The following is a 127259-nucleotide window of genomic DNA, read 5'->3' as shown; positions in this document are numbered from 1 at the left end:
TCTTCCCTTCTTCTCTTCCCCCTTCCCTTCTTCTCTTCCCCCTTCCCTTCTTCTCTTCCTCCTCTTCTCCTCTTCTTCCTCTTCTTCTTCTCTTCCCCTTCCCTTCTTTTCTTCCTCCTCTCCTCCTCCTTTTCTTCCTCCTCTTCTTCCCCTTTTCTTCCTCTTCTTCTTCTCTTCCCTCTTCCCTTCCTCTCTTCCCCCTTCCCTCCTTTTCTTCCTCTTCTTCTTCTCTTCCCTCTTCCCTTCTTCTCTTCCCCCTTCCCTTCTTCTCTTCCCCCTTCCCTTCTTTTCTTCCTCCTCTCCTCCTCCTTTTCTTCCTCCTCTTCTTCCCCTTTTCTTCCTCTTCTTCTTCTCTTCCCTCTTCCCTTCCTCTCTTCCCCCTTCCCTCCTTTTCTTCCTCTTCTTCTTCTCTTCCCTCTTCCCTTCTTCTCTTCCCCTTCCCTTCTTCTCTTCCCCCTTCCCTTCTTTTCTTCCTCCTCTCCTCCTCCTCCTTTTCTTCCTCCTCTTCTTCCCCTTTTCTTCCTCTTCTTCTTCTCTTCCCCTTCCCTTCTTTTCTTCCTCCTCTTCTTTCCCTTTTCTTCCTCTTCTTCTCTTCCCCCTTCCCTTCTTCTCTTCCCCCTTCCCTTCTTCTCTTTCCCCTTCCCTTCTTTTCTTCCTCCTCTCCTCCTCCTTTTCTTCTCCTCTTCTCCTCCTTTTCTTCCTCTTCTTCTTCTCTTCCCCCTTCCCTTCTTTTCTTCCTTCTCCCCTTCCTCCTTTTCTTCTCCTCTTCTCCTCCTTTTCTTCCTCTTCTTCTTCTCTTCTCCTTCCCTTCTTTTCTTCCTCCTCTCCTCCTCCTCTTCTTCCTCTTCTTCTTCTCTTCCTCCTCTTCTCCTCCTCCTCCATCCTCCTCTTTTCTTCCTCCTCTCCTCCTCCTTTTCTTCCTCTTCTTCTCTTCCTCCTCTTCTTCTCCTCCTCCATCCTCCTCTTTTCTTCCTTCTCCTCTTCCTACTTTTCTTCTCCTCTTCTCCTCCTTTTCTTCCTCATCTTCTCTTCCCCCTTCCCTCCTTTTCTTCCTCTTCTTCTTCTCTTCCCTCTTCCCTTCTTCTCTTCCCCCTTCCCTTCTTTTCTTCCTCCTCCTTTTCTTCCTCCTCTTCTTCCCCTTTTCTTCCTTTTCTTCTTCTCTTCCCCCTTCCCTTCTTTTCTTCCTCTTCTCCTCCTCCTTTTCTTCCTCCTCTTCTTCCCCTTTTCTTCCTTTTCTTCTTCTCTTCCCCCTTCCCTTCTTTTCTTCCTCTTCTCCTCCTCCTTTTCTTCCTCCTCTTCTTTCCCTTTTCTTCCTCTTCTTCTTCTCTTCCCCTTCCCTTCTTCTCTTCCCCCTTCCCTTCTTCTCTTCCCCCTTCCCTTCTTTTCTTCCTCCTCTCCTTCTCCTTTTCTTCCTCTTCTTCTTCTTCTCTTCCCTTCTTCTCTTCCCCCTTCCCTCCTTTTCTTCCTCTTCTTCTCCTCCCCTTCCCTTCTTTTCTTCCTCTTTCTCTTCCCCCTTCCCTTCTTCTCTTCCCCCTTCCCTTCTTCTCTTCGTCCTCTTCTTCTTCTCTTCCCCCTTCCCTTCTTCTCTTCGTCCTCTTCTTCTTCTCTTCTCCTTCCCTTCTTTTCTTCCTCCTCTCCTCCTCCTTTTATTCCTCTTCTTCTCTTCCTCCTCTTCTTCTCCTCCTCCTTCCTCCTCTTTTCTTCCTTCTCCTCTTCCTACTTTTCTTCTCCTCTTCTCCTCCTTTTCTTCCTCTTCTTCTCTTCCCTCTTCCCTTCTTCTCTTCCCCCTTCCCTTCTTTTCTTCCTCCTCTCCTCCTCCTTTTCTTCCTCCTCTTCTTCCCCTTTTCTTCCTTTTCTTCTTCTCTTCCCCTTCCCTTCTTTTCTTCCTCTTCTCCTCCTCCTTCTCTTTCTCTTCTTCTTCTTCCCTCTTTCTTCCTCTTCTTCTACTCTTCCCTCTTCCCTTCTTCTCTTCCTCCTTCCCTTCTTTTCTTTCTCCTCCTCTCCTTCTTTTCTTCCTCCTCTTCTTCCCCCTTTCTTCCTCTTCTTCTTCTCTTCTTCCTCCTCCTCTCCTCCTCCTCTCCTCCTTTTCTTCCTCTTCTTCTTTCCTCCTCTTTTCTTCCTTCTCCTCTTCCTCCTTTCCTTCTCCTCCTCCTCTTCTTTTCCATTTCATTCTCATCCTGCTCTTCTTTTCCTCCTCCTCTTCCTCTTGTTTTCCTCTTCTTCTCTTCTTCCTTTTCTTCCTCCTTCTCTTCCTTTTTCCTCGTCCTCCTCTCCTCCTCCTCCTTCTCTTCTTCTTTTCTTCTCCTCCTGCTCTTTCTTTTCCTCCTCTTCTTTTTCTCCTCCTCTTCTTCTTCTTTTCTTCCTCTTCTTTCTCCTCCTCTCCTCCTCCTTCTCTTCTTCTTTTCTTCTCCTCCTGCTCTTTCTCTTCCTCCTCTTCTTTTTCTCCTCCTCTTATTCTTCTCTTCTTTCTCCTCCTCCTCCTCCTCTTATTCTTTTCTTCTCCACTTGCTCTTTCTCTTCCTCCTCTTCTTTTTCTCCTCCTCCTCTTCTTCTTTTCTTCCTCTTCTTCCTCTTCTTTTTCTCTTCCTCATTGCCTTCTCTTCTTCCTCTTTTTTTCCTCTTCTTCCTTCTTCTCTTCCTTCTTCTCTTCTTCCTCTTCTTTCTCCTCCTCCTCCTCCTCTCCTCCTTCAGCCAAAGTTCCCCATTGTTCCCATATCACCGCACTGAAAAGATCCGGACCTTGGCAGGATCGCCACACATCAATGTTTATTGCAGCCACTCAGTGACAATAGGAATGGCTGGCTCGCAGGCCACAGGACTCGCTGGCCACATAGACATTTCCTATCTCCATAATGGAGCCCCCGGTGGCGCAGTGGGTTAAACCCCTGCGCGGGCAGGACTGAAGACCGACAGGTCCAGGTTCGAATCCGGGGAGAGGCGGATGAGCTCTCTCTATCAGCTCCAGCTCCTCATGCGGGGACATGAGAGAAGCCTCCCACAAGGATGATAAAAACATCAAATCATCCAGGCGTCCCCTGGGCAACGTCCTTGCAGACGGTCAATTCTCTCACACCAAGAGTCACTCCTGACACGACCAAAAAAAAAAAAATCTCCATAATCCTCTCAAGAATCCATTGTTTCCCTCTCGTCCCGCCTCCCTCTCCTGATTCGTCAGGACGCCGAGGCAGCAGAAGCCCAGCGATTGGCCCAGGTGCTCCGGAGGTGGCCCAGCCTCCTCCCAGCTGTAGAGGCGCCAGCCAATCACCTTCGAGCCGGCAGAGGGGCAGGGAGCGGGAAATTCAAATCTGACAGCTCTGTTTCTGTATAAAAAAGGCTTTTATTAGTGCACATGTTATGCTCAGCTTGGCGAAATATTGCTGCTTTGCATCCTTTTCAGCTGAATCGCAATAAAATCATCTCGGTGGCGCTTCCTTCTCACTTTGGTGAGATTTTAGCGAGCCCTCTTTGGTGGGTCCGCAGGGTCTCTCCTTCAGGGCCAGACCCTTTTAAATTCCTCCTTGATTTCATAGAGATTATTATTAACTTATTGCCCCAACTCTATTCTCCATCTTCATCGCTATGATACTTCACCTTGTTGATGGGAAGCTTCCCACCGGAGTGGAAATCATCTATCGAACAGATGGCGAGCTATTCAACCTCAGCAGACTGAAAGCCAAAACCAAGGTTACAACATCTGTTATAGAACTCCAGTATGCTGATGACGTCGTCTGTGCGCATTCACGAAGCTTGGCCTGACACTGAACATCGAGAAAACCAAAGTGCTGTTCCAGCAGTCACCAGCTATCCCCTCTCCAATGCCAGAGATACAGTTTAATGGTGTAACATTAGAAAATGTGGACCATTTCCGCTCCCTTGGCAGCCCCCTCTCCACCAAAGTCAACACCGAAATACAACACCACCTGAGCTCTGCGAGTGCAGCATTTTTCCGAATGAAGCAGAGAGTGTTTGAGGACCAGGACATCCGTAGGGAGACCAAGGGGCTTGTTTATAAAGCTATTGTCCTCCCAACCCTGATATACGCCTGCAAAACATGGACTGTCTACAGACGTCAACATTGAGACTGAAATACAACACTGCCTGAGCTCTGCGAGTGCAGCATTTTCCCGAATGAAGCAGAGAGTGTTTGAGGACCGGGACATCCGTAGGGAGACCAAGGGGCTTCTTTATAAAGCTATTGCCCTCCCAACCCTGCTCTATGCCTGCGAAACGTGGACTGTCTACAGACGTCACATGCAACTCCTGGAACAATTCCATCAGCGCTGCCTCTGGAAAATCCTGCAAATCTCTTGGGAAGACAAGCGGACAAACGTCAGCGTGCTGGAAGAAGCAAAGACCACCAGCATTGAAGCGATGGTCCTCCAACATCAACTCTGCTGGGCCGGCCACGTTGTCCGGATGCCGACCACCATCTCCTCCCAATCCTGTTATATGCCTGCGAAATGTGGACTGTCTACAGATGTCAACATTGAGACTGAAATACAACACTGCCTGAGCTCTGTGAGTGCAGCATTTTCCTGAATGAAGCAGAGAGTGTTTGAGGACCAGGACATCCGTAGGGATACCAAGGGGCTTGTCTATAAACTATTGTCCTCCCAACCCTGCTATATGCCTGTGAGATGTGGACTGTCTACAGACGTCACATGCAACTCCTGGAACGATTCCATCAGCGCTGCCTCCAGAAAATCCTGCAAATATCTTGGGAAGACAAGCGGACAAACGTCAGTGTGAAGCGATGGTCCTCCGCCATCAACTCTGCTGGACTGGCCACGTTGTCCGGATGCCTGACCACCGTCTCCCAGTTGCTCTACTCTGAACTTAAGAACAGAAAACGGAACAATGGTGGACAGGAAAAGAGATTGAAAGATGGCCTTAAAGCCAACCTTAAAAGCTCTGGCATAGACACTGAGAACTGGGAAGCCCTGGCCCTTGAGCGCTCCAGCTGGAGGTCAGCTGTGACCAGCAGTGCTGCAGAAGTCAGCTGTGACCAGCAGTGCTGCCTCCGGAAAATCCTGCAAAGCAGACAAACGTCAGTGTGCTGGAAGAAGCAAAGACCACCAGCACTGAAGCGATGGTCCTCTTCAGCTGGAAGGGCCACGTTGTCCAGATGCCTGACCACCGTCTCCCAAAGCAGTTGCTCTACTCCGAACTCAAGAACGGAAAACGGAATGATGGTGGACAGGAAAAGAGATTGAAAGATGGGCTCAAAGCCAACCTTAAAACTCTGGCGTAGACACTGAGAACTGGGAAGCCCTGGCCCTTGAGCGTTCCAGCTGGAGGTCAGCTGTGACCAGCAGTGCTGCAGAATTTGAGGAGGCACGAATGGAGGGCGAAAGAGAGAAACGTGCCAAGAGGAAGGCGCGTCAAGTCAACCCCGACCGGGACCGCCTACCACCTGGAAACCAATGCCTTCACTGTGGGAGAAGATGCGGGTCAAGAATAGGGCTCCACAGCCACCTACAAACCCACAAAAATAGTCATCGAGGAAGACCATCTTACTCGTCCAACGAGGGATCGCCTAAGTAAAAATTATTAACTAATATTAGCCCTGTCTGCACTGACCGTTTAATGTTGTTGTGACCAGTCTGCTTCGCTTTCCCAAGACTGACCCTGACCTGACGTAACCCTGGGAGATGCGTGTCATGGAGAACGTCCTCTGTCTGCCCAGCCCAGCTCTTCCTCTATGGCCTCCCATCTATTTTTAGTCTTCAGGACCTTCTGTAACTCAGCCAGGAAGCCAAACCCTTTGTGCTTGCAACTTAAGCCTCCGCATACTTTCCCTCTGTGTTTGTCCCGGGATCCCATTTCCCTGTTGTTTCCTTTCGCATCTTATTCCAGTTTGACGTCAACTCGAATCAGAGACCTACGAACCTCTCCGCTCTCGCTGGGGCGGAAAGGAAGCCTATCTATATGTATGCAATGAGATCATAGAATCATAGAATCAAAGAGTTGGAAGAGACCTCATGAGCCATCATCCAGTCCAACCCCATTCTGCCAAGAAGCAGGAATATTGCATTCAAATCACCCCTGACAGATGGCCATCCAGCCTCTGCTTAAAAGCATCCAAAGAAGGAGCCTCCACCACACTCCGGGGCAGAGAGTTCCACTGCTGAACGGCTCTCACAGTCAGGAAGTCCTTCCTCATGTTCAGATGGAATCTCCTCTCTTGTAGTTTGAAGCCATTCTTCCATTGCGTCCTAGTCTCCAAGGAAGCAGAAAACAAGCTTGCTCCCTCCTCCTCCCTGTGGCTTTCTCTCACATATTTATACATGGCTTTCATATCCCCTCTCAGCCTTCTCTTCTTCAGGCTAAACATGCCCAGCTCCTTAAGCCGCTCCTCATAGGGCTTGTTCTCCAGACCCTTGATCATTTGAGTCGCCCTCCTCTGGACACAGATATAGGCAGCCTTCTAGTTCAGGGGAAAAAGGCTAACAATCCTCCATTTTTTCCTGAAAGAGACCCACAAAGAAGCCACTAATGTCAGGCTAATGAATTATGTGAGCATCTTCCAAAATTGGGGTGAAAAAAATCATAATAATTTCAAAGAAGAGGAAAAGCAACCGCCCGCCTGGCTTTCGTCGTTCTGGCTTGGGCCCGTGAAACTAAAGATCAACCTGAGCCGGCTTTTCTGAGCCTGGAGGCTCTCTCTGGTTCGCGCGCGGTGCCTTGTGGGAGCGGAAGCGCTCTGGTCACGTGGGCGGGGCAGCGGGACCACGCCGGAGTCAAGATGGCGGCTTGTGGGAAGAGGTGAGCGTGTTTCTCTCCGGAGAGAAAGGATTTTGGAGCGAAATTAGTAGAGAAATGGATTGTGAAGGTTGTTTCTGTGTTGTTTGGAGTCAAGTCAGGGGCAGGACCAAACCAAATTTCCCCCTGAGTTGTCTTCTTTGTGAGGGATGCGTCTGCCTGCTCTCAGCCATTGGTTGAGGCGCTGGGTTTGAGCCTGCCACTTTTGGACTCTTGCTTGCTGGGGTGTTCCAGCGAGTGTCTCTGTAGATCTAAGAAAACTATGTCTGGATTTATTTATTTCTCGTGTCAGGGCAGCCAGTCAATTATATTACATTTCTAACAGAACAAAGCAAACAAACAAACAGAGAAAATACAAAATGTGTGAGTTTGGTAGTGGATTCAATGTCCTTTGACCAGTATCTGGCCACTTGGAGTGCCTCTGGTGTTGCCGCAAGGAGGTCCTCCATTGTGCATCATGTGGCAGGGCTGAGGTTGCATTGCAGCAGGTGGTCTGTAGTTTGCTCTTCTCCACACTCACATGTCAAGGATTCCACTTTGTAGCCCCATTTCTTAAGATTGGCTCTGCATCTCGTGGTGCCAGAGCACAGTCTGTTCACTGCCTTCCAAGTCGCCCCGTCTTCTGAGTGCCCAGGGGGGAGTCTCTCATTTGGTATCAGCCATTGGTTGAGGTTCTGGGTTTGAGCCTGCCACTTTTGGACTCTCGCTTGCTGGGGTGTTCCAGCAAGTGTCTCTGTAGATCTTAGAAAACTATTTCTTGATTTAAGTCGTTGACGTGCTGGCTGATACCCAAACAGGGCATGAGCTGGAGATGTCTCTGCCTTGGTCCTTTCACTATTGGCTGCTACTTCCCGGCGGATGTCAGGTGGTGCAATACCGGCTAAACAGTGTAATTTCTCCAGTGGTGTAGGGCGCAGACACCCCGTGATAATGCGGCATGTCTCTTTAAGAGCCACATCCACTGTTTTAGTGTGGTGAGATGTGTTCCACACTGGGCATGCGTACTCAGCAGCAGAGTAGCATAGTGCAAGGGCAGATGTCTTCACTGTGTCTGGTTGTGGTCCCCAGGTTGTGCCAGTCAGCTTTCGTATGATATTGTTTCTAGCACCCACTTTTTGCTTGATGTTCAAGCAGTGCTTCTTGTAGGTCAGAGCACGGTCCAGAGTGACTCCTCCCAGGTATTTGGGTGCGCTGCAATGCTCCCGTGGGATTCCTTCTCAGGTAATAATCCTCAGAGCTCGGGATGCTTGTCTGTTCTTAAGGTGAAAGGCACATGTCTGTGTTTTAGATGGATTGGGGATCAGCTGGTTTTCCCTGTAATAGGCAGTAAGAGCACCCAGAGCTTCGGAGAGCTTCTGTTCAACCATTTCAAAGCTCCCTGCTTGAGCGGTGATGGCACGATCATCAGCATAGATGAAGCTCTCTGTCCCTTCTGGCAGTGGCTGGTTATTTGTGTAGATGTTGAACATGGATGGAGCAAGCACGCTCCCCTGAGGCAGGCCGTTCTTCTGTTTCCGCCATCTGCTTCTCTGGCCCTGGAACTCAACAAAAAAGCTCCTGTTTTGTAGTGAGTTTCCTATGAGGCAGGTGCAGTGGTCGTCCTTTGTGATATGATACATTTTTCTCAGGAGGAGAAATAGAAGTGATCACAGATTCATTATTGTGATTATTAGTAATTATAATAACTAATTAGTAATAAAATAATGATATTATCAATAATTATTAATAGTGACGAGAGAGGGAGGCAGAAGACACTTCCTTCTTGTCTCCTGTGCTTTACTTATAATATAACATAATTTAGTGTCCAACCATTAATAGTCTAGCCTGCTGTTGACCTATGCAGCCCGAAAGACAAGCCGCATCTAGATGCAGGGAAGTCAAAGCCGGCCCGAGATCGGAGTGAGCGCCCGACCATTAAAAGTCTAGCTTGCTGTTGACCTATGCAGCCCGAAAGACAGTCACATCTAGATCCAGGGATGTCAAAGCCGGCCCGGATCGGAGTGAGCTCCCAACTATTAATAGTCTAGCTTGCTGTTGACCTATGCAGCCCGAAAGACAGCCGCATCTAGATGCAGGGAAGTCAAAGCCGGCCCGAATCGGAGTGAGCTCCCGACCATTAATAGTCTAGCTTGCTGTTGACCTATGCAGCCCGACAGACAGTCGCATCTTGATCCAGAGAAGTCATGCTTCTCCTCTCTTCTGCCTTAGTTAGACCATACCTGGAATATTGTGTCCAATTCTAGGCACCACAATTGAAGGGAGATGTTGACAAGCTAGAGGGCGACTAAAATGATCAAAGGTCTGGAGAACAAGCCCTATGAGGAGCGGCTTAAAGAGCTGGGCATGTTTAGCTTGAAGAAGAGAAGGCTGAGAGAAGAAGGCCAGAGCGAAGAGAGAGGGGGCTACCGTTGAAGACAGTTCCATCTTGTCTCCTGGGATTTACTAATAACATAATATATTGCATATATGTATAATAATTATAATATTATAATGTAATACAATAATAATAATTAATATTAATTAATAATTAGTGACCAGAGAGGGAGGCAGAAGACAGTTCCATCTTGTCTCCTGTGCTTTACTGATAATATAATACAATATATTGTATATACATATTAATATTTATAATATAATATACTACAATGATAATTATTAATATTAATTAATAATTAGTGACGAGAGAGGGAGGCAGAAGACAGTTCCATCTTGTCTCCTTTACTGACAATATAATATAATATATTGTATATACATATTAATATTTATAATATTATAATGCAATACAATAATAATAATTAATATTAATTAATAATTAGTGATCAGAGAGGGAGGCAGAAGACAGTTCCATCTTGTCTCCTGTGCTTTACTAATAATACAATATATTGTGTGTATATATATATATATATATATAATTATAATATTATAATGTAATGCACTAAAATAATTATATTATTATTAATAATAATTAATAATTAGTGAAGAGAGAGGGAGGCAGAAGACAGTTCCATCTTGTCTCCTGTGCTTTACTAATAATATAATGCAATATATTGTATATACATATAATATTTATACCCTTATATTGCAATATTATAAATACATTATTATATTACATATAAGTATAACATTGTATTATTACTAATAGTATTACATTGTATTATATTATATTATTAGCATAGCACAACGTCACTATCATATATTACTATATTGTACTATACCTTTATATTACAATATTATTAGTAATATTACATATAATATAAAATATATAATTGTAACATTGTATTATTACTAATAGTATTACATTGTATTATATTACTAGCATACCACAATATCAATATTATATATTGTACCATTTCCCTATATTGCAATTATTATTAGTAATATTACATATAATATAATTTATATAATTATAACATTGCATTGTTATACTATTGTAATATATTGTATTGTATTATAATATTATAAATATTATATGTGTATACAATATCCTTATATTACAATACAATAATAATAATTAATATTAATAATTAGTGAAGAGAGGGGGGGGGGCAGAAGACAGTTCCATCTTGTCTCCTGTGCTATGCTAATCTATATATATAAATCTGTTAGGTTGGTTCAACCGGACAGCAAAACTCCACAACCCCCCAACGAAACTTAACCAAAATTCCCATGCCCATAACAGAACCCACAAGGTACAAACATATCGACTCAAAATGAAAAACAACACAACAACACACTCACAAAACTGCAAAACAACAAAACTCACAACCCCCCCAACGAAACTTAACCAAAATTCCCATGCCCATAACACAACCCACAAGGTACAAACATATCTACTCAAAATGAAAAACAACACAACAACACACTCACAAAACGGCAAAACAACTGAGCATGCACATTGGTGCCCAGCCGCAAGTTCCCTGGCGCGCGCACACAGCCTTCTGGCCAACGTTCCCTCTGCAGAAGCCATGCCCACTCCAAGCCCCGCCGCGCCACTTCCCGCACACACACACCCCCTGCCGCACGCACACACACAACCCCACGCTCCATCACTCCCCCCACCACCGCACACACACATGCAACCCCACGCTCCATCACTCCCCCCGCCGCCGCACACACACACGCAACCCCATGCTCCATCATTCCCCCGCCGCCGCACACACACACGCAACCCCACGCTCCATCACTCCCCCCACCGCCACACACACACACGCAAACCCACGCTCCATCACTCCCCCCGCCGCCGCACACACACACGCAACCCCACGCTCCATCACTCCCCCCACCGCCACACACACACACGCAACCCCACGCTCCATCACTCCCCCACCGCCGCACACACACACGCAACCCCACTCCCCCCGCCGCTGCATACACTCACACGCAACCCCACTCCCCCTACCGCCGCGCACACACACACAACCCCAGGCTCCATCATTCCCCCTGCCGCCGCACACACACATGCAACCCCACGCTACATCACTCCCCGCCGCCGCACACACACACGCAACCCCAGGCTCCATCATTCCCCCCGCCGCTGCACACACATAATAGTCCAGATATGTAACTCAACTTTGGTAAGTTTTACTATAGCCCACAGCAACGTGTGGCAGGGCACAGCTAGTAATATAATATATTGTATAGAGGGGGGAGTTGGGGAGGAAAGGTGTATAAAAGGAAGTGGTGGTGGGGAAAAGTCAGTAGTGTCTTTCTTTGCTGCAGAGATACAAGCAATATATCCATTTCAAAGCAAAACCAAGTCCATATGGTCCAAGTCCATTGTTCGTGGGGGGGGGCAGTGGTGGTCTGTCAGAGCCGAATCAGGTGAAGGTACTGCAAATCCCATCTAGGTGAGGAACAGCCACCAAAAAGACCTTATTTCTTTACAGAATTGTGGCAGCACAACAAGAAATGCCTTTCCACCTGTGATCATATACCCCAATTTGTTTTGTTTTCATTCTCTTCCCTCCCATTGAGCCTTTCTATTTTCCCCCCATTGAAACTAGAAAACTTGCTGACCTGAGTGTCGATGAGTTCCTGACCTCCGGATTTGATTCCGATCTTGGTGATGATGATGATGATGACAACTCAGGAGGAGATGCTTGGATGCTGAACGGAGTGAATGGAAAGCCAAGCCAGAATGGAAAGACTGGCAGCAAGAAGAAGGCAATCCTCAAATCAAAACCGACGGAAAAGTAAGCAAAGGGGCAGAAATACTGAATATGCTGATTTTCTTTGTCCACCTCCTCCCATGTTGTGATGTCCCCTCAAATGGCTCTAATAGATTCAGTTGGTTGCGGTTCTGTGTGCCTATTGATCTACTCATTTACTGCTAGTGTGCTGTCACACTCTGGGCCCGTGGCAATTGTCTATTCACAGGACGTGCTCTCTATATGCCCAGCGGGATGCCGGGGTGCCTCAGCTGAGAGGCCCTATGAATTTCCCTATACAAAGTCTTTAGAAGCTTAGAAAGTTTAACAAAGTATTGGTGCTTACATCTTCAACAAATCAATCAAACACTTCTTAGATCTTCAACACACAGACTAAACACTTTAAAACTCTGGAAAATTGGTGGCTTTCTTAACTTGCCCACAAAGGACAGGCAACTTGCTTCATGAAATGTTTCTTTCTTCTATAAGGGAAAGCCTCTGACCCCTTCCTGGGCAATCAGCTTTTTAGACTTTTATTTATTTATTTACAGTATTTATATCCCGCCCTTCTCACCCCGCAGGGGATTCAGGGCGGATTACAATGTACACATATATGGCAAACATTCAATGCCAATTTTAACATACAACATATACAGACATACACAGAGGCTATTGAACTTTTTCTGGCCACCAGGGGAGCTGTTGCTTTCAATGTCCATTTGCGACGCTGGTGAAGCACTTCCGCATTCCCCGCATGCTTCCCCGCTGGAATGCTTTGCTGGAGTCTTTTTTATGGCCTCATAAATTAGTTAATTTAGCCTCCCCACACTTTAAGATGGTACTTAATTTTCCTACTTGACAGATGCAACTGTCTTTCGGGTTGCAAAGGTCGACAACAGGCTACACAATTGGTTAGAAACCCACTCCAACCCAGGCTGGCTTTGCTACCGTGAGGCCCTTACTCCGGTTCCAATTTGCTTTATGCCTAGCCCAAGTGGTCCTTACCAGGCAAAATCTGTGTAGATTTTCCAAGACAAAGGAAGCCCTTTACCTTCCAGCGAAGGCTGGCTGTAGAGCTGTGGAACTATATTTCCCCCAGCAAGAGCTGCGAGACTGTATTCTCCAGCCAAAGCTGTAGGACTGTTTTCCCCAGAAGTTGTGAGAAACGAAGCTTTCTACAAGTGGAACAAATTCACACGTCCTGTAAGAAAGGCTTCGCTGTACAAAACTGAGCCAAAGGTCTCTTTTCCCCTCCAAACCTGGAAAAAGGGGCGGAACTAAAGAACTTAACTATAATTGATGGGTCATTGGCCCTATGATTGCAACCTGGAGGAAGCTGCCAGATTGCAAAATGCATGCCCTAAAGGAATTCATAGAGCCCCCGGTGGCGCAGTGGGTTAAAGCACTGAGCTGCTGAGCTTGTTGATCGAAAGGTCGCAGGTTCGATTCCGGGGAGCGGCGTGAGCTTCCGCTGTCAGCCCTAGCTTCTGCCAACCTAGCAGTTCAAAAACATGCAAATGTGAGTAGATCAATAGGTACCGCTCCGGTGGAAAGGTAACGGCGCTCCATGCAGTCATGCCGGCCAGATGACCTTGGAGGTGTCTACGGACAATGCTGGCTCTTCGGCTTAGAAATGGAGATGAGCACCACACCCCAGAGTCAGACATGACTGGACTTAATGTCAGGGGACTACCTTTACCTTTACAGGAATTCATGCAAACGAGCAAAAAAAGAAAAGGGGGGGGGGTTGAAGCTCCTTGTACAGCCGTGGCAGCACAGCTAGGTGGGCAGAAGCTGGGGCTAACAGCAGGAGCTCACCCTGCTCCCTGGATTTGAACCAGTGACCTTTCTGTCAGCAACTTCATGAGTTCAGCGGTTTAACCCACTGTGCCATCAGGGGCTCCCAAAAAACTATATATTCAAAGTCAAGAATTCAATGTGTCTTGAGAGCAAGGCTCATTGAACTCAATAGGATGCCAATTTTCCTGTATCAGATGAAGGGCCCATCGAGTGACAGTTAGATTGAGATGCCTCTTCTTTCGACCAGGAATCTGAAGAAGGGGAAAGCTTCGCAGCATAAAGACCAACTCTCCCGGCTGAAGGAAAAGGATCCGGAATTTTACAAATTCCTGGAGGAAAATGACCGCACTCTCCTTAATTTTGACGATTCAGACAGCTCCGACGAGGACCTTCATGTCCTACCTGAAAAACTGGAGGTAGGTTCCGAAAATGAAGACAAGCTAGTCGCCAGCAGTGTTCTGGGAAATATGAGAACTAGTGGTTTACCGTGTTTACTCGAGTATAAGCCGACCCGAATATAAACCGAGGCACCTAATTTTACCACCAAAAAATGGGAAAACTTATAGACTCGAGTATAAGTCAAGGGTGGGAAATGCAGCAGCTACTGGTAATAAAAAATAAATATAGATACCAATAAAATTACATTAATTGAGGAAACAGTAGGTTAAATGTTTTTCAATGTTTACATAAAACTAATTTAAAATGAGACTGACCAACTTTGATTAAACCATTATTCTAACCTTTTTCAGTGTCAATGTGCTTACGTATCCTTCCGATAATAATAAAGTAAAATAATAAATGTAATCAACAACAATTAATAAATGTAATAATAGTAATAAAATAGAGTAAAATAAATGTAATAAAATAATAATAGAGTAAAATAATGCAAATGTAATAATGCCAATAATAGAGTAAAATAATAAATGCAATAGTCATAATAAAAATTAGAGTAAAATAAATGTAATAAAATAATACAGTAAAATAATGTAAATGTAATAATGCCAATGATAAGAGTAAAATAATAAATGTAATAACAACAATAATAAAGTAAAACAATAAATGTAATAATAATAAAAATAAATAGAGTAAAATAAATTAACAAAATAATAGAGTAAAATAATGTAAATGTAATAATGCCAATAATACAGTAAAATAATAAATGTAATAACAATAATAATAAAATAATAGAGTAAAATAATGTCAATGTAATAATACCAATAATTTCAAAACTCTCTGCTTGGGCGGTGATGGCACGGTCGTCAGCATAGATGAAACTCTCTTTTCCTTCTGGCAGTGGCCAATCATTTGTGTAGATATTAAACATTGATGGAGCAAGCTGGTTTTCCTTGTAATAAGCAGTAAGAGCACCTAAAGCTTCGGAGAGCTTCTGTTCAACCATTTCGAAGCTCCCTGCTTGGGCGGTGATGGCACGATCGTCAGCATAGATGAAACTCTCTGTCCCTTCTGGCAGTGGAGGATCATTTGTGTAAATGTTAAACTTTGATAGAGCAAGCATGCTCCCTTGGGGCAAGTCGTTCTTCTGTTTTTGCCATCTGCTTCTCTGGGTGTCTTTGTAGACAGCCGATGCTCTCACACCAGAAGCAACTTGCAGTATACAATAAATGGCTGAACTAAATACAAATATGTCATTCTTCAATCAAGTCAGATCACTTCTCTATCTAGCCTTGGAGTATAATCTCTTTAGCCTAACATTGAAGTATCTGACGCTCCCCAAATACCCCCGAGCTCTCTGATTTGTTCTTTAATTTTTGGCGCATGCATTTGAATAACCCACCCGTGAGCTCTTCACTACCCCCAAATACGTCCATTTTCCTTTGAATTCCTTCTGCAAAAGGGCAGGGGTTTGGAATCCATATCTGCTCTGAGTCGCTTAGTTTACAATACTTTTCACAGGAAGCAAGCGATGAGGATGAGGATGATGACGAAGAAAAAGAAAAGGCTATGAAACGGGAAAAAATTGAGTTTATCACTGTGACTTTGAAGATGGTGGAACAGTGGAAACAGGCTGCAGAGGTAAGACATAGAGTCCCTGCTTGTTGTTCTTCTCTCCCTTCTCCTCGTCCTCCTCTTCTTTTTCCTCCTCCTCCTGTTCTTGTTCTTCTGTTGCAAAAACCTCAAATGAGAGGCCTGAGCTGTCTCAAGAAGAGTCACAAGGCCACATTCCTGGGAGAGACCCTTCACAGTCTTTCTCAGAGCCACTCCAAGTCCCCATTGGGAAGATGGTGGCGGGGATAAACAAAGTTGTTTATTATTCTTATTATTAATAATAATAATAATCCATTTTTTTTCTTTTTCACAATCGTGATGTCTGGTGTATTCTTTACTGCTGGCAGGTGGTCCTTGTGACATAAGTTCCAGTGAATCATTTGGGCTACAGAGTTGTGCCTTTGTTTGTAGTCCGTCTGTGCGATTTTCTTGCAGCAGCTGAGGAGATGGTCCATGGTTTCATCAGCTTCTTTGTACAGTCTGCATTTTGGGTCATCAGCTGATGTTTCAACTAAAAAATATATTATTATTATTATTATTATTCTCCTCTTCTTCCTCTATCCTTCCCTTGAAAGTTTCTTTGATCCTTCTTTCCTTTATCCAGAGGCAGCTCTCGCCAAGACTTTTCCATGAGATCACTCAGGCTTTCAAGGCCTGTGTGGTGACGGCGAAAGGGGATGCCGTTGGGATGGAACCAGGAAAGTTCAAAGTCATCGACAGCACAGGTGGGAACTGGGTTCGAAGCGTGAAGCTAGAGGTCAATGTAATGCTTTTATTAGGTTCTTGTGGGTTTTTTCAGGCTATAGAGCCATGTTCTAGAGGCATTTCTCCTGACGTTTCGCCTGCAGGAAGTCTACATAGGGACCACCAAACACAGCGCCCAGACACACATCAAGGAACATGAAAGGCACTGCAGACTCCTTCAACCAGAGAAGTCAGCCATAGCAGAGCACCTGAGGAACCAGCCTGGACACAGCATATTATTTGAGAACACAGAAATGCTGGACCACACCAACAACCACAGACTACACAGAGAAGCCATTGAAATCCACAAGCATGTGGACAATTTCAACAGAAAGGAAGAGACCATGAAAATGAACAAAATCTGGCTACCAGTATTAAAAAACTCTAAAATTATTATTATTATTATTATTATTATTATTATTATTAACTTTATTTGTACCCCGCTAGCATCTCCCGGAGGACTCGATGCGGAATTATAACAGCTAAACAACAGAGAGGAAAAAACCAGGCACAGATTAACACCTCCCAGCAACAGATTTTCCCAGGCTCAGGCAGGCCTTCAAATGCTAATGAAGGTGATCAGCTAAACATTCACACCTAACTGCAGCAGGGAAGAGCTCCTTGCCCCACCCCAGCCATTCCACAGATATATGAACCCATTTTTCCCACTTCCAATAGACCTCACAACCTCTGGGGATGCTTGCCATAGATGCAGGCGAAACGTCAGGAGAAATGCCTCTAGAACATGGCTCTATAGCCCGAAAAAACCCACAAGAACCTAGTGATTCCAGCCATGAAAGCCTTCGACAATACATTAATGCTTTTATGTTGGGGAAACTTATTTAATGATTTGGTCGAAGGGCATTCTCTGTCAGTCCAATGTTGCTCTTACCCTGTTAACTTCTGTGGAATTACCTTGGCTTTTGCGGAAAGCTTCTGGCTCTTTGGGACTTTGATTTTGATCCTGTTTTTGGAGACTTTGTCTTGCTGCCATGGACTTCGGCTTAACCAATGCTAAAGGACTATGTTTCATGTTATTTGCCTTTGAAACCTGGGAACTTTGCCTTTGCATTTAAGACTCTGTATTGCTTATTGAACTTTACTTCTTTATTTCCCTGTTTTGATTTTGCTTTTTCCCAATAAACTACAAAACCTGCCGTCTTGGTGTGTGGTGGTGTCTTGGGCAAGGTGAATCTATCCTGAGTTGCGACCCCAGAACCTCCAACTCCTATAAATCATGGTGAATTCCCCTGTATGCTGGCATATACTTGACTATACGTATATGTGAACAGGATTTTTTGTATGATCGGTGTATACCTTGTTTACAAGGAAATGCTGCATTGTGTGACAGTTCTCGCTTCCTCTTCTCTCCTGATTAGTCTTCAATACGCTTGTCTCCTTCTGTGTTCGCGATCTGTTTGGTCTGCTGCAGAAGTACCTCCAGGTGAAAGCGGCCAAGAACAAGGCCAAGTGAGTCCTCCCCATTTCAGGAATTCGTTTTACGAATCTTTAATCGGGTTTGTGTATTGTCCATTCTGGATGTTTGAAGCTCTGGCAAGAGTTTTCCATTGAGAGGGACACGTTTAATTCCATCGTGGCCCCAACCCTGTGTATAAATGCATAGCATAGCGGACCCAGCTATTACCATATATACTTGAGTATAAGCCAACCCGAATACAAGCCGAGGCATTTAATTTGACCATAAAAAACTGGGAAAATGTATTGACTCAAGGGTTATATTTACTCTATTTATTATTGTTATATATATATATAATTTTACACCTATTATTACATGTACTATTTTACTCTATTTAATATTGTTGTTATATTTATTATTTTACTCTATTATTATTATTACGTTTAGTATTTTACTCTATTTATTATTGTTATTATGTTTATTATTTTACTCCTATTATTACATGTATTATTTTACTCTATTTAATATTGTTATATTTATTATTTTACTCTATTTAATATTGTTATTATATATATTTGTTATTTTACTCCTATTATTACATGTATTATTTTACTCTATTTAATAATTTTATATTGATTATTTTACTCTATTATTATTATTACATTTAGTACTTTATTTATTATTGTTATTATATATATTTATTATTTTACTCTATTCTTATTATTATTACATTATTTTACTCTATTTAATATTGTTATTATATATATTTGTTATTTTACTCCTATTATTACATGTATTATTTTACTCTATTTATTGTTGTTGTTATATTTATTATTTTACTCTATTATTATTATTATTATTATTACATTTATTATTTCAATCTATTATTATTTTTACAATATACCATCTGACACATGTTGTGTTTCCTTTCTCCATTGTATAGGATGGTCTTGCCTTCTTCCAGTCCACTTTGGGGCAAGATGCGCCTGGATGTCAAGTCTCACCTTGGCTGCACCATCCAGGTAAAAAGAAACAAGTGTAGGCCAGACCTTGGGATGCACTGGAATGTCTGAATCGAAGCACCTTGATTTGTGATCGATCAGCATACCAGAATTTGAAATTCATGTGAAAGTCAGCTGTTTTAGCCTAGGTATGGAGGCTGTTTATAGCCTAGGAAGGCCCTGGGAAGGTGCTGGGACTGGCAACCACATCCTGTGCAAGTTTAGAGTCCTCATCAAGGAAATAGATCAGCAGATTAGTGAGTTGGCAGGGAAAGCCCTTCCTTCCCCCTGGCTCCTCTCTTTGTTCTTTCCTCCTATTTCTAGTTGTTGGACTAATGGATTGCTGTGAGTTTTCTGGGCTTTCTGGCTATGTCCCGGAAGCATTCTCTCCTGACGTTTCGCCCACATCTATGGTAGGCATCCTCAGAGGTTGTGAGGTCTGTTGGAAACTAGGCAAGTAGGGTTGATAGATCCGTGGAATGATGTCCAGGGTGGGAGGAAGAACTCTTGTCTGTTAGGGGCAAGTGTGAGTGTTGCAATTCATCTCCTTAATTAGCACTGAATGGTCTTGCAGATTGTGAGGTCTGATGAAAACTATCCAGTGGGGTTTATATATCTGTGGAATGATGTGGGAGAAAGAACTCTTGTCTGTGTGAGGCAAGGGTGAACGTTGCAAATGGCCACCTTGATTATCATTGAATGGCCTTGCAGCTTCAAAGCCTGGCTGGTTGCTTCCTGGGGGAATCCTTTGTTGGGAGGTGTTGGCTGGATCAAATTGATTTGTCTGAAATTCCAAGTGTTGCTCTTTATTTACTGTCCTGATTTTAGAGTTTTTTTTAATACTGGTATAGAGATTTTGTTCATTTTCATGGTTTCCTCCTTTCTGTTGACGTTGTCCACATGCTTCTTGTGGATTTCAATGGCTTCTCTGTGTCGTCTGACATGGTGGTTGTGAGGGCGGTCCAGCATTTCTGTGTTCTACAATAATAGTTCTTTCAATAAAGACTTTTGTAACTTTTCAAGCTTCTGCTCAGGAAGCTTCTGATCTCCTCAAACTGCTGTGTTTTCCTTTTTTGAAATTACCCATCAAGAAGGGCCTTTCTGAGGATTTGAAGGGGCCAAGCAACCTGATATGAGAAGTTACAGTCCATCCATTCGCTTGTACATAAGCCACATGGGGTTTAGCATATGTGTGTTACTGTGTCACATACCAGTGTCAGATCAGATTACAAGGTCTTGCGCTGCTTGGCTCTGACCCAGATTGTAAAGATTTGCTAATTCTGCTCTTTTGCAGCTCCTCTCCTGTTTAACGGAAGCGTCTGTAGGAGCCGCTGTTCTCCAGCATGTCAATGCCATTGTGCCTTATTACCTGACTTTCCCAAAGCAGTGCAGAATGCTGCTCAAGGTGAGTTTGCGAACCTTTATAGCCTGGCATTTAATTCAGTAAGATCAGAGAAACTCATTTCCCAAAGGCTACTGGCCTGTCTTTTCAGAAATGCCGACATAATTCTTGTTCAGTTTACAAACACACTTGTATATACTCAAAGATAAGCCCTTTTTAGAGCTGAAAAAGCCACCGTTGGCTTATAATGTGTTCAAGGCCGAGCAGCGGCCTTGAACCCATATTTCTCTCTCCTCTTCCCCTCCCTAAACATTGTGTTTTCTTTTTTGCTTCTGCTCTGCTTCTCCTCCCAGGTTGGAATGTTTTGAAAAGGGAAAGGAGGGAGAGAGAAGCTCTTACAATATATGATCTATTTTTCTCTCCTCTTCCCCTCCCTAAACAGTGTTTTTCCTTTTCTGCTTCTGCTCTGCTTCTCCTCCCAGTCTGGAATCTTTTGAAAAGGGAAAGGAGAGAGAGAGAAGCCCTTGCAAGGCATGATCTATTTCTCTCTCCTCTTCCCCTCCCTAAACAGTGTGTTTTCTTTTCTGCTTCTGCTCTTCTCCTCCTCCCAGGCTGGAATGTTTTGAAAAGAGAAAGGAGGGAGAGAGAAGCCCTTACAATATTTGATCTATTTTTCTCTCCTCTTCCCCTCCCTAAACAGTGTTTTTCCTTTTCTGCTTCTGCTCTGCTTCTCCTCCCAGTCTGAAATGTTTTGAAAAGGCAAAGGAGAGAGAGAGAAGCCCTTGCAAGGCATGATATTTCTCTCTCCTCTTCCCCTCCCTAAACAGTGTGTTTTCTTTTCTGCTTCTGTTCTTCTCCTCCTCCCAGGCTGGAATGTTTTGAAAAGAGAAAGGAGGGAGAGAGAAGCCCTTACAATCTATTTTTCCACCTCTTCCCCTCCCTAAACAGTGTTTTTCCTTTTCTGCTTCTGCTCTGCTTCTCCTCCCAGTCTGAAATGTTTTGAAAAGGGAAAGGAGGGAGAGAGAAGCCCTTGCAAGGCATGCTCTATTTCTCTCTCCTCTTCCCCTCCCTAAACAATGTCTTTCCTTTTCTGCTTCTGCTCTGCTTCTCCTCCCAGGCTGGAAGGTTTGGAAAAGGGAAAGGAGGGGGAGAGAAGCCCTTGCAATCTATGTTATATTTTTCCTCTCCTCTTCCCCTCCCTAAACAGTGTGTTTTCTTTTCTGCTTCTGCTCTGCTTCTCCTCCCAGACTGGAACATTTTGAAAAGGGAAAGGAGGGGGAGAGAAGCTCTTGCAATCTATGTTATATTTTTCTCTCCTCTTCCCCTCCCTAAACAGTGTGTTTCCTTTTCTGCTTCTGCTCTGCTTCTCCTCCCAGGCTGGAATGTTTTGAAAAAGGGAAAGGAGGGGGAGAAGTGCCCTTGCAAGTCAGGAATATCCATTCATCTTATCAAAGCATTTCCCCCGGAAATATTTGTTAATCTGGACCCCTCATATGTTTGCAGGTCTTAGCAAATCCTCTCTCTCTCTCTCTCTCTATATATATATATATGTAGATAGATAGATAGATAGATAGAGACATCCATAAAACCTGTATAGCTGTAGCTCTATGTATACATTATTTTTATATAGGAATTATATATTTATCTATATATAGAGAGATGCCTAGATAGCTATCTATATAAATAAAAATGTAATGTTCGTTTGTGGGATTAACAGAACTCAAAACCACTGGGCGAATTGATGCCAAATTTGGACACAATACACCTCTCAGGCCAACAAGTGACCATCACTCATAAAAACACTGAAAAACACAGAAGAAGGGACTTAAAAGCCCAAAAAACAAAAAAAAAACCCCAACAACATTACAACGCACGCGCAAAACCAAATATATATACACAAACACACATATATGCATATACACACACAAAACACATACACAGAAAGGAGGAAGGAAGGAAGAGAAGGAGGGAAAGAAGGAGGGAAGGAGAGAAGGAAGGAAAAAAAGAGGTAGAGAAGAAGGAAGAAGAGAAAGAAGGAAAGAAAGGTAGAGAAGCAAGGAGGGACAGAAGAAGGGAAAGGAGAGAAGGAAGGGAAAAAAGGGTAGAGAAGGAAGGGAGGAGAGAAAGGAGGGATGGAGAGAAAGAAGGAAAGAAAGAAAGAAAGAAAGAAAGAAGGAAGGAAGGAGGGAGATAAAGAGGGAGAGAAGAAGGGAAGGAGATAAAAAAGAAAAGGGTAGAGAAGGAAGGACAGAAGGAGGGAGAGAAAGAGGGAAGGAGAGAAGGAAGGAAAAATGGGTAGAGAAGGAGGGAGAGAAAGAGGGAAGGAGAGAAGGAAGGAAAGAAGTAGATAAGGAAGGAGGGAGAGATGAAGGGAAAGAAGGAAGGAAAAAAGAAGGGTAGAGAAGGAAGGAAGAAGAGGAGGGAGAGGAAGAAGGAAGGAAAGAAAAGTAGATAAGGAAGGAGGGAGAGAAGAAGGGAAAAAAGAAGGGGAGAGAAGGAAGGGAGGAGAGAAGGAGGGAGAGGAAGAGGGAAGGAGAGAAGGAAGGAAAGAAAGAAGGGTAGAGAAGGAGGTAAGGAGATAAAAAAGGAAAGAAGGGTAGAGAAGGAAGAAAAGGAGGGAGAGAATGAAATAAAAAAAGTCAAAGAGGGAAGGAAGGAGAGAAGGAACAAAAGAGAGAAAGGGAAGGAAGGAAGGATGGAACCAAAGAGAAAGGAAGCGAGAAAAGAAACAGGTAGAGAAGGAAGAAAGAAGAAGGGAAAGAAAAAGAGGGAAGGAAGGAAGGAGATAAAGAAAGAAAGGAGAGAAAGAGGGAGGGAAGGTTGGCCACAGCAGTGCGTGGCGGTTACAGCTAGTCTATGAATATAGATATATAGGGTTTGCAAACATTGCAGGGGAAATGCACTCATAAATATACAAATAGACATGCCTAGCTAGACCATTTCCTTTTTCTGTGGTGATTCCCCAGCAAGCCATTCGGCTCTGGAGCACGGGCGAAGAAACGGTGAGGGTGCTCGCCTTCCTGGTGCTCAACAAAATCTGTCGGCACAAAAAAGACATCTACTTGAACCCAATCCTTAAGGTAAGGCCGTGTTGGAAAGCCAGGTGAGATTTTAAAAACTGATGCATAACTTGTTTAACTCCAGGCTTCAAGGGAGCAGCCTCTGAGCCTTGTGCCTCTGCCTGGATGTCTCGTTTTCTTGTCTGGTCGTGTTCCAGAAGCATTCTCTCCTGCGCTGTCTGGCCATGTTCCAGAAGCACTGTCTCCTGACGTTTCGCCCACATCTATGGCGGGCATCCCCAGAGGTTGTGAGGTCTGTTGGAAACTAGGCAAGTGGGGCTTATATATCTGTGGCATGATGTCCAGGGTGGGGGAAAGAACTCTTGTCTGCTGGAGGCAAGTGGGAATGTTGCCATTGGCCAGTTTGATTAGCATTGAATGGCCCTTGCAGCTTCAAAGCCTGGCTGGTTGCTCCCTGCCCGGGGAAATCCTTTTTTTTTGGGAGGTGATGAACTGGCACTGATTGTTTCTTGTCCTGTTGTTTTGAGTGTTACAACATGACTACACAGTCTGGAAAACTCACAGCAACCCAGTGATTATGGCTATGAAAACCTTCAACAGTATATTCAAAGGCAGATTTTTTTTCATCGCGTAATAGTCATTGGACAGCCCAGAAAAACTCACAACAATGCAGAGATTCTGACCACGAAAGCCTTTGACAATACATTAAAAGGAAGATTTTTTTCATCGCATAATAGTCGCACCCCCTTTTCATTGGTCAAAAAAGGGTTATAAAAGGTGCAACTATTATGTGATGAAATGCAGTATTTTCCTCCCAAACTTCCTATCACGAGGAATAGAACCCAGTCCTCTGTTTGGTATATAAACTCCCGTTCCTTACCTAGTTTCCAACTGACCTCACAACCTCCGAGTATGCCTGCCATAGATGTGGGCGAAACATCAGGAGAGAATGCTTCTGAAACATGGCCAGGCAGCCCGGAAAAAACTCACAACAACCCAGTGATTCTGGCCACGAAAGCCTTTGACAATACATTAAAAGGAAGATTTTTTTTCATCACATAATAGTCGCACCCCCTTTTCATTGGTCAAAAAAGTGGTTATAAAAACTGCAACTATTATGCGAGGAACTGCAGTGTTTTCCTCCCAAACTTCCTATCACGAGGAATAGAACCCAGTCCTCTGTTTGGTATATAAAACCCTTCCTTATCTAGTTTCCAACTGACCTCACAACTTCAGAGTATGCCTGCCATAGATGTGGGTGAAACATCAGGAGAGAACGCTTCTGAAACATGGCCAGGCAGCCCAGAAAAACTCACAACAACCCAGTGATTCCGGCCACGAAAGCCTTTGACAATACATGAAAAGGCAGATTTTTTTTTCATCGCATAATAGTCGCATCTCCTTTTCATCAGTCAAAAAAAAGGGGTTAAAAAAGTGCAACTATTATGTGACGAAATGCAGTATTTTCTTCATGAGGAAAGTGTGAATGTTGCAATTGGCACCTTGATTAGCACTGAATGGCCTTGCAGCTTCAAAGCCTGGCTGCTTTCTGCCTGGGGGGATCCTTTGTTGGGAGGTGTTAGCTGGCCCTGATTAATTCTTGTCTGGAATTCCCCTGTTTTCAGAGTTTTTTTAAAAAAATATTGGTAGCCAGATTTAGTTCATTCTCATGATTTCCTCCTAAATCTCATTGCTTGTATTTTTTTCTCTCTTTTCGCCCATTTTAGCAAATGTATATTTCCTATGTGAAAAACTCCAGATTCACCTCTCCAAACGTCCTTCCCATGATCAACTTCATGCAGCGGACTTTGACGGAGATGTACGCGCTGGACACGTCCATCTCCTACCAGCACGCCTTCATCTATATACGCCAGTTGGCTATTCACCTGCGCAGCGCCATGACCGTGAAGAAAAAGGTGAGTTCGGGTGCCAGAATGGGCTCATTTATTTATTATTTATTTACCCACCCGTCTCACCCCGAAGTTATACGTAAATACAATATATTATATTATTAGGATAGCACAATATTAGTATTATATATTTCTATATTCTACGACACCACTAGACTGCAATATTATTAGTAATATTACATGTAATATATTATATACAATTATATTATTATATTGTATTGTTATTAGCATTCTATTAGAATATTGTGATCAATATTATATGTACATACAATATATTATATTATTAGCGAAGCACAATATTAGTATTATATTTTTCTGTATTGTATTATATGACAATACTGTAATATTAGTAATATTACATGCAATATATAATAGTTATATTATTATATTGTATTATTAGTATTACATTATATTGCAATAGTATGATCAATATTATATGTACATACAATATATTATATTAATTAGCAAAGCACAATATTAGTATTTTATATTTCTGTATTGTATTATACCACAATACTGTAATATTAGTAATATATGCAATATATAATAATTATATTATTATATTGTATTATTAGTATTATATTATATTGCAATATTATAATCAATATTATAAGGCCATTCAATATTTTATGTTATTAGCATAGCACAATATTAGCATTATATATTACGATATTGTTCTATACTATTATACTGTGATATTATTAGTAATATTACATGCAATAGATAAATATTGTATTATTATTAGTATTATATTTAATTATATTAGTATTGTATTATATTATAATTGGATCCTCTGTGTATCCGCAGTAGTGGACTTACAAGCATCCCTACTTATGAACTTTTCGAGTTCCGAGCGACACGCCCTGTGTTTGTTTACAAGCAACATTTTAACATGTATGCAGCCAGAGAGCGCTCTAATTCAAGAGTACAAGGCTTCAAGGGAGCAGCCTCTGAGCCTCGTGTCTCTGCCTGCATGTCTCAAGTAGTGACATGTTCAGTGTGGTTTTTGTTGTGTCTGCGTTTGGATTTCTAGTTGTGGGGAATAGGAGGAGATGGCGTCTTCTCCCATTCCTACACAACTTGTCTCTGTTGGCATCTGACTTTCCTGACCTATCATTGGCTGACTATCAAAGAAGGGGTCGCAGCATTAAGAACATCGAGAACCATCGGTTTATGAGCAATATTTTAGCCTACAAGCAGCCAGAGGGCGCACTAGTGCAAGAGTCGAGGGTTTCAAGGGAACAGCCTCTGAGCCTCGTGCCTCTGCCTGCATGCCTCATGCTCCTGGTATGTTTGACTACGTGAAGAGAGAGTGTTTGTGTGCAAGAGTCGAGGGTATCAAGGGAGCAGCCTCTGAGCCTCATGCCTCTGCCTGCATGCCTTTTCTTGCATGTCTTGTGCTCTTGTCTTTGGGAGTTGTAGTTGCTGGATTGATAGTTCACCTACAATGGGGAACTGTATGAAGGGGTCGCAGCATTAGGAAGGTTGAGAACCATTGGTTTACGAGCAATATTTTAACATACAAGCAGCCAGAGGGCGCACTAGTGCAAGAGTGGAGGGTTTCAAGGGAGCAGCCTCTTAGCCTCGTGCCTCTGCCTGCATGCCTCATGCTCCTGGTATTTTTGATTACATGAAGAGAGAGTGTTTGTGTGCAAGAGTCGAGGGTTTCAAGGGAGCAGGCTCTGAGCCTCGTACCTCTGCCTGCATGCCTCTACCTGCATGCCTCGTGCTCTTGTCTGCTCTGGGAGACTGCTGTGTGCTTTCCTCTTGTCCACTTTGAGAGATTCCTGGCATGTTTGACTACATGAAGAGAGAGAAGGAGAGAGTATTTGTGTGCCACTCTTCTAGATGTTTCAGAAGAGAGGTGGCGACGTGTGCAGTGTGGTTTGTGTTGTGTCTGCATTTGGAGTTCCTGGTATGTTTGACTACATGAAGAGAGAGTATTTGTGTGCAAGAGTTGAGGGTTTCAAGGGAGCAGCCTCTGAGCCTCCTACCTCTGCCTGCATGCCTCTGCCTGCATGTCTCGTGCTCTTGTCTGCTCTGGGAGACTTCTGTTGCTTTCCTTGTGTCCTCTTTGAGAGATTCCTGGTATGTTGACTACATGAAGAGAGAGAAGAAGAGAGTATTTGTGTGCCACTCTTCTAGACGTCTCGGAAGAGAGGTGGTGACGTGTGCAGTGTGGTTTTTGTTGTGTCTGCATTTGGAGCTCCTGGTATGTTTGACTACATGAAGAGAGAGTGTTTGTGTGCAAGAGTTGAGGGTTTCAAGGGAGCAGCCTCTGAGCCTCCTACCTCTGCCTGCATGCCTCTGCCTGCATGTCTCGTGCTCTTGTCTGCTCTGGGAGTCTTCTGCGTGCTTTCCTTTTGTCCACTTTGAGAGATTCCTGGTATGTTTGACTACATGAAGAGAGAGTGTTTGTGTGCTAGAGTTGAGGGTTTTAAGGGAGCAGCCTCTGAGCCTCCTACCTCTGCCTGCATGTCTCTGCCTGCATGTCTCGTGCTCTTGTCTGCTCTGGGAGTCTTCTGTGTGCTTTCCTTTTGTCCACTTTGAGAGATTCCTGGTATGCTTGACTACATGAAGAGAGAGAAGGAGAGAGTATTTGTGTGCCACTCTTCTAGACGTCTCAGAAGAGAGGTGGCGACGTGTTCAGTGTGGTTTTTGTTGTGTCTGCGTTTGGATTTCTAGTTGCGGGGAATAGGAGGAGATGGCGTCCTCCCCCATTCCTACACAACTTGTCTCTGTTGGCATCTGACTTTCCTGACCTATCTTTGGCTGATTATTGGAGATTGCATTTTATCGTATTACGGAAAGATGATTAGACCGTCTCCCCGTTTTCTTTCCGGCAACCTGTCACTTGCTCCCTTTTTTCTGCGCGGAGGGGGTCGGACTTCTCATTGTTGTTATCAGTTCACTTGTTTGGGTTGTGATTGGGTCTCTTCCTGTCTGACGTGGGCTTAATCCCAGACTAATTGCTAATCTCCTCCTTTATTGGTGTGTAAAGAAAACAACCCCGGCACAGCTTAGTGGTTTGGTGACACTTCTCATCCCGCCGCCTTAAGCCCCCTTCCCTCCGAAAGATGCTCAGACTGCAGATAAGCCCCGGAGGAGAGATAACCCAACGTGTCTAGGGCCTTAATTGGATCAGCTTGGCTTCTCCCAGCCTCAGCCCTGGGCCAGACGGGAGGCCAATCGAGTTAGCTCCGCCACAGGAGAAGCGGTTCAGGGCGAGGTGGCTCCCGATTAGATCCTCTCCGCCCCAGCCGACATAAATCTCCCCATCAGGATAATGCCGTCGCTTATTGCTGAAGTGGTAAATAGGCAAAGTGGAGGGGGTGCTAAAGCAACACGGGCTTTCAGGTGTATGAAAACTTTGTCTCGTGCACAAAATTATTAAAAACGTACCTGGACTGCATGATGCATCTCGAGCAAACTTGCACACCATAACAAACCTTTAAGTCCTGATGGAGTTTTTCGCGGTTAACCTGTCAGGATGGGAGTTGTACTTCATTCAAAACCTTGCCGGAAGGCGGGACCGCAGCCCAGCTGAGGGAGGCTACGCACAAAGCGAGGCCTCACGCTCCTGCTATGTTTGACTACATGAAGAGAGAGTATTTGTGTGCAAGAGTCGAGGGTTTCAAGGGAGCGGCCTCTGAGCCTCATGCCTCTGCCTGCATGCCTCATGCTCCTGCTATGTTTGACTACATGAAGAGAGAGTGTTTGTGTGCAAGATTACAGGGTTTCAAGGGAGCGGCCTCTGAGCCTCATGCCTCTGCCTGCATGCCTCATGTTCCTGCTATGTTTGACTACATGAAGAGAGAGTGTTTGTGTGCAAGAGTCGAGGGTTTCAAGGGAGCGGCCTCTGAGCCTCATGCCTCTGCCTGCATGCCTCATGCTCCTGCTATGTTTGACTACATGAAGAGAGTATTTGTGTGCAAGAGTCGAGGGTTTCAAGGGAGCGGCCTCTGAGCCTCATGCCTCTGCCTGCATGCCTCATGCTCCTGCTATGTTTGACTACATGAAGAGAGAGTGTTTGTGTGCAAGAGTCGAGGGTTTCAAGGGAGCAGCCTTGCCGGAAGGTGGGACCATGGCCCAGCCAAGGGAGACTTTGCGTGAGGCCCTCGGCTGGGTCGCGGCATTGGGGGTGGGGCCTAAGGAGGCGGCCTCGCGACCCCTCCAAAATGGCCAAACGACCCCCTTGGGGGTCGCAGCCCCCAGGTTGAGAACCGCTGTTCTAAATGATTCTAAAGTACTTACAAAACTAAAGTTCTGGTGGTGAAAACTAGGGGGCGCTGGTGCTTTGCTTCTACAGTGTTGCTAAAGTTCTGGTGGTGAAAATTTCAGAACTCTTAACAAAACTTTTCAAAAAATCATTATTATTTCATTATTGATGATTTTTATGACAGAACCTATTAGGAACTACCATTTATAATGAAATAGTAGAATATCAGTATTAAATATTACTATATTGTACTATACCACTATATTGTAATAGTATTAGTAATATTGCATGTAATATAAAATATCTAATTCTAATGTCATGTTATTATTAGTAGTATTATATTGTATTACATTATTATATAATATTGTAATCCCATAGTGGGAGTTGTAGTTTACCCTACATCCAGAGAGCACACTGAACTCCACCAAACTTGCCCAGCATAACAAACTTTTAAGTACTGATGGAGTTCATCTCCAACCTTACTATTTATATATTTATTTATGACATTTATATTCCACCCTTCTCATCCCAAAGGGGATTTGGAGCGGCTTACAAGATACACACACACACACACACACACACACAATATATTATATTATTAGCATAGTACAATACTGAATCCTGAGGAATCTGTACAAGGACCAAGTCACAACAGTCAGAACTGACCACGGAACAACAGACTGGTTCCAGATTGGGAAAGGCGTCCGGCAAGGCTGCATCCTCTCACCCAACCTTTTGAACTTGTATGCAGAACACATCATGCGAGGATGTGCGGGGCTTGATGAATGCAAAGCTGGGGTGAAAATTGCTGGAAGAAACATCAACAACCTCAGATATGCAGATGACACCACTCTGATGGCCGAAAGCGAGGAGGAGCTGAGGAGCCTTCTAATCAAGGTGAAAGAAGAAAGCGCAAAAGTCGGGTTGCAGCTAAACGTCAAAAAAACCAAGATTATGGCAACAAGAATGATTGACAACTGGGAAATAGAGGGAGAAAATGTGGAGGCCGTGACAGACTTTGTATTTCTAGGTGGGAAGATGACTGCAGATGCAGACTGTGGCCAGGAAATCAGAAGACGCTTACTTCTTGGGAGGAGAGCAATGTCCAGTCTCGATAAAATAGTCAAGAGTAGAGACATCAGACTGGCAACCAAGATCCATTGCCTAGTCAAAGCCATGGTCTTCCCTGTAGTCACATCTACGGATGTGAGAGATGGACCTTCGGGAAGGAAGGCTGAGCGAAGGAAGAGAGGCACTTTTGAGCTGTGGTGTTGGAGGAAAGTGCTGAGAGTGCCTTGGACTGCGAGAAGATCCAACCATTCCATCCTCCAGGAAAGAAAGCCCGACTAAAGCTCACTGGAGGGAAGGAGACTAGAGACAAAGTTGAAATCCTTTGAATGCCACATCCTGAGGAGACAGCAAAGCCTAGAGAAGACAATTATGCTGGGGAAAGTGGAAGGCAAAAGGAAGAGGGGCCGACCAAGGGCAAGATGGATGGATGGCATCCTTGAAGTGACTGGACTAACCTTGAGGGAGCTGGGGGTGGTAACGGCCGACAGGGAGCTCTGGCGTGGGCTGGTCCATGAGGTCACGAAGAGTCGGAGGCGACTGAACGAATGAACAACAACAACAACAATACTGAAGGAGTTTTTCGGGGTTAACCTGGCATGATGGGAGTTGTAGTTCATCCCCAACCTTATGCATCTTGCACTAGCAGCTCGGAAACATGCAAATGCGAGTAGATCAGTAGACATGTATCGGATATATGCGTAGACAAAGGTATTTTTACAACACACCTATAAAGAAATGACTAGATTTCCAGCCAAAGTTGTTGGTGAATTTAAAAATTGGGATAAGATCCGGTGCCCTCTAGTGGTCGACAAAATAACAGTTCGAGCGCAGTTTAAAAAGTTTGGTTTCAGAAGGTTCATCTAAGAAAATAAACAGATAGATAAATAGAATATTTTAACTCTGCCATTTAATATTGTATTTATATCTTACGTAGAAAGAAGGAAAGGAAGAAGGAAGGAAGGAGAGACGGGAAGGAAGGAAGGAAGGAAGGAAAAACGGAGGGAGGGAGGGAGGGAAAGAAGGGAAGTAAGGAAAAGAAAGAAGGAGGGACAGGAAGGGAGGGAGGAAGGAGGGAAAGAAAGGAGGGGGATGAAGAAACGAGGGAGGGAAGGAAATGAAGGGGAAGAAAATGAAGAAAGGGAAAGAAGGAGGAAAGGGAGGGAGGGAGGAAGGAAAAGAAGGAAAGGAAAAAAGGAAGGAGGGACAGGAAGGAAGGGAAGGAGGGAAAGAAGGCAAGGAAGGAAAAGAAAGAAGGAGGGACAGGAAGGGAGGGAGGAAGGAAGGAGAAGGAAGGAGGGAAAGAAAGGAGGGGGATGAAGAAAGGAGGGAGGGAAGGAAATTAAGGGGAAGGAAATGAAGAAAGGGAAAGAAGGAGGAAAGGGAGGGAGGGAGGAAAAGAAGGAAAGGAAAAAAGGAAGGAGGGACAGGAAGGAAGGGAAGGAGGGAAAGAAGGAAAGGAAGCAGGAAGGAAGGAAAAAGGGAGGGAGGGAGGGAAAGAAGGCAAGGAAGGAAAAGAAAGAAGGAGGGACAGGAAGGGAGGGAGGAAGGAAGGAGAAGGAAGGAAGGAGGGAAAGAAAGGAGGGGGATGAAGAAAGGAGGGAGGGAAGGAAATTAAGGGGAAGGAAATGAAGAAAGGGAAAGAAGGAGGAAAGGGAGGGAGGGAGGAAGGAAAAGAAGGAAAGAAAAAAGGAAGGAGGGACAGGAAGGAAGGGAAGGAGGGAAAGAAGGAAAGGAAGCAGGAAGGAAGGAAAAGGGGAGGGAGGGAAAGAAGGCAAGGAAGGAAAAGAAAGAAGGAGGGACAGGAAGGGAGGGAGGAAGGAAGGAGAAGGAAGGAAGGAGGGAAAGAAAGGAGGGGGATGAAGAAACGAGGGAGGGAAGGAAATGAAGGGGAAGAAAATGAAGAAAGGGAAAGAAGGAGGAAAGGGAGGGAAGGAGGAAGGAAAAGAAGGAAAGGAAAAAAGGGAGGGACAGGAAGGAAGGGAAGGAGGGAAAGAAGGAAAGGAAGCAGGAAGGAAGGAAAAAGGGAGGGAGGGAGGGAAGGAAGGCAAGGAAGGAAAAGAAAGAAGGAGGGACAGGAAGGGAGGGAGGAAGGAAGGAGAAGGAAGGAAGGAGGGAAAGAAAGGAGGGGGATGAAGAAACGAGGGAGGGAAGGAAATGAAGGGGAAGAAAATGAAGAAAGGGAAAGAAAGAGGAAAGGGAGGGAGGAAGGAAAAGAAGGAAAGGAAAAAAGGAAGGAGGGACAGGAAGGAAGGGAAGGAGGGAAAGAAGGAAAGGAAGCAGGAAGGAAGGAAAAGGGGAGGGAGGGAGGGAAAGAAGGCAAGGAAGGAAAAGAAAGAAGGAGGGACAGGAAGGGAGGAAGGAAGGAAGGAAGGAGGGAAAGAAAGGAGGGGGATGAAGAAAGGAGGGAGGGAAGGAAATTAAGGGGAAGGAAATGAAGAAAGGGAAAGAAGGAGGAAAGGGAAGGAGGGAGGGAGGAAAAGAAGGAAAGGAAAAAAGGAAGGAGGGACAGGAAGGAAGGGAAGGAGGGAAAGAAGGAAAGGAAGCAGGAAGGAAGGAAAAAGGGAGGGAGGGAGGGAAAGAAGGCAAGGAAGGAAAAGAAAGAAGGAGGGACAGGAAGGGAGGAAGGAAGGAAGGAGGGAAAGAAAGGAGGGGGATGAAGAAAGGAGGGAGGGAAGGAAATTAAGGGGAAGGAAATGAAGAAAGGGAAAGAAGGAGGAAAGGGAGGGAGGGAGGGAGGAAAAGGAGGAAAGGAAAAAAGGAAGGAGGGACAGGAAGGAAGGGAAGGAGGGAAAGAAAGAAAGAAAGAAAGGAGAAGGAAAGAAGAAAAGGAAAGAAAGGAAAGGGAGGAAAGAAGGGAATGGAGGGAGAGAAGGATGGTCCTTCCTCGCCTCCTCCTCCTCCCCTTCTTCCTTGCGTGTAGCACTCCGTTGCTGCTGCTGCTGGCACTTTCCATCAGGGAAAGGAGGAGGAGACTGCTCTCCTGACATAGGAGGGGAAGAGAAGGGGCTCCATGCAGCAAGCCTCCACCTCCACTCCACTCGCTTGTGTGTGTGGCCGTGCGTGTGCGCCTGGCTTTAACGGCCAGCTGTTTCCCCGCGAGGAGGAGGAGGGGGGGTGGCCATGGGTCTCGGTAGACATGCAGTTTCCCCTTTGTGGACATGCAGTTTAGAAGTCCTTTCTGCTTTTGGTTTTCGTTGGGTTTTTTTGAGTGGAGAACATACATTGGGTTGTTGGGGACATAGTGTCCAAATTTGGTGTCAATTACCCCGGTGGTTTCTGAGTTCTGTGAATAGCACAAACGAACATTACGTTTTTATTTATATAGATCAGTGGTTCTCAGCCTTCCTAATGCCGTGACCCATTAATACAGTCGTTCATGTTGTGGTGACCCCCAACCATAATATTGTTTTCGTTGCTACTTCATAACAGTCATTTTACCACTGTTATAAATCATGTAAATGTCAGATATGCAAGATGTATTTTCATTCACTGGACCAAACTGGGCACAAATACCTAATGCAACCACATGTAAATGCTAGTGGGGTTAGGGGAGGATTGATTTTGTAATTTGGGAGTTGTGGTTGCTGGGATTTATAGTTCACCTATAATCAAAGAGCATTCTGAACTCCACCAGCGATGGATTTGAACCTAATTTGCCACACAGAACTCCCATGACCAACGGAAAACATTGGAAGGGTTTGGTGGGTATTAACCTTGAGTTTGGGAGTTGTAGGTCACCTATATCCAGAGAGCACTGTGGATCTGGACCAAACTTGGTACAAATACTCAATATGCGCAAATGTGAACACTGGTGGAGCTTGGGGAAAATAGACCTTGACTTTTGGGAGTTGTAGTTGCTGGGATTTATAGTTCACCCACAATCAAAGAACATTCTGAACTCCACCAATGTTAGAATTGGCTCAAACTTCCCATATGTGAACAAATGTGAACACTGGTGGAGCTTGGGGAAAATAGACCTTGACTTTTGGGAGTTGTAGCTGCTGGGATTTATAGTTCATTACAATCAAAGAACATTCTGAACTCCACCAACAATAGAATTGGCTCAAACTTCCCATATGGAATCCCCATGACCACCAGAAAATACTGTGTTTTCTGATGGTCTTTGGCGACCCCTCTGACATCCTTCGCGACCCCCTCAGGGGTCCCGACCCCCAGGTTGAGAAACACTGATACAGATTGTTTTGCCAAGTCCCAAGTAACACAGCCGCCGTCTCCTGGGACTGGTTTGATGCCGTCCTTCACGTTTGCTTCTCCTCTTTCCCTGCAGGAGAACTACCAGTCTGTTTACAACTGGCAGTACATTCACTGCCTCTATTTTTGGTGCCGGGTCCTGAGCACGCTCTATCCCAGCGAAGTCATGGAGCCTCTCATTTACCCTTTGACGCAAGTCATCGTTGGCTGTATTAAGTAAGTAGCTGGGGATTCTGGTTTCTATTGTGCGCCCCAGGTGTTATGAATGACAACTCCCATCTTTTTTGCCTATCTGCCTTGTGTATTTATTTATTTATTTATTTTATTTCAAGCATTTCTATTCCGCCCTTCTCCTCACCCCGCAGGGGACTCAGGGCGGATTACAGTGTACACATAGATGGCAAACATTCAATGCCAATTTTTGACATACAAACATATACAGACATACACAGAGGCTATTTAACTTTTTCTGGCCGCCAGGGGAGCTGTCGCTTTCCTCGTCCATCTGCAACGCTGATGAAGTACTTCTGCATTCCCCGCATGCTTCCCCGCTGGAATGCTTTTCTGGAGTCTTCTTTATGGCCTCATAAATCAGTTAATTTAGCCTCCCCACACTTTAAGGTGGTACCTAATTTTCCTACTTGACAGATGCAACTGTCTTTCCGGTTGCAAAGGTCGACAACAGGCTACACAATCGGTTGGAAACCCACTCCAACCTGGGCTGGCTTCGAACTCATGACCTTGTGTACTGGGGATAATAGCATTCAACAGTACTTGTGGGAGGTTGGACTAAGGCTAAAGGACAAAGGACAATTTAACGCCAGAAATCATATTCCACAAGATCGAAACCTACTATAAAGGGGAGGGAACTTTATTTTTGGGAAATAAAAATAGTCCCAGCGCTTGCCACCAATGATAACGAAGAGGGTTATTTTAATTGATAATTAATTAGAGAGAGATGCAGACTCTCAAACGATCTTCTGGTATTTGAATGCCAAAAAAGCTGGCACTTTCTTCCTGGCCGAAAAAACCCTTTTTTGAAAGCACACTGGCGCACACCAACTTAGTGTTGATAAGCCCTTGGCTTGTTTGAGATAACTTGTGAAGGAGTGTGATTGTAATAGCCCTCAGACTTGTGTTTCTGAGGCATCCTTTAAAGTTATTTCTTTAAAAACGTACGCTGCCACCATTAAATTCTTGAACACTGCTTAAAGTTGCTGCTTTTCAACCTTTAAGCACAGAGGCACACTTGAGTCAGATGTGATGAACCAGGAACAATAAAGTTTATTTACAAGAACAGGAACAATGCAGGTACTAGCTTGGCTGTTGCAGAGATTTGAAAGCATCATGGTTACTTAGACTGTTCTGACTTTGTTACTCAAGAAACTCTTCTCTCTCCCTCCAAAAACAAGAATCCTGAGAGGATAGTTTCTCTGACAGAAATTCTTCAGCAGTTGTGGGTGGGAAGCTTGTGCCAATTCTGTTGTTGGTGGGGTTCAGAATGCTCCCTGATTGTAGGTGAACTATAAATCCCAGTAACTACAACTCCCAAATGTCAAGGTCTATTTCCCCCAAACTCCACCTGTGTTCACATTTGGGCATATTGTGTATTTGTGCCAAGTTTGGTCCAGATCCATCATTATTTGAGTTCACAGTGCTCTCTGGATGTAGGTGAACTACAACTCCAAAACTCAAGGTTAATACCCACCAAACCCTTCTAGTGTCTTTTGTTGGTCAGGGGAGTTCTGTGTACCAAGTTTGGTTCAATTCCATCATTGGTGGAGATCAGAATGCTCTTTGAGTGTAGGTGAACTATAAATCCTAGCAAATACAACTCCCAAACGTCAAGGTCAATTCCCACCAAACCCTTCTAGTATTTTCTGTTGGTCATGGGAGTTCTGTGTGCCAAGTTTGGTTCAATTCCATTGTTGGTGGAGTTCAGAATGCTCTTTGAGTGTAGGTGAACTATAAATCCCAGCAACTACAACTCCAAAACTGAAGGTCAATTCCCACCAAACCCTTCCAGTATTTTCTGTTGGTCATGGGAGTTCTGTGTACCAAGTTTGGTTCAATTCCATCGTTGGTGGAGATCAGAATGCTCTTTGAGTGTAGGTGAACTATAAATCCTAGCAAATACAACTCCTAAATGTCAAGGTCAATTCCCACCAAACCCTTCCAGTATTTTCTGTTGGTCATGGGAGTTCTTTGTGCCAAGTTTGGTTCAATTCCATCGTTGGTGGAGTTCAGAATACTCTTTGAGTGTAGGTGAACTATAAATCCCAGCAACTACAACTCCAAAACTCAAGATCAATGCCCACCAAACCCTTCGAGTTTTTTCCGTTGGTCATGGGAGTTCTGTGTGCCAAGTTTGGTTCAATTCCTTCGTTGGTGGAGTTCAGAATACTCTTTGAGTGTAGGTGAACTATAAATCCCAGCAACTACAGATCCCAAATGACAAAATCATAATGTTTTGAGTGATGGTCACTCCTTGTGTTGTGAGACGTCTTGTTGCCAAATTTGGTGTGATTTCGTTCATTGATTCTTTTATTTTTAAGGTACTATTTATTTATTATTTATTTATTACTGTGCTTATATACCGCCGTTTCTCAGCCTAAATCGGCGACTCAACGCGGTTTACAACACAACGACAAGCAGCAATATTCCATTAAAAAGCATAAAACACATACACAATACACAATATTATTGGGCCACCAATAATAATGCATCTCTTAATTGTAGTCGCAATCCAATTTCGTCGTCTGTGATTAACCAGTCCTTGTTCATCAGTTTTGTTGCACCAGATTAATCGAATGCTTGTTTAAACATCCATGTCTTCAACCTTTTTCGAAATACCATCAGCGAAGGGGCTGATCTCACCTCTATGGGGAGGGCATTCCAAAGCCGAGGGGCCACCACAGAAAAGGCCCTGTCTCTCGTTCCCACCAGCCGCACCTGTGAAGCAGGCGGGATAGAGAGCAGGGCCTCCCCAGAAGATCTTAGGGTCCTGGTGGGCTGATAGGCCGAGATACGTTCGGATAGATAATGATACTAATGACGCACAGAACATTTTTATATATATAGATTGTAAGTAGCATTATATTGCATTATATTATGATATTATAGATATTATATAAATAGTGTAACATATGACCAAACTGATATTTTCTAACATCCGAAAACAAACGATGCCCTTTTCAAATAACCCGGGCATCGCCGGGTACCCACACTAGGAAGTAATAAATTGGAAATTGCCCGAAACGCTGTACCCGGCACAATGAGGAAATGGTATTGGTTTGCAGAGCTTTGCAAAACACCTTCCCTGCTCAGAGCCTTGCGAAAACAGCTCCGGCTTCCATCCCACGTATGATCTCCCCTCTCCGGGAGACCTGCTGAGCTCACCTTTCCGGGAGGCCTGATTTATCTGCCTAGACAGGTGGAAAACGGCCTCGGCTCCTCCACGGGACAATTAAAAGCCCCGCTTAAGTGACGGAAAGGCGTGGGGAGGGATAGATTGAAGGCGAGGAGGGGGAGAGGAAGAGATGGGGAGCGCTGGAAACCATGTACGCCTGTTTATCTTCGCCAACCCTCAGAGGGGCAAAGCGGGGCGGCCTCGGCAAAGTGGGGAGGCCCACAATCTGGACACGGCGCTAACAGGATTTCAGGAGATTGCTGGAGTCGTTGCTGCACGCCCATTAGCCGCCGACGGCTTCGAGCCGCTGTTGCACACGCAGGAATGCGTGTGTGTGTGTGTGTTTCGAAAACAACAACAACTCCAGAAGTTTTCGTACTGGGAGAGAACACTAAACAAGTTAACTACCGTACTTCTTCAATTTTGAGACATCATCGATTATAGGGAGCACCCTAATGACAGTACCCACAACAACAACAACAATACGTAAGATACGCCTGCAATGAGCACCCCAATGACAGTGCCAACAACAATAACAATACGTAAGATACGCCTGCAGTGAGCACCCCAATGACAGTTCCAACAACAACATGTAAGATTTGCCTGTGATGAGCACCCCAATGACAGTGACAACAACAACAATATGTAAGATACGCTTGCGATGAGCACCCCAATGACAGTGCCAGCAACAACAATAACAATATGTAAGATACACCTGCAATGAGCACCCCAATGACAGTGACAACAATAACAACAATACGTAAGATACAACTGCAATGAGCACCCCAATGACAGTGACAACAATAACAATAATACGTAAGATACGCCTGTATGAGCACCCCAATGACAGTTCCAACAACAACAACAACAATATGTAAGATACGCCTGCAATGAGCACCCCAGTGACAGTGCCAACAACAACAATATGTAAGATACGCCTGCAATGAGCACCCCAATGACAGTGCCAACAACAACAATACGTAAGATACGCCTGCAATGAGCACCCCAATGACAGTGCCAACAACAACAACAATACGTAAGATACGCCTGCAATGAGCACCCCAATGACAGTGACAACAATAACAATAATACGTAAGATACGCCTGTATGAGCACCCCAATGACAGTTCCAACAACAACAACAACAATATGTAAGATACGCCTGCAATGAGCACCCCAGTGACAGTGCCAACAACAACAATACGTAAGATACGCCTGCAATGAGCACCCCAATGACAGTGCCAACAACAACAATACGTAAGATACGCCTGCAATGAGCACCCCAATGACAGTGACAACAATAACAATAATACGTAAGATACGCCTGTATGAGCACCCCAATGACAGTTCCAACAACAACAACAATATGTAAGATATGCCTGCAATGAGCACCCCAGTGACAGTGCCAACAACAACAATACGTAAGATACACCTGCAATGAGCACCCCAATGACAGTGCCAACAACAACAACAATACGTAAGATACGCCTGTGATGAGCACCCCAATGACAGTTCCAAAAACAACAACAACAATAAGTAAGATACGCCTGCAATGAGCACCCCAATGACAGTGCCAACAACAACAATAACAATACGTAAGATACGCCTGCAATGAGCACCCCAATGACAGTTACAACAACAACAACAATACGTAAGATACGCCTGCGATGAGATGCCATCAATTGTAGGAGCACCCCAGTGACAGTGACAACAACAACAATATGTAACATACGCCTGCGATGAGGCACCATCAGTTGTAGGGAGCACCGCAATAACAGTGTCAACAACAACAACAATAGGTAAAATACGCCTGCAATGAGACGCCATCAATTGTAGGAGCACCCCAGTGACAGTGACAACAACAATACGTAAGATACGCCTGCGATGAGACGCCATCAGTTGTAGGAGCACCCCAGTGACAGTACCCACAACAACAACAATAGGTAAAATACGCCTGCAATGAGACGCCATCAATTGTAGGAGCACCCCAGTGACAGTGACAACAACAATACGTAAGATACGCCTGTGATGAGACGCCATCAGTTGTAGAAAGCACCCCAGTGACAGTGTCAACTACAGCAGCAACAACAATATGTAAGATATGCCTGTGATGAGATGCCATCGATTGTAGGGAGCACCCCAATGACAGTGCCAACAACAACAACAGCAATACGTAAGATACGCCTGCGATGAGACGCCTCAGTGTTAGTTCGCCTCAGTCTGAGAGAGCCCTCTGTGAAAAAGCCTCAGTGGGAGAAAGGCCTCAGTTTGAGAAGGCCTGGTGTGAGAAGTCCCAAGTTGAAGTCCATTGTGTGTGAAGCTTCGGTTTGTTGGCTGTTGAGCCTCCACCACACTCTGGGACAGAGAGTTCCACTGCTGAACAGCTCTCACAGTCATGTTCAGATGGAATCTCCTTTCTTATAGTTTGAAGCCATTGTTCCGCATCCTAGAAACAGCACAACATAAGTAAATAAGGTTTAAGGTGTCATTTGCCCAGGAGATGGCGCTTTGCCCCAGCGAGAAAAAATGGTGAATGAGTTCGGGAAGGGAAAAGCACCGAGAGCGGAAGGGAATTGAGGATTTTGGGGGGCGTGGGGAGTGATTGCCATCCACTGGAACTCTCTTCCTTCAGGCAGGGACCAAGGCGGACTTTCCAATGTGCGTATACAAGATAACCAGCAGCAGAGAGGTTGCCGGCGGAAGCTGAAATTGGCTCCGTGCGCCTGCTGCTCTCCAATGGAGAGGGCTGGCGGGGCGGTACGTGCTTTAATTTCCTGTGGTTTGACAGAGATTTAGGGGATGCGAGCCTGGGGAGTCAAGAAGTGCTGTGTTTGGCTGCCAAAATGGATCTTGGCTGCTGAAAAAAACCTAGTCCGTTGTGACCTACGGACACAGAAATAAGGCTGTAGGGAGGAGAATCGGATTCTGCCGCAAATGGCCTCTCCAGGTTAATGTGCATGGATTTAGTTTCTGTAGATACCGTATATACTCGAGTATAAGCTGACCCGAATATAAGCAAAGGCACCTAATTTTCCCACAAAGAAACTGGGAAAACGTATTGACTCGGGTATAAGTCGAGAGTGAGAAATGCAGCAGCTACGGGTCAATTTCAAAATAAAAATAGATACCGATAAAATGACATTAATGGAAGCATCAGGAGGTGAATTGTTTTCGAATATTTACATCAAACTGTAATTTAAGATAAGACTGCCCAACTCTGATTAAATCATTATTCTAACCTTCTCCAGTGTAAATGTACTTATGTATCCTTCCAATAATAAAGAGAGTAAAATAATAAATGTAATAATAATAATAATAATAATAATAGTAATAATAATAATAGGGTAAAATACTGTAAATTCAATAATAATACATATAGTAAAATAATAAATGTTATGCAAATATTAGGGTAAAATACTGTAAATTCAATAATAATAAATAGAGTAAAATAATAGGTAATAATAATAGGGTAAAATACTGTAAATGAAATAATAATAGATTAAAATAGTAAATGTAATTATAATTATAATTGGATAAAATACTGTAAATGCAATAATAATAAATAGAGTAAAATAATAAAGGTAATAATAGTAATAATAGGGTAAAATACTGTAAATGCAATAATAATAATGGATTAAAATAGTAAATGTAATAATAATAATAATTGGATAAATAATGTAAATACAATAATAATAAATAGAGTAAAATAATAATTGTAATAATAATAATTAGAGCAAAAAATGTAATAATAATAATAAATAGAGTAAAATAAGAAATGCAATAATAATAATAGGGTGAAATACTGTAAATGTAATAATAATAATAGATTAAAATAATAAATGTAATAATAATAGGGTAAAATACTGTAAATGCAACAATAATAATAAATAGAGTAAAATAGTAAATGTAATAATAATAATAATAATTGGATAAAATACTGTAAATGCAATAATAATAAATAGAGGAAAATAATAAATGTAATAAAAATAATAATAGGATAAAATACTATAATATAATAATAGATAGAATAATAAATGTCATAATAATAGAGTAAAATGCTGTAAATGCAATAACAACAAATAGAGTACAATAATAATAAATGTAAATAATAAATAGCAAAATAATACATGTAATAACAATAATAATAAATAGTGTAAAATAATAAAGGTATAATAATAATAGGGTAAAATACTGTAAATGCAATAATAATAAATAGAGTAAAATAATAAATGTAATAAAAATAATAATAGGATAAAATACTATAATATAATAATAGATAGAATAATACATGTAATAATAATAGAGTAAAATGCTGTAAATGCAATAATAATAAATAGAGTACAATAATAAATGTAATAATAATAAATAGAGCAAAATAATACATGTAATAACAACAATAATAAATAGTGTAAAATAATGAAGGTATAATAATAATAGGGTAAAATACTGTAAATGCAATAATAATAAATAGAGTAAAATAGTAAATGTAATAATAATAATAATAATAATAATAATAGGATAAAATACTATAATAGAATAATAAATGTAATAACAATAATACAGTAAAATAATAAATGTAATAATAATAATGGGGCAAAATACTCTAAATGCAATAATAATAATAAATAGAGTAAAATAGTAAATGTAATAATAATAATAATTGGATAAAATACTGTAAATGCAATAATAATAAATAGAGTAAAATAATAAATGTAATAATAAAAGAGTAAAATACTTTTCACTTTAACAACACAACTGTTCAATGCTAACGCTTCCTGCCAAAATGGGACTGTAGAGGAGAGTCTGCTGAACAAGCCAGTACTTGCCGCATACCAGTACTGCCATCTGTTGAGGAGTTACAAAGGTGGAGGCATTACTTTTCACTTTAACAACACAACCGTTCAATGCTAAGACTCCCGCCAAAATGGAACTGTAGAGGAGAGTCTACTGAACAAGCCAGTACCTGCCACATACCAGTACTGCCATCTGTTGAGGAGTTACGAAGGTGGAGGCATTACTTTTCACTTCAACAACACAACCGTTCAATGCTAAGGCTTCCCGCCTAAATGGAACTGTAGAGGAGAGTCTACTGAATAAGCCAGTACCTGCCACATACCAGTACTGCCATCTGTTGAGGAGTTACAAAGGTGGAGGCATTACTTTTCACTTTAACAACACAACCGTTCAATGCTAAGACTCCCGCCAAAATGGAACTGTAGAGGAGAGTCTACTGAACAAGCCAGTACCTGCCACATACCAGTACTGCCATCTGTTGAGGAGTTACGAAGGTGGAGGCATTACTTTTCACTTCAACAACACAACCGTTCAATGCTAAGGCTTCCCGCCTAAATGTAACTGTAGAGGAGAGTCTCCTGAACAAGCCAGGACCTGCCGCCCACCAATACTGCCATCTGTTGAGGAGTTACAAAGGTGGAGGCATTACTTTTCACTTTTAACAACACAACCGTTCAATGCTAAGGCTTCCCGCCTAAATGATGATTGGAACGGAATATGGATAACGAGATTGGTTTATGATTCTACGATGAGACGGCGCGGATGATTTAGTGTAATTGTATTATTGATAGTTATGTTGATATTCTGTTGTGATATTGCCTTATTGTAAACTGTTTTTATATGTTGTACACCGCCGTGAGTCGCCCTAGGGCTGAGAACGGCTGTCAACAAATGCAGTAAATAAATAAATAAATAAATAAATAAATGGAACTGTAGAGGAGAGTCTACTGGACAAGCCAGTACCTGCCGCATACCAATACTGCCATCTGTTGAGGAGTTACAAAGGTTGAAGCATTACTTTTCACATTAACAACACAACCGTTCAATGCTAAGGCTTCCTGCCAAAATGGAGCTATAGAGGAGAGTCTACTGAACAAGCCAGTACCTGCCACATACCGGTACTGCCATCTGTTGAGGAGTTACCAAGGTTGAAGCATTACTTTTCACTTTAACAACACAACCGTTCAGTGCTAAGGCTTCCTGCCTAAATGGAACTGTAGAGGAGAGTCTACTGAACAATCCAGTACCTGTCGCATACCAGTACTGCCATCTGTTGAGGAGTTACGAAGGTGGAGGCATTACTTTTCACTTTAGCAACACAACCGTTCAATGCTAAGACTCCTGCCAAAATGGAACTGTAGAGGAGAGTCTACTGAATAAGCCAGTACCTGCCGCATACCAGTACTGCCATTTGTTGAGGAGTTACAAAGGTTGAAGCATTACTTTTCGCTTTAACAACACAGCCGTTCAATGCTAGGGCTTTCCGCCTAAATGGAACTATAGAGGAGAGTCTACTGGACAAGCCAGTACCAGTACTGTTGAGTTACGAAGGTAGAGGCATTACTTTTCATTCAACCCTCGTATAATCAAATCTTGCACTGACTGCGTGAGCTTTCCGATGGTGTGAGAAAGAAGCTGAGCCATGTTTCTTTCCCCAATGTGTTTTCTGGGATTTTGGCCCGGAATCGTCCAGTCCGCTCCTTGGGCAGGCGATGGTGGTGGCGGCGCATACTTCATTCCGGGACCGTCCCCAGCCGCTGGGAAGTTTTTAAGTTGGCTGTCACATCTCCGCGCGCTTGGAAATTAATGGCCTTGGTTTACAGTAAATCTATACCTTTTAACAGGTTTATCCCCCAATCAATTAATTCCTGTAGAAGGTTTTCGTCATCCCTTTTTGCCGGTTGCCAGGGCCGGGGCTCGAAAGTAGATTTATTTCCATAATGGATCCAATGATAATTATTTCACTATTTGGCGCGGGGAGGGAGGGCGGGCGGGCGGAGGGGTGGCGGGTGATTTATATGGTGTGGCTGATGCAGTTTCTCACCCTCTTTGGTTTTTACGATTTCAGCAGTCCTGGTTTAGGAAGGGAGGCAGAAGGGAGGGCAATGGGTTAGGATTGGCTTCTCAGAAGCAGAACGACTTCGAAAGGAAGAGGCGAGGCGGGAGGAAAGGAAAAGCATGTTTTGCCTTCCTTCTCAAGGCAGGCAGTCCCCGCGTTACAAACATCCGACTTACAAACAACTCGGTTAAGTGTGTTGTCAAGCACTGAAAGGGTTAATGACTCAGCAAAAGCTAGGTAGGAATCACAGTGAGGCCTTTCTCCCACTGAGGCCTTCTCACATTATTAGTTCGGCTCAGTGTGAGAAGGCCTCAGTGGGAGAAATGCCTCACTGTGATTCCTACCTCACAGTGATGCTTTTCTCCCACTCAGGCCTTCTCACATTGTTAGTTTGCCTTAGTGTAAGAAGGCCTCAGTGGGAGAAAAGCCTCACGGTGATTCCCACCTAACAGTGAGGCCTTTCTCCCACTGAGGCCCTCTCAGAGTGTTAGTTCGCTTCAGTGGGAGAAAGGCCTCACTGTGATTCCTATCTCACAGTGAGTCCTTTCTCTCACGGAGGCCTTCTCACAGTGTTAGTTCGCTTCAGTGTGAGAAGGTGGAGAAAGGCCTCACTGTGATTCCTACCTCACAGTGAAAATTTCTCCCACTCAGGCCTTCTCACATTGTTAGTTTGCCTTAGTGTAAGAAGGCCTCAGTGGGAGAAAGGCCTCACTGTGATTCCAACCTCACAGTGAAAATTTCTCCCACTGAGGCCCTCTCAGAGTGTTAGTTCGCTTCAGTGGGAGAAAGGCCTCACTGTGATTCCTACCTCACAGTGAGTCCTTTCTCCCACTGAGGCCTTCTCGCAGTGTTAGTTCACTTCAGTGTGAGAAGGCCTCAGTGGGTGAAAGGCCTCACTGTGATTCCTACCTCACAGTGAGGCCTTTCTCCCACTCAGGCCTTCTCACAGTGTTGGTTCACCTCAGTGTGAGAAGGCCTCAGTGGGAGAAAGGCCTCACTGTGATTCCTACCTCACAGTGAGGCCTTTCTCCCACTCAGGCCTTCTCACAGTGTTGGTTCGCCTCAGTGTGAGAAGGCCTCAGTGGGAGAAAGGCTTCACTGTGATTCCTACCTCACAGTGAGGCCTTTCTCCCACTCAGGCCTTCTCACAGTGTTAGTTCGCCTCAGTGTGAGAAGGCCTCACTGTGATTCCTACTTCACAGTGAGGACTTTCTCCCACTGAGGGCTTCTCACAGTGTTAGTTCGCCTCAGTGTGAACATGTCACAGTGGGAGAAAGGCCTCACTGTGAGGTAGGAATCACAGTGAGGACTTTCTCCCACTCAGGCCTTCTCACAGTGTTAGTTCACCTCAGTGTGAGCATGTCACAGTGGGAGAAAGACCTCATTGTGAGGTAGGAATCACAGTGAGGCCTTTCTTCCACTGAGGCCTTCTCACAGTGTTATTTCACCTCAGTGTGAGAAGGCCTCAGTGGGAGAACGGCCTCACAGTGAGAATTTCTCCCACTGAGGCCTTCTCACAGTGTTAGTTCGCCTCAGTGTGTTCATAATTGTTCATAATCTTGCGAAACATGACAAACTTTATGTACTGATGGAGTTTCATGGGGGTTAACCCGGCATGATGTGAGTGTTCACCCACAACCTTATGCATTTTAGAAAATAAAAAAAAATGACTTTTTCAACAAACCCAGTTTATTAAATAAATTTATATTCCACTTTTTTTTCTGAGATCAAGTTGAAAAAGATACTCACTGGATTTCCTCAGGATTTCTATTCCAAGCACATTCTTATAATCCTTTCTTCTTGTCGTTTTGTTTTTTAATCTTAGGCTGGTACCCACGGCTCGGTTCTATCCCTTGCGCATGCACTGCGTCCGAGCGCTGACCCTTTTGTCAGAGAACACTCGGACCTTCATTCCCGTCCTGCCTTTCATTTTGGAGGTGAGTGCTCTGTTTGCACCCATGGCATAGGCCAAGCCACCTTGGTTCATTGCTAATTGATCATGATCATCAAGTTTGCAGACGACACCAAATTGGGAGGGAGAGCCAAGACTCCAGAGGACAGGAGCAGAATTCAAAACGATCTTGACAGATTAGAGAGATGATTGGCCAAAACTAACAAAATGAAGTTCAACAGTGACAAATGCAAGATACTCCACTTTGGCAGAAAAAACGAAATGCAAAGATACAGAATGGGGGACGCCTGGCTCAAGAGCAGTACGTGTGAAAAAGATCTTGGAGTCCTCGTGGACAGGAAGGTGAACATGAGCCAGGAATGTGATGTGGCGGCAAAAAAAGCCAATGGGATTTTGGCCTGCATTAATAGGAGCATAGTGTCTAGATCTAAGGAAGTAATGCTACCCCTCTATTCTGCTTTGGTTAGACCACATCTGGAATGTTGTGTCCAATTCTGGGCACCACAATTCAAGAGAGATATGGACAAGCTGGAATGTGTCCAGAGGAGGGCGACTAAAATGATCAAGGGTCTGGAGAACAAGCCCTATGAGGAGCGGCTTAGGGAACTGGGCATGTTGAGCCTGAAGAAGAGAAGGCTGAGAGGAGATATGATAGCCATGGATAAATATGTGAGAGGAAGCCACAGGGAGGAGGAGGGAGCAGGCTTGTTTTCTGCTTCCTTGGAGACTAGGACGCGGAACAATGGCTTCAAACGACAAGAGAGGAGATTCCATCTGAACATTAGGAAGAACTTCCTGACTGTGAGAGCCGTTCAGCAGTGGAACTCTCTGCCCCGGAGTGTGGTGGAGGCTCCTTCTTTGGAAGCTTTGAAGCAGAGGCTGGATGGCCATCTGTCAGGGGTGATTTGAATGCAATATTCCTGCTTCTTGGCAGAATGGGGTTGGATTGGATGGCCCATGAGGTCTCTTCCAACTCTTTGATTCTATGATTCTATAATTGTAGGGGTTTTGCACATGTGTGGATGTGTGTGTTTGCAAATGCTCGCTGGGTAACCACATCCTCTCGGCCCTTGCGGCTTTTTGGCGGATCCTTCCTTACCCGCTCTCTACCAACCCCTTTCCTTCCTCTGAGGTTTTGCAGCTTGGGTTTCGGGATAGAGTCTCATTCACCCACCTCTCCCCTCCTTGCCTTTGCTGTATTTCCCCCTCGCTCGCCCACAAGCCACATATATCATCCCGGCTGTGGTTTTCGCTTGCTTTCCTGCCCGTGCAACCACATCCGGCACTGCTGGGCCTTTAAACAGGCACCCTACCCACCAACATGGACTGGGTGATGGTTGGGTCGGGGAGGAGAAAGCATCAATGTCAATATACTTAGTTCATGTTCCTTTAAACAACCCATTGTTTGTCTGTGCACCCGCACATGTGTGTAAGGGGCAGGGGGTTCTGTGTGCAAAGTTTGGGCCAGGTCCGTCATTGGTAGAGACCACAATTTTTCAGGTTGTGGGTGAACTACAACTCCCTGAAAGGAAGGTCTGCCCCCCCCCCCCCCCAAACCTCTCCAGTAATAAAATTTCAGCATATCAGGTATGTGTGCCAAGTTTGGTGCAGATTCGTCATTAGTTTGGTTCACAGTGTTCTCTGGATGCAGGTGAACTACAACTTTCCCAGGGCAAGGATGGCCATATTCCCAGGGCAGTCTTGCCAAAATTGGGCCTGTATTCAAAGCAGGATACGTTGGATCTGTATGCCAAGTTTGGTGCAGATCTGTCATTGGTTGGGTTCACAGTGCTCACTGGATGCAGGTGAACTACAACTCCCAGATTCCCAGGGCAATCATGCCCAAATTCTGCCTATATTTAAAGTTGGGCATGTTGGATCCGCATGCCAAGTTTGGAGCAGATCCGTCATTGGTTGGGTTCACAGTGCTCTCTGGATGCAGGTGAACTACAACTCCCAGATTTCCAGGGCAATCATGCTCTAATTCCCAGGGCAATTATGCCCAAATTCCGCATATATTTAAAGTTGAGCACGTTGGATCTGCGTGCCAAGTTTGGTGCAGATCCATCATTGGTTTGGTTCACAGTGTTCACTGGATGCAGGTGAACTACAACTCCCAGATTACCAGGGCATTCATGTCCAGATTCCACCTATATTCAAAGTTGGGCACGTTGGATCTGCATCCCAAGTTCGGTACAGATCTGTCATTAGTTGGGTTCACAGTGTTCTCTGGATGTAGGTGAACTACAACTCCCAAATTCCATGGGCAATCATGCCCAGATTCCCAGAGCAATCGTACCCAAATTCCGCCTGTATTCAAAGTTGGTCACGTTGGGTCTGTGTGCCAATTTGGTACAGATCCATCACTTGTTGGCTTCACAACGCTCTCTGAATGCAGGTGAACTACAACTCCCAAATTCCCACGGCAATCATGTCAAGATTCTCAGGACAATCGTACCCAAATTTCATCTGTATTCAAAGTTGAGCATGATTGATCTGCGTGCCAAGTTTGGTACTGATCCATCATTGTTTGGGTTCACAGTATTCTCTGGATGCAGGTGAACTACAACTCTCAAATTCCATGGGCAATCATGCTCAGATTCCCAGAGCAATCATGCCCAAATTCAGCCTATATTTAAAGTTGGGCATGTTGGATCTGCATGCCAAGTTTGGTGCAGATCCATCATTGTTTGGGTTCACAGTGTTCTCTGGAAGCAGGTGAACTACAATTCCCAGATTCCCAGGGCAATCATGCCCAGATTCCCAGGACAATTGTACCCAAATTCCACTTGTATCTTAAGTTGGGTACATTGGATCTGTATGCCAAGTTTGGTGCAGATCCATCATTGGTTGGGTTCACAGTGTGCTCTGGATGCAGGTGAACTACAACTCCCAGATTCCCAGGGCAATCATGCCGAAATTCCAGCTGCATCTTAAGTTGGGCACAATGGATCTGTGTGCCAAGTTTGGTGCAGATCCATCATTGGTTGGGTTCACAGTGCTGTATGGATGCAGCTGAACTACAACTCTCAAATTCCATGGGCAATCATGCTCAGATTCCCAGAGCAATCATGCCCAAATTCTGCCTATATTTAAAGTTGGGCATGTTGGATCTGCATGCCAAATTTAGTGCAGATCCGTCATTGGTTGGGTTCACAGCGCTCTCTGGATGCAGGTGAACTACAACTCCCAAATTCCCAGGGCAATCGTGCCCAAATTTGGCCTGTATTCACAGTTGGGCATGTTGGATCTGTATGCCAAGTATGGTACAGATCCATCATTGGTTGGATTCACAGTATTCTCTGGATGCAGGTGAACTACAACTCCCAGATTCCCAAGGCAATCATTCCCAGGACAATCGTAAACCTAATTCCACCTGTATCTTAAGTTGGGTACATTGGATCTGTGTGCCAAGTTTGGTGCAGATCCATCATTGTTTGGGTTCACAGTATTCTCTGGATGCAGGTGAACTACAACTCCCAGATTCCCAGGGCAATCATGCCCAGATTCCCAGGACAATCGTACCCAAATTCCACCTGTACCTTAAGTTGGGTACATTGGATCTGTATGCCAAGTATGGTACAGATCCATCATTGGTTGGGTTCACAGTGCGCTCTGGATGCAGGTGAACTACAACACCCAAATTCCCAGGGCAATCATGTCCAGATTCTCAGGACAATCGTACCCAAATTCCACCTGTATCTTAAGTTGGGTACATTGGATCTGTATGCGAAATTTGGTACAGATCCATCATTGGTTGGGTTCACAGTGTGCTCTGGATGCAGGTGAACTACAACTCCCAGATTCCCAGGGCAATCATGCCGAAATTCCAGCTGCATCTTAAGTTGGGCACAATGGATCTGTGTGCCAAGTTTGGTGCAGATCCATCATTGGTTGGGTTCACAGTGCTGTATGGATGCAGCTGAACTACAACTCTCAAATTCCATGGGCAATCATGCTCAGATTCCCAGAGCAATCATGCCCAAATTCTGCCTATATTTAAAGTTGGGCATGTTGGATCTGCATGCCAAATTTAGTGCAGATCCGTCATTGGTTGGGTTCACAGCGCTCTCTGGATGCAGGTGAACTACAACTCCCAAATTCCCAGGGCAATCGTGCCCAAATTTGGCCTGTATTCACAGTTGGGCATGTTGGATCTGTATGCCAAGTATGGTACAGATCCATCATTGGTTGGATTCACAGTATTCTCTGGATGCAGGTGAACTACAACTCCCAGATTCCCAAGGCAATCATTCCCAGGACAATCGTAAACCTAATTCCACCTGTATCTTAAGTTGGGTACATTGGATCTGTGTGCCAAGTTTGGTGCAGATCCATCATTGTTTGGGTTCACAGTATTCTCTGGATGCAGGTGAACTACAACTCCCAGATTCCCAGGGCAATCATGCCCAGATTCCCAGGACAATCGTACCCAAATTCCACCTGTACCTTAAGTTGGGTACATTGGATCTGTATGCCAAGTATGGTACAGATCCATCATTGGTTGGGTTCACAGTGCGCTCTGGATGCAGGTGAACTACAACACCCAAATTCCCAGGGCAATCATGTCCAGATTCTCAGGACAATCGTACCCAAATTCCACCTGTATCTTAAGTTGGGTACATTGGATCTGTATGCGAAATTTGGTACAGATCCATCATTGGTTGGGTTCACGGTGCTCTCTGGATGCAGGTGAACTACAACTCCAAGATTCCCAGGGCAATCATGCCCAGATTCCCAGGGCAATCGTGCCCAAATTTGGCCTGTATTCAAAGTTGAGCATGTTGGATCTGCCTGCCAAGTTTGGTGCAGATCCATCATTGGTTGGGTTCACAGTGCTCTCTGGATGCAGGTGATCTGCAACTCCCAGATTCCCAGGGCAACCATGCGCAGATTCCCAGGGCAATCATGCCCAAATTTGGCCTGTATTCAAAGTTGAGCATGTTGGATCTGCGTGCCAAGTATGGTACAGATCCATCATTGGTTGGGTTCACAGTGCTCTCTGGATGCAGGTGAACTACAACTCCCAGATTCCCAGGGCAATCATGCCCAAATTTGGCCTGTATTCACAGTTGGGCATGTTGGATCTGTATGCCAAGTATGATACAGATCCATCATTGGTTGGGTTCACAGTGCTCTCTGGATGCAGGTGAACTACAACTCCCAGATTCCCAGGGCAATAGTGCCCAAATTTGGCCTGTATTCACAGTTGGGCATGTTGGATCTGTATGCCAAGTATGGTACAGATCCATCATTGGTTGGATTCACAGTGCGCTCTGGATGCAGGTGAACGACAACTCCCAGATTCCCAGGGCAACCATGCGCAGATTCCCAGGGCAATCGTGCCCAAATTCCACCTGTATCTTAAGTTGGGTGCATTGGATCTGCGTGCCAAGTATGGTACAGATCCGTCATTGGTTGGGTTCACAGTGCGCTCTGGATGCAGGTGAACTACAACTCCCAGATTCCCAGGGCAATCGTGCCCAAATTTGGCCTGTATTCACAGTTGGGCATGTTGGATCTGTATGCCAAATATGGTACAGATCCATCATTAGTTGGATTCACAGTGCGCTCTGGATGCAGGTGAACTACAACTCCCAGATTCCCAGGGCAACCATGCGCAGATTCCCAGGGCAATCGTGCCCAAATTTGGCCTGTATTCACACTTGGGCATGTTGGGGTGTGTGTGCCAAGTTTGGTCCAGACCCTGTCCCAGGAACCAGATCATCATGGACATCATCCTCAGTCCCAACATAACCATTAAGCACAGTCCCAGGCTGATACACAACAGCCCCGACCTTTAAACTACGTCTCTCCCCTCCCTTCCTTGTGCTCCTTGGAGCAGAAAGGGGGCCCTTGTTCCTCCTTCCCCTCCCTTTCCCTCGCTGTCCTTGTCACACCGCCGCGGTGACAGCTCGGGCGTCTTGTGCGGTCTCTCCGGTGCGCTGGAATTCCCCAAGCCCCTGCCGGAGGGAAAAGAGGAGCGAGAGGCGTGATGCGCCTTGACAGCAGCTTCTGCTTCCCTGGCGCGGAGAACACCTGCCCCCGGCGGCTTCACCTCTCTTTCGGAGGGTTGAGACGTGCGCCGGCGCGGCGTCCTATACTTAGAACCGAGTGGGGCGCCTGTGCGTGCCTTGCGTGGAAAGTCCCGAAACGAAAACGAAGCGGAGAGGCAGGCATGGAAGGGTGCGTCCGCCTCCCGCACTGTCTCCGCATCTCATTTGCGATCGTCTCCGCGGCTGACATTCTTCAGCTCCGGCGGCAGGAGGCTCGTTTGGCTCCAGGGCTGGAAGGCACGTCTGCGTAAACAACACGGCAACGGCTCCTCTTTCCCCGTCCCCACCCCCTTCCCCGTGGGGGACAAGGCTGGCTCGCCAATTTAGAAATCGTCTCCTTTTTCCCCCCGGGAAGGAAAGACGTGGTAACCCTGATATGCTCCGGGAGGCACTTTAAAAAAAGACACGCAACACACACAGGCAGCTGACGCTGAAACCTTAGCACTGATGGATTTGTGAGACTTGTGTAGTTGATCCAAAAAAAAATTCCAAACCCATTTTGGATGGTGGTTCGATTCAAAATTGAATTCCGAATTTTTAGGAAAGACGTGTGAACCCTGATATGCTCCGTGAGGCACTTTAAAAAAAGACCCACAACACACACAGGCAGCTGACGCTGAAACCTTAGCACTGATGGATTTGTGAGACTTGTGTAGTTGATCCAAAAAAAAATTTCCAAACCCATTTTGGATGGTGGTTCGATTCAAAATTGAATTCCGAATTTTTAGGAAAGACATGTGAACCCTGATATGCTCCGTGAGGCACTTTAAAAAAAGACACGCAACTCACACAGGCAGCTGACGTTGAAACCGTACCACTGACGGATTTGTGAGACTTGTGTAGTTGATCCAAAAAAAAAAAATTCCAAACCCATTTTGGATGGCAGTTCGATTCAAAATTCTGAATTTTTTCGTATTTTTTTCCGAAGTTTCAGAAATTTCCGAATCACTTCGTTAATGGCGGACGCGATTGCGCACCACGCAAGACTTTAAAGTATGGGATTTGTAGTGCCTTTTAAAAAAACTTTCCGAAGTTTCTGAAAGAGGGAAGGAGAGAAGAAAGGAAAGAAAGAAGGGCAGAGAAGGAAGGAAGGAGGGAAAGAAGGAGGGAAGGAGATAAAGAAGGAAAGAAAGAAGGGTAGAGAAAGAAGGAAGGAGAGAAGGAGGGAGAGAAAGAGGGAAGGAGAGAAGGAATGAAAGAAAGGTAGATAAGGAATGAAGGAGAGAAGAAGGGAAAGAAGGAGAGAAGGAAGGAAAAAAGAAGGGTAGAGAAGGAAGGAAGGAGAGAAGGAGGGAGAGAAGGAAGAAAAGAAAAGGGCAGAGGAGGAAGGAAGGAGAGAAGGAGGGAAAGAAGGAGGGAAGGAGATAAAGAAGGAAAGAGAAGGGTAGAGAAGGAAGGAGGGAGAGAAAGGAGGAGAAAGAGGAAAGGAAGGAGAGAAGGAGAGAATGAAAGGTAGAGAAGGAAGGAGGGAGAGAAAGCGGGAAAGAAGGAGGGAAGAAGAGCAAGAAGGAAAGAAAGAAGGGCAGAGAAGGAAGAAAGGAGAGAAGGAGGGAGAGAAAGAGGGAAAGAAGGAAGGAAGGAGAGAAAGAAGGAAAGAAAGAAGGGTAGAGAAGGAAGGAGGGAAAGAAGGAGGGAAGGAAATTAGAGAAGGAAGGAGGGAGAGAAAGGGGGAGAAAGAGGAAAAGAAGGAGAGAAGGAAAGAAAGAAAGGTAAGGAAGGAAGGAGAGAAGGAGGAAGAGAAAGGGAAAGAAGGAGGGAAGGAGAGAAAGAAGGAAAGAAAGAAGGGTAGAGAAGGAAGGAAGGAGGGAAAGAAGCAGGGAAGGAGAGAAAGAAGGAAAGAAAGAAGGGTAGAGGAAGGAAGGAAGGAAAGAAGGAGGGAAGGTGATAAAGAAGGAAAGAAAGAAGGGTAGAGAAGGAGGGAGGGAGAGAAAGGGGAAGAAAGGAAAAGAAGGAGAGAAGGAAAGAAAGAAAGGTAGAGAAGGAATGAAGGAAGGAGAGAAGGAGTGAGAGAAAGTGGGAAAGAAGGAGAGCAGGAGAGCAAGAAGGAAAGAAAGGGTAGAAAAGGAAGGAGGGAGAGAAAGAGGGAAAGAAGGAGGGAAGGAGAGAAAGAAGGAAAGAAAGAAGGGTAGAGAAGGAAGGAAGGAGAGAAGGAGGGAATGAAATAAAGTGAAAGAGGGAAGGAAGGAAGGAAAGAGACAAGGAAGGATGGAACCAAAGAGCAAAGGAAGTGAGAAAAGAAACAAGTAGAGGAGGAAGAAAGAAGAAGGGAAAGAAAGAGAGGGAGGGAAGGAAGGAAAGAGGGAGGGAAAGAAGGAGTGAAAGAAAGGAGGGAAAGAGGGAGGGAAGGTTGGCCATAGCAACGCGTGGCGGGTACAGCTAGTAGGAAAAATGATCTTTCCATCATCCTGGAACATGGGGAATCTTGGATCCTATGGCGTGTTCAATTGAAGTTGCTCTTTGCTCAGGTAACAGCGTCCCTGTCGTCCTCACTTCTTTTCTCTTCTTCCGCCCAACAGATCTTCCAAGAAGTCGACTTCAACAAGAAGCCCGGCCGCATGAGCAACAAACCCATTAACTTTGCTGTCATCTTGAAGCTCTCCAATGCCAACCTGCAGGAGAAAGCCTTCCGGGTAAAAGGGGAATGTGTATCGCTGGAGGGATTTGCAGGGACGCCTGAAGGTCTGTGTTCTTCCCTCTTTGGAGCATCCCTTGGACGCTTTCCCCATTCTCTCTCTTCCAGGATGGACTCATTGATCAGCTGTACGATTTGACTTTGGAGTATCTTCATAGCCAGGCCTACGTGATTGGGTTTCCGGAGCTAGCTCTCCCAGCTGTTCTTCAGGTAAGGGAATGTTGTGTGCTTCTAATATGAGGGTTGAATGAAAAGTAATGCCTCCACCTTCGTAACTCCTCAACCGTTGGCACTACAGGTATGTGGCTTGTTCAGTAGATTCTCCTCCACAGCTCCATTTTGGCAGGAAGCCTTAGCATAGAACAGTAGTGTTGTTAAAGTGAAAAGTAATGCCTCCACCTTTGTAACTCCTCAACAGATGGCAGTACTGGTATGGGGCAGGTACTGGCTTGTTCAGTAGACTCTCCTCTACAGTTCCATTTTGGCAGCAAGCCTTAGCATTGAACGGTTGTGTTGTTAAAGTGAAAAGTAATGCCTCCACCTTCGTAACTCCTCAACAGATAGCAGTACTGGTATGGGGCAGGTACAGGCTTGTTCAGTAGACTCTCCTCTACAGTTCCATTTTGGCAGCAAGCCTTAGCATTGAACGGTTGTGTTGTTAAAGTGAAAAGTAATGCCTCCACCTTCGTAACTCCTCAACAGATGGCAGTATAGGTGTATGTGGCAGGTATTGGCTTGTTCAGTAGACTCTCCTCTACAGTTCCATTTTGGCAGCAAGCCTTAGCATTGAACGGTTGTGTTGTTAAAGTGAAAAGTAATGCCTCCACCTTCGTAACTCCTCAACAGATGGCAGTACTGGTATGGGGCAGGTACTGGCTTGTTCAGTAGACTCTCCTCTACAGTTCCATTTTGGCAGCAAGCCTTAGCATTGAACGGTTGTGTTGTTAAAGTGAAAAGTAATGCCTCCACCTTCGTAACTCCTCAACAGATGGCAGTACTGGTATGCAGCAGGTACTGGCTTGTTCAGTAGACTCTCCTCTACAGTCCCATTTTGGCGGAATGCCTTAGCATTGAACGGTTGTGTTGTTAAAGTGAAAGGTAATGCCTCCACCTTCATAACTCCTCAACAGATGGAGCATTCTGAACTCCACCAATGATAGAATTGAACCAAACTTGGCATACACGACCAACAGAAAATACTGGAAAGTTTTGGTGAACATTGACCTTGAGTTTGGGAGTTGCAGGACATTGACCTTGAGTTTGGGAGTTGTAGTTCATCAACATGCAGAGAGCACTGTGGACTCAAACAATGATTGATCTGGACCAAACTTGGCGCAGATACTCAATGTGCCCAAATGTGGAGTTTGAGGCCTTGACATTTGGGAGTTTTAGTTGCTGGGATTTATAGTTCACCTACAATCAAAGAGCATTCTGAACTTCACCAACAATGGAATTGAACCAAAAGAGCATGCTTTTGAAATCCGAGCCATGATTCTGTGTTTGCTCGATTCCGCCTGTCCTCGTTTCTCAACTTGCTTCGCCTACTTTCTAAATATACAATCTCAAAAGGAAAAGAAGTTGGAGGGAATTTTATTTTTCCGTTTGTTTTTATGGTTTGCTTTAAATTGGAAATCTTTGATGGATTTTTCTCCCGTCTGGTTCTCTTCCTGTCCCTTCCCTCTTCCTCCTCCTTCTCCTCCTTCTCCAGCTGAAGACTTTCTTGAAGGACTGCAAGGTTGCCAACTATTGCAAGACCATCCGTCAGCTCTTGGAGAAGCTGCAGGAAAACTCGGCCTACATCACCGCCAAGCGCCAGAAAGCCACCTTTGGCGTCGCGAACCGGGACGCTGTGGTGAGTTCCTCTTGGCATGTTTCTCCCTCCATTCATGCTTCTTTGAATTCTGCAGCACTGCTGGTCACAGCTGACCTCCAGTTAGAGCACTCAAGGGCCAGGGCTTCCCAGTTCTCCATGTCTATGCCACAGTTTTTAAGGTTGGCTTTAAGCCTATATTTCAATCTCTTTTCCTGTCCAGCAACCTTCCATTTTTCATTCTTGAGTTGCGAGACGGTGATCTTTGGGAGTTGATAGCATAGGAGGTTAAATAGCTTCTCGTATGCTTCTGCAAAGGCATTTCGAGTGTACAGAGACTACATTGCCATCAGCATATAGGAATTCTAAAACATATGTTGTTGTGACTAGCCTGTTGAGGTGAAATAGCTTCTCGTAGGCCTCTGCAAAGGTGTTTAGAGTGGCTTGTAGGTCTCCTTCTGAGTGTGCACAGAGTATGTTATCATCAGCATATTGGAATTCTATAATAGATGTTGTGGTGACCAGTCTACTGAGGTTAAATAGCTTCTCGTATGCCTCTGCAAAGGTGTTTAGAGTGGCTTGTAGGTCTTCTTTTGAGTGCGCACAGACTACGTTATCATCAGCATATTGGAGTTCTATAACAGATGTTGTTGTGACCTTGGTTTTGGCTTTCAGTTTGCTGAGATTAAATAGTTTAAGCTTAAGTAGTTATATGGACACACCACATTGGTGGCAATGCTAGCTGTGGATTCTGGGAGATATTGTCCAGACTGTTCATACTGTCAAGCTTTCAAAAGTTTTATTTCTGTATCGCTCTCCTTCACACATTCACTGAAAATTTAATACAGTTCGACGCCACTTTAACTGTCCAGGCTCAATGAAATTGAGTTGTGGGATTTGTAGCTTCTGCAAGACATTTAGAGTGGCTTGTAGGTCTTCTTCTGAATGTGCACAGACTACGTTATCATCAGCATATTGGAGTTCTATGACTGCTGCTATAGGTCTTCTGCATACGCACAGACTACATTATCATCAACATATTGGAGCTCTATAACTGATGTTGTAGGTCAGTGGTTTTCAACCTGGGGTCCCCAGGTGTTTTTGGTCTTAAACTCCCAGAAATCCCAGCCAGGTTACCAGCTGTTAGGATTTCTGGGAGTTGAAGGCCAAAAACATCTGGGGACCCCAGGTTGAGTACCACTGTTATAGGTCTTCTTTTGAATTCACACAGACAACCTTAACATCAGCATATTGGAGTTCTAGAACCAATGTTGTAGGTCTTCTTCTGAATGCACACAGACTATGTTATCATCAGCGTATTAGAGTTCTATAACTGATGTTGTAGGTCTTCTGAATGTACACAGACTACGTTATCATCATATTGGAGTTCTATAACTGATGTTGTAGGTCTTCTTCCAAATGTGCACAGACTACATTATCATCAGCATATTAGAGTTCCATAACTGATGTTGTAGGTCTTCTTCCGAATGTGCACAGACTACATTATCATCAGCATATTAGAGTTCCATAACTGATGTTGTAGGTCTTCTTTTGAATGAGCACAGACTACATTATCATCAACATATTAGAGTTCTATAACTGACGTTGTAGGTCTTCTTCTGAATGCACACAGAGTATATTATCATCAACATATTGGAGTTCTATAACTGATGTTGTAGGTCTTCTGAATGCACACAGTCTACATTATCATCAGCATATTGGAGTTCTATAACTGATGTAGGTCTTCTGAATGCACACAGACAACGTTATCATCAGCATATTAGAGTTCTATAACTGATGTTGTAGGTCTTCTTCTGAATGCACACAGACTATGTTATCATCAGCATACTGGAGTTCTGTAACCGATGTTGTAGGTCTTCTTCTGAATGTGCAGAGACTACGTTATCATCAATTCAGATTAGCAAAAATATACACTAACAAGCACATAATGAAGGCTTGTTTCCTTTGGTTGTGATTCTTCCCAGGAACAATGGGAAAAGAAGGTCAGAGAAGAAGGGACGCCGCTGACGAAATACTACGCTCACTGGAAGAAGCTGAGGGAGAAGGAGCTGCAGCTGGAGATCAGCGGCAAAGAGCGGGTAGAGATTAATTAAGTGTATTAATTGGTTGGGTTGGGCCTAATTGACTTGAAAAACTGGTGGTGGGTTTTCATATTTTTAAAAAAGATTATTTTAATATATTGCTGAAGAGGCATTCCTGGGAGAAGAGCCAGAGTGCCTCTCCAGAAAGGAAGCTTGGGATGAGAGGCAGGCATTTTGGAAAGCTCCCACCACCATGATGGGAGTTGTAATCCATCCTGCAGCTGAAGAGCACACCCAACCCCACCAATGGTGCATCCGGATGCAGCCCCTTGGACTCTTTTCTCAGGCCCTCCTCTCTCTCACCACCCTATCCTTCCTTCCTTCTCTCTTTCCTTCCCCTTCCCATTCCCTTCCACCCTTCCATCCTTCCTTCCTTCCTCTCTTTCCTCCCTCCCTCCTTCCTTTCCTTCCTTCCCTCTTTCTCCTTCCTTTCCCATCCATCCATTCATCCATCCTTCCCTTCCACCCTTCCATCCTTCCTTCCTCTCTTTCCTCCCTCCCTCCTTCCTTTCCTTCGTTCCCTCTTTCTCCTTCCTTTCCCTTCCACCCTTTCATCCTTCCTTCCTTGCCTCTTTCCTCTCTCTATTTTTTTCCTTCCTTCCTTCCTTCCTTCCTTCCTTCCTTCCTTCCTTCCTTCCCTTTTGTCTTCCCTTTCTTCTCTTTCCTTCATCCTTCTCTCTCTCTCTTCCTTCCTTCCTTCCTTCTTTCCTTCCTTCCTTCCTTCCTTCCTTCCTTCCTTCCCTCCTTCCTTCCTTCCAACCTTCCTTTCCACCCTTTTGCCCTTCCTTCCCTCTTTTCTCCTTCTTTCCTTTCCGTTCCTTTCTTCTTTCTTTCTTTCTTTCTTTCTTTCTTTCTTTTCTTCCTTCCTTCCTTTTTCTTTTCTCTTTATCCTTCCTTCCTTCCTTCCCTTCCATCCATCCTTCCCTTCCACCATTTCATCCTTCCTTTCTTTCCTCTTCCCTCCCTCTTTCTCCTTCTTTCCTTTCCTTTTGTCTTTCTTTCCTTCCTTCTCTTTTTCCTTTATTCTTCCTTCCCTTCCTTCCCTTCTATTCATTCATTCATTCATCCTTCCCTTCCACTCTTTCATCCTGCCTTCCTTGCCTCTTTCCTTCCTCCCTCTATTTTTATCCTTCCTTCCTTCCAACCTTCCTCTCCATCCTTTTGCCCTTCCTTCCTTCCCTCTTTCCTCCTTCTTTTTCCTTCTTTCCTTTCTGTTCCTTTCTTCTTTCCTTCCTTCCTTTTTCTTTTTTCTTTATCCTTCCTTCCTTCCCCTGCACCCTTCCATCCATCCTTCCTTTCCACCATGTCATCATTCCCTCCTTCTCCTTCTTTCCTTTCCTTTTGTCTTTCTTTCTTTCCTTCCTCCTCCTCTTCCTTTATTCTTCCTTGCCTTCCTTCCCTCCCTTTCCTTCCCTTCCATCCATTCATCCATCCTTCCTTTCCACCCTTTCATCCTTCTTTCCTTGCCTCTTTCCTCCCTCTCTCTATTTTTCTCCTTCCTTCCTTCCTTCCTTCCTTCCTTCCTTCCTTCCTTCCAACCTTCCTTTTCACTCTTTTGCCCTTCCTTCCCTCTCTCTTCCCTCCTTCTTTCTCCTTCTTTCTTTTCCATTCCTTTCCTCTTTCCTTCCTTTTTCTTTTTTCTTTATTCTTCCTTCTTTCCCTTCCACCCTTCCATCCTTCCTTCCCTCTTCCCTCCCTCTTTCTCCTTCTTTCCTTTCCTTTTGTCTTTCTTTCTTTCCTTCTCTTTTTCCTTTATTCTTCCTTCCCTCCCTTCTCTTCCCTTCCATCCATTCATCAATCCTTCCCTTCCACTCTTTCATCCTTCCTTCCTTACCTCTTTCCTCCCTCTCTTTATTTTTCTCCTTCCTTCCTTCCTTCCTTCCTTCCAATCTTCCTTTCCACTCTTTTACCCTTCCTTCCCTCCCTCCCTCTTTCCTCCTTCTTTCTCCTTCTTTCCTTTCCATTTCTTTCATCTTTCCTTCCTTTTTCTTTTTTCTTTATTCTTCCTTCTTTCCCTTCCATCCTTCCTTCCTTCCCTCTTCCCTCCCTCTTTCTCCTTCTTTCCTTTCCTTTTGTCTTTCCTTCCTTCCTTCTCTTTTTCCTTTATTCTTCCTTGCTTTCCTTCCCTCCCTTCTCTTCCCTTCCACCCATTCATTCATCCACCCTTCCCTTCCACTTTTTCATCCTTCCTTCCTTACCTCTTTCCTCCCTCTCTCTCTTTTTCTCCTTCCTTCCTTCCCTTTTGTATTTCCTTTCTTCTCTTTCCTCCATCCTTCCCTTCCTTCCTTCCTTTAATCCTTCCTTTCCACCCTTTCTCCCTCCCTTCCCTCCCTCCCTCTTTCCTCCCTCTCTTCTTCTTTCTTCTTTTTTCTGAAGTATGTGTGTACGTATGTATGGGTGTGTATGCATATAATACACGTGTGTGTGTGTGTCTGTGTGTGTAACCTTTTCTTTCTCCACTTACAGCTTGAGGACCTGAACTTGCCTGAAATCAAGCGGAAGAAGCCAGGCGAACAGAAAGAGGACGACAAGAGGGAATTTAAGGAGCTTTTTGAGATGGACAGCGACTCCGAGGAGGAAGGGACTGGCAGCCTCTTCGTCAAAGGTATGGAGGCCAGATGTGGGGTTAGATGAAATAATTATGATCATATTATTATTATTATTATTATTATTATTATTATTATTATTCAGGGGTTAGTTGAGACTCTGGCACAAGCCAGTCAAGGTGGTCGCTGTGGTGATGGGCACACTGGGTGCAGTGCCTCAAGACCTTGGCCTGCACTTAAAAACAATCGGCGCTGACAAAATTACTATCTGCCAGCTGCAAAAGGCCACCTTCCTGGGGTCTGCACGCATTATTTGCCGATACATCACACAATCCTAGACACTTGGGAAGGGTCCGATGTGTGATCCTATACAACAGCTAGCTGTGTACTAATCTTGTTGGGTTAGTACACACAACAACAACAACAACAACAACAACAGCTCCCTAAGGGACTTGGGGCAACTTACAAAACAACACATACAACAAAAAATCTCAAAGGGACTTGGGGCAGCTTATACAACAGTACAAACAACAACAATAACAACATCTCGCAAAGGGACTTGGGGTGGCTTACAAAACAGTACAGACAACAACAACATCTCCCAAAGGGACTTGGGGCAGCTTAGGAAACAGAACATACAACAACAACAACAACATCTCCCAAAGGGACTCGGGGCGGCTTACAAAAAGGACATACAACAACAACAACAACAACATCTCCCAAAGGGACTTGGGGCAGCTTAGGAAACAGAACATACAACAACAACAACAACAACATCTCCCAAAGGGACTCGGGACGGCTTACAAAAAGGACATACAACAACAACAACAACAACATCTCCCAAAGGGACTTGGGGCAGCTTAGGAAACAGAACATACAACAACAACAACAACATCTCCCAAAGGGACTTGGGGCAGCTTAGGAAACAGAACATACAACAACAACAACATTATATTATAGTATTATAGTATTAGAGTAGCACAGGAGACAAGGCAGAACTGTGTTCCTGGCCCCCTCTCTCTTCACTCTGGCCCAGAGCGGCAGTTGGTGCTGGGGAAGGAGTCCCCAACTGATGACATATGCAGGAGACAAGGTGGAACTGTCCCCTTGTCCCCTCTCTTTTCACTCTGGCCCAACTGATGACATATGCAAGAGACAAGATAGAACTGTCCCCTGGCCCCCTCTCTCTTCACTCTGGCCCAGAGCGGCAGTTGGTGGTGGGGGGAGGTGTCCCCAAATGATGACATATGCAGGAGACAAGATGAAACTATTTCCTGGCCCCCTCTCTCTTCACTATGGTCCAGAGTGGCAGTTGGTGATGAGAGAAGGGTCCCCAACTGATGACATATGCAGGAGATAAGATGGAACTGTCCCCTGGCCCCCTCTCTTGACTCTGACCCAGAGCGACAGTTGGTGCTGGGGGGAGGGGTCCCCAACTGATGACATATGCAAGAGGCAAGGTGGAACTGTCCCCTGGCCCCCTCTCTCTTCACTCTGGCCCAGAGCGGCAGTTGTTGCTGGTGGGAAGGGGTCCCCAACCAATGACTGAGTTTTCGTGTTAGGGATCTTTTTAATTTTCAATGTTTTGACTCAGTCGAAGGAGGCTGAGCCCTTTCCGTTTGCAATTGGAGGAAGGAAGTAGTGGCGGGGCTGATGTTGATCCAGGTTGACTCAATGCGATAGGACTTTTCCCTCAGACAAATTGAGCAGAGCACAGCTGCTCTACCAGAAGCATGTGTGTGTGTGTGTGTGTGTGTGGAGGGACGGCGGCAGCAGGTCATAGCGGGGGAATGGTGTTTGGGCACCCCTGGAGAGGCAATTAGGCCGCGCATGGCTGGGCCGGTGATGCCGCCTGATTTCTGAACGTCGCTGCCAACCCAGCGACAGCGGCGACGCCACTTTCCCTGCGAGGGAAGAGGCAAGGAGGGGGAAATCCTGTCGGCGGCGTGGAGCGGGCTGCCAACGCGAAAAGCGAAGTGACACGTTTTGGAGCCGGCGAGCCTCCCTTGGCGGAAGAACAGCAGGAGCTGTCACGGCTGGAAATCGCCCTTTTCGCACTCTTCACACACTTCCCCTTCAATGTGCAGGGAGCAGGAGAAAGAACATCCGAGACCGGGAGGGAAGATGTTGGGCGAGTGGGCTTATTAACCAAAGACCCTCCTCAGAAATGCACAGCAGCGTGACTTATTAGCAGCAGCGTGACCCAGCACCAGTGGCCAAAAGTGATAGAACAAAAACACACAGACCAATGTTCTCTCTTCGATAGGAGGCGTTTCTTTGCAGTAAAATAATATGGCTGCACTATTTACAATAACAAGGTTTCCACAACACAAATGAAGTTCTTTACACTTCCTTCTTTGCTTCCATGCTGGGCTTCTTTCTCATGCAGATAAACAGCTTCTCTCTCACAGAGCTTCCTCTCACACTGAGGTCTTCTCATATTGAAGCCTACTTCACACTGAGGTCTTTCTCCCACTGAGGCCTTCTCACATTGAGGCCTCTCTCAGACTGACGCCTCTCTCACACTGTGACCAACTAACACAAATAAAGTTCTTTACACTTCCTTCTTTGTTTCCACGCTGGGCTTCTTTCTCATGCAGATAAACAGCTTCACTCTCACTGTGCTTCCTCTCACATTGAGACCTTCTCTCACACTGGGGTCTTCTCATACTGAAGCCTACTTCACACTGAGGTCTTTCTCCCACGGAGGCCTTCTCACATTGAGGCCTCTCTCAGACTGACGCCTCTCTCGCACTGAGGCGAACTAATACAAATAAAGTTCTTTACACTTCTTCTTTGCTTCCATGCTGGGCTTCTTTCTCATGCAGATAAACAGCTTCGCTCGCACAGAGCTTCCTCTCACACTGAGGCCTTCTCTCACACTGAGGTCTTCTCATACTGAAGCCTACTTCACACAGAGTTCTTTCTCCCACTGAGGCCTTCTCACATTGAGGCCTCTCTCAGACTGACGCCTCTCTCACACTGTGACCAACTAACACAAATAAAGTTCTTTACACTTCCTTCTTTGTTTCCATGCTGGGCTTCTTTCTCATGCAGATAAACAGCTTCGCTCGCACAGAGCTTCCTCTCACACTGAGGCCTTCTCTCACACTGAGGTCTTCTCATACTGAAGCCTACTTCACACAGAGGTCTTTCTCCCACTGAGGCCTTCTCACATTGAGGCCTCTCTCAGACTGACGCCTCTCTCACACTGTGACCAACTAACACAAATAAAGTTCTTTACACTTCCTTCTTTGTTTCCACGCTGGGCTTCTTTCTCATGCAGATAAACAGCTTCACTCTCACTGTGCTTCCTCTCACATTGAGACCTTCTCTCACACTGGGGTCTTCTCATACTGAAGCCTACTTCACACTGAGGTCTTTCTCCCACTGAGGCTTTCAAACAGTGAGGCCTCTCAGACTGATGTCTCTCTCACACTGAGGTGAACTAACACAAGTAAAGTTCTTTACACTTCCTTCTTTGCTTCCATGCTGGGCTTCTTTCTCATGCAGATAAACAGCTTCGCTCGCACAGAGCTTCCTCTCACACTGAGGCCTTCTCTCACACTGAGGTCTTCTCATACTGAAGTTTACTTCACACTGAGGCCTTCTCAGACTGACACCTTTCTCAGACTGAGGCAAACTAACACAAATAAAGTTCTTTACACTTCCTTCTTTGTTTCCACGCTGGGCTTCTTTCTCATACACATTAACAACTTCGCTCTCACAGACCTTCCTCTCACACTGAGGTCTTCTCACATTGAGGCCTCTCTCAGACTGATGCCAGCCTCTGGAGCTACCCAGGCAGCAGCAAGCCAGGGAGGCAGGCCTTCCCCGCCGCACCTCAGGCTGCCACATTTCCGGGGTCGGTGGAGGCCAGGGAGGCAGGTCTTCCCCACCACACCTCAGGCCAGCACACTTCCGGGATCCCAGACTTCCACTGGAAATAAATATTTTATATTAATATTTTCAAAAGCCCGCTAAACAGCGAGTCTGCAAAAGTGAACCACGAAGTAGCGAGGGAACACTGTAAACAGCTTCACTCTCACAGTGCTTCTCACATTGAGGCCTCTCACAGACTGACGTCTCTCTCACACTGAGGCAAACTAACAAAAATAAAGTTCTTTAAACTTCTTTTTTCGCTTCCATTCTGGGCTTCTTTCTCATGCAGAGAAACAGGTTCGCTCTCACAGAGCTTCCTCTCATACTGAAGTGTTCTCTCACACTGAGGCCTTCTCATACTGAGGCCTACTAACACTGAGGCCTCTCTCACACTGAGGTGAACTAACACCGAGGCCAACTAAACTACAAAACACCTGCTTATGTTGAACGGCCACTTTTGCGGAGTCATTGTATCCATTTAACCCTTTCAGTGCTTGACTCACATTTTTGTAATTAAAAATACCTAGTTAATTTTTAATATATCTGACAGAAGCACCATAGAATTGGCCATCCAGTCCAACCCCCTTCTGCTAGGCAGGGAAACACAGTCAAAGCACACCCAGTAGATGGCCACCCAGCTTCTGACTCTCCTAGACTTGGAAGAGACTGCATGGATCATCCAATCCAACCCCCTTCTGCCAAGCAGGGGAACACAAAGCCTTCTCAACAGATGGCCATCCAGCCTCTGAATCTTTTAGAGTTGGAAGAGACTCCAACAGTCCAATCCCTTCTGCCAAGCAGGGAAACACAATCAAAGCACCCCCAACAGATGGCCATCCAGCCCCTGAATCTTCTAGAGTCTGAGCACCTCATTTGGGGAGAGTGTTTGTGCAGCTTTCCGAACTCAGGCGTTTGCGATGCCCTCCGGAACAAAGCCGCGCCTTTCCTTGCTGACGAGCCATGTTTTCTATTTATGGCACAGCCTTGGTCTTTTGCCTGTGTGCAGATGAGTGGAAAATAAGCTGTTAATAGCGAGGAAATTACCAATTTTCTGTTAATTAGCTGCAGCTCGCAGCCGCTTTCCTTTTTTAAAAAATTAAATATTGCAGTCGTTAAGCGCTCATTAGTGTTATATAGCGACTATAATCTCTGTGGAATACGTTCGTCTGGGGAAGAGACCGGCTCCTGTTACCATTGCAAACTTGGAACGATGGCGTCATTTTCCCCTGGTTGAAGCAAGAGACTGACCCTCGCTCGCCCTTCGGGCTGCAGCCCTAAGCGGAAAAGGCTACTAAAATGGGAAGGTCAAGCTTCCAGGCCAAGAAAGATGAATAAGTCTGAGAGAGGCCTCAGTGGGAGAAAGACCTCAGTGTGAGGTAGGCCTCAGTGTGAGAGAACGCCTTAGTATGAGAGAAAGCTCTGTGAGAGGGAAGCTGTTTACTGTGGTTCCTCGCTACTTCGCAATTCGCTTATCGCAGACTCGCTGTTTCGCGGTGGTTTTTTAAAAATAATTTAAGTAGCGAGGGAACACTGAGTGAAAAAGAGAGACGCCTCGTCACTGCCTCGGCCTCTTGTCGAAGCTGCTTCTTCCCTCTCCAGGCGGCTCTTCTTCTTCCCCCCTCGCCCTCTTTACCTTCCTCTTTCTGCTTCTTGTTGCTGCTTGGGCCTCTTGCCACCACGATTGAGTAGGCAGTGGAAGTGTCGTGGGAGAAGGAAGAGGAAGGTAAAGAGGGCGAGGACAGAAGAAGAGCCACCCCCTCGCCCTCTTTACCTTCCCCTTCCTCCTTCTTGTCTCCGCTTGGGCATCTTGCCGCCGCAATTGAGTAGGCGGCAGAAGTGTCGTGGGAGGAGGAAGAGGAAGGTAAAGAGGGTGAGGAGGGAATAGGAGCCACCACTTCACCCTCCTTACCTTCCTCTTCCTCCTTCTTGTCTCCGCTTGGGCATCTTGCTGCCGCAATTAAGTAGGTGGCGGAGGCGTTGTGGGAGGAGGAAGAGGAAGGTAAAGAGGGCGAGGAGGGAAGAAGAGCCATCCCCTCGCCCTTTTTACCTTCCTCTTCCTCCTTCTCATCGCCGCTTGGGGATCTTTCTGCCGCAATTGAGTAGGCGGTGGACATATCGTGGGAGAAGGAAGAGGAAGGTAAAGAAGGCGAGGAGGGAAGAAGAGCCATCCCCTCGCCCTTTTTACCTTCCTCTTCCTCCTTCTCATCGCCGCTTGGGGATCTTTCTGCCGCAATTGAGTAGGCGGTGGACATATCGCGGGAGAAGGAAGAGGAAGGTAAAGAAGGCGAGGAGGGAAGAAGAGCCATCCCCTCGCCCTCTTTACCTTCCTCTTCCTCCTTCTCATTGCCGCGTGGGGATCTTTCTGCCGCAATTAAGTAGGTGGCGGAGGCGTTGTGGGAGGAGGAAGAGGAAGGTAAAGAGGGCGAGGAGGGAAGAAGAGCCATCCCCTCGCCCTTTTTACCTTCCTCTTCCTCCTTCTCATCGCCGCTTGGGGATCTTTCTGCCGCAATTGAGTAGGCGGTGGACATATCGTGGGAGAAGGAAGAGGAAGGTAAAGAAGGCGAGGAGGGAAGAAGAGCCTCCCCCCCCCCCGCCCTCTTTACCTTCCTTTTTCTCTTCCTCGTCGCTACTTGGGCCTCTTGCTGCCGCAATCGAGTGGGCGGTGGAAGTGTTGCGGCAGAAGGGAGAGGAAGGTAAAGAGGGTGAGGAGGGAAGAAGAGCCACCTCCTTGCCCTCCACCTTCTTCTTTCTCCTCCTCGTCGCCGCTTGGGCCTCTTACTACCACAATTGAGTAGGCGCTGGAAGTGTCGTGGGAAAAGGAAGAGGAAGGTAAAGAGGGTGAGGAGGGAAGAAGAGCCACCCACCTTCCTCTTCCTCCTTCTCGTCGCCGCTTGGGCCTCTTCCTGCCGCGATCTCTGAGGATACGTTGGATTCCCCCCAGGTAGAAAGCAGCCAGGCTTGGAAGCTGCAAGACCATTCAGTTCTACTTAAGGCAATAAATTGCAACATTCACACTTGCCCCCAACAGAGAATAGTTCTTTCTCCCACCTTGGACATCATTCCACAGATATATCAACCCCACTTGCCTAGTTTCCAACAGACCTCACAATTTCTGAGGATACATGGGATTTCCCCAGGTAGAAAGCAGCCAGGCTTGGAAGCTGCAAGGACATTCAGTGCTACTTAAGGCGATCAATTGCAACATTCACACTTGCCTCCAAGAGAGAAGAGTTCTTTCTCCCGCCTTGGGCATCATTCCACAGATATATCAACCCTACTTGCTTAGTTTCCTACAGATCTCATAACCTCACAATCTGCAAGGCCATTCAGTGCTAATTAAGGTGATGAATTGCAACATTCACACTTGCCTCCAGCAGACAATTCTTTCTCCCAATTTGGACATCATTCCACAGCTATATCAACCCCACTTGCCTAGTTTCCAACAGACCCCACAATCTGCAAGGCCATTCAGTGCTAGTTAAGGTGATGAATTGCAACACTCACACTTGCCTCCAAGAGAGAAGAGTTCTTTCTCCCACCCTGGACATCATTCCACAGCTATATCAACCCCACTTGCCTAGTTTCCAACAGACCCCACAATCTGCAAGGCCATTCAGTGCTAGTTAAGGTGATGAATTGCAACACTCACACTTGCCTCCAAGAGAGAAGAGTTCTTTCTCCCACCCTGGACATCATTCCAGATATATCAACCCCACTTGTCTAATTTCCAACAGACCTCACAATCTGCAATACCATTCAGTGCTAATTAAGGAGATGAATTGCAACACTCACATTTGCCCCTAACAGACAAGAGTTCTTTCTCCCACCTTCGACATCATTCCACAGATATATCAACCCCACTTGCCTAGTTTCCAACGGACCTCACAACCTCACAACCTGCAAGGCCATTCAGTGCTAATTGAGGTGATGAATTGCAACATTCACACTTGCCCCCAACAGAGAAGAGTTCTTTCTCCCACCTTGGACATCATTCCACAGATATATCAACCCCACTTGCCTAGTTTCCAACAGACCTCACAATCTGCAAGGCCATTCAGTGCTAATTGAGGTGATGAATTGCAACATTCACACTTGCCTCCAAGAGACAAGAGTTCTTCCTCCCACCCTGGACATCATTCCACATATATATCAACCCCACTTGCCTAGTTTCCAACAGACCTCAAAACTTCTGAGGATACATTGGATTCCCCCAGGTATAAAGCAGACAGGCTTTGAAGTTGCAAGTCCATTCAGTGCTAATTGAGGCAATGAAAGGCAAGAATTCTTCCTCCCACCGTGGACATCATTCCACAGATATATCAACCCCACTTGCCTAGTTTCCAACGGACCTCACAACCTCACAACCTGCAAGGCCATTCAGTGCTAATTGAGGTGATGAATTGCAACATTCACACTTGTCCCCAACAGAGAAGCGTTCTTTCTCCCACCCTGGACATCACTCCACAGATATATCAACCCCACTTGCCTAGTTTCCAACAGACCTCACACTTCCAAGATGCCTGCCATAGATGTGGGCGAAATGTCAGGAGAGAATGCTTCTGGAACTTGGCCACACAGCCCGGAAAACTCACAGCAACCCGGAGGAATGTGAATTTTTTGTGGCATCAGAGAGGTTGTTGTCAGAGGCAGGCGGGTGGATTAGGCCGGCTTTTCAACTGAGCCAGTCGGGCTCTTCTTAGATTTTTGCAAGGCCTTTGGGAGAGGTTTGCAACTCGTATGATTTGTTGTCTTGGGGCTTGTTTGGTTTTTGCTGAAACATTAGCAACTTTGAAGTAGGTAAATCTTCCGGAGGGCTTGCAGACTTCTCTGGAAGGAAGTCCTGAATCTCTAATCATAGATGTCCTGGCTTCCAGTCTTATCTGCAGACACGGAACCGACTTGATTTAATTGTGTTTCCAAATGGAAACGAGAATGAGGAACGTCGGAACGCGTACTCAGGGGTCTTGCTGCCAGCTGTCACTCGGACGTTGGGTAGAACGTATACTGTTGCTTTGAATCTTAATCCTAAAGTTTTACGGGTCGGAGGCTTTCTTGGCTGGAACCACTGGGTTGTTGTAGGTTTTTTCGGGCTATACGGCCATGTTCTAGAGCCGTGGTTCTCAACCTTTCCAATGCGGTGACCCCCAAATAAAGTTCCTCGTGTTGTGGTGACCCCCAACCATATTTTCGTAAATAATTTTGCCACCCTTATGAATTCTAATGCAAATATCTAATAGGCAGGATGTATTTTCATTGTTAGAAATTGAACATAATGAAAGCATAGTGATTAATCACAAAAACTATGTTTGGGGGAGTATGGACAACGGATGATGGGATTTGCAGTACCTTCAACCAGTTCAGCTCTGACTTCCATAGACCACTGAGATCCCCCACGAATTACAGGCCTGGACCAAACTTGGCACAGAGAACTCCCATGACCAACAGAAAATACTGGAGGAGTTTGGGAGGAATTGACAGTAATTTATGGGAGATGTAGTTCACCTACATCCGGAAAGCACTGAGAACCCAAATGACTATGGATCTGGACCAAACTTGGCATGAATACTCAATATGCCCAAATTTGAACAATGGTGGAGTTTGGGGGAAATGGATCTTGACATTTGGGAGTTGTAGTTGCTGGGATTTATAGTTCCTCTGCCATCAGAGAGCCTTCTGAACTCCAACAGAAATGGAATTGAAGAAGCTTGGCATACAGAACTCTCATAACCAACAGAAATTACTGGAGAGTTTTGGGGTTATTTTCCTGACACTTGGGAGTTGCTGGGATATATAGTTCTCTCCCATCCAAAAGCATTCTGAACTCATGCAACCATGGAATGGACTCAAACTTGGCACAGAGAACTCCCATGGTGTACAGAAAATACTGGAGAGGATTGGGGTACATAGATCGTGGCATTTTGGAGCTGTGGGAGATATAGTTTTCTCCAAATATAGCATTCTGAACTCATGCAATCATGGAACGGACTCAAACTTGGCACAGAGAACTCCGATAGTGTACAGAAAATACTGGAGAGGATTGGGGTACATAGATCGTGGCATTTTGGAGCTGCTGGGATATATAGTTCTCTCCCATATATATCATTCTGAACTCATGCAATCATGGAATGGACTCAAACTTGGCACAGAGAACTCCCATGGTGTACAGAAAGTACTGGAGAGGATTGGGGTACATAGACCTTGGCATTTTGGAGCTGCTGGGATATATAGTTCTCTCCCATCCAAAAGCATTCTGAACTCATGCAACCATGGAATGGATTCAAACTTGGCACAGAGAACTCCCATTGTCAACAGAAAACTCCCATGGCCAACAGAAAATACTGGAGAGGATTGGGGTACATAGACCTTGGCATTTTGGAGCTGCTGGGATATATAGTTCTCTCCCATCCAAAGGCATTCTGAACTCATGCAGTCATGGAATGGATTCAGACATGGTACAGAAAACTCCCATGGTCAACAGAAAATATTGGAGAGGATTGGGGTACATAGACCGTGGCATTTTGGAGCTGCTGGGATATATAGTTCTCTCCCATATATAGCATTCTGAACTCGTGCAATCATGGAATGGACTCAAACTTGGCACAGAGAACTCCCATGGTCAACAGAAACTACTGGAGAAGATTGGGGTACATAGACCGTGGCGTTTTGCAGCTGCTGTGATATATAGTTCTCTCCCATCCAAAGGCATTCTGAACTCATGCAACTATGGAATGGTTTCAGACTTGGCACAGAGAACTCCCATGGTCAACAGAAAATACTGGAGAGGATTGGGGTACATAGACCTTGGCATTTTGGAGCTGCTGGGATATATAGTTCTCTCCCATCCAAAAGCATTCTGAACTCATGCAACCATGGAATGGATTCAAACTTGGCACAGAGAACTCCCATTGTCAACAGAAAACTCCCATGGCCAACAGAAAATACTGGAGAGGATTGGGGTACATAGACCTTGGCGTTTTGCAGCTGCTGGGATATATAGTTCTCTCCCATTCAAAGGCATTCTGAACTCATGCAACTATGGAATGGATTCAAACTTGGCACAGAGAACTCCCATGGTAAACAGAAAATACTGGAGAGGACTGGGGTACATAGACCTTGGCATTTTGGAGCTGCTGGGATATATAGTTCTCTCCCATCCAAAGGCATTCTGAACTCATGCAGTCATGGAATGGATTCAGACTTGGTACAGAGAACTCCCATTGTCAACAGAAAACTCCCATGGCCAACAGAAAATACTGGAGAGGATTGGGGTACATAGACCTTGGCATTTTGGAGCTGCTGGGATATATAGTTCTCTCCCATCCAAAGGCATTCTGAACTCATGCAGTCATGGAATGGATTCAGACATGGTACAGAGAACTCCCATGGTCAACAGAAAATACTGGAGAGGATTCGTGTACATAGACCATGGCATTTTGGAGCTGCTGGGATATATAGTTCTCTCCCATATATAGCATTCTGAACTCGTGCAATCATGGAATGGACTCAAACTTGGCACAGAGAACTCCCATGGTCAACAGAAACTACTGGAGAGGATTGGGGTACAGAGACCTTGGCGTTTTGCAGCTGCTGTGATATATAGTTCTCTCCCATCCAAAGGCATTCTGAACTCATGCAACTATGGAATGGATTCAGACTTGGCACAGAGAACTCCCATGGTCAACAGAAAAAACTGGAGAGGACTGGGGTACATAGACCTTGGCATTTTGGAGCTGCTGGGATATATAATTCTCTTCCATATATAGCATTCTGAATTCATGCAATCATGGAATGGACTCAAACATGGCACAGAGAACTGGAATGTTAAATAGCCTCTGTGTGTCTGTGTATATGTGTTGTGTGTCTATGGCATTGAATGTTTGCCATGTATGTGTACATTGTAATCCGCCCTGAGTCCCCTGCGGGGTGAGAAGAAGGGCGGAATAGAAATACTGTAAATAAATAAATATCAGTGTCTGCTTTCTAACCTGCAGGGCTTTGGGTCTGAAGTGGCAACACCCTCCCCTCGGAGTCTTCGCCTCGCCCCCTCCACACCTTCTCCACAAAGCTTCTTTCTGATGAGATAGCGTTGTTGTTGTAGTTGTTGTGTGCTTTCAAGTCGTTTCGGACTTATGTTGACTCTAAGCGAGGGCCAGGTAAACAACCTTGGAGGGCCGTATCCGGCCCGCGGGCCGTAGTTTGAGGATAAGCGGACGAGAGGACGGTATCTACCCACTCCAACTCCCTGCATCACCCCCACTTCCTGCACACTCGCCCCCTCCACACCTTCTCCACAAAGCTTCTTTCTGATGAGATAGCGTTGTTGTTGTTGTTGTTGTTGTTGTTGTTGTGTGCTTTCAAGTCGTTTCAGACTTAGGTTGACCCTAAGCAAGGGCTGGGTAAATGACCTTGGAGGGCCGTATCCGGCCCGCGGGCCGTAGTTTGAGGATAAGCGGATGAGAGGATGGTGTCTCTACCCACTCCAACTCCCTGCATCACCCCCACTTCCTGCACCCTCGCCCCCTCCACACCTTCTCCACAAAGCTTCTTTCTGATGAGATAGTGTTGTTGTTGTAGTTGTGTGCTTTCAAGTCGTTTCGGACTTATGTTGACTCTAAGCGAGGGCCAGGTAAACGACCTTGGAGGGCCGTGTCCGGCCCGCGGGCCGTAGTTTGAGGATAAGCGGATGAGAGGATGGTGTCTCTGCCCACTCCAACTCCCTGCATCACCCCCACTTCCTGCACCCTCGCCCCCTACTCACCTTCTCCACAAAGCTTCTTTCTGATGAGATACCATTGTTGTTGTTGTTGTGTGCTTTCAAGTCGTTTCAGACTTAGGTTGACCCTAAGCGAGGGCCGGGTAAATGACCTTGGAGGGCCGTATCCGTAGTTTGAGGAAAAGCGGACGAGAGGACGATGTCTCTGCCCACTCCCAACTCCCTGCATCACCCCCACTTCCTGCACCCTCGCCCCCTCCACACCTTCTCCACAAAGCTTCTTTCTGATGAGATAGCGTTGGTGTTGTAGTTGTTGTGTGCTTTCAAGTCGTTTCAGACTTAGGTTAACCCAGTGGTTCTCAACCTTCCTAACGCCGCCACCCCTTTATATAGTTCCTCATGTTGTGATGACCCCCAACCCTAAAATTATTTCCGTTGCTACTTCATAACTGGAATTTTGCTACTGGTATGAATCGTCATGTAAATATCTGATAGGCAGGATGTATTTTCATTCTCTGGACCTTGGGACTTGTAGTTGCTGGGATTTATAGTTCACCTACAATCAAAGAATATTCTGAACTCCACCAGAGATGGAATTGACCCAAACTTGGCACACAGAATGCCCATGACCAGCAAAAAATAATGAAAGGGTTAGGTGAGCATTGGTCTTGAGTTTGGGAGTTGTAGTTCACCTATCTCCAGAAAGCACTGCGGACTCAAACAATGATAGATCTGGACTAAACTTGGCACGAATACTCAATATGCCCAAATGTGAACACTCTTGGGAGTTTGGGGAAAATAGACCTTGACATTTGGGAGTTGTGATTGCTGGGATTTATAGTTCACCTACAATCAAAGAACATTCTGAACTCTACCAGAGATGGAATTGACCCAATCTTGGCACACAGAATGCCCATGACCAACAAAAAATAATGAAAGGGTTAGGTGAGCATTGGTCTTGAGTTTGGGAGTTGTAGTTCACCTATCTCCAGAAAGCACTGTGGACTCAAACAATGATAGATCTGGACTAAACTTGGCACAAATACTCAATATGCCCAAATGTGAACACTGTTGGGAGTTTGGGGAAAATAGACCTTGACATTTGGGAGTTGTGATTGCTGGGATTTATAGATCACCTACAATCAAAGAACATTCTGAACTCCACCAGAGATGGAATTGACCCAAACTTGGCACACAGAATGCAAAAAATAATGAAAGGGTTAGGTGAGCATTGGCCTTGAGTTTGGGAGTTGTAGTTCACCTACCTCCAGAAAGCACTGCGGACTCAAACAATGATAGATCTGGACTAAACTTGGCACGAATACTCAATATGCCCAAATGGGAACACTGTTGGGAGTTTGGGGAAAATAGACCTTGACATTTGGGAGTTGTGATTGCTGGGATTTATAGTTCACCTACAATCAGAGAGCATTGTGAACCCCACCAACAATAGAATTGGGCCAGACTTCCCACACAGAACTCCCACAACCAGCAGAAAATACTGTGTATCCTGATGGTCTTTGGCGACCCCTCCAACACCCCATCGCGACCCCCCCAGGGGTCCCGACCCCCAGGTTGAGAAACACTGGGTTAACCCTAAGCGAGGGCCGGGTAAATGACCTTGGAGGGCCGTATCCGTAGTTTGAGGCTAAGCGGACGAGAGGACGGTGTCTCTGCCCACTCCAACTCCCTGCATCACCCCCACTTCCTGCACCCTCGCCCCCTCCACACCTTCTCCACAAAGCTTCTTTCTGATGAGATAGCGTTGTTGTCGATGTTGTTGTGTGCTTTCAAGTCATTTCAGACTTAGGTTGACCCTAAGCGAGGGCCGGGTAAATGACCTTGGAGGGCCGTATCCGTAGTTTGAGGCTAAGCGGACGAGAGGACGGTGTCTCTGCCCACTCCAACTCCCTGCATCACCCCCACTTCCTGCACCCTCGCCCTCTCCACACCTTCTCCACAAAGCTTCTTTCTGATGAGATAGTGTTGTTGTTGTAGTTGTTGTGTGCTTTCAAGTTGTTTCGGACTTAGGTTGACCCTAAGCGAGGGCCGGGTAAATGACCTTGGAGGGCCGTATCCGTAGTTTGAGGATAAGCGGATGAGAGGATGGTGTCTCTACCCACTCCAACTCCCTGCATCACCCCCACTTCCTGCACCCTCGCCCCCTCCACACCTTCCCCACAAAGCTTCTTTCTGATGAGATAGCGTTGTAGTTGTAGTTGTTGTGTGCTTTCAAGTCGTTTCAGACTTTGGTTGACCCTAAGCGAGGGCCGGGTAAATGACCTTGGAGGGCCGTATCCGTAGTTTGAGGCTAAGCGGACGAGAGGACGGTGTCTCTGCCCACTCCAACTCCCTGCATCACCCCCACTTCCTGCACCCTCGCCCCCTCCACACCTTCTCCACAAAGCTTCTTTCTGATGAGATAGTGTTGTTGTTGTAGTTGTTGTGTGCTTTCAAGTCGTTTCAGACTTTGGTTGACCCTAAGCGAGGGCCGGGTAAATGACCTTGGAGGGCCGTATCCGTAGTTTGAGGCTAAGCGGACGAGAGGACGGTGTCTCTGCCCACTCCAACTCCCTGCATCACCCCCACTTCCTGCACCCTCGCCCCCTCCACACCTTCTCCACAAAGCTTCTTTCTGATGAGATAGTGTTGTTGTTGTAGTTGTTGTGTGCTTTCAAGTCGTTTCAGACTTTGGTTGACCCTAAGCGAGGGCCGGGTAAATGACCTTGGAGGGCCGTATCCGTAGTTTGAGGCTAAGCGGACGAGAGGACAGTGTCTCTGCCCACTCCAACTCCCTGCATCACCCCCACTTCCTGCACCCTCGCCCCCTCCACACCTTCTCCACAAAGCTTCTTTCTGATGAGATAGCGTTGTAGTTGTAGTTGTTGTGTGCTTTCAAGTCGTTTCAGACTTTGGTTGACCCTAAGCGAGGGCCGGGTAAATGACCTTGGAGGGCCGTATCCGTAGTTTGAGGCTAAGCGGACGAGAGGACGGTGTCTCTGCCCACTCCAACTCCCTGCATCACCCCCACTTCCTGCACCCTCGCCCCCTCCACACCTTCCCCACAAAGCTTCTTTCTGATGAGATAGCGTTGTAGTTGTAGTTGTTGTGTGCTTTCAAGTCGTTTCAGACTTTGGTTGACCCTAAGCGAGGGCCGGGTAAATGACCTTGGAGGGCCGTATCCGTAGTTTGAGGCTAAGCGGACGAGAGGACGGTGTCTCTGCCCACTCCAACTCCCTGCATCACCCCCACTTCCTGCACCCTCGCCCCCTCCACACCTTCTCCACAAAGCTTCTTTCTGATGAGATAGTGTTGTTGTTGTAGTTGTTGTGTGCTTTCAAGTCGTTTCAGACTTTGGTTGACCCTAAGCGAGGGCCGGGTAAATGACCTTGGAGGGCCGTATCCGTAGTTTGAGGCTAAGCGGACGAGAGGACAGTGTCTCTGCCCACTCCAACTCCCTGCATCACCCCCACTTCCTGCACCCTCGCCCCCTCCACACCTTCTCCACAAAGCTTCTTTCTGATGAGATAGCGTTGTAGTTGTAGTTGTTGTGTGCTTTCAAGTCATTTCAGACTGTGGTTAACCCTAAGCGAGGGCCGGGTAAATGACCTTGGAGGGCCGTATCCGTAGTTTGAGGATAAGCGGATGAGAGGACGGTGTCTCTACCCACTCCAACTCCCTGCATCACCCCCACTTCCTGCACCCTCGCCCCCTCCACACCTTCCCCACAAAGCTTCTTTCTGATGAGATAGCGTTGTAGTTGTAGTTGTTGTGTGCTTTCAAGTTGTTTCGGACTTAGGTTGACCCTAAGCGAGGGCCGGGTAAATGACCTTGGAGGGCCGTATCCATAGTTTGAGGATAAGCGGATGAGAGGATGGTGTCTCTACCCACTCCAACTCCCTGCATCACCCCCACTTCCTGCACCCTCGCCCCCTCCACACCTTCCCCACAAAGCTTCTTTCTGATGAGATAGCGTTGTAGTTGTAGTTGTTGTGTGCTTTCAAGTTGTTTCGGACTTAGGTTGACCCTAAGCGAGGGCCGGGTAAACGACCTTGGAGGGCCGTATCCGTAGTTTGAGGCTAAGCGGATGAGAGGACGGTGTCTCTGCCCACTCCAACTCCCTGCATCCCCCCCCCCCCCACTTCCTGCTCATTAGAGGCTTGCTAATCACGCGATGTGCTCTCATTAGTGGCCCCCATAAAGGATGCGAGGGAGAGGAGCGGGGGTATCTTTTCAAGCTCGGCCCACTCCGCGCGCACGGCGGTGCAGAAACCCCACATTAAATTGGCGTAATATGATTACGCGCCGGATAAATGAAGAAACCCGCTAAAGTTCATTAGAGGTGCGCCGTCGCCTAATGCGGACAGATCGCTCATTACGGGCCCAGCCTGGAGAGACGCCTCCGCCTCCTCCGCCTCCTCCTCAGCCGGCGAAGGAAGGAGCCGCTCTTCTTCTTCTTCTCCTTCTTCGCCGGCTTTAATTGCCTCCTGACAAGGCAATCCACCACCTCTCCCCAAGCCATTAATAACCGCCCGCAGCAGAAGCCGCCCCTCCTGGAGCTCCGTCAGCCGGTAAATGAGAGGAATGCCTCCGTTGCCGCCTCTCCCCACCGCGGCGGCAGACAGGCCATTGATCAAATCTGGCAGGCGCGGGAGGACATCCTGCGCTCCACCGCCTGCCCGATGCCGTTCCCGGAAATTCGATGTGGCTCCCCTGCCCTCGACCTTTTCTCTCCTTCCTCCTGCTTCTCTTCGCGTCACCAATCTATTCCACAAATTGGAGGCAGGGGAGTGATGGGTACCGGGTCCAGGACGGATCCAACACACACCCCTGAATGCCACCAAACTGGGCAGCCACAACACTGGCCCCATATAGAATCCTAGAATCAAAGAGTTGGAAGAGACCTCCTGAGCCATCATCCAGTCCAACCCCATTCTGCCAAGAAGCAGGAATACTGCATTCAAATCACCCCTGACAGATGGCCATCCAGCCTCTGTTTCAAAGCTTCCAAAGAAGGAGCCTCCACCACACTCCGGGGCAGAGAGTTCCACTGCTGAACGGCTCTCACAGTCATAGAATCATAGAATCAAAGAGTTGGAAGAGACCTCCTGGGCCATCCAGTCCAACCCCATTCTGCCAAGAAGCAGGAATACTGCATTCAAATCACCCCTGACAGATGGCCATCCAGCCTCTGTTTAAAAGCTTCCAAAGAAGGAGCCTCCACCACACTCCAGGGCAGAGAGTTCCACTGCTGAACGGCTCTCACAGTCAGGAAGTTCTTCCTCATGTTCAGGTGGAATCTCCTCTCTTGTAGTTTGAAGCCATTGTTCCATTGCATCCTAGTCTCCAAGGAAGCAGAAAACAAGCTTGCTCCCTCCTCCTCCCTGTGGCTTCCTCTCACATATTTATACATGGCTATCATATCTCCTCTCAGCCTTCTCTTCTTCAGGCTAAACATGCCCAGTTCCCTAAGCCGCTCCTCATAGGGCTTGTTCTCCAGACCCCTGATCTGCCCCCTTCTCCCTGTGGCTTCCTCTCACATATTTATACATGGCTATCATATCTCCTCTCAGCCTTCTCTTCTTCAGGCTAAACATGCCCAGCTCCTTAAGCCGCTCCTCATAGGGCTTGTTCTCCAGACCCCTGATCTGCCCCCTCCTCCCTGTGGCTTCCTCTCACATATTTATACATGGCTATCATATCTCCTCTCAGCCTTCTCTTCTTCAGGCTAAACATGCCCAGCTCCTTAAGCCGCTCCTCATAGGGCTTGTTCTTCAGACCCTTGTTCTGCTCCCTCCTCCCTGTGACTTCCTCTCACATATTTATACATGGTTATCATATCTCCTCTCAGCCTTCTCTTCTTCAGGCTAAACATGCCCAGTTCCCTAAGCCGCTCCTCATAGGGCTTGTTCTTCAGACCCTTGTTCTGCTCCCTCCTCCCTGTGGCTTCCTCTCACATATTTATACATGGCTGTCATATCTCCTCTCAGCCTTCTCTTCTTCAGGCTAAACATGCCCAGCTCCTTAAGCCGCTCCTCATAGGGCTTGTTCTTCAGACCCTTGTTCTGCTCCTTCCTCCCTGTGGCTTCCTCTCACATATTTATACATGGCTATCATATCTCCTCTCAGCCTTCTCTTCTTCAGGCTAAACATGCCCAGCTCCTTAAGCCGCTCCTCATAGGGCTTGTTCTTCAGACCCTTGTTCTGCTCCCTCCTCCCTGTGGCTTCCTCTCACATATTTATACATGGCTATCATATCTCAGCCTTCTCTTTTTCAGGCTAAACATGCCCAGCTCCTTAAGCCGCTCCTCATAGGGCTTGTTCTCCAGACCCTTGATCATTTGAGTCGCCCTCCTCTGGACACATTCCAGCTTAGGGTCAATATCTCTCTTGAATTGTGGTGCCCAGAACTGGACACAATATTCCAGGTGTGGTCTAACCAAGGCAGAATAGAGGGGTAGCATGACTTCCTTAGATCTAGACACTAGGCTCCTCTTGATGCAGGCCAAAATCCCATTGGCTTTTTTTGCGGCCACATCACATTATGCCAGACTCCCCAGGTCTCCCACTTCCTTGCTCCCTTTCCCCGGCGAAAGACCCGGCAGGAGGTCAGGGCCAGCGGATTGACCCTCCTGCTGTTTTAATTGGCGCTTCATTAAAGATGGATGCGTGGCTGGAGGAATGCCCCATAGCTGTCCTGAGTGTCCGAAAGAAAATGTTGACCACTTCCGTAACCTTGGCAGCCACCTCTCCACAAAAGGCAACATTGACACCGCAGTGATGAGTGGAGTGCTGCAGGGTTCCATCCTGGGCCCAGTCCAGTTCAGGATCTACATTAATGACTTAGACGAAGGGTTAGAAGGCATGATCATCAAGTTTGCAGACGACACCAAATTGGGAGGGAGAGCCAAGACTCCAGAGGACAGGAGCAGGATTCAAAACGATCTTGACAGATTGGAGAGATGAAGGGCCAAAACTAACAAAATGAAGTTCAACAGGGACAAATGCAAGAGTCCTGAGTGTCCGAAAGAAAATGTTGACCACTTCCGCAACCTTGGCAGCCACCTCTCCACAAAAGGCAACATTGACACCGCAGTGATGAGTGGAGTGCTGCAGGGTTCCGTCCTGGGCCCAGTCCAGTTCAGGATCTTCATTAATGACTTAGACGAAGGGTTAGAAGGCAGGATCATCAAGTTTGCAGACGACGCCAAATTGGGAGGGATAGCCAAGACTCCAGAGGACAGGAGCAGGATTCAAAACGATCTTGACAGATTGGAGAGATGAAGGGCCAAAACTAACAAAATGAAGTTCAACAGGGACAAATGCAAGATACTCCACTTTGGCAGGAAAAATGAAATGCGAAGATACAGAATGGGGGACAATGCCTGGCTCGAGAGCAGGACGTGTGAAAAAGATCTTGGAGTCCTTGTGGACAACAAGTTAAACATGAGCCAACAATGTGATGTGGCAGCAAAAAAAGCCAGTGGGATTTTGGCCTGCATCAAGAGGAGCACAATGTCTAGATCTAGGGAAGTCATGCTCCCCATGCTCTATTCTGCTTTGGTTACACCACACCTGGAATATTGTGTCCAATTCTGGGCACCACAATTGAAGAGAGATATTGACAAGCTGGAATGTGTCCAGAGGAGGGCGACTAAAATGATCAAGGGTCTGGAGAACAAGCCCTATGAGGAGCGGCTTAAGGAGCTGGGCATGTTTAGCCTGAAGAAGAGAAGGATGAGAGGTGATATGATGAGAGCCATGTATAAATAGGTGAGAGGAAGCCACAGGGAGGAGGAGGGAGCAAGCTTGTTTTCTGCTTCCTTGGAGACTAGGACACAATGGAACAATGGCTTCAAACTACAAGAGAGGAGATTCCATCTGAACATGAGGAAGAACTTCCTGACTGTGAGAGCCGTTCAGCAGTGGAACTCTCTGCCCCGGAGTGTGGTGGAGGCTTCTTCTTTGGAAGCTTTGAAACAGAGGCTGGATGGCCATCTGTCAAGGGTGATTTGAATGCCATATTCCTGCTTCTTGGCAGAATGGGGTTGGACTGGATGCCCCAGGAGGTCTCTTCCAACTCTTTGAGTCTATGATTCTATGATTCTATGAAATGCAAACACCGCTTGAGCTCTGCGAGTGCAGCATTTTTCCGAATGAAGCAGAGAGTGTTTGAGGACCAGGACATCCATAGGGATACCAAGGTGCTTGTTTATAAAGCTATTCTCCTCCCAACCCTGCTATATGCCTAGGAAACGTGGACTGTCTACAGAAGTCATACGCAGCTCCTGGGATTTATAGTCCACCTACAAGGAGCATTCTGAACTCCACCAATGATGGAATTGAACCAAACTTGGCATACAGAACTGGAAGGGTTTGGTGGACACTGACCTTGAGTTTGGAAGTTGTAGTTCACCTATATGCAGAGAGCACTGTGGACTCAAACAATGATGGATCTACACCAAACTTAGTAGAAATACTCAGTATTGACCAAATGTGAACACTGGTGGAGTTTGGGGAAATTAGACCTTGACATTTGGGAGTTGTAGGTGCTGGGATTTATAGATCACCTACAATCAAAGAGCATTCTGAACTCCACCAATGATGGAATTGAACCAAACTTGGCATACAGAAATCCCACGACCAACAGACAATACTGGAAGGGTTTGGTGGACACTGACCTTGAGTTTGGGAGTCGTAGTTCACCTCCATCCAGACTCGAACAATGATGGATGTGCACCAAACTTGGCACGAATACTCAATATCAATCAAAGAGCGTTCTGAACTCCACCAATGATAGAATTGAACCAAACTTGGCATACAGAACTCCCATGACCAACAGAGAATACTGGAAGGGTTTGGTGGACGCTGACCTTGAGTTTGGGAGTTGTAGTTCACCTCCATCCAGACTCAAACAATGATGGATCTGCACCAAACTTGGCACGAATACTCAATATCAATCAAAGAGCATTCTGAACTCCACCAATGATAGAATTGAACCAGACTTGGCATACAGAACTCCCACGACCAGTAGAAAATACTGGAAGGGTTTGGTGGACACTGATCTTGAGTTTGGGAGTCGTAGTTCACCTCCATCCAGACTCAAACAATGATGGATGTGCACCAAACTTGGCACGAATACTCAATATCAATCAAAGAGCATTCTGAACTCCACCAATGATAGAATTGAACCAAACTTGGCACATAAAACTCCCACAACCAATAGAAAATACTGGACAGGTTTGGTGGACACTGGTCTTGAGTTTGGGAGTTGTAGTTCACCTCCATCCAGACTCAAACAATGATGGATCTGCACCAAACTTGGCACGAATACTCAATATCAATCAAAGAGCATTCTGAACTCCACCAATGATTGAATTGAACCAAACTTGGCATACAGAACTCCCACGACCAACAGACAATACTGGAAGGGTTTGGTGGACACTGACCTTGAGTTTGGGAGTTGTAGTTCACCTCCATCCAGACTCAGACAATGATGGATCTGCACCAAACTTGGCACGAATACTCAATATGCCAAAATGTGAACACTGGTGGAGTTTGGGTAAAATAGACCTTGACATTTGGGAATTGAGGAACTGTATTAAGGGGTCACGGCATTAGGAAGGTTGAGAAACAGTGGGCTGGAGCAACGGGAGGGAATGGGGAAAGGTGGAGGGGAGGAAGGCTGGAGCATTTCCCATCCCTCCGCCGCTCCCCTCCCCTCCGCTGCACCTCCAGTAATAGCTTCATCGTTAAAGTGATTAATGCGGCCTTTAGAGCGCTTGCTTCCCGACCAAATTGTATTAAAAGTCAGGCTGATATCTCCGGCGCTCTCTCTCTCGCCAGCAGCGATTCCGGTGGGGAAAGCGAACGAGAGGGGGCTGGGGTTGCTTCCCCTCTTCGACCCCAGGATTTAGGGTGCTTTGGGCTGCCTAGTTGGGAAAAGAGGTGGATAATACCACGGTGGGTGGCAATTTCCTCCCCCTGAGCTCCTGATGTGTTATTCCCCTCTCTCACCAAGAAGCGGGGAGCGATGGAGGGGCAGCGGGTGTTGGATTTGGCAGGCCAAGGTTCACATTCCTCCGCCACCGCCGTGTGATGCTCTCTGGGTGGCCTTGACCGAGTGGCCCCTCTTTGCGGGTGATCCAGGCAGACAGGAGAGAAGCAGGCAAGAAAACATTCAACAACCAGCATTGAGCAGTTGTGTTGGTAAAGTGAAAAGTAATGCCTCCACCTTCATAACTCCTCAACAGATGGCAGGACTGGTCTGCGGCAGGTACTGGCTTGTTCAGTAGACTCTCCTCTACAGTTCCATTTTGCCAAGAAGTCTTAGCGTTGAACGGTTGTATTGTTAAAGTGAAAAGTAATGCCTCCACCTTCGTAACTCCTCAACAGATGGCAGGACTGGTCTGTGGCAGGTACTGGCTTGTTCAGTAGACTCTCCTCTACAGTTCCATTTTGCCAGGAAGTCTTAGCGTTGAACGGTTGTGTTGTTAAAGTGAAAAGTAATGCCTCCACCTTCGTAACTCCTCAACAGATGACAGGACTGGTCTGCGGCAGGTACTGGCTTGTTCAGTAGACTCTCCTCTACAGTTCCATTTTGCCAGGAAGTCTTAGCGTTGAACGGTTGTGTTGTTAAAGTGAAAAGTAATGCCTCCACCTTCGTAACTCCTCAACAGATGACAGGACTGGTCTGTGGCAGGTACTGGCTTGTTCAGTAGACTCTCCTCTACAGTTCCATTTTGCCAGGAAGTCTTAGCGTTGAACGGTTGTGTTGTTAAAGTGAAAAGTAATGCCTCCACCTTCGTAACTCCTCAACAGATGACAGGACTGGTCTGCGGCAGGTACTGGCTTGTTCAGTAGACTCTCCTCTACAGTTCCATTTTGCCAGGAAGTCTTACCGTTGAACGGTTGTGTTGTTAAAGTGAAAAGTGATGCCTCCACCTTCGTAACTCCTCAACAGATGGCAGGACTGGTCTGCGGCAGGTACTGGCTTGTTCAGTAGACTCTCCTCTACAGTTCCATTTTGCCAGGAAGTCTTAGCATTGAACGGTTGTGTTGTTAAAGTGAAAAGTAATGCCTCCACCTTCGTAACTCCTCAACAGATGGCAGTACTGGTATGTGGCAGGTACTGGCTTGTTCAGTGGACTCTCCTCTACAGTTACATTTTGGAAGGAACCTTAGCAGAAAAAGTAATGCCTCCACCTTCGCAACTCCTCAACAGATGGCAGTACTGGTATGTACTGGTATTGATATGTACTGGTATGCGGTACGTACTCGCTTGTTCAGTACACTCTCCTCTACAGTTCCATTTTGGCCAGAAGCCTTAGCAGAAAAAGTAATGCCTCCACCTTCGTAACTCCTCAACAGATGGCAGTACTGGTATGTGGCAGGTACTGGCTTGTTCAGTAGACTCTCCTCTACAGTTTCATTTTGGCAGGAAGACTTAGCAGAAAAAGTAATGCCTCCACCTTCGTAACTCCTCAACAGATGGCAGTACTGGTATGTGGCAGGTACTGGCTTGTTCAGTAGACTCTCCTCTACAGTTCCATTTTGGCAGGAAGACTTAGCAGAAAAAGTAATGCCTCCACCTTCGTAACTCCTCAACAGATGGCAGTACTGGTATACGGCAGGTACTGGCTTGTTCAGTAGACTCTCCTCTACAGTTCCATTTTGGCAGGAAGACTTAGCAGAAAAAGTAATGCCTCCACCTTCGTAACTCCTCAACAGATGGCAGTACTGGTATGTGGCAGGTACTGGCTTGTTCAGTAGACTCTCCTCTACAGTTTCATTTTGGCAGGAAGACTTAGCAGAAAAAGTAATGCCTCCACCTTCGTAACTCCTCAACAGATGGCAGTACTGGTATGCGGCAGGTACTGGCTTGTTCAGTAGACTCTCCTCTACAGTCTCATTTTGGTAAGAAGCCTCAGCAGAAAAAGTAATGCCTGCATCTTCTTAACTTCTCAACAGAATTATTTATTTATTATTTATTTATTTACTTTACTTACATACCGCTGTTCTCAGCCCGAAGGCAACTCACAGCGGTTTACAACCAACAAGAAAAGCAGAAATTCAGTGCCAGATATAAAACAGTTAACAATCCCGCGCAACACACAATTAATAAACACTTACTACAATAACTAATCACTATCGTCTCATCCACAAAAACATAATCCAGACTCGTCAACCGTTTTCCATTCCTATGTTCATTTCCAATTATTGCACTAATTATTCGAACGCCTGCTCAAACAACCAGGTCTTAACTTTTTTACGGAATACCATTAGAGATGGTGCTAGCCTAATGTCTGTGGGAAGGGCGTTCCACAGCCGAGGGGCCACCACCGAGAAGGCCCTATCTCTCGTCCCCTGCCAACCGTGCTTGAGAAGGGCATACAAGGGCATGTGATACTTTCAAAATTTCATTGTTATTTTATTATTAGAATCATAGAATCAAAGAGTTGGAAGAGACCTCCTGGGCCATCCAGTCCAACCCCATTCTGCCAAAGCAGGAATATTGCATTCAAACCACCCCTGACAGATGGCCATCCAGCCTCTGCTTAAAAGCTTCCAAAGAAGGAGCCTCCACCACACTCCGGGGCAGAGAGTTCCACTGCTGAACGGCTCTCACAGTCAGGAAGTTCTTCCTCATGTTCAGATGGAATCTCCTCTCTTGTAGTTTGAAGCCATTGTTCCGCGTCCTAGTCTCCAAGGAAGCAGAAAACAAGCTTGCTCCCTCCTCCTCCCTGTGGCTTCCTCTCACATATTTATACATGGCTATCATATCTCCTCTCAGCCTTCTCTTCTTCAGGCTAAACATGCCCAGTTCCCTAAGCCGCTCCTCATAGGGCTTGTTCTCCAGACCCTTGATCATTTTAGTCGCCCTCCTCTGGACACATTCCAGCTTGTCAATATCTCTCTTGAATTGTGGCGCCCAGAATTGGACACAATATTCCAGGTGTGGTCTAACCAAAGCAGAATAGAGGGGTAGCATTACTTCCTTAGATCTAGACACTAGGCTCCTCTTGATGCAGGCCAAAATCCCATTGGCTTTTTTTGCCGCCACGTCACATTGTTGGCTCATGTTTAACTTGTTGTCCACGAGGACTCCAAGATCTTTTTCACACGTACTGCTCTCGAGCCAGGCGTCACCCATTCTGTATCTTTGCATTTCGTTTTTTCTGCCAAAGTGGAGTATCTTGCATTTGTCGCTGTTGAACTTCATTTTGTTAGTTTTGGCCCATCTCTCTAATCTGTCAAGATCCCTTTGAATTCTGCTCCTGTCCTCTGGACTATTGGCTCTCCCTCCCAATTTGGTGTCGTCTGCAAACTTGATGATCCTGCCTTCTAGCCCTTCATCTAAGTCATTAATAAAGATGTTGAACAGGACCGGGCCCAGGACGGAACCCTGCGGCACTCCACTTGTCCCTTCTTTCCAAGATGAAGAGGAAGCATTAGTGAGCACTCTCTGTGTTCGTCCACTTAACCAATTACAGATCCACCTCACCGTAGTTTTGCCTAGCCCACATTGGACAAGTTTCCTTGCCAGAAGGACATGGGGGACCTTGTCGAAGGCCTTACTGAAATCCAGGTACGCAATTATTGGCAATTAGGAACTGACATTTATAACAAAATTTTGAAAGTTTTGTTAGAGTTCTGAAATTTTCACCACCAGAACTTTAGCAACACTTTAGAAGCAAAGCACCAACGTTAGAAACACTTTAGAAGCAGAGCTCCAGCGTCCCCTGGTTTTGCAAGTACTTTAGAACCATGGATTGCCCATGCTTTCTAATTTCTGTACCACCAATTGGAAAAAAGGTTTATTTTTACATGTTTATTCCAAAAGCTATGATTCTGAAACGTATCTTTTTTAAAGGATGCTTCGATGGGGGAAAAGTGTATCTTCAAACCAAGGAAATGCAATAATAACAATGTGTCATGATGAAAAAGAGTATGGTGTGGAGGATATACAATAGCATTTCAGATCCTGCTGGGGTATTTATCTAGAAAAGTGATTGCCAAGCTGAACAAGGGCTCCCGTGGATGCTCCTGTCCCCACCTATCGCTCCTTGTTGACCGGCCACAAAGGGACCGGGAATCAATCACGGCTTTGGCTTTGCCACTGAGCGCAGTCAGGTGGGAGCAGCCGGCCACGGCTGGAGCGCTCATCCTTTTCCCGCCGTCCGCCGGTGATGAATGGGGAAAGCGATGGTCTTTTTGTTTCCCTTGCTCTCCTGTGCTCCTCGAGATAGGGCTGCTCGGGGGCTTGTCAACATTATCTGCCGCAGGAAGCCGCGCTCGCCATCCATCTTTCCTTTGGAGGGGGAGAAGGTGGGGCCAAAGGGGCACCGCTGGAAGAGGAGCGTTTTGGATGGATCGGTATTGGGGCCAGAGTGCATTTGGGGAGTGGGATTGAACAGTCTCCAATAAATATGCACAGTGTTCCCTCACTTATCGCAGGTGTTACGTTCCAGGACCACCCACAAAAAGTGAAAATCCGCAAAGTAGGGATTTTATATAGATGATACACACACACACACACAGAGTGTGTTCCCTCACTTATCAGGGGTGTTATCTTCCAGGACTATCCGCGAAAAGTGAAAATCCACAAAGTAGGGATTTTATATAGATACACACACACAGTGTTCCCTCACTTATCAGGGGTGTTACATTCCAGGACCACCCGCAAAAAGTGAAAATCCAAGAAATAGGGATTACACACACACACACACAGTGTTCCCTGACTTATCAGGGGTGTTACGTTCCAGGACCACCCGCGAAAAGTGAAAATCCGCGAAGTAGGGATTTTATATAGATACACACACAGTGTTCCCTCACTTATCAGGGGTGTTACGTTCCAGGACCACCTTCGAAAAGTGAAAATTCACAAAGTAGGGATTTTACATAGATAAACACACACACGCACACACAGTGTTCCCTCATTTATAAGGGGTGTTACATTCCAGGACCACCCACGAAAAGTGAAAATCCGTGAAGTAGAGATTATACACACACACACACACACACACACAGTGTTCCCTCACTTATCAGGGGTGTTATGTTCCAGGACCACCCACAAAAAGTGAAAATCCACAAAGTAGGGATTTTACATAGATGATACACACACACACACACTCACACACATACACACAGTGTTCCCTCACTTATCAGGGGTGTTACGTTCCAGGACCACCTTCGAAAAGTGAAAATCCGCAAAGTAGGGATTTTATATAGATACACACCCAGTGTTCCCTCACTTATCAGGGGTGTTACGTTCCAGAACCACCCGCGAAAAGTGAAAATCCAAGAAATAGGGATTATATATATATATACACACACACACACACACACACACACAAAGTGTTCCCTCACCTATCAGGGGTGTTACGTTCCAGGACCACCAGTGAGAAGTGAAAATCCACGAAGTAGGGATTTTATATAGATACACACACAGTGTTCCCTCACTTCTCAGGGGTGTTACGTTCCAGGACCACCCTCGAAAAGTGAAAATCCGCGAAGTAGGGATTTTATATAGATACACACACAGTGTTCCCTCACTTATCAGGGGTGTTCCGTTCCAGGACCACCCGCGAAAAGTGAAAATCCAAGAAATAGGGATTATACACACACACACACACACACAGACAAAGTGTTCCCTCACCTATCAGGGGTGTTACGTTCCAGGACCACCCTCGAAAAGTGAAAATCCACAAAGTAGGGATTTTATATAGATAAACACACACACAGTGTTCCGTCACTTACCAGGGGTGTTATGTTCCAGGACCACCCTCAAAAAGTGAAAAGCCACAAAGTAGGGATTTCACATACATACACATACACCGTGTTCCCTCATTTATCAGGGGTGTTATGTTCCAGGACCACCCGTGAAAAGTGAAAATCCGCAAAAATATTGTTGAATTACTGACACTGGTATGGCATTGGGTTATGGGCCCAGTATGCACCAGTGTAGCCCAGTATTGGCAAGTAACAAGAGCACTCTAACACCCAGTGCAAAGCTCAACTTCAGTACTCTGCAAGTCAGAAAATATTGTTGAATTACTAACACTGGTATGACTTGGGTTATGGGCCCAGTATGCACCAGTGTAGCCCCCAACTGTGCAGTTGTTCACAGTATGCCTAGTATGTGATGTCTTGGAAAGTTCTCTCTTGAAAGCTCCAGTCCTGCTGGATTTGGAAGTCCCTGTTCGCTGTTCGAGTTAATTCCTCCTCTTTTCCTGATCGTAAGGATTCTCTTTTCTGTCCTTTTTTTGCAGGCAAATCAAAGACCAAGAAGGGCAGCCTAGATAGGGCAACAGGTGACGGCGGCAGCAGCGAAGAGGAGGAGGAAGACGACGATGATGACGAAGGAGAATATGAAGTGCAGGATGATGATGAAGAGGACGAGGAAGAGAACTGGAGTGATTCCGATGGTAAGAAGGGTATGCTTATCATTGAATGGGATCACAGCTTTGTGGTTGAGCTGTTCAGCAGTGGAACTCTCTGCCCCGGAGTGTGGTGGAGGCTTTGAAACAGAGGCTGGATGGCCATCTGTCAGGGGAGCTTTGAATACAATTTTCCTGCTTCTTGGGATGGCCCATGAGGTCTCTCCCAACCTTAACCCTAGCCTTTCCTGGCTAATATCGGGTCCCCGTTCCCGCACACCGAACACACACAGACATTTCATGGACATCAGGAAGAACATGATTCTTCTATGATTCTGTGAATGCGAATGCACACCAAGGTTTGGAGAGAAGTGGTGCGGGGAGCAATTTCACCTCTCGCTACCTTGCCAGGTTGGCAGTTGCTGAGAAGTGGCTCCGAGCCTGGCAAGGAAACACCGCCAAGCGCTCGCAGCTCCCGTCTCCGCTGCTCATCTATTCTGGGCAGCAGGCGAGGGGTTCCTGTGCCAACCCTCCGCCATCTGCCACCGTGAATCACTCCGTGTGCCGCGCATGGCTCCCTCCCTCCTTCTCCCCATCCGAAATGGCAGAGTGCCTGCCCCTTCCTAAAGCAACTGGGAAACTGAGTCACTGCTCCTTACCTCAGTAGCCAAAGGCTCTGACTGTCTCAATGGATTGCTGAGAGTTTACAACACTGTCTGGCCATGTTCCAGAAGCATTCACTCCTGACGTTTCACCCAAATCTATGCCAGGCATCCTCAGGAGTCCTGAAAGTCTCTTGCAAACCAGGCAATTGGGGTTTTTATATCTGTGGAACTTGTGTCTGTTTGAGGCAAGTGTGAATGTTGCAGTTGACCACCTTGATTAGAACTGAATGGTAGGCGTTGACCTTGAGTTTGGAGTTGTAGTTCACCTACATCCAGAGAGTACTGTGGACTCAAACAATGATAGATCTGGGCAAAACTTCCCACACAAAATCCCCATGCCTTGGAAGGGGCTCACTAGTGCGAGCCTCCTTCCAGCCTCACGTGCTCTCCCTTGCCCACACATGTGCACCACGCTGCCATGCACCTAGCACACCTGCTCTCCCCTCCTCTCTTGAAGTCTCAGAAAAAGCCCTCCCATTAGCTGAGAGGCCGGCGAATCACAGCGGAGGAGGGCTTTTGGTGGGAGGATTCTCTATCTGCCATGCGCCGAGCACGCCTGCTCTCCCCTCCCTGCTTAGAGTCTCAGAACAGCCCTCCTCTTGACTGAAAGGCCGACTAATCACAGCAGAGGAGGGCTTTGGGTGGGGGGATTCTCCACCTGTCATGCGCTGAGCATGCCTGCTCTCCCCTCCCTGCTTAGAGTCTCAGAAACAGCCCTCCCCTTGACTGAGAAGCTGGCCAATCACAGCAGAGGGGGGCTTATGGTGTGAGGATTCTCCATCTGCCATGCGCTGAGCACGCCTGCTCTCCCCTCCCTGCTTGGAGTCTCAGAAACAGCCCTCCCCTTGACTGAGAGTCCGCCTAATCACAGCAGAGGAGGGCTTTTGGTGGGTGGATTCTCCATCTGTCATGCGCCACGCACGCCTGCTCTCCCCTCCCTGCTTGGAGTCTCAGAAACAGCCCTACTCTGGACTGAGAAGCTGGCCAATCACAGCAGAGGAGGGCTTTTGGTGGGAGGATTCTCCATCTGCCATGCGCTGAGCACGCCTGCTCTCCCCTCCCTGCTTGGAGTCTCAGAAACAGCCTTCCTCTTGACTGAGAGGAAGGCTGTCCCTCGCCCACACTGACATGTGCTGAGCACACCTGCTCTCCCCTCCCGGCTTGGAGTCTCAGAAACAGCCCTCCCCTTGACTGAGAAGCTGTCCAATCACAGCAGAGGGAGACCTTTGGTGGGAGGATTCTCCACCTGTCATGCGCTGAGCACGCCTGCTCTCCCCTCCCTGCTTAGAGTCTCAGAAACAGTCCTCCCCTTGACTGAGAGGCTGGCCATTCACACACAGCAGAGGAGAGCTTTTGGTGGGAGGATTCTCCATCTGTCATGCGCTGAGCATGCCTGCTCTCCCCTCCCTACTTAGAGTCTCAGAAACAGCCCTCCTCTTGATTGAAAGGTTGGCCAATCACAGCAGAGGAGGGCTTTTGGTGGGAGGATTCTCTATCGGCCATGCGCTGAGCATGCCTGCTCTCCCCTCCTGGCTTGGAGTCTCAGAAACAGCCCTCCTCTTGACTGAGATGCCGGCCCATCACAACGGAGGTGGGCTTTTGGTGGGAGGATTCTCCATCTCTTATGCTCTGAGCACGCCTGCTCTCCCCTCCCTGCTTGGAGCCTCAGAAACAGCCCTCCTCTTGACTGAAAGGCTGGCCAATCACAGCAGAGGAGGGCTTTTGGTGGGAGGATTCTCCACCTGTCATGCGCTGAGCATGCCTGCTCTCCCCTCCCTGCTTGGAGTCTCAGAAACAGCCCTCCTCTTGACTGAAAGGCCGGCCAATCACAGCAGAGGGGGGCTTTTGGGTGGGAGGATTCTCCATCTGCCATGCGCCGAGCACGCCTGCTCTCCCCTCCCTGCTTGGAGTCTCAGAAACAGCCCTCCTCTTGACTGAGAGGCTGGCCAATCACAGCAGAGGGGGGCTTTGGTGGGAGTATTCTTCATCTGCCATATGCTGAGCACGCCTGCTCTCCCCTCCTTGCTTAGAATCTCAGAAACAGCCCTCCTCTTGATTGAAAGGTTGGCCAATCACAGCAGAGGAGGGCTTTTGGTGGGAGGATTCTCCATCTGCCATGCGCCGAGCACGCCTGCTCTCTCTTCCCCACTTGGAATCTCAGAAACAGCCCTCCTCTTCACTGAGAGGCCGGCCCATCACAACGGAGGTGGGCTTTTGGTGGGAGGATTCTCCATCTGTCATGCGCTGAGCATGCCTGCTCTCCCCTCCCTGCTTAGAGTCTCAGAAACAGCCCTCCTCTTGACTGAAAGGCCGGCTAGTCACAGCAGAGGAGGGCTTTTGGTGGGAGGATTCTCCATCTGTCATGCACCTAGCACGCCTGCTCTCCCCTCTCTGCTTAGAGCCTCAGAAACAGCCCTCCTCTTGACTGAGAGGCCGGCGATTCATTGCAGAGGAGGCTTTTGGTGGGAGGATTCTTCATCTGTCATTTGCCAAGCATGCCTGCTCTCCCCTCCCTGCTTGGAGTCTCAGAAACAGCCTTCCTCTTGACTGAGAGGAAGGCTGTCCCTCGCCCACACTGACATGTGCTGAGCATGCCTGCTCTCCCCTCCCTGCTTAGAGTCTCAGAAACAGCCCTCCTCTTGACTGAGAGTCCGGCCAATCACAGCGGAGGAGGGCTTTTGGTGGGAGGATTCTCCATCTTCCATGTGCTGAGCACGCCTGCTCTCCCCTCCCCGCTTAGAGTCTCAGAAACAGCCTTCCTCTTGACTGAGAGGAAGGCTGTCCCTCGCCCACACTGACATGTGCTGAGCATGCCTGCTCTCCCCTCCCTGCTTGGAGTCTCAGAAACAGCCCTCCTCTTGACTGAGAGGCTGGCCAATCACAGCGGAGGAGGGCTTTTGGTGGGAGGATTCTCCACCTGTCATGCGCTGAGCATGCCTGCTCTCCCCTCCCTTCTTAGAGTCTCAGAAACAGCCCTCCTCTTGACTGAAAGGCCGACTAATCACAGCGGAGGAGGGCTTTTGGTGGGAGGATTCTCCACCTGTCATGCGCTGAGCATGCCTGCTCTCCCCTCCCTTCTTAGAGTCTCAGAAACAGCCCTCCTCTTGACTGAAAGGCCGACTAATCACAGCAGAGGAGGGCTTTGGCTGGTAGGATTCTCCATCTGTCATGCGCTGAGCACGCCTGCTCTCCCCTCCCTGCTTGGAGTCTCAGAAACAGCCCTCCTCTTGACTGAGAGGCTGGCCAATCACAGCGGAGGAGGGCTTTTGGTGGGAGGATTCTCCACCTGTCATGCGCTGAGCATGCCTGCTCTCCCCTCCCTTCTTAGAGTCTCAGAAACAGCCCTCCCCTTGGCTGAGAGTCCGGCCAATCACAGCGGAGGAGGGCTTTGGGTGGGAGGATTCTCCATCTGTCATGCGCCGAGCACGCCTGCTCTCCCCTCCCTGCTTGGAGTCTCAGAAACAGCCCTCCTCTTGACTGAGAGGCTGGCCAATCACAGCAGAGGAGGGCTTCTGGTGGGAGGATTCTCCATCTGCCATGCGCCGAGCACGCCTGCTCTCCCCTCCCTGCTACTCCATGGAAGGTATTCTGAGTGTTGTCATCCACCCCATAGACTGTTTGAGAAATGCAGCATCCCCTGATAAATTAATTAGTGTTTGTGATTAATTAGCAATGAGCCTCCTCTCCTTGCCAAGGCAAGTTGACCCCTCTTTGCGCTCTTCCTTCTTCAGGGGAAGGCGATGGCGGGGCCAAGCCCAAGGGAGCCGGGAAGCAGCTGTCCGCGGCCGAACTGCGGCAACTGGCTCAAGGACCAGAGGACGTGGTGGAAGAGCTGGAGTTCTCCGACGAGGAAGGTGATTGACAGCTGGCTGGTTCGCCGGGAGAGCCACACGGGACTTTGGGGAACGTTAGGAACCGGGTGACCCGGCTTTCCCCTTCCGAGAGGCTCCCTCGAAGCTGCCACCAACTTGGAACGTGGAGACCTTCTCGAGCTGACTTTTTTCCGGGTTTGGGGAGAAACGGTAAAAATTTGCGGTTTGGCCAAGAGGCTCCGGCAATAAAAGACACGGTGAAAAATACACGTTTTTCAGTGGCGCAGCCCTCGAATCTCTTTACAGTGCTCCCTTCCGATTCAGAAGGATTAGATGTTGCCGTCAAAGGGAGTCACTGGTTCGTTGCGAGTTTTCCGGGCTGTCTGGCCATGTTCCGGAAGCATTCTCTCCTGACCTTTCGCCCACATTTATTTATTTATTTACTTGTTTATTTATTTATTTATTTATTTATTTGCAGCATTTATATTCCCATATTCCGGAAGCATTCTCTCCTGACCTTCCGCCCACATTTATTTCACAGCATTTATATTCCCATATTCTGGAAGCATTCCCTCCTGACCTTTCGCCCACATTTATTTATTTATTTGCAGCATTTATATTCCCATGTTCCGGAAGCATTGTCTCCTGACCTTTCACCCTTATTTTTTTATTTGCAGCATTTATATTTCCATGTTCCGGAAGCATTGTCTCCTGACCTTTCACCCACATTTATTTATTTGACACATTTATATTCCCATGTTCTGGAAGCATTGTCTCCTGACCTTTCGCCCATATTTATTTATTTATTTGCCGCATTTATATTCCCATGTTCTGGAAGCATTCCCTCCTGACCTTTCACCCACATTTATGTATTTATTTGCAGCATTCATATTCCCATATTCCAGAAGCATTCTCACCTGACCTTCCGCCCACATTTATTTTACAGCATTTATATTCCCATATTCCGGAAGCATTCCCTCCTGACCTTTCGTCCACATTTATTTATTTATTTATTTATCTCTAGCATTTATATTCCCATGTTCCGGAAGCATTCTCTCCTTACCTTTCACCCACATTTATTTATTTTCCGCATTTATATTCCCATGTTCTGGAAGCATCGTCTCCCGACCTTTCGCCCATATTTATTTATTTATTTGCCGCATTTATATTTCCATGTTCCAGAAGCATTCCCTCCTGACCTTTCGCCCACATTTATTTATTTATTTGCAGCATTCATATTCCCATATTCCAGAAGCATTCTCACCTGACCTTCCGCCCACATTTATTTCACAGCATTTATATTCCCATATTCCGGAAGCATTCCCTCCTGATCTTTGGTCCACATTTATTCATTTATTTATTTATTTATTTATCTCTAGCATTTATATTCCCATGTTCCGGAAGCATTCTCTCCTGACCTTTCACCCACATTTATTTATTTGCCGCATTTATATTCCCATGTTCTGGAAGCATTGTCTCCCGACCTTTTGCCCACATTTATTTATTTGCAGCATTTATATTTCCATGTTCTGGAAGCATTCCCTTCTGACCTTTCGCCCACATTTATTCATTTATTTGGATCCACGGGAGCGGGGTGAGCTCCTACTCTTAGCCCCAGCTTCTGCCAACCTAGCATTTTGAAAACATGCATATGTTAAACTGATGACCTGCTGGACTTGCTGGCTGAAATGTTGGTGGATCGAATCTGCAGGTCAGGGTGAGCTCCCGCTGTTAGCCTCAGCTTCTGCCAACCTATCAGTTCGAAAACACGTAAATGTTAAACTGCTGACCTGCTGCACTTGCTGACTAAAAGGTTGGCGGTTCGAATCCACAGGATTGGGGTGAGCTCCCACTGTTAGCCCCAGCTTCTGCCAACCTAGCAGTTCGAAAACATGCAAATGTTAAACTGCTGACCTGCTGGACTTGCTAACTGAAAGGTTGGCGGTTTGAATCCACAGGAGCGGGGTGAGCTCCCACTGTTAGCCACAGCTTCTGCCAACCTAGCAGTTCAAAAACATGTGAGTAGATCAATAGGTGCCGCTCCGGCGGGAAACCCAGCGCATTCCCATTCTTCTTCCACCAAAACGCCCCTCTTTTGAAAGACACAGTCAGCCTGCAGAGCCACCATTTTATAAATTAAGTGATTTCTTTATTATTATTATTATTATTATTATTTAAATTGTTTTGTCAGAAAGCGTTGGCCTCGAGGTGACAGATCGTTACCATTTACAAGAGAGGACAAAGAAGCGAAGGTACCACCGAGCGATCTTTCTCTGATTTCATTCGGTTCTGAAAAAAGGCAAACAAACCAACAAAAATAAGTAGAACGTGCAGTTGTTTCCAACGGAAAGTCGAGAGAAAGACGGACGAGCATCAACCACGTGATTGTTTTCCACTACTGTACAAAGGGCGAGCTGGGGAGCGGGGCAAGAGCGGCGCAGGCGGGCTGCCCCATAGGCCTTCTCAGGTACTGACCCCCGCCCCCTTTCCAAAGTAACCACGCACGCGCACATACACTCCCCACATCTATACACATAAGAAAAGTGAAAATGTATATGTGTGTACGTCACACAAACAGCCTCCCGCCTCCACAAACATCTTTAACCCATAGTCCTGACAAGCCACTAAAACTACTTCCTCCAAGGACCTTGCCGGTTGTAGTGAGCACCACATCCCAGGGTTCCTTTCTCTCTCCATTGGTGTGGAATTGCTGAGGTGGGAGGTTGTCACTGTGCTGACATGCCACCTACAGTGCTGACATGCCACCAACAGCACCCCCTACAAGGATTTTGCAGGTTATAGTGAACATCACATCCCAGGGTTCCCTTCTCTCTCCATTGGTGTGGAATTGGTGAGGCAGGAGGTTGTCACACAGACAGCCTCCTGCTTCCACAAACAGCTTTAACCCACAGTGCTGACAAGCCACCAAAAGCACCCCCTCCAAGGACTTTCCAGTTTGTACCACTTCCCAGGGTTCCCTTCTCTCTCCATTGGTGTGGAATTGGTGAGGCAGGAGGTTGTCACACAGACAGCCTTCCACCTCCACAAACAGCTTTAATCCACAGTGCTGACGAGCCACCAAAAGCACCCCCTACAAGGACCTTGCAGGTTGTACCACATCCCAGGTTCCTTTCTCTCTCCATTGGTGCGGAATTGATGAGGCGGGAGGTTGTCACACAAGCACCTCCTGCCTCCACAAACAGCTTTAACCCACAGTGCTGACAAGCCACCAAAAGCACTTCCTCCAAGGACCTTGCCGGTTGTAGTGAGCACCACATCCCAGGGTTCCCATCTCTCTCCATTGGTGTGAAATTGGTGAGGCGGGAGGTTGTCACACAAGCAGCATCCCGCCTCCACAACCATCTTTAACTCACAGTGCTGATGAGCTACCAAAAGCACCCTCTCCAAGGACCTTGCAGGTTGTACCGCATCCCAGGGTTCCTTTCTCTTTCCATTGGTGTGGAATTGGGTGAGGTGGGAGGTTGTCACACAGGCAGCCTCCACAAACAGCTTTAACCTGGCCCAAGCTTTAACCTACAGTGCTGACATGCCACCAAAAGCACCCCTCCAAGGATCTTGCAGGTTATAGTGAACATCACATCCCAGGGTTCCTTTCTCTTTCCATTGGTGAGGCAGGAGGTTGTCAGACAGGCAGCATCCCGCCTCCAGAAACATATTTAAGCCATAGTGCTGACAAGCCACTAAAAGGACTTTTTCCAAGGACCTTGCCGGTTGTAGTGAGCACGACATCCCAGGGTTCCCATCTCTCTCCATTGGTGTGGAATTGGTGAAGCAGGAGGTTGTCACACAGGCAGCCTTCTGCCTCCACAAACAGCTTTAACCCACAGTGCTGACAAGCCACCAAAAGCACTTCCTCCAAGGACCTTGCTGGTTGTAGTGAGCACCACATCCCAGGGTTCCCTTCTCTCTCCATTGGTGTGGAATTGGGTGAGGCGGGAGGTTGTCATACAGACAGCCTTCTACCTCCACAAACAGCTGTAACCCACAGTGCTGACGAGCCACCAAAAGCATCTCCGCCAAGGACCTTGCAAGGACATCCCAGGGTTCCTTTCTCTCTCCACTAGTGTGGAATTTGCATGACCCTGCCCACTGCCGCTCCCTTAACCCTTTCCTATGTTAGAGGGGCTTAGGGAGAATTCACCATGACTTACAGGAGCTTGAGCGGGGATGGCATGGTCGTCAGCATAGATGAAACTCTCTGTCCCTTCTGTAACTGGCTGACCATGATTTATAGTTCTAGGGACTGGGATGTATAGTACACCTCTTAAGAGCACTCTGAAACCTGCCAACGATGGACCTGAAACTAACTTGGCACACAGACCCAACATGGCCAACTTTGTATACTGGCTGGGTTTGGGGATGATTGAACTTGGCATTTGGGAGTTATAGTTCACCTATATTCTGTGAGCCCTCTGGACCCCACCAGTGACAGATCTGGTCCAAACTTGGCACACAGACCCAACACGGCCAACTTTGCATACTGGCTAGGTTTGGGGGTGATTGAACTTGGCATTCGGGAGTTATAGTTCACCTGTATTCAGAAAACACTGACCCCAGCAGATGACGGACCTGGGCCACACTTGGCACACAGACCCAACATGGTGGACATTGGGGGTGATTGCCCTTGGCATATGGGAGATGTAGTTCACCCTTATCCAGAGAGTGCTCAACCCAGGCGATGATGGATCTGGACCAAACTTGGCCCACACACCCAACATGACCAGCTGTGCATACTGCCAGGATTTGAGGGTGAATGCCCTGGGAATCTGGGAGTTGTGGTTCACCTTGTATCCAGAGAGCGCTCAACCCAGACGATGATGGATCTGGACCAAACTTGGCCCTCACACCCAACATGACCAGCTGTGCATACTGCCAGGATTTGAGGGTGATTGCCCTGGGAATCTGGGAGTTGTAGTTCACCCTTATCCAGAGAGTGCTCAACCCAGGCGATGATGGATCTGGACCAAACTTGGCACACACACCCAACATGACCAGCTGTGCATACTGCCAGGATTTGAGGGTGATTGCCCTGGGAATCTGGGAGTTATAGTTCACCTTGTATCCAGAGAGTGCTCAACCTAGGCGATGATGGATCTGGACCAAACTTGGCACACACACCCAACATGACCAGCTGTGCATACACTTAGGATTGGAGGGTGATTGCCCTGGGAATCTGGGAGTTGTAGTTAACCCTTATCCAGAGAGTACTGAACCCAGCCGACGATGGATCTGGACCAAACTTGGCACACAGATCAAACATGGCCAGTTGTGCATACATGCGGGGTTTAGGGTTGATTGTCCTTGGCATGTTGGAGTTGTAGTTCACCCTTATCCAGAAAGCAGTCCCTCCAAGGATCTTGAAGGTTGTAGTGAGCACCACATCCTAGGGTTCCTTTCTCTCTCCATTGGTGTGGAATTTGCATGACCCTGACCACTGCCTCTCCCTTACCTCTTTCCTGTGCTAGAGGGGCTTGGGGAGAATTCATGATTTATAGGAACTTGAGTGGTGATAGCATGATCGTCAGCATAGATGAGCATGATCGTCAGCATAGATGAAGCTCTCTCCATTGGTGTGGAATTTGCATGGCTCGCCGACGATGGACCTGGACCAAACTTGGCACACAGATCCATTATGGCCAACTGTGCATACAGGCGGGGTTTGGGAGTGATTGGCCATGGCATATGGGAGTTGTAGTTCATGTGTGTCCAGAACTACAACTGACACATCTGGACCCCATTCGGCACACAGACCCAAGGTGGCAAACTGTGCATACAGGTGAGGTTTGGGAGTGATTGGCCTTGGCATATGGGAGTTGTAGTTCACGTGTATCCGGAACTACAACTGACACATCTGGACCACACTTGGCACACAGATCTAACATGGCCAACTGTGCATACAGGTGGGGTTTGGGAGTGACTGGTCTTGGCATATGGGAGTTGTAGTTCACATGTATCCGGAACTACAACTGACACATCTGGACCAAACTTGGTACACAGACCCAAGGTGGCAAACTGTGCATACAGGCGGGGTTTGGGAGTGATTGGCCTTGGCATATGGGAGTTGTAGTTCACGTGTATCCAGAACTACAACTGACACATCTGGACCACACTTGGCATACAGATCCAACATGGCCAACTGTGCATACAGGCGGGGTTTGGGAGTGATTGGCCTCGGCATATGGGAGTTGTAGTTCACATGTATCCGGAACTACAACTGACACATCTGGACCACACTTGACACACGGACCCAAGGTGGCCAACTGTGCATACAGGCGGGGTTTGGGAGTGATTGGCCTTGGCATATGGGAGTTGTAGTTCACGTGTATCCAGAACTACAACTGACACATCTGGACCACACTTGGCACACAGACCCAAGGTGGCAAACTGTATATAGTGGCAGGGTTTGGGGAGGATTGACCCGAGATTTTTTGGGAGTTGTAGTTCACCCAGATCCTTAGGGAGCATTCATAAAAAGCAAAGTAGAAAGAGAGTAACGTATGACCACACAACACCCCAAAATAAACAAGGCCTTCTTCAAGTAACCCGAAGCGAGTACCAAATCAAAACGGGACGCACGAGTTCTGTACACACATTGTTGGAGGAGCGGAGAACCGCCTGCGCCACACCCCTCGCTCCCCTCGGTTCCCTAACACTATAATTCGTAATATTATTATTCAGTCTGTGCAGAGCTCGGCGAGAACGAGAGTCTTTTGCAGTGTCGGAAGCAGCAAAACCCTGAAATGCAAAATCCTTGTAACAAAACACAAAACAAAACGGAGAGCGGAAACTGTACCGCGCAGGGCGTACCGTCCAAATAGAAGTAAACACGGAGTTCGGTTCATCGATGTCTTTGGTATTGTTTCGAAAGTCGTTCTTTAGCGATGCATAGACACACCCCGAAAGAGGAACGGTTTTACATGTTCCGGCGAGGGACAAGGAAAAGGGAGATGATTAGTTTCCGTCCGGGCATGGAATGGCAACCAGAGTCCTCGACTCTCTCGGACGATCTCCCAAATTGCGAAAGAAAGACCGTCAAAGTCCCCTCCCAAACCGTACGTCGCTTCCAAATTGCTTCCGAGGAATCTTTGGGTTGGTTTCCCCCTGCCCTGCTCGTCCCGGCCATCTCCCTTTCGCACGGACTCTTTCCGTTCCTCGGAGTCCGTGTAGGCCTCGGCTCCGGGAGTCCGAACAACGAAGCGGGAGAGGGCAGTTAAGATGGCGGCTTGGCGGCGTCGTTGAGACCGGCGAGCAAAGGGTTTCCGTTTTCCTGCTTTGGCGAGACGCGGCTGGTGGGGAGGAGAGTGCTGTGGTAGGGGGAGGAGGGCACGCTTCCCGTGGAGGACGGGCGCAGCTCGGCGGCAGGAGGCAAGTCGCGGTCGGTGGGTCGCAAACCCGGAGGCTGCAGCGGGAAAGCCATGGGGAAGCTGGCCATGTACAACACGCGGCCGACCCTCTTGGCTACCTGTGGGTGAGAACAAAAACAGACATGATGTGAGTGAGCACACAAACAGTGGAAGCAGTCAAACTCTGGTACTAATCTATTGGTGCAATGGGTTAAACTCTTGTGCCGGCAGGACTGAAGACGACAGATCAGAGGTTCGAATTCGGGGAGAGTGTGGATGAGCTCCCTGTGTCAGCTCCAGCTCCCCATGCGGGAACATGAAAGAAATCTCCCAAAACGATGGTAAAACATCAAAACATCCTGGCAACGTCCTTTCAGACGGCCAAAGCTCTCACCCCAGAAGTGACTTGCAGTTTCTCAAGTCGCTCAGTGGTTTGAATCCGGGGAGAGCGGGTAAGCTCCTCTGTCAGCTCCAGCTCTCCGTGTAAGAGGACATAAAAGAAGCCTCCCAAAATGAAGGTAAAACATCTGGGCAATGTCCCCTATGCAATGTCCTTGCAGACGGTCAATTTTCTCACACCAGAAGTGACTTGTAGTTTCTCAAGTCGCTCAGTGGTTTGAATCCGGGGAGAGCGGGTAAGCTCCTCTGTCAGCTCCAGCTCTCCGTGTAAGAGGACATGAAAGAAGCCTCCCAAAATGAAGGTAAAACATCCAGGCAATGTCCCCTATGCAACGTCCTTGCAGACAGCCAATTCTCTCACACCAGAAGTGACTTGCAGTTTCTCAAGTCGCTCAGTGGTCTGAATCTGGGGAGAGCGGGTAAGCTCCTCTGTCAGCTCCAGCTCTCCATGTAAGAGGACATGAAAGAAGCCTCCCAAAACGAAGGTAAAACATCAAAACATGTTGACCAGGGACTACCTGAACAGAGATCACTATGACCAGGGACCACTTTGTCCAGGGACCATGTTAACCAGGGACTACTTGACCAGGGATCACTTTGACCAGTGACCTCTTTGTCCAGGGACTACCTGAGCAGGGATCACTTTGTCCAGGGACTACTTTGACTAGAGACCATGTTGACCAGCAACTACTTGACCAAAGAACCACTTTGACCAGGGACCATATTGACCAGGGACTACTTGACCAGGGACCATGTTGACCAGGGACCACTTTGTCCAGGGACTACTTGAGCAGGGACTACTTTGACCAGGGACCATGTTGACCAGCGACTACTTGACCAAGGGACCACTTTGACCAGGGACCATGTTGACCAGGGACTACTTGACTAGCCACCATGTTGACCAGGGACCACTTTGACCAGGGACCACTTTGACCAGGGACTGCTTCACCAGGGACCACTTTGACCAGGGACCATGTTGACCAGGGACCACTTTGTCCAGGGGCCATGTTGACGAGGGACTACTTGACCAAGGACCACTTTGACCAGGGACCCCCTAAACCGGCCTAAAAATGCATGTCTCTTGGACCTTAGTTTAGGTCTCGTGGGCCACTTGTGGGCTTTGGTCCACCGGTTGGGATCTACAGGAACTACTTCCCCAAAGCCAAGGAGTTAACTATGACCAAAAGCAGAGCAGAAGGTGAAGAGATAGCAGGACTTCTAGTACAGCCTAACTGGAATGCCACCAAATACCTTCAGAAGGAGGACAGGTTTGGTCCTCAAGCCCCAGACTGCAATGGATAGACTGCCGTTCTCCCTTTCTTCTGGACTTAGGGGTTCGGACCATTCATCCACTCCTTTTCTTCCAAAAACCTTGACTCGAGTACAATCCCAAAGCAAATCCTCTCATTTGGAGACGGACAATGATGGAATAAACACCCTTTGCTGACTTAGCCCCTGTCTCCCCTCCGACCCCCCCCCCCCCCCCCCTTGACCCACCAGCCATATACATTCGTTATATTATGTTAAAACAATACGGGCGACTTTATGACTTTCCCTGCAGCCCTTACTGTTTACGAGGGGCCTAATAAAAAGGTTCTCTGGGCAATTGTTCCCCGTGGATCAATTCCGCAGGAAATAAAACTGATTCACGGAAGGAGAAAGCAGGGGAGGCGGGAATCCAGGACCGTTCATGTTCATTGGAAGAGGGTGGCCCCCCTTTTTGTGTTTTGCGCACTGGGAGGGGAAAGCGAAAACGCGAAAACGAAAACCCCCCACGTTTTGCTACCCGAATAATGCACTGGTTGTTTTGGGTTCAGTGGCAGCCCCTGTTTTTATTGCCGCCCTAACAGAAACCAGCTGCGGAGGTGCAAAGGAGCAAGACGGAAGGTGATTAATAGGAGCTCCACATCTCTGGCGTCCCTGGCGAGCGGATGGGGAGAGGGCAGGGGGACTTCCATTCGCGCAAACTCTTTTGGGAGTACAAGGGAAACTTTATAGCCATGTTTCTCAACCTTCCTAATGCCACGACCCCTTAATCCAGTTCCTCATGTTGTGGTGACTCCCAACCATAACATTATTTTCATTGCTACTTCATTGCTACTCAAAGGCACGAGCCTCCCTCCAGCCTCGCCTGCTCTCCCTCACCCACACATCTGTAACATGCTGCCCTGCGCTGAGCACACCTGTTCTCCCCTCCCCACTTATGTCCAAATGTGAACACTGGTGGAGTTTGGTGAAAATAGACCTTGACAGGGACTCGCTGGCATGGGCCTTACTCCAGCCTCGCCTGCTCTCCCTCGCTCGCACATGCACACAATGCTGCCTTGCGCTGATCACGCCTGCTCTCCCCTCCCTGCTTCTGCCCAAATGTGAACACTGGCGGAGTTTGGTGAAAATAGACCTTGACAGGGACTCGCTGGCATGGGCCTTTCTCCAGCCTCGCCTGCTCTCCCTCGCTCGCACATGCACACAACGCTGCCTTGCGCTGATCACGCCTGCTCTCCCCTCCTTGCTTCTGCCCAAATGTGAACACTGGTGGAGTTTGGTGAAAATAGACCTTGACAGAGACTCGCTGGCACGGGCCTTTCTCCAGCCTCGCCTGCTCTCCCTCGCTCGCACATGCACACAATGCTGTCATGCGCTGATCACGCCTGCTCTCCCCTCCCTGCTTCTGCCCAAATGTGAACACTGGTGGAGTTTGGTGAAAATAGACCTTGACAGAGACTCGCTGGCACGGGCCTTTCTCCAGCCTCGCCTGCTCTCCCTCGCTCGCACATGCACACAATGCTGTCATGCGCTGATCACGCCTGCTCTCCCCTCCCTGCTTCTGCCCAAATGTGAACACTGGTGGAGTTTGGTGAAAATAGACCTTGACAGAGACTCGCTGGCACGGGCCTTTCTCCAGCCTCGCCTGCTCTCCCTCGCTCGCACATGCACACAATGCTGCCTTGCGCTGATCACGCCTGCTCTCCCCTCCCTGCTTCTGCCCAAATGTGAACACTGGTGGAGTTTGGTGAAAATAGACCTTGACAGGGACTCGCTGGCACGGGCCTTTCTCCAGCCTCGCCTGCTCTCCCTCGCTCGCTCGCACATGCACACAATGTTGCCTTGCGCTGATCACGCCTGCTCTCCCCTCCCTGCTTCTGCCCAAATGTGAACACTGGTGGAGTTTGGTGAAAATAGACCTTGACAGAGACTCGCTGGCACGGGCCTTTCTCCAGCCTCGCCTGATCTCCCTCGCTCGCACATGCACACAATGCTGTCATGCGCTGATCACGCCTGCTCTCCCCTCCCTGCTTCTGCCCAAATGTGAACACTGGTGGAGTTTGGTGAAAATAGACCTTGACAGAGACTCGCTGGCACGGGCCTTTCTCCAGCCTCGCCTGCTCTCCCTCGCTCGCACATGCACACAATGCTGCCTTGCGCTGATCACGCCTGCTCTCCCCTCCCTGCTTCTGCCCAAATGTGAACACTGGTGGAGTTTGGTGAAAATAGACCTTGACAGGGACTCGCTGGCACGGGCCTTTCTCCAGCCTCGCCTGCTCTCCCTCGCTCGCTCGCACATGCACACAATGTTGCCTTGCGCTGATCACGCCTGCTCTCCCCTCCCTGCTTCTGCCCAAATGTGAACACTGGTGGAGTTTGGTGAAAATAGACCTTGACAGAGACTCGCTGGCACGGGCCTTTCTCCAGCCTCGCCTGCTCTCCCTCGCTCGCACATGCACACAATGCTGTCATGCGCTGATCACGCCTGCTCTCCCCTCCCTGCTTCTGCCCAAATGTGAACACTGGTGGAGTTTGGTGAAAATAGACCTTGACAGAGACTCGCTGGCACGGGCCTTTCTCCAGCCTCGCCTGCTCTCCCTCGCTCGCACATGCACACAATGCTGCCTTGCGCTGATCACGCCTGCTCTCCCCTCCCTGCTTCTGCCCAAATGTGAACACTGGTGGAGTTTGGTGAAAATAGACCTTGACAGAGACTCGCTGGCACGGGCCTTTCTCCAGCCTCGCCTGCTCTCCCTCGCTCGCACATGCACACAATGCTGCCTTGCGCTGATCACGCCTGCTCTCCCCTCCCTGCTTCTGCCCAAATGTGAACACTGGTGGAGTTTGGTGAAAATAGACCTTGACAGGGACTCGCTGGCACGGGCCTTTCTCCAGCCTCGCCTGCTCTCCCTCGCTCGCTCGCACATGCACACAATGTTGCCTTGCGCTGATCACGCCTGCTCTCCCCTCCCTGCTTCTGCCCAAATGTGAACACTGGTGGAGTTTGGTGAAAATAGACCTTGACAGAGACTCGCTGGCACGGGCCTTTCTCCAGCCTCGCCTGATCTCCCTCGCTCGCACATGCACACAACGCTGCCTTGCGCTGATCACGCCTGCTCTCCCCTCCCTGCTTCTGCCCAAATGTGAACACTGGTGGAGTTTGGTGAAAATAGACCTTGACAGGGACTCGCTGGCATGGGCCTTTCTCCAGCCTCGCCTGCTCTCCCTCGCTCGCACATGCACACAACGCTGCCTTGCGCTGATCACGCCTGCTCTCCCCTCCTTGCTTCTGCCCAAATGTGAACACTGGTGGAGTTTGGTGAAAATAGACCTTGACAGAGACTCGCTGGCACGGGCCTTTCTCCAGCCTCGCCTGCTCTCCCTCGCTCGCACATGCACACAATGCTGTCATGCGCTGATCACGCCTGCTCTCCCCTCCCTGCTTCTGCCCAAATGTGAACACTGGTGGAGTTTGGTGAAAATAGACCTTGACAGAGACTCGCTGGCACGGGCCTTTCTCCAGCCTCGCCTGCTCTCCCTCGCTCGCACATGCACACAATGCTGCCTTGCGCTGATCACGCCTGCTCTCCCCTCCCTGCTTCTGCCCAAATGTGAACACTGGTGGAGTTTGGTGAAAATAGACCTTGACAGGGACTCGCTGGCACGGGCCTTTCTCCAGCCTCGCCTGCTCTCCCTCGCTCGCACATGCACACAACGCTGCCTTGCGCTGATCACGCCTGCTCTCCCCTCCCTGCTTCTGCCCAAATGTGAACACTGGTGGAGTTTGGTGAAAATAGACCTTGACAGGGACTCGCTGGCACGGGCCTTTCTCCAGCCTCGCCTGCTCTCCCTCGCTTGCACATGCACACAATGCTGCCTTACGCTGATCACGCCTGCTCTCCCCTCCCTGCTTCTGCCCAAATGTGAACACTGGTGGAGTTTGGTGAAAATAGACCTTGACAGAGATTCGCTGGCATGGGCCTTTCTCCAGCCTTGCCTGCTCTCCCTCGCTCGCACATGTACACAACGCTGCCTTGCGCTGATCACGCCGGCTCTCCCCTCCCTGCTTATGTCCAAATGTGAACACTGGTGGAGTTTGGAGAAAATAAACTTTGACATTTGGAAGTTGTAGCACTATGCTGCCATGTGCCAAGCATGCCTGCTCTCCCCTCCTTGCTTATGTCCAAACGTGAACACTGGTGGAGTTTGGTGAAAATAGGTCTTGACATTTGGAAATAGGTCTTGACATTTGACATTTGACACTATGCTGCCATGTGCCAAGCACGCCTGCTCTCCCCTCCCTGTTTATGCCCAAATGTGAACACTGGTGGAGTTTGAGGAAAAGTAGACCTTGACATTTGGGAGTTATAGTTGCTGGGATTTATAGTTCACCTACCTGCGATCGTATCTTCAACGCTGGCCCCAGTTTCAGTCCCATGTTGTTCAGTAAGTGCTCTTCGGTCAAAAGAGGCAAGGTTTCACCATCGATGGCCTGCTCCCGGAAGACCTGTTGATGGGGAAAGAGAAGGGAGGCCATTATCAAATGGCTCAAGCTGGTTCAGAAAGGAAGACTATCCAACACTACAGCCTATTGAGCTTCAGTGTGGACTTAACATAAAAGCACAAGGGATCCTTAAGGTGCCCTGGAGCAGTGTCAACCTCTGTAGCCTTCAGAGAACCGTGGGTTGGGTTGGAACATATTTCTGAAAGCAGCCATGTCTTAATGAGTCTTCACTGAAATAGAGCAGTGGTTCCCTGCCTTTTTTTTGACCAGGGACCTCTTTGACCAAGAACCTCTTTGACCAGGGACTACTTTGACCATGGACCACGTTGACCAGGGACCTCTTTGATTAGGGACCTCTTTGACCAGGGACCTCTTTGACCTGGGACCTCTTTGACCAAGGACCTCTTAGACCAAGGACCTCTTTGACCAGGACCACTTTGACCAGGACTACTTTGACCAAGGACCTCTTTGACCAAGAATCTATTTGACCAGGGACCACTTTGACTAGGGACCACCTTGACCAAGGACCACTTGACCAGAGATGTCTTTGACCAGGGACCACTTTGACCAGAGACCACTTTGACCAAGGACCTCTTTGACCAGGGACCTCTAAGACCAGAGACCACATTGACCAAAGACCTCTTTGACCAGGGACCACTTTGACCAGGGACCTCTAAGACCAGAGACCACATTGACCAAAGACCTCTTTGACCAGGGACCACTTTGACCAGGGACCACTTTGACTAAGGACCTCTTTGACCAGGGACCTCTAAGACCAGAGACCACATTGACCAAAGACCTCTTTGACCAGGGATCACTTTGACCAGGGACCACTTTGACCAAGGACCTCTTTGACCAGGGACCACTTTGACCAGGGACCACTTTGACCAAGGACCTCTTTGACCAGGGACCACTTTGACCAAGGACCTCTTTGACCAGGGACCTCTTTGACCAAGAATCTATTTGACCAGGACCACTTTGACCAGGGACCTCTTTGACCAGAGACCATATTGACTAGGGACTTCTGATCAGGGACCTCTTTGATCAGGGATCACTTTGACCAAGGACCACTTTGATCAGGGACCACCTTGACCAAGGACCACTTGACCAGAGATATCTTTGACCAGGAACCTCTTTAACCAGGGACCTATTTGACCAGGACCACTTTGACCAAAGACCACTTTGACCAAGAACCTCTTCGACCAAACACCACTTTGACCAGGGACCACTTTGACCAGAGACTTCTTTGATCAAGCACCACTTTGACCAGGGATCACTTTAACTAGGGATCACTTTGACCAGAGACCTCTTTGACCAGGACCACTTTGACCAGAGACTACTTTGACAAGAGACCACTTGACCAGGGATCACTTGGACCAGGGGCCACTTTGACCAACGACCACTTTGACCAAGGACCTCTTTGACCAGGGACCTCTAAGACCAGAGACCACATTGACCAAAGACCTCTTTGACCAGGGACCACTTTGACCAGGGACCTCTAAGACCAGAGACCACATTGACCAAAGACCTCTTTGACCAGGGACCACTTTGACCAGGGACCACTTTGACTAAGGACCTCTTTGACCAGGGACCTCTAAGACCAGAGACCACATTGACCAAAGACCTCTTTGACCAGGGATCACTTTGACCAGGGACCACTTTGACCAAGGACCTCTTTGACCAGGGACCACTTTGACCAGGGACCACTTTGACCAAGGACCTCTTTGACCAGGGACCACTTTGACCAAGGACCTCTTTGACCAGGGACCTCTTTGACCAAGAATCTATTTGACCAGGACCACTTTGACCAGGGACCTCTTTGACCAGAGACCATATTGACTAGGGACTTCTGATCAGGGACCTCTTTGATCAGGGATCACTTTGACCAAGGACCACTTTGATCAGGGACCACCTTGACCAAGGACCACTTGACCAGAGATATCTTTGACCAGGAACCTCTTTAACCAGGGACCTATTTGACCAGGACCACTTTGACCAAAGACCACTTTGACCAAGAACCTCTTCGACCAAACACCACTTTGACCAGGGACCACTTTGACCAGAGACTTCTTTGATCAAGCACCACTTTGACCAGGGATCACTTTAACTAGGGATCACTTTGACCAGAGACCTCTTTGACCAGGACCACTTTGACCAGAGACTACTTTGACAAGAGACCACTTGACCAGGGATCACTTGGACCAGGGGCCACTTTGACCAACGACCACTTTGACCAGGGACCACTTTGACCAGGGATCACTTTGGTCCATGGGTGCTCTTTCTCTGAAATAGAGAATGAGCACCCAAGGGCGATGGTTCTATCTGGGGCCTCTCCTTGCTGTGCTTGCTTTCTCCTTGCAAGGAGGGGAACGTACACAAACGGGATCGGTGCCGAGAGCTGCATTCAGCCATTTAGTTCCGCTCAGTAAATGACTGAATGCAGACAGAGCAGCTGTGCAAAGTATTTCCTCCGAAAGGAGGGCACGCTCACTAGTGGCGTTCTCCTCGCAGCATGTGTTCCCTTTGTGCTGTGACCCAGCAGACCTCAACTGACGGGATTGCTTTCCTCCCTCGCCGAGCTGGAAGCGTCCCTCTGCTCCTGCCCTCCTCAAAAGCCAAACAGCCAAGCTGTGTGTGGGATGCAAAGAGACGCAGATGGAGGCTCCCTGGGGCTCTCCACGGCTTCCAACGCCGGGCTTGTGCTGCCCAGCGCAGGTCAGCGCCATGCCAGACCTCCCTGGCTGCAGCGGCTGCGGTTTCCGGAGGAGAGGAAGCAGGCCGGCGGCTTCCCGGTGCCTCCCCAGGCGGCCTGACTTCCTTGCGGAGTCAAAGAACCGGTTCAACGCCAAGCTTGATGTGGACAAAAGCAACAGCAAAAGAGCTGCCTCCGCTTTTAACTCCCTCCGTGCCAACTTCATACATGTTTTCTCTTAGTCGGCCAGCTCTGGAAGTGTTGACATGCCCTTGTTTACGAAGGGTGCGGTGGCAGTGTCCCTTCGGCACCTTCTGGATGCCGCAACACCATGTTATCACCCTGTGGGAGGCTTTTCTTTCATGTCCCCAAAATGGGAAGCTGGAGCTGACAGATGGGAGCTCGCCCCACTCCCCGATTCAAACTGCTGACCTTTCAATCAACACAAGGGATTAACCCAGTGGTACTCAACCTTCTAAATGCCGCGACCCCATGTTACCACCCTGTGGGAGGATTTTCTTTCATGTCCCCAAAATGGGGAGCTGGAGCTGACAGATGGGAGCTCGCCCCACTCCCCGATTCGAACTGCTGACCTTTCGATCAGCACAAGGGATTAACCCAGTGGTACTCAACCTTCTAAACGCCGCGACCCCATGTTACCATCCTGTGGGAGGCTTTTCTCTCATGTCCCCAGAATGGGAAGCTGGAGCTGACAGACAGGAGCTCACCCCACTCGCCGATTCAAACCGCCAACCTTTCGATCAGCAGTCCTGCCAGCACAAGGGTTTAACGCAGTGGTTCTCAACTTTCTTAATGCCATGACCCCTTAATACAGTTCCTCACGTGGTGGTGACCCCCAACCATAACATTTTTTTTTCATTGCTACTACATAACTGTAATTTTGCTACTGTTCTGAATCATAATGTAAATGGGTTGCTTTATGTCTTTCGGGCCATGTTCCAGAAGCATTCCTCATTTCCAACAGACCTCACAAGCTCCGAGGATGTCTGCCATAGATGTAGGCGAAACGTCAGGAGAGAATGCTTCTCGAACATGGCCAGACAATGGAGCCCCCGATGGCGCAGTCGAAATGTCAGGAGAGAATGCTTCTCGCACATGGCCAGACAATTGAGCCCCTGATGGGTTAAACCCTAGTGCGGGCAGGACTGAAGACCCAACAGGTTGGAGGTTCGAATCCGGGGAGAGCGCGGATGAGCTCCCTCTGTCAGCTCCAGCTCCCCATGCGGGGACATGAGAGAAACCTCCCACAAGGATGGGAAAAGATCAAAACATCCGGGCATCCTTGGGCAACGTCCTTGCAGACGGCCAATTCTCTCACACCAGAAGTGACTTGCAGTTATGACCAAAAAAAAAAAAATGGCCAGACAGCCTGGAAAACTCACAGCAACCCAGTTCTTGTCGTTACTCGTTATGGATATTCCCGTTGAGGATTTCCCAGCCCTGTTCCACCCACTTCAATGCAGACGAAAAGTTCTACGAGTTCTTGATTTCTTTTCCCCCTCTTGCAACAGCGTCTTTGTGGGTGGCAAAGAGAAAAAACCCATTTGGAAGTGGACTCCTTGGGGATGTATGTACCTGAGTGTATTCCGCGCAGCCGGACAATCCGCCGACAAAGCTGCAGACGTCCTCCACCGTCCACTTGCTGACATCCTCCAGCGCGGGGCTCTCTTCGCCATCCAAAAAGAGACCTCCCATCGTACCTAGGAGACGGATAGAGAGGAAGAAAAGGATTTTGAGGGTTGGAGAAGAGCGGGGCATCAATCAGAGGTAGACTCCGGACCCAGGGCTGCATCTCAGCCTTTTCCTCCAGCCACGCATCCATCTTTAATGAAGCGCCAATTAAAACGGCAGCCAGGGTCAATCCGCTAGCCCTGACCTCCTGCCGGGTCTTTCGCCGGGGAAAGGGAGCAAGGAAGTGGGAGACCTGGGGAGTCTGGCATAATGGGATGTGGCGGCAAAAAAAGCCAATGGGATTTTGGCCTCAGGCATCAATAGGAGCCTAGTGTCTAGATCTAAGGAAGCAATGCTCCCCATGCTCTATTCTGCTTTGGTTAGACCACATCTGGAATATTGTGTCCAATTCTGGGCACCACAATTCTGAGAGAGCTCTCTGTGTGAGAGAAGCCTCAGTGGGAGAAAGGCCTCAGAGTGTGAGGTAGGCCTCGTTATGAGAAGGCCTCGTGTGTGAAGCTCCTTAAGAAAAAGTCTCTTAAGGAAGAGGTAACATTGGTCTGTGTGCTTCGGGGCACCTCAGTCTGAGAGAACTCTCTGTGTGAGAGAAGCCTCAGTGGGAGAAAGGCCTCAGAGTGTGAGGTAGGCCTCGTTATGAGAAGGCCTCGTGTGTGAAGCTCCTTAAGAAAAGGTCTCTTAAGGAAGAGGTAACATTGGTCTGTGTGCTTCGGGGCACCTCAGTCTGAGAGAACTCTCTGTGTGAGAGAAGCCTCAGTGGGAGAAAGGCCTCAGAGTGTGAGGTAGGTCTCGTTATGAGAAGGCCTCGTGTGTGAAGCTCCTTAAGAAAAAGTCTCTTAAGGAAGAGGTAACATTGGTCTGTGTGCTTCGGGGCACCTCAGTCTGAGAGAACTCTCTGTGTGAGAGAAGCCTCAGTGGGAGAAAGGCCTCAGAGTGTGAGGTAGGCCTCGTTATGAGAAGGCCTCGTGTGTGAAGCTCCTTAAGAAAAAGTCTCTTAAGGAAGAGGTAACATTGGTCTGTGTGCTTCGGGGCACCTCAGTCTGAGAGAACTCTCTGTGTGAGAGAAGCCTCAGTGGGAGAAAGGCCTCAGAGTGTTTTTATCACTTTGGGCTACTGTTGCTGCGTCACGCTGCTGCTGCTAAGTTACTCTCCTGTGCATTTATGAAGAGGGTCTTTTGTTAATAATCCCACTCACCCAACAGTGAGTTAGCTCAATGAGAAGCATGTGAGTATCTTCGTTGGTGAAATACGGACTCCTGTCAAGCTCCAAAGGCTCGCATATGCCTGTACCCAACTTCCAGTCAAGTGATGATAGAAGCCTGATCCAAGATTCTTTGGGTTTTTCCTCTCTTTCAACCAGACCAGACATAGTTTATGCCAAACGCCAGGGAGCGGCTTTTCTTCCTCCCTCCTTCCATAGAAGAAGAACAACAATGGTGACTTGGTAAATAGAAGAAGTGGAATCGAACTCAATTATTCCAGGCACAGCCGAGGAGGCTCCAGCAAGACGCCTCCATCTGCAGCCGGAGCAAGCGTCTCCTCCTCCTCCGTCTCCTTGGAGGAGATCTGGCAGCCACAGCCAACTGATTTCAAATTATGCACTTCCTCCTTCCGGAGGGAGGCCAAGGAGAGCAGCTCGGCAGAACGGCTGTCGGAACGGAGCCTCCTCCTCCTCCTCCTCCCTCCTCCGCTTGGCTGGCGGCCTTGAGCATCGGCTGCTTGGCTCTGCTTCAGCGTCAACACTCCCAGTATCACCGAGCCAGGTCTCGGCTTCACATCCAACTACTTCACGGGACTAGAGACACGTCAGCCGAGAGGCATTGGCTGTATCGCAGCCTGCCTTCCCTAACTGTACAAAAACAGAGACACTAGAGAGCCCTGCTAGTGAATTGCAAAGACGAGTAACAGAACATGGGTCCAATTACACACTGAATTAGAACCACCCAGTTCTAACACATAGGTCAACAACAAGCTAGACTATTAATAGTCGGGAGCTCCCTCCAACCAAGCTAGCTTTAGGCATAAAACATATACAGACAGACACAGAGGCAATTTAACATTCCAGCTTCATGAGGGTATGCTCGATTCTGGCCACAGGGGGAGATGCCGCTTTCACTGGGTCCTTTGATGGAGTACTTCCTCATTCTTCTGCACGCTGCTGGAAGGTTTTATGGCATCATAAATTAGTTAAATTAGCCTCCCCCGTAAAGCGGTACCTAAATTTCCTACTTGACAGATGCATCTGTCTTTTGGGCTCCATAGGTTGACAGCAAGCTAGACTAATAATGGTCGGGAACTCACTCTGACCTGGGCTGGCTTTGATCTCATGACCTCTTGGTCAGTAGTCATTTAATGCAGCTGGCTACTAACTAGCTGCACCACAGAAATGCTAGCCACCTTTGTTGCCCAGGTCAGCTGCTGCTAGAGAGGGTGTCTGACAGATGCAACTGTCTTTTGGGCTGCATAGGTCAACAGCAAGCTAGACTATTCATGGTTGGGAGCTCACTCTGACCCGGGCTGGCTTTGATCTCATGACCTCTCGGTCGGTAGTTATTTAATGCAGCTGGCTACTAACTAACTGCACCACAACCCGGTCCAAGTGTCAGACGCCTGCTAGAGAGGGCGTCTGACAGATGCAACTGTCTTTCAGGCTGCATAGGTCAACAGCAAGCTAGACTATTCATGGTTGGGAGCTCACTCCGACCCAGGCTGGCTTTGATCTTATGACCTCTCGGTCGGTAGTCATTTAATGCAGCTGGCTACTAACTAGCTGCGCCACAGCCCGGTCCAAGTGTTTTGGATTTCAACTCCCAGAAATGCTAGCCAGCTTTGTTGCCCAGGTCAGCTGCTGCTAGAGAGGGTGTCTAACAGATGCAATTGTCTTTTGGGCTGCATAGGTTGACAGCAAGCTAGATTATTAATGGTTGGGAGCTCACTCCGACCCGGGCTGACTTCATTTAATGCAGCTGGCTACTAACTAGCTGCGCCACAGCCCGGTCCAAGTGTCAGACACCTGCTAGAGAGGGCGTCTGACAGATGCAACTGTCTTTCGGGCTGCATAAGTCAAAAACAAGCTAGACTATTAATGGTCAGGAGCTCACTCCGACCCGAACTCATGACCTCTCGGTCAGTAGTGATTTCAATGCAACTGGCTACTAACTAGCTGCGCCACAGCCCGGTCCAAGCATCAGACGCCTGCTAGAGAGGGCGTCTGACAGATGCAACTGTCTTTCAGGCTGCATAGGTCAACAACAAGCTAGACTATTAATGGTCAGGAGCTCACTCCGACCCGAACTCATGACCTCTCGGTCAGTAGTGATTTTAATACAACTGGCTACTAACTAGCTGCGCCACAGCCCCGGTCCATGGCTATAGGGCAGTGGGTCTTAACCTTCCTAACGCCACAATCCCTTAATACAATTCCTCATGTTGTGGTGACCCCCAAACCATAAAATTATTTCCATTGCTACTTCATAACTGTATTTTTGCTACTGTTATGCATCGTAATGTAAATATTTGGTATACAGATTGTATTTTTTTATTTTTACTTCTCTTTCTCCCTGGGATTTGTCCCCTGCAATGAGTTAGTACTGCCAGGACTGAAGACCAACAGGTCGGAGGTTCGAATCTGGGGAGAGCACAGTTGAGCTCCCTCTGTCAGCTCCAGCTCCCCATGTGGGAACATGGGGAAAGGGTTGTTCGACCTTCAAAGGGGCTGCGACCCAGAGGTTGAGAACCATTTCAAGTACGTTCTTCAGTTCAGTTCTAAATTACAAGGGTTGAATGAAAAGTAATGCCTCCACTTTCGTAACTTCTCAACAGATGGCAGTACTAGGATGCGGCAGGTACTGGCTTGTTCAGTAGACTCTCCTCTCCAGTTCCATTTTGGCGAGAAGCCTTAGCATTGAATGGTTGTGTTGTTAAAGTGAAAAGTAATGCCTCCACCTTCGTAATTCCTCAACAGATGGCAGTACTAGGATGCGGCAGGTACTGGCTTGTTCAGTAGACTCTCCTCTACAGTTCCATTTTGCCAAGAAGTCTTAGCGTTGAACGGTTGTGTTGTTAAAGTGAAAAGTAATGCCTCCACCTTCGTAACTCCTCAACAGATGGCAGTACTGGTATGCAGCAGGTACTGGCTTGTTCAGTCGACTCTCCTCTACAGTTCCATTTTGGCGAGAAGCCTTAGCGTTGAACGGTTGTGTTGTTAAAGTGTGAAGTATGGAACTCTGAACAGACGGTCGGTCAATGCCTCCTGATTTTCTGGCCAGGTAAAGTCTGTCGACATTACTACATGGGTGTATGGGTATATTATTATTATTATTATTATTATTATTATTATTATTATTTGAAACACAACGAGATGAGTCGGTCAATGCGACTTAAGCAACGTGCTGTCATTGAATTCTTGACAGCAGAAGGTGTCGCCTCAACATCTTTAAACTTAGTCGCTCGACGACGCACAGTACTCACATCAACACAATCACCATAAACAGCTTGCATTCTCTGATGAATCTCCTTTGGAGTGACACCTTCTGCGGTCAAGAATTCAATGACGGCTCATTGCTTAAGTCGCATTGACCGACCGTCTGCACAGTGTTCCATACTTCGCACTTTAACAACACAGCCATTGAATGCTAAGGCTTTCCATCAAAATGGAACTGTAGAGGAGAGTCTACTGAACAAGCCAGTACCTGCTGCATACTAGTACTGCCAACTTTTGACGAGTTACGAAGGTGGGGGCATTAGTTTTTCTGCTAAGACTTCCTGCCAAAATGGAACTGTAGAGGAGAGTCTACTGAACAAGCCAGTACCTGCCGCATACCAGTACTGCCATCTGTTGAGGAGTTACGAAGGCGGAGGCATTACTTTTTCTGCTAAGACTTCCTGCCAAAATGGAACTGTAGAGGAGAGTCTACTGAACAAGCCAGTACCTGCCGCATACTAGTACTGCCATCTGTTGAGGAGTTACGAAGGCGGAGGCATTACTTTTTCTGCTAAGACTTCCTGCCAAAATGGAACTGTAGAGGAGAGTCTACTGAACAAGCCAGTACCTGCCGCATACTAGTACTGCCATCTGTTGAGGAGTTACGAAGGTGGGGGCATTACTTTTTCTGCTAAGACTTCCTGCCAAAATGGAACTGTAGAGGAGAGTCTACTGAACAAGCCAGTACCTGCCGCATACTAGTACTGCCATCTGTTGAGGAGTTACGAAGGTGGGGGCATTACTTTTTCTGCTAAGACTTCCTGCCAAAATGGAACTGTAGAGGAGAGTCTACTGAACAAGCCAGTACCTGCCGCATACTAGTACTGCCATCTGTTGAGGAGTTACGAAGGCGGAGGCATTACTTTTTCTGCTGAGGCTTCCTGCCAAAATGGAACTGGAGAGGAGAGTCTACTGAACAAGCCAGTACCTGCCGCATACTAGTACTGCCATCTGTTGAGGAGTTACGAAGGTGGGGGCATTACTTTTTCTGCTGAGGCTTCCTGCCAAAATGGAACTGTAGAGGAGAGTCTACTGAACAAGCCAGTACCTGCCGCATACCAGTACTGCCGTCTGTTGAGGAGTTACGAAGGTGGGGGCATTACTTTTTCTGCTGAGGCTTCCTGCCAAAATGGAACTGTAGAGGAGAGTCTACTGAACAAGCCAGTACATGCTGCTGTTGAGGAGTTATGAAGGCGGAGGCATTACTTTTTCTGCTAAGACTTCCTGCCAAAATGGAACAGTAGAGGAGAGTCTACTGAACAAGCCAGTACCTGCTGCATACCAGTACTGTTAGCTACAAAGGTGGAGGCATTACTTTTCATTCAACCCTTTTAGAAGAACTTCACGGTGCTGGGAAAGAACCTTCACAGTGCCCGAGACTCTGCGTTGGAGAGGAAAACAGTAGGACCTGGGATAAAGAAGGTCCTGGTTTCCAATGCAAAGTCAGCCATGAGAGGCTGGTGACGGTGCACGACCACCATAGGACAGCAAAGGATCTCCGTTCTCTCCTGCTCGTTTACCACAAAAGAGAGAAATTTGAGGGGAGGAGGGGAGAGAAAAAATAAATCAGACACCTCTGAGTCGGGAGGGAATGCGAGAACCCACAAGTATTTTCCACACACAGTCGCAGGCGCTGCCAAAATATTTATCACAGGAAAGTTCAGCCTCCCTTCCTCTCTCCGTCAGCAGGAAACACGCACATACATCACACAGTGTGCCTGGTGTCCTAAAAATTTCTGGGCTGATGGATGGCTGGGAATGGGGTGGGGACTGAAGCACTTTATTGGCAGCTTCTGGAGGGAGGGAGAAAGAGCAATGTTGCGTTTTTTCCAAAGTCAACAAACCCGGCTGAAATTCCTTGTGGAGCAACAGGAATTGCATAGAGAGCCCACATCAGCCTGGCTTGAGTCAACTAACACACAACTCTTTTAGAAAAGGAAGTTGGGTAAAAGGTCTTGAAGCTAACTAGCTGATTAAATCTCATCTCCTAAGGAAGGTAAAGGGTAAAATATAAAAAAAAATCCATGCAGCTACTTTTTGCCCAAGAAAGAGGCAAAATGCATCCTCAGTGAAAGGAAAGAAAAGTTGGGTAAAAGGTCTTGAAGCTAATTAAATCTCATCTCCTAAGGAAAGTAAAGGGTAAAATATAAAAAAAATCCATGCAGCTACTTTTTGCCCAAGAAAGAGGCAAAATGCATCCTCAGTGAAAGGAAGAAAAAGCAGAAGAGACAATGGAGGGTGGCCACATGGCCAATCCAGGGCAATGAAAATACTTCTAAAAAGGAAGTTCGATCACAGAGATTCCATTGCTACATCTTCAAAAGTGGAGTAGATAGTGGCTAGCAGGAGGAGGAAAGACAAAATCCTTTTGGGAAAGGAATCCTTCAGCCAAATCCTATCTCTATCTACTCATTGAGATACGGAAGCTTGATGACTTGTGCATTCCAAGGATGAAGCCCAACACATTCAACCATCCTGTTGTTGTGTGCCTTCAACTTGTTTCTGAGTTGTATCGTGGTTTTTCTGAGGCTGAGAGAGCATGACTTGCCTCATTCTCCTCCTTCGCATCAGCGTCGCTCTCCGAGTCTGTCATCTCTTTGTCGTTGCCGTCGGGCGGGCAGTTTTCACACAGCTCTTTGGATTCGCCCTGTCCCAGAGCCTTGGACTGGTGGTGCGTGGACTTCCGTCTCCCTTGCTCCTTCGGTGGTGGGCGCACTGGGCATCCCGTGGTGGTTGAGCTTCAAGAAGTTAATTCTGAAATTCCGGAATTCTACCACTATCTTGGGCAGTGTTTTTTCCCTCCAAGTTTTCCCGAATCTTGTTTTTATTTATTTATTTCGTATCAAAAGCATTGCATAAATTAGTATAAAAACTGATAAAAATAAAAGTGGCTAAATATATTTTTGACCAAAAACGGGCAGCATCAACGGCATTGTCTGTAGCCTCCAACAATTCTTCCTCTGTACATGAGGCAGGGCATAGTGGACAAGCATGCAGATGTGGAGTTGTCTGTTCTGCTCCACAGTCACACAAGGTGTGTGATTCGTTTAGGTCGTGCCATTTTGCCAGGTTGTCTTTTGATCTGCCCACTCCACTTCTGAGTCTGTTCAGAAGTTCTCCATTCTTGGTTTGTCCCTGGAGGAAGACCCTCCCTCGTGGAGGGCCATCCAGTTGGGATTTCCTGGTTTGCTGCCCAGAGGGATACCCTTGCTGTTGCTGGGGGGACGCCAGGAGGAATGGTCATTCTCACAAAGCTTTTCCTTGATTTGCGTCTACTGGGAGGAGGCTGGTAGCCATGTAGTGGGGGGCTTTCACAGGGTTCAACCTTATTTCTCTCACATTTAGCAGCAACTTCCCGTCACACATTGGGTGGGGGGCAATGCCAACTAGCTTTTGGTTTTATCAACAGATATAGGTTTAAGACATCCTGTGATTATTCTGCATGTTTCGTCCAAGAAGAGTAGTCGTTCTCATAAAGCTTTTCCTTGATTTGTGTCTACTGGGAGGGGGCTGGTAGCCATGTAGTGGGGGGCTTTCACAGGGTTCAACCTTATTTCTCTCACATTTACCGTAGCAGCAACTTCCCATCGCTAATTGGGAGGGGGGGGGGGGCAATGCCAGCTAGCTTTTGGTTTTATCAACAGGTATAGGTTTAAGACATCCTGTGGTTATTCTGCATGTTTCGTACAAGAAGAGTGGTAATTCTCATAAAGCTTTTCCTTGATTCGCGTCTACTGGGAGGAGGCTGGTAGCCATGTAGTGGGGGGCTTTCACAGGGTTCGTTATTTCTCTCACATTTAGCAACAACTTCCCATTGCACATTTGGGGGGGGGGGAGCAATGCCAGATTATTTGTAGAGTTTATCAGCATGTGTAGGTTTAAGACATCCTGTGATTATTCTGCATGTTTTGTTCAATGAGTTTCTCAACAGGTGTAGGTTTCAAACATCCTGTGATTATTCTGCATCTTTCGTTCAATGAGTTTTTCAATAGGTGTAGGTTTAAAACATCCTGTGATTATTCTGCATGTTTTGTTCAATGAGTTTTTCAATAGGTGTAGGTTTCAAACATCCTGTGATTATTCTGTATGTTTCATTCAATGAGAATTTATCAACAGGTGTAGGTTTCAAACATCCTGTGATTATTCTGCATGTTTCATTCTATGAGTTTCTCAACAGGTGTAGGTTTCAAACATCCTGTGATTATTCTGCATGTTTCATTCAATGAGTTTCTCAACAAGTGTAGGTTTAAGACATCCTGTGATTATTCTGCATGTTTCGTTCAATGAGTTTATCAGCATGTGTAGGTTTAGGACATCCTGTGATTATTCTGTATGTTTCATTCAATGAGTTTCTCAACAGGTGTAGGTTTCAAACATCCTGTGATTATTCTGCATGTTTCGTCAATGAGAATTTATCAACAGGTGTAGGTTTAAGACATCCTGTGATTATTCTGCATGTTTCGTTCAATGTTCACCTGCTTCGTGTGGGCAGAATTATGCCAAACAGGGCAGGCACACTCGGCAGTTGAGTAAGACAAGGCTAGGGCTGATGTTCTTATGTTGATAATTATGGTGTCTCATCTACGAGGACCACAAATGTCCAGATACCTATTCGGTTAAAATTACGATTTTCTGCAGCTTGGTGAAAACAAACCCAGAGGCCTGTCGGATGTATCTGGCTAAAAGGAGGCGGTTGCAGTTCCTCAGTAGAGCAGAAGCTCAACTATTTCCCAGTCCAAACCCAGCTTCTTCCCTCGTCTCCAAACATCTTGGGTCAGGAGGCCGCGGCAAGCCAAAGAGAGCAGCCGGCTCTTCCATCTGGTCTTTGCCCCTGACCCAAGCAGAGGGGAGCAAATCCATCTTGTTATTCTTCCTCTCTCTGCTCTCTCTCCTCTCTCCATCCCGCAGAGAGCGAAGGGTCACGGAGTGGCCCTGGGAGGCTGGCGTTAATTGCTCTCCAGACTGCAGATCGATCGGAAGATTTTAGCCTCTCGCAGGTCCATCCTTCACCTTTTTGTTCCAGAAGGACGGGGGCTGCGGGGAGGGGAGCGCTGCTGCGGCCAAAACCCCGGACGAGATGAGGTCATTTGGCAACGGCCAGGTTTTCATAAGGCGGCTCGGGGAATCGACCCGGCAATGTCGATAATTTTCTGTCACTGGGGATGGAAAATGGTTCTCCTTCTCCTCCTCCTCCAAAGTGCCGGCGGAGCCAGCCTTCTCCTCCTTTCTTCCCTGGAACATGGCCAAGCCCTATGTCTTTGCAGACATCACATCTTCCCTCCTTCGAGTCTTTTCTAATATGGCTCTTGACAGGCAGCCACTATTTTCTTGCAAGTCTTGGGCAGGATATGGGATCCGGCATCCTACAAAAATCTAATAGCTAGTTCTAAAGTGTCGGCAGAACCAGTCTTCTTCTCCTTTCTTCCCTTGAACATGGCCAAACTCTAAATCTTTGCAGACATCACATCTTCCCTCCTTCGAGTCTTTTCTAATATGGTTCTCGATGGGCAGCCACTATTTTCTTGCAAGTCTTGGGCAGGATATGGGATCTGGCATCCTACAAAAATCTAATAGCTAGTTCTAAAGTGCCGGCAGAGCCAGTCTTCTCCTCCTTTCTTCCCTGGAACATGGCCAAGCCCTATGTCTTTGCAGACATCACATCTTCCCTCCTTTGAGTCTTTTCTAATATGGCTCTCGATGGGCAGCCACTATCTTCTTGCAATTCTTGGGCAGGATATGGGATCCGGCATCCCACAAAAATCTAATAGCTAGTTCTAATGTGTTTAGAAGGGAACGATTGTTCAGATACGGCAGCCATTCACTGCTTTTGTAAATAACCATATCTGATAACCTGAGATCACAAATCTATAGACACGGAGAACCTTGAGAACTCTAGCTGGAAGTCAGCTGTGACCAGCAGTAATGGAGGGTGATAGGGAGAAACGTGCCAAGAGGAAGGCACATCAAGCCAACCCTGACCAGAACCACCTTTCACCCGGAGTTCCAAACCCTTGGAGATATTACAAATTTCCCCCTTCGAGTCTTTTCTTATAAGGTTCTCGATGAGCAGCCACTATTTTCTTTTGAATCTTGGGCAGCATATGGGATACGGCATCCCACAAAAATCTAATAGCTAGTTCTAAAGTCTTTAGAAGCAAACGATTGTTCAGATATGGCAGCCACTCACTGTTTTTGTGAATAATCATATCTGATAACCTGAGATCACAAATCTATAGACACGGAGAACCTTGAGAACTCTAGCTGGAAGTCAGCTGTGACCAGCAGTAATGGAGGGCGATAGGGAGAAACGTGCCAAGAGGAAGGCACGTCAAGCCAACCCTGACCAGGACCACCTTTCACCTGGAGTTCCAAACCCTTGGAGATATTACAACTTTCCTCCTTCGAGTCTTTTCTAATATTGCTCTCGATGAGAAGCCACTACTTTCTTGCAAGTCTTGGGCAGGAAATGGGATCCGGCATCCTACAAAAATCTAACAGCTAGTTCTAATGCATTTAGAAGGGAACGATTGTTCAGATATGGCAGCCTATTCACTGCTTTTGTAAATAACCATATCTGATAACCTGAGATCACAAATCTATAGACACTGAGAACCTGTGAAATTGTATTTTATGGTCTTGGTACCAACTGTAATGTGCCCCAAGTCGCTTGCGGGCTGGGAGGGACGGTATATAAATATAATAAACAATAAATAAATAAATAATAACTTTGAGAACGCTACAATGTCAATATAGCAAAAAATAATAAATAAATAATAACCTTGAGAACTCGAGCTGGAGGTCAGCTGTGACCAGCAGTGCTGTGGAATTTAAAGAGGCACGAATAGAGGGCAAAAGGGAGAAACATGCCAAGAAAAAGGTGTGTCAAGCCAACCCCGACCAGGATCGCCTTCCACATGTGTAGGAGTTGTAGTTACAGAGATGTATAGTTCACCTGGAATCTAAGAGCAATCTGAACCCCACCAACGATGGATTTGGAACTAAACTGGCACACAGAATCCCCCATGACCAACGAAACATACTGGAAGTCTTTGGACAAATCCTGATATGCGGGATGTATTTTCATTCACTGGACCAAAATTGGCACAAATACCCGATATGCCCACATTTGAAGATTCTTGGGGTTGGCGTGATGGTGTTGTTTATTTTGCCATTTGGAAGTTGTAGTTGACCTACAATCAAAGAGCATCTTGCACTCCACCAACAATGCAGTTGAAACAAACTTAGCAAACAGAACTCCCATGACCAACAGAAAATACTGGAAGGGTTTGGTGGGTATTGACCTTGATTTGGGGGAGTTGTAGTTCACCTACATTCAGAGAGCATTGTGGACTCAAACAATGATGGATCTGGACCAAACTAGGCATGAATACTCAATATGCCCAAATATGAACACTGGTGGAGTTTGGGGAAAATAGACCTTGACATTTGGGAGTTGTAGTTGCTGGGATTTATAGTTCATCTACAATCAAAGAGCATTCTGGACTCCACCAATGATGGAACTGAACCAAACTTTGGGGAAAAAGAACTCCCATGACCAACAGAAAATACTGGAAGGGTTTGGTGGGCATTGACCTTGAGTTTGGGAGTTGTAGTTCACCTACATCTAGAGAACACTGCGGACTCCAACAATGATAGATGTGGATCAAACTTGGCACGGATACTCAATATGCCCAAATGTGAACACATGGAGTTTGGGGAAAATAGACACTGATGAGTTGTAGGAGTTGTAGTTACTGGGATTTATAGTTCTCCTACAACCAATGAGCAGCTGAACTCCACCAACGATGGAGTCCCTCTACGGAGATTGAGAAGATTGGGATATAAACGTTTTCAATAAATAAATAGGGCCAAACTTCCCACACAGAACCCCCATGCCTTGAAGGGACTCGCTGGTGTTAGCCTCCCTCCAGCTTCGCACGCTCTCCCTTCCCGCATTGACATGTGCTGAGCACGCCTGCTCTCCCCTCCCTGCTTGAAGTCTCAGAAACAGCCTTCCCCTTGGCTGGGAGGCCTGCCAATCACAGCAGGAGGAGGGCTTTTGGTGGGACAAAAAAGAAGAGAAGGACAGGCAGAGAGATCTTCAGCCTTCTTTGCCAAAGGGGTTCCTCAAAGCATGCGAAATATTTTCCGATGGTCTTTGGCAACCCCTCTGAAACCCCCCTCGCCCAGGCCGAGAAACACTGGATTTATTTATTTATTTATTTCAGTTTTCTATACCGAGCTTCTCAACCTCATTGAGGGACTCAGCCCGGTTTCCAGCCATAAAATAACATACACACTCATTAAAATATCATATATCACAATTACAAAAACAACTTTAAAAACACTATATATAAGACTACAGTGGTCAGTCGTCCTATTAAGATGGATCTACATCAACTTCCATCCTGGGTCCTATGGTGTTTTCCGTGTCTGGTAAACTGTACCACATAAGACATGTGCTGAGCACGCCTGCTCTCCCCACCCCGCTTGAAATCTCAGAAACAACCCAACTCCTAAAGGGACGAAACCTCTTGTTTTTTGCCGATATTGTTGTATTCTTGTTCATAATATCATTATATTCTGCATCAATAGGAGCCTAGTGTCTAGATCTAGGGAAGTCATGCTCCCCATGCTCTATTCTGCCTTGGTTAGACCACACCTGGAATATTGTGTCCAATTCTGGGCACCACAATTCAAGAGAGATATTGACAAGCGGGAATGTGTCCAGAGGAGGGCGACTAAAATGATCAAGGGTCTGGAGAACAAGCCCTATGAGGAGCGGCTTAGGGAACTGGGCATGTTTAGCCTGAAGAAGAGAAGGCTGAGAGGAGATATGATAGCCATGTATAAATAGGTGAGAGGAAGCCACAGGGAGGAGGAGGGAGCAAGCTTGTTTTCTGCTTCCTTGGAGACTAGGAGAACAAGCCCTATGAGGAGCAGCTTAAGGAGCTGAGCATGTTTAGCCTGAAGAAGAGAAGGCAGAGAGGAGATATGATAGCCATGTATAAATATGTGAGAGGAAGCCAAAGGGAAGAGGAGGGAGCAAGCTTGTTTTCTGCTTCCTTGGAGACTAGGAGAACAAGCCCTATGAGGAGCGGCTTAAGGAGCTGGGCATGTTTAGCCTGAAGAAGAGAAGGCTGAGAGGAGATATGATAGCCATGTATAAATATGTGAGAGGAAGCCACAGGGAGGAGGAGGGAGCAAGCTTGTTTTCTGCTTCCTTGGAGACTAGGAGAACAAGCCCTATGAGGAGCGGCTTAAGGAGCTGGGCATGTTTAGCCTGAAGAAGAGAAGGCTGAGAGGAGATATGATAGCCATGTATAAATATGTGAGAGGAAGCCACAGGGAAGAGGAGGGAGCAAGCTTGTTCTCTGCTTCCCTGGAGACTAGGACGCAAGGGAACAATGGCTTCAAACTAC

General features: G+C 47.0%; 2 protein-coding genes across 11 annotated transcripts in view; one reads left to right on the top strand and one right to left on the bottom strand.

The window, feature by feature from the left end:
- Positions 1–6688: 6688 nt before the first annotated feature.
- On the top strand, positions 6689–95686 carry NOC2L (NOC2 like nucleolar associated transcriptional repressor). The gene is made up of 19 exons (XM_067472993.1): positions 6689–6765; positions 11763–11951; positions 13954–14122; positions 15621–15740; positions 16318–16438; positions 17837–17927; positions 18818–18896; positions 20170–20280; positions 23184–23297; positions 24965–25153; positions 34726–34865; positions 46736–46847; positions 55395–55508; positions 55619–55720; positions 57219–57362; positions 59306–59419; positions 61889–62027; positions 90835–90990; positions 95339–95686. The coding sequence occupies exons 1-19, from the start codon at positions 6746–6748 to the stop codon at positions 95467–95469; spliced, it is 2355 nt and encodes a 784-aa protein (XP_067329094.1). The 5' UTR covers positions 6689–6745; the 3' UTR covers positions 95470–95686.
- Positions 95687–102119: 6433 nt separating this feature from the next.
- The window catches only part of SAMD11 (sterile alpha motif domain containing 11), a 231996-nt gene continuing 206856 nt past the window's right edge, over positions 102120–127259 (bottom strand). For all 10 annotated transcript variants that reach the window (XM_060758988.2, XM_060758987.2, XM_060758989.2 and 7 more), the window contains 3 exons: positions 113241–113365; positions 108845–108955; positions 102120–102902 (listed from right to left, as the gene is read on the bottom strand). In XM_060758988.2, coding sequence (XP_060614971.2) covers positions 102651–102902; positions 108845–108955; positions 113241–113365 — 488 coding nt within the window. In that variant the 3' untranslated portion in view covers positions 102120–102650. The remainder of the gene's footprint in view (positions 102903–108844; positions 108956–113240; positions 113366–127259) is intronic.

The sequence above is a fragment of the Anolis sagrei genome, chromosome 13 (assembly GCF_037176765.1).
Source record: "Anolis sagrei isolate rAnoSag1 chromosome 13, rAnoSag1.mat, whole genome shotgun sequence".
Taxonomy (NCBI): domain Eukaryota; kingdom Metazoa; phylum Chordata; class Lepidosauria; order Squamata; family Dactyloidae; genus Anolis; species Anolis sagrei.
This window is presented reverse-complemented; position numbering and strand designations above follow the sequence as displayed.

Bases quoted from the DNA above. Each gene is read 5' to 3' on its own strand.
- NOC2L (XM_067472993.1), top strand. From the start codon at position 6,746: ATGGCGGCTTGTGGGAAGAG. The intron at 23,298-24,964 runs GTAAGGCCGTGT...CGCCCATTTTAG, and splicing joins ACTTGAACCCAATCCTTAAG to CAAATGTATATTTCCTATGT. The intron at 46,848-55,394 runs GTGAGTGCTCTG...TCCGCCCAACAG, and splicing joins TCCTGCCTTTCATTTTGGAG to ATCTTCCAAGAAGTCGACTT.